This window comes from Balaenoptera borealis (genome assembly GCF_965194805.1).
Source record: "Balaenoptera borealis genome assembly, chromosome: 12".
Lineage (NCBI taxonomy): Eukaryota > Metazoa > Chordata > Mammalia > Artiodactyla > Balaenopteridae > Balaenoptera > Balaenoptera borealis.
In genome coordinates, this window is record NC_138869.1 from 88,314,342 (window position 1) to 88,456,028 (window position 141,687).

General features: G+C 42.8%; 6 protein-coding genes, 1 long non-coding RNA gene and 2 pseudogenes across 18 annotated transcripts in view; 4 read left to right on the forward strand and 5 right to left on the reverse strand.

Annotated features, from left to right (window-relative positions):
* Positions 1–7,191: 7,191 nt before the first annotated feature.
* HMGN4 (high mobility group nucleosomal binding domain 4) lies at positions 7,192–16,166 on the reverse strand. The gene is made up of 3 exons (XM_082346817.1): positions 16,055–16,166; positions 15,674–15,959; positions 7,192–8,958 (listed from the first exon to the last, which is right to left on the reverse strand). The coding sequence occupies exon 3, from the start codon at positions 8,878–8,880 to the stop codon at positions 8,608–8,610; it is 273 nt and encodes a 90-aa protein (XP_082202943.1). The 5' UTR covers positions 8,881–8,958; positions 15,674–15,959; positions 16,055–16,166; the 3' UTR covers positions 7,192–8,607.
* Positions 16,167–16,257: 91 nt separating this feature from the next.
* LOC309607247 lies at positions 16,258–68,082 on the forward strand. The gene is made up of 3 exons (XR_014232326.1): positions 16,258–27,003; positions 60,476–60,581; positions 67,947–68,082. It is a non-coding gene; the product is annotated as an uncharacterized lncRNA (long non-coding RNA).
* BTN1A1 (butyrophilin subfamily 1 member A1) lies at positions 27,003–59,690 on the reverse strand. The gene is made up of 8 exons (XM_082345523.1): positions 59,588–59,690; positions 36,674–36,810; positions 36,122–36,469; positions 34,029–34,310; positions 33,060–33,209; positions 32,544–32,564; positions 32,419–32,445; positions 27,003–31,993 (listed from the first exon to the last, which is right to left on the reverse strand). The coding sequence occupies exons 2-8, from the start codon at positions 36,750–36,752 to the stop codon at positions 31,332–31,334; spliced, it is 1,569 nt and encodes a 522-aa protein (XP_082201649.1). The 5' UTR covers positions 36,753–36,810; positions 59,588–59,690; the 3' UTR covers positions 27,003–31,331.
* BTN2A1 (butyrophilin subfamily 2 member A1) lies at positions 49,335–62,866 on the reverse strand. Of its 5 annotated transcripts, XM_082345518.1 has the most exons (8): positions 61,301–62,866; positions 60,688–60,802; positions 59,588–59,935; positions 54,622–54,903; positions 52,987–53,208; positions 52,554–52,574; positions 52,433–52,459; positions 49,335–50,944 (listed from the first exon to the last, which is right to left on the reverse strand). In XM_082345518.1, exons 2-8 carry the CDS (start codon positions 60,770–60,772, stop codon positions 50,322–50,324), a joined length of 1,608 nt encoding a protein of 535 aa, XP_082201644.1. In that variant the 5' UTR covers positions 60,773–60,802; positions 61,301–62,866; the 3' UTR covers positions 49,335–50,321. The 5 variants fall into 5 exon arrangements, with proteins under 5 accessions (XP_082201644.1, XP_082201646.1, XP_082201645.1 ...); XM_082345520.1 differs by lacking the exon at positions 60,688–60,802; XM_082345519.1 differs by lacking the exon at positions 61,301–62,866 and having other exon boundaries at positions 60,510–61,187.
* LOC309607218 (butyrophilin subfamily 3 member A1-like) lies at positions 63,002–83,730 on the reverse strand. 4 transcript variants are annotated; one of them, XM_082345514.1, is made up of 12 exons: positions 83,713–83,730; positions 76,971–77,036; positions 75,829–75,933; positions 72,427–72,511; positions 71,842–72,189; positions 70,158–70,439; positions 67,844–68,044; positions 67,329–67,349; positions 67,214–67,240; positions 66,776–66,802; positions 66,301–66,327; positions 63,002–64,768 (listed from the first exon to the last, which is right to left on the reverse strand). In XM_082345514.1, the coding sequence occupies exons 1-12, from the start codon at positions 83,713–83,715 to the stop codon at positions 64,065–64,067; spliced, it is 1,896 nt and encodes a 631-aa protein (XP_082201640.1). In that variant the 5' UTR covers positions 83,716–83,730; the 3' UTR covers positions 63,002–64,064. The 4 variants fall into 4 exon arrangements, with proteins under 4 accessions (XP_082201640.1, XP_082201642.1, XP_082201641.1 ...); XM_082345516.1 differs by lacking the exons at positions 75,829–75,933; positions 83,713–83,730 and adding an exon at positions 70,918–71,007 and having other exon boundaries at positions 76,971–77,983; XM_082345515.1 differs by lacking the exons at positions 75,829–75,933; positions 83,713–83,730 and adding an exon at positions 70,918–71,007 and having other exon boundaries at positions 72,427–72,516; positions 76,971–77,983.
* Positions 83,731–103,984: 20,254 nt separating this feature from the next.
* Positions 103,985–123,615, forward strand: LOC309607222 (histone PARylation factor 1 pseudogene; annotated as a pseudogene). Its single transcript has one exon. The product of its transcript is annotated as a histone PARylation factor 1 pseudogene (transcript).
* Positions 123,616–133,029: 9,414 nt separating this feature from the next.
* On the forward strand, positions 133,030–136,337 carry LOC309607245 (histone H4). The gene has a single exon (XM_082345547.1). The coding sequence runs from the start codon at positions 135,475–135,477 to the stop codon at positions 135,784–135,786; it is 312 nt and encodes a 103-aa protein (XP_082201673.1). The 5' UTR covers positions 133,030–135,474; the 3' UTR covers positions 135,787–136,337.
* Positions 136,338–136,426: 89 nt separating this feature from the next.
* On the reverse strand, positions 136,427–139,448 carry LOC309607238 (histone H2B type 1-C/E/F/G/I pseudogene; annotated as a pseudogene). Its single transcript has one exon. The product of its transcript is annotated as a histone H2B type 1-C/E/F/G/I pseudogene (transcript).
* A 282-nt stretch (positions 139,449–139,730) lies between these two features.
* The window catches only part of LOC309607226 (histone H2A type 1-like), a 2,194-nt gene continuing 237 nt past the window's right edge, over positions 139,731–141,687 (forward strand). The window contains exons 1-2 of one of the 3 annotated variants that reach the window (XM_082345531.1): positions 139,731–140,239; positions 140,916–141,056. In XM_082345531.1, coding sequence (XP_082201657.1) covers positions 139,831–140,223 — 393 coding nt within the window. In that variant the 5' untranslated portion in view covers positions 139,731–139,830 and the 3' untranslated portion in view covers positions 140,224–140,239; positions 140,916–141,056. Of the gene's footprint in view, positions 140,240–140,915; positions 141,057–141,687 lie in introns of those variants that run through there. The other 2 variants (XM_082345530.1, XM_082345532.1) reach the window with 2 other exon arrangements.

Genomic DNA, 141,687 nt, shown 5'->3' on the forward strand with positions numbered 1-141,687 from the left:
GAGGAAGGGTTCCCAGAGATGAGCCATAATGTATAAGCTAAGCTTATAGGCAACATCCCTTTAGTGACTAACTTGTAGCAAAAGCAATAGAATACAAAGGTTAAAGTAAATTATTCTTCCCCATTACATGCTGAGTAACCTGCCTATACTGCCTTTTCCTCTAAATCCAAGTTCACTCTTCTAGAGGACCCAAAGCCTCAAGTCACCTGAGCACAGGGGCACCAACACCATCTCTGCTCTGCTAGGAACTACTAAAGCAGCATAACTTGGCAGCCCTTGATTGAGACCTCGTTTGGTAACTCCCCAAAGCAGAAATTTCATCCTAATGGATCCAGCAGATAACAGACAAATAAGATTTTACTTTGCTATTAAAAATTATCAAACAAGTTATAAAACCTCTAGAAAAGAATAACAGAACACTCCTGTCATTTGCCTTGTTGGCATGGTAGGCAGCATATGAGCCTCATAATGTGAGAGCCTCGAGGCCAATCCTCAGAGAGTGTAGCATTTTGCAGCAAGAAAATACTGCAGAAGAAGTAACCCAATGTGATCATCATTATTATTGCTGTTAGAGTCACACAAGAAATCTTTTCTTTAAGCGCTTGTCACCTTGTAACTTTGATAAGGCCACACACCTGTAGACGAAAGCTTTTTCTGTCTGTAAGGAAGCCCATTTGGGCTGTGACCCCACAAGTTTTTTTTTCGTTTTGTTTTTTACAATGCTCCGAGCTTTTTGAAAAGAAAAGAAACTTCCTCTAACTTTAATTAAACATTCCTCTTTCTCACAACATTTTAAAAATGTTTCTCACAACATTTTTAAAATAAGCGGTGAGGGGGGGTGATCACAAAATGGAATATTTCCAGATGATTCCCACCTGGTCTCAGAGAGTGTCCCAAGCAGTAAAATCATGAATGTTGAGCTGCTACACTTCTTGAGAAGATGAAGGACTTACCGATATGTCAGTATGTATGGTTAGCTGAGAGTCAAAAGATTCTATTCGCAGCCTTTGGGGGAAGTTTGAGATAGAAAGGGAAGACAATCACTTGAGCTTTTACATTTTGCAGCTTGGATCTTAGTGGGCTGAAACACCAGCCTTCCTGAGCTGATTGTTATCTGTGTGCAACCTGGATGCGATTGGTTGACTGACAGACTTGCCAAGAATGTTACTCCAATTCCAGAAGTCAAGCAGCTTATATAATAGGTAGTTACAAAATGGCACTGGATTAAATTAACAGATAAATTATATCTCCATCCTACACTATTCTCTCAATCTCTTAAACCTGTCCCCATTAGCCTGGATATCTTCAAACACTTAAAATCAATGAGTTCTGGGTAGGGGATTAAGAGGTGCAAACTACTACGTATAAAATAAATAAGCTACAAGGATATATTGTACAGCACAGGGAATATAACCAATGTTTTATAATAACTATAAATGGAGTATCATCTTTAAAAATTATGAATCACTATGTTGTACACCTGAAACTTAAATACTATTGTAAATCAACTATACCTCAATTTTAAAACAAATTAAAAAAAAAACTCAACTAATTCTAATAATTTGCTTTACCAGTCAAAACCTGCATCCTCCATTCAAGAAGCCTAGGTACCTTGAGGTAGTGCCTAGAGGGAAAAGCTACTAGAAGATTCCATGGGTCATTTACCCTTTTATTAGGCAGGTGACTTTAGATAAACCTTCAGATTCCCAAGCTACACTGTCAACCACACTTCTTTTCTACTGTTTATTAAAATATATATATATTAAAAAAAAACAGAAAAAGCATACAAATAACTAATGTAGATGTCAACAGTTCTGTGGAGGTTCTTTGGAGCTTCTGGCCTGTTAAGGTAAACTGGCCTCACTCTATTTCACTTTTGAAATCTCAGGTACCCTCCACCCAACTCATCTAGTCTTGGAAGACTTTGTTTAAAAAACAAAACTCAGCTAGTGAAAACAACTCATTGTTACGAGATAATTCGTCATGGATCTCTCACATTTCTGCATGTATTGCTAGTGAGGCACTGACTGTCCTTTGTTCTGGATTATCTTTTCAAGGATGCTTGCTTATATAGCAAACACTGTTGGAAGACAGAGATAATGTTTCTCTCCAGAGCAACAGGCAGGCATGCTTACTGCTCATTATTAAAGAATTGGGATCCCCAGGTTCAGGGTTTCTGTCCTGTAACACAATCCACTGAATGTACAGATGTCATGTGTTGCCCTCTGGAAACTGGAGGCGGGGAATCAGAGAAAGTATGCTGATAATCTGGTTATTGCTATTCCTGGAATAATAAACTGTGCATTGTCTCTGACCCAGGAGTCTCGTGAGTTGAACCAGCATCCATGAAACTGTGTGTGGCAGGCTAACTTAACAAGCTGAGCTCGCAAGTTGGGTAAATTTCAGAACTTTCACATTTCTTTACACTCATCAGTCTATCCCCTCTCCTCTTCTCTCTCGTATATTCCTTCTCTCAGTTAGTTTTACAACTGTCTACATAAGTGCCAAAGCTAGGAATTAGGGTCCCTTCTCAGACTCCTTTCCCTCCCTTACCCCACTCTTTCATATCCAATCCCTAACTAAGTCTACCTTTTAAATACTTAAGAGGGAGGATGCAGGGAATTTTGTGAAACATTTTCCATTTCTGCTCCCAACCTACCACCCAAATTCAAGTTCTTGCCATCTCGTGTGAGGAGCATTGCAATTGTCTTATAACTATCTTTTTTAGCAAGGGAGGCATGTGTTCTGCCTCATCCTCCTGAAAGTCCTTTTCTTAGGCCTGGATAAAGCAGTATACTTTACAGGCGGGAAACCTCCACTTCCAATATCCTCCTTCTAATTCAACCATACAAAGGCCAACGACACAGAGGTTTTTGTAAAATGCAAATCTGATCTGGCTTTTCCCCAGGGCTAAAACTTTCAAGATCAGCAGGATAAAACTGAAATCCTTTGCAAGAGAAAGACCTTTCTGAACTGCTGTGCCTCTGATGTATTTCTCCCCACAACCTACTTCTTTGCTCTTATGCTTCATCTTACCTCAACTTAACCTGTGGCTGCAGGGTTGTGGAAGGATATGGGCACTTACTAGGTCTTCTCATCAAAGGTCATGCCTAGAGCTAAATCCTTTGGGCAAAGCAGCCTTTGAGTCTTTCCTTGCAAGGATGGATGGTCTAGAAACGATGGAGTCAAACTTTGGAGCTTTTCACTTTTGCTTTTTTCTACTCTTCCTTCAGATGGGAGAGCCTTTTCTCTGTCTCTGGGAGCTGAGTACCATTGCTCTCTGGTGAAGACAAGGCCCTTGGGCCTGCCTTGTAGTCTTGGCATATAATCGAAGCTCTAAAAATATTTGCTGGATAAATCAAGGAATTAATCCTTAAAAACATGTCGTCCTCTCTTTCTCTTCGAGTTGCCAACCCCCCACTCCCTACAACCACCAAATTCACATTTTTCTTTCCTTTATACCTCAGCTGGAGTGTGCAGACAGCACTCTTTTAGAACTCACATCTAAATGACTGAATTTATATATATATGTATATATATATATATATATATATATATATAAAATAAAATATATGTTATATATATGTAACCCATATATAACATATATTTAGTTTTATATGTTATATGTTATTAACTAAAATTAATATAGTTAATAATGCTGCATTACATCTTTGAAAGTTGCTAAGAAAGTAAATCTTAAAAGTTGTCATAAGAAAAAAATTTTTTGTAACTATGTAAGGTGATGGATGTTAACTAGATTTATTGTAGTGATCATTTCACAATGTATACAAACATCGTATCATTATGTTGTACATCTGAAACTAATACAATATTATGTCAGTTATACCTCAATAAAAAATAATTAAAAAAAAAATGACTGAATTAATGGGTTGAACTCTTGATTTATCTTCGTGCTCCTTCAAGAGTTCATTTGATTAACTTCATCATGGTCACCTAAAAGAAATTTGAACAGATGCGAGAAAAGTACTAATAAAATTACTAATATCTACATGTCAAGAGGGGACTTTGTGCCAGGCACTGTGTTAAGCACTTTTGCAGGTTTTCTTAACTTGGGGACTGGTGAACTTGGATAGGAAAAAGAAATTACATTTTTAATATCTCTAACCTCTAACTGAAATTTAGCATGTCCTCCACGGATGAATGTTGGCAACAAATTACAGTCAGAAGATAAGTACCTGCGGCTTTGTCACTAAGAAAAGTTACATTTTCATACCCCATATTTGAGATATGAAGTATGTTACAAATATCTCATCCTTAACTGTTTCGAAGTTACAGTAGTTATAAGACGGGTCTTGATGTTTAGTATTTAATATATTAATGAAGAAGCACACGTGTTACTATACCGCAAATTATTTTAATTGTTTGATAACTGTTTCTGTAGTACAACTCGTTTCCTTTATCCTATTTTAATGCTTTTTAAAATATACTTTGAGAAGGGCTCCATTGGCTTCGTCACGAAGCCAGAGGGCTCCCAGGCACCTAAAAGGTTAAGAAGCCCCGCGCCCGCAGCGACCTCCGGGTGCTGGCAACGCCCTTGGCCCAGACTTCACTGAAGCGGACTCGGGGTTGGAGACCGGGACCGGAAGCCCGAGCAAGGTCTGCGAAGGGTCTGAGGAGCAACCCAGGGAAAGAACTTCATGGTCCCAGCTTTCAGCCGGGCCGGCGCGGGGCGACTCCGAGCAGCGCGGACCTCGGGGCGGCCTAGAAGGGCTCGGAAGTGTGTCCCGGCGCCGTGCGGCCGCAGGGGCGGGGCGTCGGGGTGCGCGTCTGGCCGCGTCTGCGGACAGTTCAAGTACGGCGTTTGTAGGTCATTTGCATGACCCCGGGTGGAAGCCATTGCAGGGGCTGCACGGGAATGACGTACGTTTCCCAAGGAGCACAGTGACCACTGTTGAGACTAGAACGAGGAGGGGACAGGGCAGATACGAAAAATGTTTCCCTCCCTCTTCTTTCCAACTCTTCCGGGACCAATGCCTCAATTCTGATGGTCAGAAATTTGATTACTGAAAACTCTGGATCACTCAGGCTGTTTCATGTCAGACACCCAAATTCTCAGAGTATTAATAAACCAGGAATGTTAATTTATGAATTTACAGATAGGAATGTAAATGCCAAACGGATCAGAAGAGTGGGCAAGACAGATTTAAAGGCTAATTTATAATTTCCTAATTTGTTCTTCTCCACTTCATAAGTATTTGTCTAAAAAATTATCATCCTTGTACAGAAATAATATCCCTTCTAGCTTTATGTTGCTAGAGATACAATAAAATTCTAAATTCCATATGACCACTTTTCCCCTGGAATTTATTGTCCTTGCATTACTAATCTTCTTCGTTGGAAATTACAACTGTTTAGCTTGTAGAATATTATTACTTACATTTGACTGTTTTCTAGTGGTATCTTGGGAAATTCCTTAATTTACTCAGAAACACCGAATATATTTTTGGATGGATTACCTTTGAGGTTATACCAATGATCTTTTTAACAATGAGGAGCCTTCTAGGCCTTGGAGTTCTAGACATGGGTCTTAATCTGGATTTTACTCTCACTGTATGATCTCAGGGCAAATTATTTAATCTCTGTCTCAGTTTCACTAAATATAAAAATGGGAATAGTAATATGATTCAGTTCATAGGGTCATGGAAATAAAATTATGCATGTATTATAAATCACTGAGCAGAACAGTGTTTGGCAAACAAATTAGCACTTAATGAGAAATACCTTATTATTGTAAAAAGCCCAATATAACTTATTTGGTTACACATTTAAACTTTTTTTGATTCAAGAATACTTTATGGAACACCTACTATGCACAATATTCTCTTAACATCTTTGCAAATGTTACTACTCTTACTAGAAGCCTTTTACCCACTCCTTGCTTGGCCAACTTCTCTTTTCATTTTGCTGCTTAGGTGTCAATTATGCCTCAGAAAGTGCTTCCTAATACCCTTTCATGCTCTGGCATCAGAGTCAGGGCCTCCTGCAGTATTATCCCAACACCAAGCACACAGTGGTGACTTTCCTGAATTTGACTTTGGGTTCTTGACAACAGGGAATGTTTATCTTTGATCCTGTTCTATTGTTTGGCAAAGAGAAAGCACAGATAATATTTGTAATTTACCAGTTAAAATGGGATGGGAATAGTTGAGCAGAGGAAGGATGGTAATATTGCAGGACAAAGTAGAATTTCCAGTAATTCAGTTGTGACAGCCATCTAACTGGTCTTTCTCTTTCAACTCTTTCCCCCCTTACACCCTATTGCCCATGCATCAGCCATACATACACACACACACACACACACACACTGATAACTTATATTGTGTGGTTTCTCTATTCAAAACACTAATGGCATCCCATCATTTTCAGAGAAAAGTGACAATGTGGAGAATCTTCCATTTTCTGGCCCCTGGCTATCTCTGCAATCATATCAACTTTCACTCTTACCCTCTCTCACACCAATTCAGCCACTTCTGCCTCCTTGTTCTTCCTCAGTATGCCAAACACATTTTCACCTCATCTCTGCAATCATATCAACTTTCACTCTTACCCTCTCTCACGCCAATTCAGCCACTTCTGCCTCCTTGTTCTTCCTCAGTATGCCAAACACATTTTCACCTCATCTCTGCATTTGCTTTTCCCTCTGCTGGAATGTTTTCCCCTCAGAGTCACCTCTCTTATTCCTTTACTTCATTAAAAGCTTATTCTTTTACTTCATTAAGAGCTCTGCTCAAATGTCATCTCATCAGAGAGGACTTCTCTAACCACCCTATCTAAATAGCACCCACTTACACTTGTTTATGTAAAGCACCCTGTCACATAAATTTGTGCATCTTCTACACCCTCCCCCACTAGAGTATAAGCTTGGTGAAAGCAGAGACTTTGTTTTGTTCACTGTTGTACCTCCAGCACTTAGACAATGCCTAGAACTAGAAAAAAGAAAAGAAGGTATAATGACTGTGAAGAAACAAAACAAAACAAAAAGAATATACGGTTATCTATGTAGAAAGCCCCAAAGAATATACAGACATTAAGAATTAATGAGTTTAGCAAGGTTGTTGAATATAAAAATCAACTTTAGCTGAAAACAGAAAATGTAGCAACTAAAAACATACCATATAAAGTAACATCCAAAAGTGTACAGTCCCTAAGAAATATTAACAAAAGAAAACGTTTATGGAGAATTATAAAACTTTATTGAAAGACATTTAGAAAGCCTAAATAAATGGAGAATTACACCATGTTCACGGATCGGAAGACTCAATATTATAATTAATCTATAAATTCAATACAAATCCAATAAAAATTCCACCTTTTGTTAGTTTGATTTGGAACTTGTCAATCTAATTCTAGAAGTTGTATGGAAAAGCAGTTGGCTAAGAATATAGCCAAGATACTCCAACGAAGAAAAGTTTGGTGGTGATGTTAAAGGTGGAGGTGGTATTTGTCCTGAGATATCAAGACCTTTTTCTAAAGTTGTAGTACTCAGGATTGTATAGTATTGCCACAAGGTTAGACAAATTGACCAGTGAGTCAGAATCGAAACCATCAACAGACCCCCCCGCAGAAGAAACTTGATTTATGAAAAGAGCCAGTATTACAGATCAGTGGGGAAAGGAAGAACTTTTCAGAAAAGTTGGGACAACCAAGTGGTTGAGACAACCACTTACCATATGGAAAAATATTATTTTGAATTACTATCTCATATTTTTGCAAAAATCAGTTCAGGGAAGACTAAAGACAAATGTGAAAAGCAAAACTATAAAACTTTTACAAGGCAGTAAAGGATATCTTTATGACTTGGAGTAGGAAATGATCCCTCCCCTCCCATGAAGCCAACTTGTATCCAGCTTTATAAGATACTTTTCAAAAATAGTTACTTCCAGCAGGACATGGGTGACAATCCATAACATCTTACAACTTTCAAACTCCCATCTCCAAAAAGTCAACAAAGTCTGTTGCTGCAATGAACAGGAAAAGTTTTCAGAAAGGGTGAATATTTCACATGAGGCATATAAGAGCTTTTCACAGGTCACCTCTGACATGGAGGAAAGGAACTAAAAACTCCAGGGTTATTAATGAGATGATCCACAAACTACAAACAGGAATCCTGGCTCTTTTGAGCAACACCATCTTGATGTCATCACCAGAAATCCTGAGTATTGTTACCTGACGCAGCTGATTCTAGGGGTGCCAAGGCCGCATCATGACTCTTGGTTTCAGAAAGTCAAGGATGTGTTGATGGCATCAGGAAAGGAGAAGACATGAAGTTTTGCTTCCCCACACGGTAAGGCTTCTGAGCCATAGTGGCTGTCATGTGTGAATGTCAGAGAATCTCTCCTGGGAACCAAGAATAATCTTCAAATATGAGGATAGAAAATTCTGTTTTCCCCCATTTCAATCCAGCTTCTGAAACATTCTACTAGTGGTTATTTTGCCCTTTCCACAAAAGATAACAACAAAGCGTCTTGTGTGCTAACAACATAACTTAAAAAAAAAAATCTACGTTTTTACAAAATTTGATTTAAAAAAAATAGTATTTCAAACAGTAGAGTCACTAGAAGTACAGAGCTATCAAAAAAGTACACTTCACTTGGCATCCCCGGTGCCTTCTGCTTTCTGTGACTGGACTGTGGAGGCATCTCGGTTTTTTGCAGGGTTGTTCCCATCTTTGTTGCCTTCTGCTTTCCCCTTTCTCCCTTTGGCCAGCTTCTCTCCCTTCTTTGCAGGGGCCTTTTTTGCCCTGGGCTCTGGTTTTGGAGGGGCAGGTTTAGCAGACAACCGTGCCGATCTCCTCTGTGGCTCTTCCTTCACCTTTGCTTTGTCACCTTTAGCATCTCCTTTTGCCTTTCTCTTGGGCATGGTGGCAGTAGTGCCTGGCAGATGGCTTTACCAGCCCAAGCGGTTCTTCTGTCTTCCTCACTGCTCCTAGAAAGATTTCTTTAACAAGACACAAAAAGTGTAAACCGTAAAGGAAAAGACTGACAAATTTAACTACATTAAAATTCAAATTTGACTATATTAAAATTAGTAATTTTTATATAGCAAAAAGATGCATAAAAAGTAAGAAGATAAGTTACAAGCTGGGGAAAAGATATTCATAATACATATAACTGACAAAAGATGAGAGTCCAGGATATGTAAAGAATTCCTGCAGATCTATGAGAAAAGGACAAAATGAAAATTTAAAAACAATGGGCAAAAGTGTTAATACGTACTTCTTAGAAAAAGCATGAATGGTGAATAAGCAAAAAAAAAAAAAAAGTCAACTTCATTAGTAATATGGGAATGAATACAAAAATCACAGGACATAACATTTCACATCCATCAAATTGGTGAAAACTATATTGTCTGACAATATTAAGGGCTCAGCAGATGTGGAACAATTAAAACACATACACTGCTAGGGTGTGTGTTTATATGTGTGTAAATTAGTGTGTGGCATTATTTAAAGCAATTTCACTTCTAGGTGTTTACCTGGAGAAATTCTTGGAGCTGTGCATAGGAGACCCCTACAAGAATGTTTCTAGCAACCCTGTAATTTCAAAAACCTGGAAACCATTCAGGGTCCTTCAATAGAATAGATAAATACATTTTGGTAATACCTATGCAAGGGAATACTATTCAGCAGCAGAAATGAATAGATTACAGCTCTATGCAAAACCATGGACGAATCTCAAGAACATAATGTTGAGCAAAAAAAAGCGAGTTACAAAATGGATCTACAGTATGGATCCATTTATAAGTGTAAAACTAAATGACTTGTTTAGGCTACAAGTATGTAGTCAAAAAAGCAAGAGATAAATATAAAAATCAGGACAGTAGTCACCTCAGGGAATTAAGAAAAGGATGGTGGTTGGAGAGGGAATGGGAGTTCTCTTCCTTAAACTGGAGGCGGGTGGGGAACAACACAGGGGTAATACACCATTATTCTCTGTATTTTACAGAGAGTAATTTTATGTGTCTGCTCAAGAATAAAAACCACTTTAAGAAGGTGCGTAGCCCCGAGCACAGATTCAAGGGCACACAAATAGATGTGATTTATTTTGATTTGGGGCAATTAGGACCCGGGTCCATGGCTGGCATTCAAACACTGTGGGACATTTTTAAAGCTCTGGGACAAAACTAGCCACTCACACCTTCTGCCCCACCCCTGAAGATGTTTCCTGGGGAAGTCTGTAACCCTATGCCCTGACCTACTCCACAATGTTTTATTTCAAGAAAAAAAAAAATTATCTTTTCTCTAAATTGCTCCAGAGTTTTGTTTTGTGTTTTTGCTGGACCTCACCATCTAGATAGAATGGGCAAACATGGTCCTTGAGCAAACTTAGATTTTTTTTTTTTTTGAGCAACCTTAGATTTGATTTTTATGTTCTTCGGCTAACAAAGGCAACCACCTGTAAATGGTGCTAAAACATCAAATTATCACTTGATAATTTGATTATATGATAATTTCATTATCTATTATCTATTTTTCTATCTACTTTCATTATCTATTCTTCCCCCATTTTTCCACTATGACTAGAATTTCTGGAAATTTTGCAGTTTTCCTTCTTTCTCATGGAACAGAGGGAGAAATGAGAGTTAGTATAAAGAAGAGGGAAGGAACCAAAGTGGGAGTGCGCCTTGAATCAGTCATTATTTCCCTTGATACCTTGTAAGGAACTTTGGGAACAGAGATTAAAAATTGAGAGGAGAAACAGTTCTAATCTCATGTTGAACAGTAGTTCACTGAAAAGCTAATAAGAAATTAGCTGGGCCCTTCTCTTCCCCTGCTGTGCTCTTGCCTTGCCTCTAAATATTCTAAATTACTGGTGGGTCCAAAAGTCCCGGTTGCCACAGAGACACCCTGCAATTCTGCTGACCCAGCCAGACCCAACCTGCTCGCTCCCGAGGACATCTTTCCCTAGATGTTACATGAATTTATGCCTAGTTTACTCCTCTCCCAAATGCACCACTAAAGAAATGTTTGGACAATTCTTAAAGAACAAAAGTGTTTTGTTTTTTTTTTTTGTTATTGCTGTTTTATCCGAAATCGAACACAATGAAGAAAAAAAAATGTGTAAAGAAAATAATTGAGAAGGATGCCAGAGATCACAAAGGTCAACTCTGGGTATGGTAATGGTGTGTCCAGAAAGGAACAGGGAGGAAAAGACAGCTGTTCTTACCATGAAGAAAGCCATATTGAGAGATTTTTTACGGCATGAAAATCATTTGGTCTAATATTTGGGTGACTTGTTTTGCGCCTGTTGCCCTAGTATATTATTAATAATGCTCCCTTTTACTCTCAAAAGTGTGCCAACTTGGACAATAAATAAGGTCACCCTAAACAATCTGCATATATTCTTAGAGGCCTTTTTGTTACCAGAGAATGAGAGAGGAAACCAAAGGGTGAGCTTCTGTTCTACGACACACCTCCCTAAACAATGGACACTCCATACCATTCTTCTTCCATCTCACTCCAAAATTGTGTTTCTTAGCCCATGTCCTGCCCTGGGAATGCTCACAGTCTGTTTCCTAGGCTCGGTCTTCATGTTAGATCCCTTGCAGTCCATCCCAAGCAGGGGAACCACGATCGGCACGTGTCAAAGGCCCAAACACAGCAGGTGACAATAAAGATAAATTCAAGGAAAAGAGGCCACTAGCTGGATTCTGGATCTGAGTATGTGAATATGGATTAGTTCCTTGAAACTCACATTTAGGAAGCTTATCAGGAGAACAGGTGGCTGACCTTACAAATACAGGAGAGACAGATGCACAAATAATGAAAAAGGGCTGGTGGGATAAAAGGTTATTTCATTTTCATGAAGGCCAAGGAGGTTGGGGAGGGAGAGGCTCTCACCACACAGTGGTGTTAATTTAAAAGAAATTATTTGAGATGGAGTACAGGGAAGTTTCTTAGGGCAATGAAATTATTCTGTATGCTACTGACTGTAATGGTGGATACATGACATTATGCACTGGACAAAACCCATAGAACTGTATACAAAGCATGGAACCCTAATGTAAATAATAATAATAACTAGTTAACAATAATAATTAGTTAATAATAATGTATAAATATTGGCTCATCCATTGTAACAAAAGTACCACACCAATGCAAGTAGTTAATAATGGAGAAACTGAGGTAGAGGGAGAAGAAATATATGAGAACTCTGTACTTTCTGCTCAATTTTTCTGTAAACCTGAAACTGTTCTAAACAAATAAAGTCTACTAACTAAAAACAAACAAATACATTTTAAGAATTAAAAAAATAATAATAATTTGTTAGGTAATAAAATATATAAGTCATAGGATTACAAATATTCTATCATGCATGTGAATGAAAAGAAAAATTATTAACTGGCAGATAAATCTTTTTTTTAAAGACTTTTTTTTTACTTTAAAAATTTTATAGTTTTTTAAATTGAAATATAGTTGATGTGCAATATTATTTTAGTTTCAGGAGTGGCAGATAAATCTTTTAAGTATATAACTTTTGGGAACACAGAGGTTTATCAATGAGGCAAGAAATTATCAAGACAGATACTGAGGTTATTTTCCCAAGACATGGCAACAATTTTAAAAGTTTTAGGAATCTAACGATTCCCTTTTGTTAAAATAACACTTTCCAGGGCAAAATTATATTAACAGACAACAAATCAAGTTAGTGAAATTTTTGAACAACATGTCTTCATATTGTAAAGAACTGGACTGAAATTCTTGTGAAAGTCTCAGTTTAACTCTTCATTTAATGAACTTGCTGGTTTTAGGATGTGGAAAGGTATTCCTCTTAACAGCCTCAAGGGGGGAGGGAACATCCATTTCTTAAAGTCCTTTTCTTACCTATGAAGACTTGAATTTTTTTAATTTTAGAAAAAGACCTATGAAATTTAAATGTACTGACAGAAATAGCCTAAAAAAAAGACTAATAGAGAAATAAAAAGCAAATGATGTATTTCTTCTACAATAAAAATATGCAAATGATTAGTAAGATGAGGAGATGCAGGTATGCTAAAATCTTCTGCGAAGTTAACTTCTGGGAATTCCCCAAACTGTTTCAATAATATACAAAACACATCAATCTCTGTCCCCAGAAACGGGATGAATTTCTGTGTCCCACCCCCTGCAAATTCATAAGTTGAAGTCCTAACCCTCAGTACCTCAGACTGTGACTGTACTGGGAGATGGGGCCTTTAAAGAGGTGATTAAGGTAAAATGAAGTCTTATGGGTAGGTCTTAATCCAATATGACTAATGTCATACTGGCGATTAGGACACAGACAACACAAACAGAGAGAGGACCAGGTAAGGATACAGCAAGAAAACCAAACCTGCCACCACCTTGATCTTGGACTTCCAGCCTCCAGGACTGTGAGAAAATAAATTTCTGTTATTTAAGATATTCAGTCTGTGACGTTTTGTTATGGCAGCCCTAGAAAACTAATACAGAAGGAAAGAGTATAAAGATCTCAATGACCTATGACGCATCTCAGATTAGATTAATTTTGATGTTTTGCCCAGCTCTCAGAATTTTTTTTCCATGTTTTTTTTTCTCTTTCACCATGAGTCTGTCTCCAGTATCCAAGGACCAAATCCCACCTCATCCAATACACACTCCCACGCCATCCCCAGCAGAGGCACATTTTAGCAACGTCCTTTCTCTCCCTTGACTGTTACTGAACTGGGTTCCAAGGAGTTTGTTCTAACTTGGGTTTTAGTCTCAATTTAGCCACCCCAAAGCCAGAAGGCCACCCTCTTCTCTCTGCCTCTTATTTATGGCAAGATAGTGCCTTGGGGTTGGAGAGAAGACTTGGAAGAAGATTACAACACCAAGCTTAGGAAGGAGAGAATAGAGGATATATAGTAAAAAAACAAACAAATAAAAGACTCTATTCAAGGTGCAATGCTATACAGGAGCAAGAGGTCACACAGTGTCAGTCACTCCCCAGGGCCTATTTGTTCTCCACCTTTCAAAGAAAATATCAGACAAGGTGAGCAGCTTCCATTTGAGGTTAAATGAGGGAGACTGGGGGAGGGAGGGAGGGATAGTGGGAGAAGGTGAGAAAGGGCAGAGTGTCTAAAATGGTAGGGCTGCTGCTTCATCTTGCCAGAACACACCTGGTTTAAAGAGAAGGAGAGAGCCACAAGCTTCAAACAAACTGTCACCCATCTGCAACAGGTTGGCGTGGGGCACACTCAGCTTCCCAGCTAAAGTATTCCTGCCCCTTGGCATCAGAGAAAGATGGAGAGGACAAATCCCCATCACCTCCTGGGCCCCTGAGACCCTTGCTCCTCGCAGGGCACCACATTAACTCACTGTATTTCTGAGTGGTATAGAGGGAATTTTTTTATTTTTTAAAAAAATTTTAACATCTTTAAAAATGTATTCACTGTATTTCTGAGTGGTATAGAGGGAATTTTTTTATTAAAAAAAATTTTTTTAACATCTTTATTGGAGTATAATTGCTTTACAATGGTGAGTTAGTTTCTGCTGTATAACAAAGTGAATCAGCTATACATATACATATATCTCCATATCTCCTCCCTCTTGCGTCTCCCTATAGAGGGAATTTTAAATGAAAATGTCTTAGACAAATTTGCATTGAGCACCTGCCAAACTTATTGTCTTGCTAACAAGGGAAACTACAAGATGATAAAAGCATGGGTCTTTCAGAGAAGGTATGAAAATGGAGGAATAATAGGGCTGGGGAAGGGATGCCTATACAAGTTGCCTGTAAAAAAAAAAAAAAAAGGAAGAAAGGAAGGGAGGGAGGGAGGGAGGAAGGGAGGAAAACAGTTTATTAGGTAAGGATTGCCCTTTCTTGTCTCATGGCCATAAAAAATCACATTCCTGTCAGTCATTGAGGGAAGCTGGAGCAATGCGATCTCAGAGACTAGGCTTGGCTAACTCTTAGAAATAGGAATAATAATAATAATAATAATAATAATACATCTAAGAAGAAGATCCTGAGAATATACCTGAGGCTGTTTGGTGTTATATCAAGAGTTCTTTCCCAGAAAAGCGTTTGATAGATCCAGTTAACATGGAACCAGGCCATGTCAGAAACAGACGTAAGAGGCCAGACACCAGGGCACAAGTCCTGATTTTAAACAAGTGCTGTCAGTGACCTTTCTCAAGCTTCAAGGCAGTACGCAAAATCCACAGTTGCCCCATTTCTTAACTTTGGGATCCTTTTTTTTCTTTTTGACAGGAAGAGCAGAAGGCCAAAGCGGAGGAAGACTCAGCCCTTCGGTGTCCCCTCAGGAGGGGGGCACCTCGTAAGCTGGGGAGGGGAGGCGAGAAAGAGCCCAGGCCAGGGCAGCCCAGCACCCCCGCCACGACCTCTTCCAGGCCACGGCCCTGCTGGCCCAAAGCTTTCAAATCCCCTCCTCGCCTCCCGTTTTTCTGCCCTAGAGTCTCTGTGGGGACTTATGCCAGAAGGGCCTGCGATCTTCACCTCCCGGCTTCCGCTTTTCCCAGAGATTCACACTCGAAGCCCGGGAGAGCCACTGCAGCTGTTCTGGAGAGTGGAAAGCAAGGTGGAAATGTCGGGAGCCCGAGGTCACCTAATCACGACGAGGGCCAGATCGCAGGAGGGTCCCAAATCTATGGAGGGCGGCGGGACTACCCCCATTCTCCGGAGACGCACGCTAAGGCCCCCAAGGTACTCACCCGAGTCTCGCGGCCGTGTGAGGGGCGCGAGGCTGCCAGCTGCGGGCCTGCCGCGCAGGTGCTCTCGGCTGGGGCAGGGCCGGCGCGGACAGTGGGCCAGCGAAGAGACGCCCGGAGCTGGGCGCTGCCGGGAACAGGAAGGCAAGGCGAGGATGCGCTTCCGGGGCTGCGGGCGTCGGGCCGCCTTGCAGAGCCGGGGACAGCCCGGTTCTCCCCCTCGCGATGCGTGTGTCCGCCTCCGGGGCCGCGGGCTCCGGACCCACCTGGGGCAGCGTCGCTTCACAGCCTGGGGCAAGAGAGACAAGAAAAGGAGGCGTGCAGAGTTTTTTTAAATAAATGGATTTTTAAAGAAAAGCCACATAGGGAAAAAAAGAAACAAACCTTGTTTCCGCCCGGTTTCGAACCGGGGACCTTTCGCGTGTGAGGCGAACGTGATAACCACTACACTACGGAAACTCCATAAGAACCTTCTTCCTCTGCCGACAGTTCTCCCTACAGAACACGCCCCTCCCTCCCACTTCCTCACTTCCTCACTTCCTCCCACCCGCCCCGCCCCGCCGCTTCGTCCCAGCAAATGTGCGTCATTAATATGCGCGTGCGCCTTGTACCACTCTTCCAAACCAGAGAGGCCAATTAGATGCGCAAACCAAGGCCATGCAGCGTACAGACCTGAAGCGAAATTCTTAATAATTTATTCTGGAAATGACCGGATGGGGGAGAACAAAAGAGACTTCAATCCCTTCGCTATTACTTCCCATTCTGAACTTTTGGATCTTAATTTCTTCCTCATTGCTTACCAGGTTACCTCAAACCCATCCTTCAGCAGGGATGGTTTGGTGGGGCTGGGCGTGACAGGGGGCCCACGCACATTTCTCAGTCTGGCTTTGGCTAGCGCCACCGCATGGCCGGACGCGGAATTTCCTCTGCAAAGGAATGATGACCCTGGCTGTGGTCAAAAGCGGGGCCTTCTCCCTCGTGAGACTTCCAGGCAAACTTCACCTTGTAATGGATTTTCTAACTCCATTGGGTTCCTCAGTGGGCGGCAGAGGAAAGAAGTAAAACAGTGATGCGTCTTCCGAGCCAGCCAGGAGTCGAACCTGGAATCTTCTGATCCGTAGTCAGACGCGTTATCCATTGCGCCACTGGCCCCACACGTGAATAGCTCGTAGGCGGACATGCCTTCATCAGAAACCAGGCGGCGGCAACCGGTCCACCTTGTGGGGTCTGCGCCTGGCCCTGAAAGCCCCGTCCTCCTGGCTAGCTCAGACTGCAGCGCGTGGACTCCCCAGGCAGCCAGTTCGCCTGCACGCGCCCTAGCGTCTGTGCTGCTTTCTCAGTCTGTCTGTACAGACCCCGGCATTCTCTGCCCCAGTATCATCTCTTCGTTCACGCATTCATTCATTCAACCAATATGGCACCGGAAATACAACTGTGAAGAAAACAGAGGTGATCCTTGCTCTCAAGAAGATTGCATGGACGTAGTGAAGACGATAATAAAGCACTAAATAAATAAAATAATGGTGATAAGCACTTAGAGGGAAAAAGACAAACGGGAAAGAGAATAGAAAAGCCCAGCAGGAAAGGTGATGAACAATAAATACGGGTATCAGGGAAAAGAGCGACCTGGAACTGGGGAAATCTCCAGGGCAAAGGCATGGAGGTGGGAGCGTGCATGGGATGTTCCAGCAATGTCGAAGAGGCCAGTGCTGAGCGGAAAGGGCTAGGAGACCTCTGGGAGATGACCTCTGGCCTTGTACACCCTTGTATGGGCTTTGGCTGTTACTGTGTAGGAAATTGGAAGCCGTTGTAGGGTGACAATATATTTGACATTCTTTCTTGTCTCTCCTTGGGTCGTTGAAAACATTTTATTTCCAATATTTACTTAAGCAAGACTCTATGCTAAGCACCCTCACCGCATGCTGCTCCTACCTCAGGACATTCATTTCAGAATTTGACACCTTTAAAAGGAGCATTTGTTTGCTTTCTCAGGAAGCGGCTCTTATGTGTGCCTTTCAGCCTGTCTATATTTCTGAGAAGGCATCATTATCTCCATGCCTGGTGAGCATCGTAAATAAGCTGAGGGCTGGGGACACACAGTTTTGAGAGCATTAGCCCTCTGTGGCCCCCTTTGCCTGGCAAAGCAATAAAGCTATTCATTTCTACTTCACCCCCCCCTAAAAAAAAAATTAGTTGAGGGCTACTAAACAGAGTAAAACTGCCTGACATTGAGAATGTACACATTGTGTTTAGAAAATCTTTGTTTACAGTTCATAAGGTTGCAACAGCCCTTAAGAAAAATGTACATGTTCCTGTTTCTGCATAAACATTAAGGTAGATCTAGTTAGGGATTTCTCCCTAGATAGTAAATAGGGGTCTTCTGACCAGATTTGGTATTATGTACTCCTAGGAACTTTGGTGGTTATGGACTCCATCACAGAATAATACTTTTAAATATAAATTAAAAAGATAAATACATAAGATTTCAAGGGGAAAACAATTATATTGAAATATGTTATCAAACTATTAAAAATTTATATTATAATATTTATGCTCCTTTATTAATGCACCAAATGATAATATCCAGCAGGAGTTCTAATAAATACTATAATTCAAAGCAGTAATGAGCATAAATGATATTTTAAGAAATTTGCAACAACTGTAATTTTCTGTGAAAATATTTGTGATTGCCAATAGTGAAAAAGTGAAAAGGACTGAAATACACTGTGCTTTGTTGCCTACATTCATAATGGAAGAAAATACAAAATTTCAGTAAAAAGTTAGTCAAAATAAAAATTTATTTTTCCATCCAAGCTTACAGACTATCCCCTCCCCATCAGAAGAAAAAGAGATTTCTGTTCTAAAGAGGAGTTTGGAAACATGAACAATTGCGCCTGAATTTTCAGAAATGAAGCTGTATGATTAGGCCACCCAGGATGGCTGTTCTCTGCTCTCTGTACATCCCCTGCTCTACCAGTGCCTGCTTCACCTACACGCTACTTACGTGACTGACCTTCCCTCCTAATTGTAGAGCCAAATCAGTAAATGCCTACATACTCACCCGGGGACCCAGCTACTAATTGTTCTAATCTTTAGATCAGAACATCTCCACCAAGACAGCTTATCAAAAGGGTGGTGAGGGGTATGCTCCTCAGCTGGTTTCCCTGGTAACCGATGAGCCAACCTGATGCCAATTCCCTGTGTAACTGGTAACCTCCCTCTTCCCCTGGGAGCGAAGGCTACTGCCAAGTACCGAACACGGTGGGGTGTCACTCCAGGACCTGGCTTCAGATGTGTAAGATCCCCCATCCATTAAACCACTGATGTCTCTGTAGCTGACTCTGAGCTCTTTCTTCCATCTTGAGGTGGGGCAAGTACAGGGCTTGCAGGCTTGTGGGGTGCAGCCCAACAGAAGCAAACTGAGGTACCTCTTGACTCTATTTTATCCTCATCACATACCCAGGATGGGAAAGCCAGATTCCAGGGTATCCCTGGAAGTCACAGGTCCCATCTTGCTCCTCTAAAATGGGTTTAAACCCAGCTAGCTGGAGGCCATGTTCACATCTGCTCTCCTCATGTCTGCAAAGACCTCCCTTTGTTTTAGAGGGTTTTTTTGTTTTTGTTTTTGTTTTGCTTTGAAGGTTTTGAAAGCTTATTTTGGCTGCCTCAGATTTCTCTGCTCATGCTCTGACATGAGCTGAGGCATGCTTTCATTTTGTTTTTAGATATCTTTCTACTGGGTCTTCTTTCTGAGAGTTCCAGTTTCCAGCTTCCAGTTTTTTCTTCAGTAGTTGTTCCAGTCAGAGAAAGAGAAACAGAGAGTCCAGAAAAAACAGAACCAGTAGGAAAATATACATGTATTTCTAGGAGTTGACTTACGTGATTGTGGGGACTGGGAAGCCTGAAATCTGTAGTGTAGGCTAGCAGTCTAGAAAATCTCAGGCAGGAGCTGATGCTACAGTCTTGAGACAGAATTTCTTCTTCCTTAGGAAAACCTCCATTTTGCTCTTAAAGTCTTTAACTTGTTGGATAAGGCCCACCCACATTACTGAGGATAATCTCTTTTACTTTTCATCAACTAATTGTAGAAGTTAACCACATGTACAAAAATACCTTTACAGCAACATCTAGATTAATGTTTAATTGAATAACTGGGCTCTATAGACTAAGTTGACATGTAAAACCAGCCATCACTGCGGTGGACTCTCCTCCTCCTCTGGGTCACAGTGCACTATTCTTCCAGTTTCTCTCCCAAGCATTTGGAAAATAGTAGCACTGCCAGCCATTTCCACTGTCAGCAGTCTGTGACACCACGATCTGCACCTTCTCCAATTTCAGTTGTATGGAACAGAGCCATTGTGAGGGGCCTTTCCATGGTCTTTGCAGGTCACACCCAGATTTCTGGAAGTGATTGCTCTGAGTCTTAATTTTTCTCCCAAGACTTGTCTCTGGCTTGTTAAAAAACTCCTTTGACTTCCCAGAATTACTGTGCAAATTTTGACAGCTGCCAGTCAAAGGAAAAACCCAGACCAAATATTGTTGGCTCTGTTGTCTTTATGAATGTCTACCACAGTTTGGTCAAAGCCATGTTAGGTGTGACTCTGCTGTTTATGATTATCTTGGCTCCAAGCACATTAATAATACAATGGTTAATCTTATACTGTGAAAGAAATCGGTGCTTATTTCATGGAGTGAATCAGACTGTGTGTTGAGTTCATAGACTTTCAATCGTTTTATGAAAAAGAAATCTAGCAGAGTCATGGGCTTTTTAACCTCTCCCCCAAATCATGTTTGCAGGCAGAGATTAGTGCCAATGGCTGGTTTAGAGTGAGACAGAGAAATCCTTCAATATTGATACAGTTCAGAAATACTGAAATGTTAATTTCAACATTTTCAGAACGGCAACAGATTTCAAGCAAGCAGCCAATCATAATTACAGGTTTCATTTGGGAAGTTACTTTCACAGCTATGGCAACAACTTGTAAACTCTTCCGAATTCCACTAAAGCCCTTTGCCTAAGGACGGTTCTATTTCACAGAGAATAGAATGAATTTGGAACAGTTACAAATACACAAGCCCCCATGAAAATATAGAAATTTTTGTGAATGCTTTCAATTTGACAGCTTGTCAAGCAGATCCTTTGGACAAGTTTTCGGACAAGAAAGCGTCTCTCTTCCTCTAGCTGCAGAGGAGAGGAGACTGCTCCTTTATCTCTTTCCAAACTAGGTTTTGATGATGAAGTCTTGAATTTTTTAAAGATGCAACTTAGTTAAGCAAGAAGCAGGCAGGTGGAACCCAATTTTACGGAAAGAAATGGGGTAAGGAAGAGCTGGAATTTTAATTAAAATCCGTGAACTAAAGAACACATAGCTTGCTTCCTGCAGGAACCAGTTCTTGGTGTTGGAAGTGTTCTGGTGTAAATGTGGCCGATTTCCTCTCCTCCAGGGGCCCCAGGTCATAATTCACCCAAGGAAGCTGCAGCTGCTGAACTCTTGCCCTTCCTGGCAGTTCCTGGAAGACTCCTCTGGCGCCGCCTGAGGGTTCAGGCTCGCGCCAGAGCTTCCCTCACCCCACCCCCGCGCGGAGGGTCTCAGTTTTCCTATGGCTGCGCGGTCTCTTAGGTCTTTGGGGGCGAAGCAGAGGTTCATCTTTAGGGTCTGAGAGACCATCTGGGAGGGCTCGTGAACCTCAATAACGAGGAAACAGATGCACAGAACAAAAGCTAAGATCATTCCTTTTCTATGTCGATTTGGAAGTGGGCGGACGGATTGGCTCCGTGGCTTAGCTGGTTAAAGCGCCTGTCTAGTAAACAGGAGATCCTGGGTTCGAATCCCAGCGGGGCCTTTTGTGGTTTTCCTGCCTTCGAAAAGGGTATGGGGGATTAAAATGTAATCAATCTTGAAGGTAAATTTTCCCTACGGAGTTTCACGGGACTGTATTATATGAGTCTGAGAGTGGGGACAGTTTTATCGTTTACAAAAAAGAAAAAGAAGAGACAAAGATGAATTTGTTTTTCTTTCAGAAGAATATCTAGCTTTCTTGACGTTCTTACATTTTTATGTAATGTTTTTTCAGCAAACAAAAGAGGAACCAGGGAAAGCAGAAGGCAAAGTCGCCAGATTTAAACTATAAGCAACATCATAATCTCTGGTCATTCTATTATTTTTCCTGGGGAAATCCCAAATGGATGCACTTTCATAATCTACAGGCAATATTTTTTTAGCAAGATCAACCTCTGGAATGACTGATAAATGTGTTGTTGAGAAGTTTGCAGCATCTCAATTCATAGCAGCCACTAAAATCCAACTATACAATGCAAGTTGTAAATAACTATTTTAAAGGGTGGTCTTGTGCTCAGAGTTTTTTGGAAAGGAAAATCAAAGAGAAAAATATTTGTCCCCGTGATTTCAGAAAAGAAGCTGTGAGGGAGAAGCATCCTTTTGATTGCATATCCACGGAGTGGATAGCCCACTAGAACAGACAGACCTGAAGCTGTTAGCATGCAGGCTGACTTGAAGAAGCAGTCCAGGAAGGGCTGAGGTGCCTTCTTCCAAACTCTCTAAGAGAGAGGAAGGAAACATGAGAGGTGGAAAAGAAGTCTGGAGTTTTAATCATTACTGGGCCCCTTTACATAGAAACTCAAGACCAGGGAAATGAAGTTCACTGTAACTGTTACCCTCTTACTCATCTCCCAAGACCAAGCCCCCCTCCACCTGGCCCAGAAAGTCCCTACCAACCTGGCTTTTACCTTCAGACCACATTAGTTTATGTGGATGGTCAAGGGTTGAAATATGATCTCCTGTTCTATCTGCAGAAACAAAATGTCCCAACACTTTGAAGAATAGTTCAGGAAACAATTCTACTTTTATGGAGACTTTCTCCACTCACTCTGAAGCTTGATTCCCCACTTTTCTTTATAGGCATCACACAGCAATGGAGACTATCAATGAAAATTCAATTAATAATCAAGTTGAGAAGAAAAAAAAGGGGATTTTATTTGAGCTAAACTGAGGATTATAACCAGGAGACAGATTCTCAGAAAACTCTGAGAAATGTTCCACCTGTTCGAAGTCGAATGCACAGTCATATACATTTTTGAGACAAAGGATAGTACATCAGAATGTACAGATATGTATGCTGATATTTTACATAAAATTCACCAAGCCTATACATAGTCCATATAAGCACATACAAAGTGAGCAGCAAGTCACCATGACCCCCTACAAATTTGGTAAAGAACGCTATTCTTTTAAGAAGTTACAGCGCTAGCATCAGCAGAAAGAGGGAAAATACGATCTTTATGGTGGAGTAGTCACGCCCATCGTTGAGGTGCTCTGGTTAATGTGTAATGCAAATGCACACTGCACATGAGGGAGGAGCTCCAAACAAACACAGAGAGAGAATATTATGTTTAATTTTTCTTGCCCTGCCTTAAAATATAAATTTTATTTCGTCAAAAGACAGACCCTCTTTTTCACATTCTCCTTTCTTCTGCTCAAAAAAGCCTTTTTCCCAGGCCCGGATTACACACCTCCCTCAAATGGTGAGGCCAGCTGTGTCCCAGTGTAGATGTCAACACTAGACCACTCCTTCATCCTGTTACCAAACCTGCCTTAACCTTCACCTTTCTGCTCCATCAGGCTCTAGGAATACCTTTACAAGGATGCTTCCAGCCAAGTGGCCCTCAATAGATTGCCTGATCTGTACGAGTGAGGTAGTGTTGCTGGCTACTGAAGTTATAGAATATTCCAGGTGAGGAATCTAACCATCTCTCCCAAAAGCCTAAAAATCTTCCTAACTAACTCTCCATGTATCAATCATGAAAATGATTTACGTGTACAAGTGGAAATGGGTTACAATCAAATGCTTGTTTATCCACCTCGTGCCTATCATGTGGCAGGCACCATGCTAATCTCACATGGGTCATGAGTTCCGTCCTAAAGAGGCTGGTGGGAGGATGCGTCAAATAGTTCAATAGCAATTACAGCAGAGTGGGATATAACACCATTGGGAGTGGAGGGTACTGTAGGCCACGCTTTGATACTTAACTCAGACTGGGTGGAGATAGAAGGAGGTGGGGAAGACGTCATGGAAGAAGTGACACCCAAACTGAGCATGGAGGAGATGTAGGCAAGATCGAGGCAAGAGAGTGGGCTGGAGAGAGAAGTGGAAGAGGTGCTCCAGGCAAAGGGAACAGTGTGTGCCTAGAGGTGAGAAAGAGGACGCTCAGTTCAGGTAAGCGGAAGCAACTAGAGAATGGGGTGTGCAGATCTTGAAATTCTTCTTTGTCTGGCGATGACCATAGACCCATAGGCATCCTCATAATTTGTGGCAGGGGTCCCCAACCCCCGGGCCACGGACCAGTACCGGTCGTGGCCTGTTAGGAACTGGGCCGCACAGCAAGAGGTGAGTGGCGGGCGAGCAAGCAAAGCTTCATCTGTATTTACAGCTGCTCCCCATCACTCGCATTACCGCCTGAGCTCCGCCTCCTGTCAGATCAGCAGCGGCATTAGATTCTCATAGGAGCTTGAACCCTACTGTGAACTGCCCATGTGAGGGGTCCAGGTTGCGCGCTCCTTATGAGAATCTAACGCCTGTTGGTCTTAGGTGGAGCTGAGGCGGTGATGCTAGCGCTGGGGAACGGCTGCAAATACAGATTGTCATTAGCAGAGAGGTCTGACTGCACAGAGACCGTAATAAATCAATTGCTTGCAGACTCATATCAAAACCCTATCAGTGAGTGGCAAGTGAAAACAAGCTCAGGGCTCCCACTGATTCTGCATTATGGTGAGTTGTATAATTATTTCATTATATATTACAATGTAATAATAATAGAAATAAAGTGCACAATAAAGGTAATGCACTCGAATCATCCCGAAAACATCCCGCAACCCCCTCCTTGGAAAAACTGTCTTCCACGAAACCAGTCCCTGGTGCCAAAAAGGCTGGGAACTGCTGATTTATGGCATCAAGAAGACCACAGCTGGACTTGGTTTGACAGTTGCTAAGTCTCAAGTGTTTCATGTTTTCTTTTGAAAAGACCATACATTACCAAAGCAGTATGGATGGAACTTGAATTTACAAGTTGTGGATTAAGTGGGACCTCTAGCTGGGCTGCTGAGGTTCTCCTATGGAGATGTAAAGCTAAAAGGGTCTTTATTTCCCATTTCTTCCTGGGTAGCAACACTCATCTACTTGCTCCATACCTGCTTTTGCTGCCAACATGTCTATTCCTCGGGGTAGGAGCTGCAGCTGTCCTGTTCAGAGGCCTTGGCAAACAGCGGGTGCTCAATTACAACAACAACAAAAAGATTTATTAGGCATTTATGCCAGGGATTTATCAGGCCTTTATTATTTGCCAAGCACTTTGTATATACCAAATCATGCAATCTCACAGCATACATATGGGGTAAGTTTCAATTATTTCCTCCATTTTAAAGAGGAAGTCACCAAGGCAAGGGATACAAAGTCATTTGACTGGAAGGTCATACAGCTCATAAGTGGCAGAGCCCAGGTAGCCTGAATAGCGTTGGACCCACCTAGTGACCCTCCAGGCACTTCTGAATGCTTCTCCTATTACCCTAGGAGTTGTGCCTATTTGCCATTTCCTCCTTTCTCATATGTTTCCAGGGCCCACGTGGGGACCCTAAATGGGCAGAAATGGACAATATATGGTCACCTAGGCAATAAAGGGAAACTTCATTTGTTTGTTCTTTTCTAGCCTTGCTAATGACCATCTTTCTAAGACATACCAATTCACTTTTCTTTCAGTGTTATGTATGAACCTTTCTGTGAGTTCTGAGGAATTTAGAGGAGAGAGCCGGCAGAACAATTCTAAATATTAATGATCATAAGAGATTCACCCTATTTTCTGCCTTTGTAAACTGTTATTAGATTTCTTTTTTAAAAAAGGAATGGAGAGGAGAAAATTCCAGTCACCTGAGGTTTTTGATTTTGGGGGGCTTTGCAATAAATTATGTATAAATAATATTCGCTATCCAAGTTTTGAGTTCAGAATAGAAACACTGTAGGTTAATATTTGTAACTGTAGTATTAATGCTCAAAATAAGCGTGCTGGACGTCAGGAAAATTGAATTTGAGGGATGTTTCTGGAGATGTCACTAAACATGAATTTGTGTGTGTCTAAATCTCCCTTCCTGGGTCCTGGGTCCTGGGTCCTGGGTGCTGTTCTGAACTGCAAAATTTGTAAACTGTCAGACCCTCATGACCTGCAAGTCAGTCCTGCGGAAAATCTTACACAGCTTCATAATGGAATACATAGGAAGATGTTCATTGATGGCACCCTTACTTGTGGTGGGAGGGCGTTGGACCTAATCTGGGAGTCATCCCTGGGTGAGGACACACATTGCAGATCTCTGTACAGTAATTAAAAATAATAGTTCTAGATGGGGTCTAGAGGTACGCACAGCAACACAGATTAAAAAACTGTGGCACGAAAGGGACAAAGTAAAAATAGAATGAGATATATGACACAGCGTCACTTATGTAAATTAAAAACGCATGTACCGAAACCAAAAATACATGTTCTACAAAAACATATAGCAAGAAAGAAAAGGATGATCTTTCCAGTGATTTCTTATGGGGGTGGGAGACGAAAAATGAAATTGAAAGGCAATTAAAAAGGAATCCATAAATAAATAAAACAAAAGAAGGGCCCTGTGGACATCAGTGATAATTGAGGAGTAACATTCATTCGACTCCTTGAATGTGAAGGAGAGAGAGAGGGACAGACAACTAGAGACAGTGAAAGGAGATGAGATTAAAATGACTAGATCTTAAATTGTGTTCTGGGTACAGAGTGCTTTCATTCTAGAGCTCGGATCGTTTCTTTTTTTAAAATATTTTAATTTTTTTATTTCGGATAATTTATTAAAAAAAAAAAAGGGTGAATCCACGAGCTGAACATGGAAGAATGTAAGTAAGTAATACACATACAATCGTTAACAATTTAAAAAAAGCTAGCTGTCAGGAGTGGGATTCGAACCCACGTCTCCAGGGGAGACTGCGACCTGAACGCAGCGCCTTAGACCGCTCGGCCATCCTGACTAGCTACCGACAAATTGCGCTCGAATTTCATTTCCGTGTTTACCTGAACGCTAGTCAACTTTTTTTTTTTTTTTTCCTGAGGATTTGGAAATTCTTCGGTTAAAAAGCGAAACCACAAGTTTGCGAACTGCCCTGGACGCCGACCCTGGATGGAAGTGCGGAATAAGTGCCAGGTTGCCGGGGCCCCCGGGGGGCTTCTTCTGCATGAAAGCGGATTCGATTCCTGGCTGCCGCGGGCGTGGCGGCGCAGGCCCGGGTACCCAAGAGTAAGGGAACTTTTTCTCCATTCTCGACAGAATTCTTGTTCAAATAATGGCACCCACGTTGCTGAAGTTGCCTTAAATTGACACCTGCTCCGGGAGGTTTTAGGCTATTTATTCAGTTTGGTGCTCGCCGAGGCCCAGCCCTCTCGGGTGCTAGCTCACTCCTCCCTCCTGTCCTTTCTGTTGTAAATCTCCCCGCTGGGGTTACGCTGGGGACCGGTGTAAGGGTGTCCGGGTGTCTTGCTTCTTGTTCCGAATTATCTAGCTGCACACTGAGGATTTGTGGACTTTTCTGTATGGATGTTATACTGTTCTCAGAAGGAGGCATCAAACTGAGACCAGTTCTGCCTTTCACTTTCTACAAGTGTATCGCTTTATCTTCCATTAATTCTTATGGCTTTCCTAAATCTCTGTTTATGTCCAGCAAAGCTACCAGATCTGTACCACAAAGAGTTTCTAATTGGTATGGAACACTCCTCAAAGAGAATTTAGTTTAGGTCCTTAGAACTAAACCATGGAGATATAGTTTTGTTTTGTTTTTTTAAGGAGAGGATAAACCCAAATTTTGACATCGGTTATATTTGAGTGATGAGATTTTGATCATTTTTATTTTTTAAAATGAACTTCCATATGTATTCAAGGAAAAAGGCTATTTCCATTTTAAATTTTAAAATGAGAGTAAATGTGCGTGTAGTTGGGAGTGGACTCAGGTTTTGAGAAGTTTTGAGGAGACCTGAGTGGGTCTGGAGGCAGAAGGGACAGATGAATTGGGATATGCAGAGAGATGGCGCGGAAGAGCTGTTGTTGATAAGGGATGATAGAAGTTGTACAGTTATTTTTCTCTTAATTTGAATGTCTGAGCTCAACTATCTCACAGAATCTCTGTTAAAGAGAGGCAGGCCCTTTCAAACATGTGATGACCAGAGTTGGCATTTGGTGTGTGAAATGAAGTCTATTACTATCATTACAGTAGCATTTGCGTTTTGGGGCTGATCTTTAGCTGTGGGGTGAGAGGTTTTTGTTTCTGATTAAAAAAGAAAATCAGGCCTTGGAAATACTACAATTAATTATTTGCAGTGGTGGAAGAGAGGCCTTTTTGGTGCTTCTAAAATCACAGTATCACCGATTCTGCTTCAGGTGATTAAGACGGGCTTTGGCAAAGCACCAGCAAGGCCACCTTTCTTCTCTTTTGGAAGATATGAAAATAAAGCCAGAACGACCAAGACTGTTAATTTCTTCCAGGCACTGGTAGCTGGTGCCAGCTGGAAAGAAAGCCTCAAGGCTCATCAGATAAGTTCTCCCTCAGGGTGCCTCATGTAAAGAGGCTAAAAACCTGGGAGGGGGGGTGAACACAGATGTTTCCTAAGAATCTACTACCAGCTCAGTACTGTGTTTGGTAACCATTTTCCTTGAAGATCATGAGGAAATAGGAAGGGGAGGGAAGTCGCAGAACTAATTAAAACCTATGACGATTTCTCTTTCTACTCTCAGAGAAGGGTTCCTGTGGCAGTCCCATCTATTCGGAGTGAGATTTTACATATACATTTCAGGATACACATTGTACATTAAACTAGCAAAACAACTGCTTGAGGTTCTCAAGTATTTTTAAAGAAGTTTGGACTTTGTTTTTTGAACTTTTTTACTTTCTAAAAGTACAATTTGAACACAAATGAATACTTTTAAAGCAGGGGTAAAAGATGTTCTTCTCCCAGGAGTACAGTGTAGAGTGGGGTGAGTAGGGTTTGAAGAAGCGGCAAGGAGAGGAGGACCTTGGGTGCTGGGGGGTCCATGAAATAATGGAGGGAGGAGCCCTTTTTATCTGGTTCTCCAGGTACCGGCCCTCAGTTCCACCTTGGTAATTCCTCTAAACAATTTTCTGAAGCTCCAGTCCCCAGATGAACTTAATCTATCCTCCTATTCAACTGTGGTTTGCTCAGTGGAAGATAGCAAGGACCCCTGCTTTCAGGTCCTGGCATGGGCACATACTATGTGCCTTTAATCAAATCATTTCATTCCTCTTACCTTCAATTTCCTCATCTGTGAAAGGAGGCAGTTGGAGTTAATGTTGACAGTTGCTTCTCATCTATTACATTTTCTTCTTGACCCCTTCCCAAAGTAAGACCTCTGTGGTCTCCTGATTCATAAGCCTGGATGTGGATTCACTTAAAAATAATCTAGCAATACATCCATGAACATATGATTATCTAGATATTGTTATGTAGGTCCCAAGTCAGTAGGGGGACACCAAAATCATAACCAAAACCTAAGTGGAGCCGACAATCACGAAAAGTGAGTGGTGGAATATTGTTGTCCTTGTCATATTTCACTTAAAGTATCCTGAATGTGATGATAATAGACCTGTCTGGTGTTCAGAATTTCCACCTAAGAGAGAATGCTTGGTTTTAATTTGTCATAGTCCTCTATGAGGGTAGCAGGTAGACTGAAAACTTATAAAAGTTGGTTTTTAGCTTAATCATGAGAAATATAATGTGGTGCAATAATGGAAATAATACGTTAGTAAGAACATAATTTGGAGTTCTTGTCTGATGAGTAGAGCTCTGATTTTAATAATTTCTCAGCAAGAGGCATACATAGGAGGTGATCTCCCACCACTCGGTGAACCTTTGGAGACTCACAGTCTGTCCCTTTGGGCAACAGAGCTGCTTGATTTGCATTAAGGTCAGACCCTCTGTGAGGGGGACTATTCCTGATCCTTGCTTGGGGCAACATAGGGAAAAGTGGGCATCTCACTGAACTATCAGGGCCTTCAAAGTAGGAATCCAAAGGCCCTTTCCTCTGGAACAGCGGTTTAAAGATCACCCAAGTTTGTTTGTTTTTCCAATTATGAGGCATCACCACTAAAATTTCCCCAACATTTCCTCCAGAGGCTAAGGGTAGGTAGCCATTGGCACTGTGGCCTTATTGTAAGTAGCTGGACCATCCTGGGACAATAGCCCCTTCCCTGGTGAGCCCACTGCCATCAGGTCTGGGGATGGGTCTTGGATAAACAGAACCACACTGCTTTGGCTCACTGCATACCCACGCAGGTTTCTTTCCTCTGTTTTTGTTTCAGTTCCACTTGTTGGGATAAAGAAAGGAAGGTGCAGATGCTGTTTTCAGCAATCAGACAGACTTATTTATTAGGTTAAGACCATGGGCGACATCTATCCTGGAAACTGGAAAACCCAGTGGAAATGAAAGCTGGGAGCCTAGATAAATTTGCAGTCTATTGGCAAGACAAGACACACGTATACAGGAAAATGCAAATACAGGCAACTGCGATCAATCCACCTGTGCTGAGCACAATGATGCAGCCTTCAGGGACCCTGAGGAGAAGCAGCGTGTAGGAAAGCTGGGTGGGGAGAGTGCGATTGGTGGTGCGGTGTGGAAGTGGGTGGTGGTCGAAGCTAATTAAAGGTATGGTGGAGGCTTTAAACCAAATGTTGGGTTGAGGCTGAGACAATGGCTGATAAAGTGGTGATATTACTGAACGATGATGCCTGGAAAAGCCTCTGAAATGGAGAGATTCTAGATCAAGAAGAAGAAGAGAACGTGAGACTTGTGGAGTCAACAAAGTGAGGTTGAGATGAGCCCCAGGCAAGGGAGAAACGCGGGTGCAGAGAGGGGAACAGGGCCGAGGCATGGCTGTGAACACAACCTTTGAATTTTATCTAAAATTCTCTCCTCTATCAAACATTCTGTCTGATCCCTTAGCCCTGCTCATTTCATCTCTTCTTTACTCTCCTCGCCAATTGCTCAGATCCACCCCAGAGGACATGACTTAAAAAATTTGACATATAGGCCCTAAAACTCTAGGGGCAGGCCAGATGTCCATCACTGGCCTGGGTTCACCTCACTTTCTTCTATCATGACTTCCCCTCCAAGTTCCTTTATGGGATTTCAGCCTCAGATCTTCCCTTCCCAGGATCCTTTGGGTTTTCTGCTTGCCTAAAACCTGTTCCTCTACATATTCCTATTCTGGACACCAAGATGTTTCTGTCACAACCCTAGGCCAGCCTAAGCTCATCTCGATCCCTGAGCTTCAAGTGCCTTCCTATAGGCTTTGGCCTCAAGGGCCAGGAGAACGCGAGAAGTAGTTTGAGTCACCTCTCTGCCCCCTGAATATTGAAACAGAAACGGAAACAGATTAGGAAGGTCCTGCACCCCACACTCTATCAGCAGCAACACAACCTTCTCAAGAGTAATTAATCCCTACCCAACAGAAGAAACAGGGGCCGGGTACAGCTGGCAGATGAAGCCCCAGGGGATGATAGAGAAGGGGGTAAGAGCGAAGGGAAACGGTTGAGCTGGGGTATTCCTTAAGGTACCCGTTAGCTGGGCTGGGGAGGGATCAGTTTAGAATGGAGGGTGTCTGTATCCCCAGAGGCAGAGTCCTGCCCCATGGGCGAGAGTGGGATGTCCTTAGAAAGGTCCTTGGGATCAGCAACTACTGTGACTCCCTCAAGCCCATCAGTGATTGGGCAGATGGTCAGGGGCTTTTTACCACAGGACCACAGGCAGAAGAAGGGCCGGAGGGGGCCTGAGAAAGAGGCATTAGAGAAAGTATAGATATGGGATCCATCAGTCATGTTGTAGAAGCAGATGTCTCCTGATTCACAGTCCAGGAAGATCCCAACTCGGCGGGGGGGTCCCGCCAATGGGAGAGGGGTCCGCAGGGGGGTGAGCGCCCAGTACCCATTTCCATACAACTCCACAGCCCAGAACCCATTCTCGGGAGTCATGGGGTCAAATCCTTTCTTCATCACGTTCTCCCTACACACCCCGATTGCCCAGTCAGTCCTGTCTCCCACCTCCACCTCCCAGTAATGTCTCCCCGAGGTGAAGGCCTCACGACCCAACACACAAGGCCAGGAGTCAAATCTCTCTGGTTTCTCAGGCAGTTTCTGACGTGAATCTTCCAATCGGACAGATTTTGAATTCTCATACAGAAAGAGGTGGGGGTGGGCAGTATCTGGATCCAGAGTCACATCAACTAGAGACAGAGAGAAAGTGAGTCTGAACATCAGTGAATGGTAAAGGTTGAAAGAACTATCCTTTCTTCTCCAAAGAAGTGGGACACTGCTCTAGCAGTTGACAGGTCCCCTCAGGAAGAGAGCTACCTGGCCTGCTCAGCTGCCTCTAGTCCCCTCTTCCATCCACAACCACAGGGTGATGTATGAACTGACTGTCCCCAGTGCCCCATGGGACCCTGTCAGAGGGGACTTGTCTTCTAGCCATCTTCCAAGGGCCCTCTGTGTGCCTCAAGGAAAATGTTGAGGCCATTTGCCATCGTCTATCCCCTCTATATCCTCATCACTAAAATATGTTAGTGGTTTTTATTTCCAAGTACTGTAGGACTTTGAATCCCTCCCTGCAAGGTAGATCCTCGGAGCCCTTGAGATATTTAGAGTCACTGACCTGCATGCAATGTGGCCTTTTTCCATTCTGCAAGGGGGGAGGGGGGAAACAGTGTTATTGACATGTTTTATAATAAGAGAGAGAAAACCTTGTGGATGAAATAATTAGAAGAAGATAGAACTTACTGAGCTCTTCCAGGAGTTTCTCTGGAAAACAAACAGAAGTACCTTAGTGACCTTCTAGAGTGGGCATGAGGGAGGGGACAAAACAGGTGTAAGAAACACACAAAGGAGTAACTGTTTACTTCATGACTACCTGATTGTTGAAGCATTATCAATAAATGAAGAACAAGGATTATGTTTTGTTTTCTAAGAAATATGCAGGAAGTTCCTACTGGCTTGGGATCAGATCTTTAGTCGTTACTGGGAAACCAAGTTAAAAGTAAGGATAGAGTCTGAAGGTGAGTAGTGAATAAACATCAGGTCTATTCTCTCATTTAGAATTGGTTTTGACTCGTCTTGTACCCCAAACCTCTGTTATTCTTCATATTGGGTGCCACTGACTTCAGGAGCCTTATAATCCCCTCTGACTTTCAGAATTCTAGAATCAATTATCTTCCCATTGGCAGTCATCCTAAAGGACTTGGATCCAATCCCACTTGGAAGCACTCCCAAAAAGAAGACTGGGATTCTATGACTTACCTTTAGAGCTGAATTCATGCCTCTTCTGTCTGGATCTTTCCTTGTATAGTCTCCAAGTGAAAAATATGGACCCAATTGTGAGAAGTCCTAGGACCATCAAGACCACAGCCACAGCCACCATCCAGGGAGTCAGCCTTGGGAAGAAGGGAGCTAAAACAAAATCCCCAAGAAGGACATTTGTTGAGAAACTCAGAGCAAGTCCAGCTCCTCTCCTGATTCCAAAAGGGGGTGGAAGAGAGGATGACCTGGGCCTCTCACATTCCTCCCATGGCAAAAGAGTCCCTCCAATGCCACTCTGAGCTTTTCAGATAAATTTAGTCTTAAGTAACAGCAGAGAAAGAGAGGAATGAAGATGAACAAGAGTCATTTGGGGACAGGACCTGTGAGATAAAGAATATAATGGACCAATTCCTGTTTTCATGGAAATTTCTCCTTAGCTATCAATGCAGGATGGGAGCCAAGGGGTTGAGGGAAGTAAATAAGGAAGGGTAAATGTCACATCTGAGTGCAACAGAATGGGACTCAATGACCAAAGAATAAGGAAAATTTCCTGCCTGAACCAGAGATAGTGTGTAGGGAATAATGAGAAGATTTGCTTCCCTGAGGACCCTGGAAACTTAGACAGAGCTCTAGCATGGAATGGGGAGTAAGGGGAGGCAAGGGTGGAAACAGGAGAACTAATTTAGTTAGATCCATAAGACCCCCCCAGAGACAAAGCTTCTCTACCAAGATATATCTCCCAAGATAGAAAGTCTGGAATTTGTATGAGATCTAGGTAAAATTTATACCTTCAGAATCTCTACTCTTCTAGTGAGGCTGGTGGGGCTCAGTGGGCAAGAGTTTAGGTGGGGGAAAGCTTAAGGTGAGGAAAATAGACAAGTCTGCCATGAGGTTACAGCCGGGCAGGGGTCCCATGTGATGTGCCCCTGAAGCTGTGTCAAAAAGGAACCTAGCACTGATTTCATTGACCTGGTATAGAAATCTCTACTTCTTTCTCTTGGCCGAGAAGGAGATTCCGGATACAGCAGGATACATTCTTCATGGAGGTGTCCCTGATGATCACTGAAGCTGCCACGGTGAACAGACCTTCTTCATCAGGGTTCCTGGACTCTGACACGGATGGAAACTCCTCTCCCTTGGGAGTTCGCCACTGTACCTGGGGCTCTGGGTACCATCCTACTGAGGTACACTCCAGCCAGATGTTTCCACTCTCTTGAACTTCCATGTGGATGTGAGGATCAGAGCCCAGAGCTATGGAGAAAGGAGGCAACTTACTCTTTTAGCGGACATCCTCTGGGAGCCTTATAACCACAGGACTACATAGTTTGAGAAAGAGAAACCCCAGGGAACTGGGGATGAGAGGGACTCATCTCCATATTTTATTACACAAGGAAACAGAGGTATCAATAAAAGAATACATCTTATCAGAAAGGGGTGCTGTGTTGGGATTTAGTGTTGGAATTGTGGGCAGGAGTTTGATGGACAGACATGGGGTGCTTGTCCAGTCAGCGGGAACAGCAAGTCCAATGGCTTAGGGGTGGGTTAGTGAGTCTAGGCTGGGAGCTCCAGAGATGGGAGAGAGCTCTGTGGTTGGAAGTATCATGAGAAGGCTTTGGGTAGGAAAAGGGCTAGGATTGAGAATGTAAGGATGAACAGAGAAGGAGTATCCTTGAGGAGAAGGGGGATTGGAGGTTCTTTGCACTGAGATTGTAGTTGACAATTTAAGTTTCACTTACCTGTGATACTGATTCAGGAATTTTCTTAAATGATTTCAACCTCATCTACCCCCACCCCCCCAATTAAATTCTGACATAAATCAACATGAAGCTGTTTTTCCTTTCTGTTCAACCTAATTATTTTCTTACAATTCCACAAAGTACAGAAAAACAGCAAGCTTCAGAGAAGAGTTCTTAAACACATATCCACAACTATTGGTTTAAATCCATATCCCAAGTTGTGCATGTACATGAAAATGTGTATTCTTTTCATGAAAAGGGCCACCACCCTCAGCAGATTCTCAAAGGTGTCTATCACTCAGAAAAGGTAACAATGACAGCTTTATGCTACCAAATCTCTAGGGCTGTATAACCAACCTTTAAGATACTTCCCTAAAAAGGAAATATGAGTTATATATGATGCTGCCACGTGGGGCACTCTATTATGAGGCAGGGACCCAGATTTCACCCAGGTATTTTTCAAACTTTATCTTTATTTGACTACATACATGAAAAACAATATACTTGTATATTATACATTGTAGGGCAGTCCGAGGCACACTAATAATATCTTACAAGTACATAATGCTTTTAGAATTGACAAAGCAGTTTCTCATATATTGTCTCATTTTATTTCATTTCTGCAAAACCTTGTTTGAGAGGTGGTGCTTCCCCAGTTTTACAGTAGGGAATATAGCTCAGAAAGAGATTTGTTTGATGCCAAGTGGGAAAGTCAGACCTCAATGCATACTTTCCTCCTGAGTGTATACCATTTTCCTTGTTGTTTTACTCTGAAATTTGGCTTGAAAGGAAGAAGGAAACAAAAACAAAAACTTTTGTAGGTAGATCAAGACCCTTAACAAGCAGCCATGCTCCATGATTTTAGGAAATTGGTCTTTGGGTACTAATCCATAAAGCAGCGTCAAAGTATGCATTGGGGTTGCTCACCACAGCCTTAATGTAATGGTGAAAAATAAACACAACTGAAATGCTTAATTCTGGGCTTTGATCAAGCAAATTATGGTCTATTAATAGAAGAGAATGTTATACAGTCATCACATCTTACACTTATTTAATTAATAACATGGGGAAATGCTTATGCTATAATTGAGAGAGAAAGGCAGGACATCATTGAAATAAAGCTCCGCCCAGAAAGATAATTCCACTGCTCCCTCTCCACGCTCAACTCAAACCCCCTTCCTACCCATCTCCTACTCTAGGCCTGCCAACCTCTTCCAACCTAAAAGGGATTTGGGGAATGAATCCGATGGCTTCCAAAGTAACAGATCCATAGGAAAATATATCCCTCATGGAGCCACCGGAGAAAGTCAAAACGGGTCTACTCACCCGCCACCTTCAGATGCACGGTGGCCTCTTCGTAGTTTTCGTCCTGCCTGAAAAAGCATCGGTACTCCCCATCATCAGAGGCCTTGACGTCCTGTATCCTCACAGAGACGCTCCCCTCCGCGATGCGGTCCTCCACCAGCGTCACTCTCCCCCGGTACTCGGCCATCTGCTCTCCGGGCTGCTCTCGCCCTTCCCGGCGCACGAACACCGCGGGAGAGACCTTCTCTCGGAACCACCGCAACTCCATGCGCTCGGCGCTCACGTTGGGGGAGAGGTGACAGGGCAGCTCGGCATCTTCACCCACCACCGCCAGGATGGGCTCCGGGGGTCCAATCACGTCAAAGGGAGCTGCCAAAAAACCAGGAAGGTCAGACAGAATATGGAGGTGGGAGTTGAGGACTGATACAGACCAGGATCCTGCCGAATGGATTGTTTACAATTACTGAGAAATTTCAACCTTGTAGGCCAGAGAGACAGACAGAGAGATAGAGATAGAGAGAGAGAGAGAGAGAGAGAGAGAGGGAGAGAGAGAGAGAGACAGGGGAGACCTACCAGAATCCAGCTCGGGCACCTGGAGGAGAATGAAGACGAGCAGACACCCGGGGAGACAGGAGTTTGGAAAGACTGCCATCTCCAACCTTTGTGGGCAGCAAGATGCTGGCGGACTCGAGTTTGTCAGGAGCTTCAGCCTAGGCGAGAGATGAACGGATAGGAGGTAGCTATGGGTTGTTGAGACACTGTTCTCCCGCGTCCTCCCAGCACTTCTTTCCAACTTGAAAAGAGTCATTTGCACCTGAAGCTTCCTCCTCACCTCCCCCCACAGGGCAGACTTTCAGTCCAGGCGGCCCTCAGCACGCTCTCACCGACCACCCTAAGTCTGGTCAATCTTGTCTGTATAAAACAACAAAATGGGCCCTAAACCCCCAAGAGAGACTTAGGAGAAGGGAATTGTGAGGCATAGTACCCATTAATGGGTTTCATATAAATAGACAAACCTTGGAACCACTGCCCTAAAAAACCTCTTCTTTCAAATACAATAATTTGGCATTTGCTTTTAGCAATGATAGTAAAGATACTGTGATGGAGGTAGAGATGGAGACCAGGGGAATAAGTTGGAGGAGAAAGGAAGAAAGATTGGGAGCAGATGGAACGAGAAAGGGGAGCTGAAGAGAGCTAAAGGGCTTGAAGAGTAAGTAGAGCGCCTAGGACTAGGGAGGAAGGAGCCAGGGGGAGAGAAAATGCCTCCTGGCTGCTGGCTCTCTCAGGGGGTGAGAGTAATCCCAGATACTGACCTCTGATGTTGGAGGAAAAGGCACCAACAAGCTTCTGCTACCAAATGAGAAAGCTGGTTGTGGCCCCAGGGGCAAAAGTTAAAGGAGAAGGAAGGGGGAAGTGCTCTCAGGAAAGCCTGCCCCCAGGTCCCTGATGTATTTACTTTGGGGAAAAAATAAAGTTTTCCAGAGAGGAGAAGGGTCTTTGGATTTGTGGTCTTCAGCTGAGAAATCAGGATATGCATTGATGACCTGGGCTAAACAGAAGGGGACAGGGCAAAAAAGAAAAAGGATTCAAGAAAACACTAAAAGAAAATGTAAGGCCTTGGGCCGTTAATTCACCTCTGGAAGCCTCAGTTCTTTTATCTCTAAAATGGGAGTATTGTTAATAATACCTTCTTTGGAGTGGTGTTGTAAGGATTAAATGAGATTAAGCATGTTAAGTGCTTAGCATATAATAGGGACTTAGAAGAGAGAAAGTTGTTATTCTATTATTATTTATGTGAGTTGAAAATTAAAGATAGGCTAGGAATACATTTGTGTGATTCAGTTTTCAGGGCCCCAAAGTTGTCTCTCTGCCAAAGCTGCTTCCCTAAAAGCAATTCATGAGGCCTGCAATTTCTTGTTTTGGGTTAAACCCCTTATCATTATGGAAAATTAAAAAATATGTATATTTTTGAAAGTAGAAATCACTCATAATGTCAGCAAATAATGACAGCCTCTGGCAGAATTGTTGATACTTTTGTAAATATAATTTGAAACATTGTTAATAGCTACACGATATCATATTGAAGGTTCCTATAATTCCCAAGATTGTGGGACATCTTGAGTTTTTTGCCTATTATAAATAGTGTGCTTTATACACAAGTCTTTGTCCACATCTTTGATAGTTTCCTGATAAACTTTCTGATGAATTCCCAGAAATATTGTCATCAGGTCAAATGGTATGAACATATTGTCAAAGTTTCTTCCTGAAATGTCAAGCCTATCACACCATCAACTGAAATGTCCTTCTCACCTAATTCCTGCCAGCATTGAGGGCTATTATTCCTCATCATCACTAATGGAATGGATGACGTTGACCAAATTATTACTTCACAATGCATTTATATAATGAGGCTGGTCATTTTTCATGTTTATATATTTTAATATATTCCAGAAGTGAATTTTTCAAGCTAATTGCCTTTTTTTTTCTAGATAGATTCTGGAGCTCTTTTTTTTTTTTTTTTAATCAAAACGTATGAACTTTTTAGAAATTAAAGACATCAACCCTGTATTATATGTGTGGCAAAAACCCTTCACCACCCGTTTGTTCTTTGCCTTTTAACTGGGACGATGATCAAGACCAACAAAAAACAGTTCCTCCAGTGGACCCACCTGAGTGCTAGGAGAATGAATTTTCTCAAATACAAATCTGATCTTGTCACTTTTTGCTTAAAAATCCCTACATGTCTACTTAGTGGACCCCAACTCCCAGTTCTGGCACCTTAATCTGGTCAAGAAAATGCTGTAAGATCTAGTGGCCTCCCTCTTTCCTTCCTCTCAGCCTCTTCTCCCCAGAGCCTCTGAGTACTGTCCAACTCACATGAGAAACACTTTTGAAGTCTTTGGTCTTATCTATAATGTTTAAAGTAAATTAAACAATTTGCTGCATTACACATGAAATTTAAAAAAAATATGACTCTGGCTAGACATTGCCCCCTCCAAGTGAAATCAACTCTCCAGGAAGATGGGCCAGGTTTATCCCGTGACATGGACAACTTCCTGGTCCCTCTTTGCTGGCACAAATCTGACCTGAATCCTACTGTGTGATGCAGATGTGTTTATTTTTGTCTTTTGTTTCCAGGTCTTTCTTCCCCTCCTAAACTGAGCTCTTTGAGGTCTCTGACCTCTTATCAGCATATAGACCCGAAGTAGAATTTGCAGCTTAAATCACACCCACCAGTCCTTGGCTTTCCTAGTTTGAAACGTGCCTGCCTCATTCTCAGCTCCCATTTGTGCTTAACTTTCAAAAATATCACCAATAATGTGTTTCCTCTCCTCAACCCATTCTGATTAGACTTCTATCCCTTGCTCTACATTGTCAAAATATCTTATAGGAAAATTTGGGGCAGGGGGAAGAGCTTTTACTTGCACGCAAGAGAGCTAGACTGAAAGAAAGGGGTTGGGGAAATAGAGAGCAAATGGTATTCAAGGTATTATGTGGCAGCCAAGGTTCTGACTGGATAATATCTGAGTCATTTCGACAGAAACTAGCAGTTTTGGACAATCAGTGGCAGGATCTCTGAATTGTCCAGGCTCAAGCAGGGAACAGAGATTCTAGATGCCCCCAGTTTTCATGGCTCCCATTGTTTTTTAGGTGCCTTTGTGATGTGGGGCTGCTATGAGCAAGTTCCTGTTATTCTGGGGCCCTAGAAACATAAACTGTTTCCTCTTAGACATGAAACTATTTGGGCTGAGGAGTGTGATGTGCTCCGGATAAGAGCAAATGCAATGACAAGACATCAGGGCTTCTCCCCCTACACTCCCCTTTTCACCACACACGATTCAAATTTCCTAATATTATAAATTGTCAAATCCAATGATTATTCTCTTCCTCGTCTTACTTGACATCCAACAGCATTTGACTGAGGCAACCACTTACTCCTTTTTTTTAAGAAGTAGTTTTTATTCTGTCAAAGTAATTCATACAAAGCATTAAAAAAAAAAAAAGTATAAAGAGCTTTTAAGAAAAGCACTAGTCCCACTTCCACCCTATCCTTCCTCATTCCCTAGAAATAGCCTCTTCAAATGCTTTGCAGTTTTGTCTGGTATTTATCTAGATATGTCTCAGGAGTAACATTTATGTTGCTATTTCTTGATGAATCCATTTTTAGATATTACTTTTTGATGCTCTATTATGATCAGTGATGATTTCGTTCTTGTGATGGTTGAGTTTATGTGTCAACTTGACTGGGCTAAGGACTACCCAGGTAACTGGTAAAAGGTCATTTCTGGTTGTGTTTGTGAGGCTGTTTCCAGAAGGGAGAAGCATTTGAATCAGTAAGTGAAGAGATTGTCCTCACCAATGCAGGTGGGAATCATCCAATCCTTTGAGGGCCTGAATAGAATAAAAAGATGCAGGAAGGGCGAATTTGCTCTGTGCTTGAGCTGGGACTTCCAGCTCCTTCCCTCAGACATTAACACTTCTTGTTCTCTGGCATTTGGACTCTGACCTGAACTTACATCATTGGCTCCCCTGGTTCACAGTTCTTCGAGTTTGGACTGGAACTACACCACCAGTTTTCCTGGGCCTCCAGGTTCCAGAGGGCAGATTGTGGGATTTCTTTGCCTCTATAATCACGTGAGCCTAGCCCTCATAATAAATCTCCTTCTATATATCTGTATACTGTATATCCTATTGGTCCTGTCTCTCTGGAGAACTCTGACTAATACCATTCTTTTATATCACCAATAGAAATATATCATTTTTGTTCAGCGTTTCCAATACCATGGTTTTGTGGCTATATTTTTATGGAGCTGAGGATCACATATGATTACATTTATTTTCCTGTACAATTTTTTGTGTTTGAGGGGGATGGGGGAGGGACGGAGTTAAATGATTCACCTTATTTCCTTTGTTTAGTTTTCTGTGTTCCCATCACAGATTTTTCCCAGCCCTTAACAGTCTCTAAGTACAGTTTCCATAGTCAGACGTCTCAGGTAATTTATTAGCGCTATTACAATCCCTCCCTAGCCCCATCCCCATCCCTCCCAGGGATTTAGGTCTGGACTGCTACCAGGATTCTCCCTGCTGGCTGCTGCCGGTCCACAGGAGCTTCTTCCTCTTCTTATTCAGAAGCCGCAGCTGAAGAGGCAGCTACTGGCTCTACATGAATTGCGGAGATGACCCTGCGGGATGGCTCTGGTCAGAGTCTTGGGCTTATTTCTTTTGCACGTGGCTAAACCGAGCTAAGACAAAGGGCTGGGTGCGAATGGGCACATCATGCACAGCACCGTATTCTGTGGCTTGTAGTGACCTTTGAGGTCAGCTGCTCTTTCTCAGGGCACACACTACTGGCATACTGGTAATAACTAGATGTGACCTCATGATATGTTGACATTATAATACTGACATAATCCCCCTATTTACCAAGCCTGTATTAAATTTATGTGCATCTTGTAGTGATCGCTTTGTAATGTATAGAGATATTGAATCACTGTGTTGTGCAGCATGGACTAACATAGTGCTGTAGGTCAATTATACTTCAAAACAAACAAACAAACAAACTCATAGAAAAAGAGATCAGATGTGTGGTTATCAGAAGTGGAGGGTGGGGAGAGGGGAAATTGGATGAAGGTGGTCAAAATGTACAAACTTCCAGTTATAAGCTAAATAAGTACTAGGGATGTAATGTACAACATGATAAATATAATTAACACTGTTGTATAATATATATGAAAGTTGTTAAGAGAATAAATCCTGAGTTCTCAACACAAGGAAAAAATTTTTTCTTTTTCTTTGATTTTGTATCTATATATGATGGTGGGTGTTCACTAAACTTATCGTGGTAATCATTTTATGATATACATAAGTGAAATCATTGTGCTGTACACCTTAAACATATACAGTGCTGTACATGAATTATGTCTCAATAAAACTGGAAGAAAATAAATTATGTGCATTGTAGCCCAACAGAGTTTGCATATGTGAATGGGGGTTAGAAAGAAATTGAAGAGGTCTGAAGAAGATGCGATGGATTTCTGTGTAGAAGTGGGGTTCGTGGGGATGGAGTGAGGTTAAATGTGTTCCCAGGGAGCAAGAGGCTGAGGTCTGGTTGAGTGGTGACATCTCTGAGTCACATCCCGGGAAATGCTTTTGAAATGGAGAGTTCCTAGAACAAAGAAGAGGGTTAGGAAAGGAACGTATGGGAGTCAATAAAGTGAGGTTGGATTGTGCAAGGGAAAAATTAGAAGATTTAGGGAAGGGGAACAGTTGTATGGACCACTCTGAGTTCTTCCCAGAATCCACCCCATTGCACCCTCTCTTCCTGTTACCTGGTGGGGCAAATTCCTCCAAAGCAGGGCTCTATTCACCCTCTGGAGGACAGGCTATAGAAAACATGAAAACACAGAGTTTATAGTGTTTTAGAAGCAGGCCATGAATTCATTATTGGTCTGACTTCACCTTGTTTTCCTCTTATCACAGATGTCACTCCATGTTCCCTGATCAGACCTTGTCTTAGTTTGAGTTCTCCCCAAAACAGACCCCCAGACACGGATATGGATGCAAGTAATTTACTTGGGAGGTGATCCTAGAAAACATGGTGGGGAAGGGAAGAAATGAGACAGGGGAGAGCCAATAAAGAGTGTGATAACACCCGGATTACTGTTATGGGTCCCTGGGACTCAGTCTTGCTAGGGACTCTCTGAGAGATTGTGTGGAACTGGAAACTACCCAATTCAGAGTTGTCAACGAGGGAGGAGAAAGCAGAAGGATTTATCCATAATCCAGCCCCTCATTGGCTGAGGATTTTCTAGGTGAACACCAATAGGAAGGGTATGCAGGTGACCACCAAGGAGAGAGAGAGAGAGAGAGAGACAGAGAGAGGGGAGACTGAGAATCAGTGAATGTGAGAGATTCAGAGGGCATCTCTTTTTCTCCAAAGAAATGAGACACCGTGGTAGGAATTGTCAGGTCTCCCCAGGAGACATTTTTCCGTTTGCCCCTTGGTCTCCACTCCCAACCTTCCCCGCTCCAGCCCCACACCAACTTCTTTCCTGATTATCAACTACCGATTAGTGTGCCTGAACTTCAAGTTTCTTGGGTTAGCTAATCTTATGGTCATATTCCAAGGGACCTGTATGTCTCCTAAGGAGAATGTTGAGGCAATTTACCACCATCTCTGTTCTCTCCACCCTCATCAGTGAAATGCTGTCAGTATTTTTCATTTTGTGTGCCCTGAGGCTTTGAATCCCTGAGAGATATGAGCTCTGAGTCCCAGAGAAATGAAGAGCCATTGACCTGCACACAATTGTACTTTTTTCTATTCTGTAGTAACAGAGAGGTTTTATAAGAGATACAAAGCCTCATTTATGGAACAATGGAGGGAACACCAGAATTCTCTAAGCTCTTTTATAAGTTTCTTTGGAAAATAAACAGAACAAAACCAGTTAAGATTTGAGTTAAAGATGGGGGAAGGAGGATGGAATGTGAGCATGAAACACACAATGGAGTGACTGTTCCCTTCTGTGAATACTTGATTATTGAAAAATTATCAATAAGTCCTGAACAAAGAATGCTTTTTGTTTCAATTTTTGTTCTGAGAAATCTGCAGGAAGTTCCTCTTGGCTTTAGATAATGAGAGATTTTGTTGTATCTGGAGAACTGAAAGTCTGGGGCCAAATTTGGGGTGGATGGGAGTGAGCACGGGAGGCTGATAGTGGGGTTCTGCTTGCCTGTGACCATGTTGAAGGCCACCAGCCAAAGCCCAACTGCAGTTGAATGAAATTGGATTTGTTGCTTCTTGTTACAGCAGCGTGGATTCAACACACCATGGGGGGTTGGGGGTGTATGTCTCAGTGAGAGGGTGTGGGAGAACTTGTTACAGGATTTAGGTTTGTGTTGGGTGATTTGGGGGAGGTTCAAAGAATGAAGGGTTTGCTCTTGATGACTGCTGTAAGAAAGCAGCGGACTGATGTATGATTGAATACTCCAATTTTTATTAGGAAGTGGAGGAACAGAGTGGGATGGAATTTCCTGGTGGTCCAATGGTTAGGACTCCATGCTTCCACTGCAGGGGGCCGGGTTCAATCCCTGGTCGGGGAAATAAGATCCCACAAGCCGCAGGGCACCGTCAAAAAAAAAAAAGATTTAAGTGGTAAAGAAGCAGCAATTACTGCAGTCAGCCGAGAGAGGGAGGTGTATGGTCATTTTTGTAGCTTGCACGGTGTTCTTGTTTTTTGGTCTGTGCTCTGACCTGACTGCAGAGTGGATTTGTTTTTGTCTCACTCCATCACAATCACAGAATGGTCTTGCCTGATGTTGGTGTCTGTGAAATGTTTAAGTGGAGAACGCTGGAGCCACTGCCAGGCTTGTTTCTTTCTTCCTCAGTCAGAGGCTGCCTTTTCCTTCAGATCTAAAGGTATTTGGGGCTTTATAACCCTTAGAGTCCCTTCCAACTTTGAAAAATCTAGAATCATATTTCTAAATTTCTAAACTAGGATGACTTTTGAGTGGAAGTCATCTCAGAGGGTATGGCATCCCAGCACATGTCTACAGATGGGAGGAGTCCTGTGGATGGAAATACTAAGAGAAGGCTTTGAGGAGGACATAGAGATAGAAATTTGGTTGCATCTTGAACAATGGTGTGAAAGATTGAATGACTGACCTCAATCCTTCACTCCTCCCTGAATCCTCATCTTTGGTATGGCCTCATCCTGGGCAAGTCACCCCTTGACTTTGCCTTTGCCTTTGCCCACATGATTTGCTTTGGCCAATGGCATGTGGGTGAAAGGGACAATGTGTCTGTTCCAAGACCTCTTAAGAGGACTTGCATGTTTCTACTCACTCGTGAACACCATAAAGAACTGTTTGTCATAAGAAGAAACTGCTCTGATCAGCCCTCTAGTCTTAGGAGGATAGGAGACAAGTGGAATTGTAGCCCCAGCCAACTCATAGAGCTGTTTAGCCACTGCAGCTTGAAGCAGAAAAGCCCAGCTGAGCTGAGGAGTAGATTAGCCACACTCATATGACACCCAGACATAGGAACAATAACAAATGAGTGTTATTTTAAGCCAGTAAGTTGTGAGGTGATTTGTTGCTCAGTAATAAGTACCCAATGTAGAAACTGGTTCCTAGAAGTGGAGTGTTATCATGTTAAAAAACAACCTTCTAGGGGGGAGGAGCAATGTAGAGGTTGGGGTATGCTATTAGGTATAAAATGAACTACAAGGATATATTGTACAACATGGGGGATATAGCCAATATTTTATAATAACTATAAATGGAGTATAACCTTTAAAAATTGCGAATCACTATATGTACACCTGTAACTTATATAATATTGTACAGCAACTATACTTCAACAAAAATTTTTTTTAATAAAAGTAAAAAACAACCCTCTGAGGGTCTGGCTGGGTGTGAAAATTAAACTGATAAAGACAGATTAACAGGAGAAAAGCATCCACATTTTATTGAATTTTTACATGTACATGAGAACCCTCACAAGAGGATGAAGACCTGAAGAAATGACCAGAGCAGGAAGCTTTAATACATTTTAGGCAAAGAAACAGTAAATGTGTGAAAAATTGACATGGCGAAGGGGCTTGGGCTAGGGGTAGTAAATGGTGAAGAAGTAGCAAGGTTTGTTTATATAGCCTTCTCTCTGGTGATAAGGATATCTCCCTTCCTCCTGGTACAGGGAGGGTACCTTTCATATGCGAGATTTATTTCCTGCTTTCAGGGAAAAAAGGCGAGAGTGGGAAGCCTTCCTCCTGCAGTTTTCTCAGACTTTTTGGAGTAGCGTGCCCAATACCAGCTTCTAGAGGCTACCCGTTTCTCCAACTTCAAGTCTAGTAGCATAGCATCTTCAAATCTTTCTATCTCTATCCTCTGCTTCTGTTGTTCTGTCTCCTCTGACTCTCTTTTAGAAGGAAATCATTAGGTGTTTCTTTTTTTTGGTTTTGTTTTCTTGTTTTTGGCTGCGGCGCGACCAGGAATTGAACCCGCTCCCTCGGCAGTGAAAGCGGGGAGTTCTAACCACGGGACCGCCAGGGAATTACCGGAAATCATTATGTTTCTTCCTTGTTTAAACTCATACAGTGGCTTCCCATTGTATTTAGAAGAAAACACAAACTTCTTTCGCTGCCCCAAGAGTCTACACTGATCTGGCTCTCCTTGTTTCTCTGGTCTGCCCACTCTTTTTCCTACCATCCTTTGACTGCTCTCACCTTTTTGTTCAGGTAGTACCCCAAATCCAATTGCACCCTACTCCTTTGCCCTTGATGTTCTTTCTCAAACTGTGTAGTAAGAGGTCTGGCCTTTGTTCAGGCTCCTGGGAAATAACCTAAACCCTTGGAATTTCCCGAGTGTTAAGAGTGTTGTGTTATTCCTGGTGAGCTCTCTGGATTGTACCTGATAGTTTACTCTAATGAGATGACTCATGGGGAATCACCAAGCCAGAAAGTCCAATCATGTGATTAGGGGGTTGGGGCTTTGGGCTATGTGCTGTCAGCTCGACTCAGGAAGAGAGAGGGGCTGGACATGGAGTTCAATCACTATGTGGTCAATGATTCAATCAATCAAGCCTACATAATGAAGCCTCAATAGGAAGTATGGCCATCGAAGCTTGGGTGTACTTCCTGGGTTGGCAATACCCCATGCATGTCACCTGCCCTAGTCACTATTATTTTCCTCAGCGCCTAGACAGTGCTTGCTTGGCTCATGGCCAACAGCCAGCGATTGTTGGATGGATGTAAGAATAAGCTGCAGGTGTGTTGATTCATACTCACCAGCAACTGCTTGGATATAAATGTTAGCTTATTTACTGATCATTGTACATGTACCTTATCTGTGTCAGATTACTTCTGTCTCTGATACCAAAGTCCTCTAAGTTTGATCAGTAACTGTAATTGAAAGGTCTGGGATAATTATACATGTGCCTTGTGCTTTGTGGTACAAAAGGGTTGGTTTGGGGTCAAGCATGGGGGAGGCTGGGGAGAAAATGAAATGATCCTGTGAACCAGCCTGGCAGCAACGTGCCTGGCTGCTTCCTGTCAGACCTGGCTAAATGGTTATATGATTAACCAAAGCTCTTCATGAGTCCAGGGATACGTAAGTTTCACTTTCCCAGAAGTTGGGAAAACTTCTAATTATGGTAGGATATGCCAAGAAGGCCTAACTTCCAATATCCCCACCCCATCTCCCTCCTTGGCCCAGCCTACTCTCTCCCACACGGGGATCAAAGGGTAACAAGATTAACCATTGCCCAGCAATAACCACTGACGATAACTCTCAGCCCATCCGAGGTAAAAGATTAAAGTCTCTCTTTAATCCAACATGCCAAAATCTGAAAAACTTCCACTGGAAGGTCTTGATTCAGAATTCTTTTTTCCCCCCTCCTCTTGGGGTTGATCTAAGTTACAGAGCCAAGAGGGCTGGTGGGATCACAGATACCGTGGATCTCAGCCACTGAGGACGCTGGGATCACTACGCCAGGCCTGAGCCGTGACACCCAAAGAAGGGGAAGAGTCCCTGGGGGGCGTTCCCCTTTTCTCCATACTCTACTCCACCTCGCTCCCAGCCCCCAAACCCAGGAAAAAGGAAATTCTGGAAAATTAAATTACTCATGCTGCTAAGAATGAGTAACCCAGGAGTTGCCTGGCGGTCGGGCGGTTAGGCCTCCGTGCTTTCACTGCCAGGGCGGAGCCTGGGTTCAGTCCCTGGTCGGGGATCCAGCAAAATGCGCAGAGCAGCCAAAAAAAAAAAAAAAGGTAATCCTTCTGGGAAAAGGAAATAAAAATAACTCTCGGATGACTCCAGACATCTTCTGTTCATTTGAGCTTTGGTTTTCAGTAAGACTCTGTTTGATCCTCAGCACTTTGCTACGAGGCCCCAGATAGTCTGCTTTCTACTTGTTTCCTGCCTGTCCCATTCTCAATCTTTGCTCTGACTGTAGGGGTTTATGTTCCTTTAACTAGTTAGCTTATTTCTGCTTTGGGGCTCGTAATGCACAAGATTCCTGATGCTCGGGAATCTTTCTTAGTCCTCAAGTCTCAGAAAAACCATCACTTCTTCCAGGAAGCCCTCCTTAACTTTGCCATCTAAAGTGGTCCCCCTCAGCCCCCACCCATCCCTCTCCGTAATATCACCCTGTTTATTTCCTTCGTGGCACAACAGACTGTACATGGTCGACACATTAAAGGTGATAAATTTGCTGAGAGTGAATGAATAAGTAAAGATATGAAAGAAGACAGTAAAGGATAGGAGCCGAGTTTTATACTATTTACATATTTTATACAGTGACTAGCAGAGCATTGGGTTCATGCTTAGTTTCAATAAATACTTAAAACATTTGAAATTTATGTTTATAAGGCACCTGAAAGATGAGGCATGATTTATCAAAAAAAAAAAAAGTATGAATGAAAACTGTATTTTCCTTGAACAACAAAAAAAAATCGCTTTAACTTACTAGACCTCACTATTTCACTGTGAAATGGGGATCAATATATTTGCTATGAGAAAGCAAGGATACTGCATAAGTGAAAGTGTTTTGTAACCTATAATAAAAGATATGCAAACCCACTCAAAGCCTTATTTTACAGAATATCAAAACACCGAAAAGCTGCAACTTGCCTAAGATTAATATAGGCAGTTATTAGTAGTACTTGTTTCCTGACTCGCAGTCTGGTGCTTTTAGTTAAAACTGTTCAAATATTATTATAGCAACAATACCAAAAATAAAAACAACACACACACATACACATTAATAAGCCAGTCTTCCATCTCAACAAATCACCTATTTCAATGTTCCTGATTTTTTCCAGAATGTCTCCATTTGAAACTGCGGTAAAACAATTTTGAACTTTTGAAATACCTTTTAAAGTTTTCAGCCAAGTTTTACAATTGGATGGCTGAATTATGTAAAGTCCAAAATACTGCCATTTATGTCATCATTTTAGATGACTGACTCAATTCCAGGATCCTCTATCCTGGTTCTCAAAAGATGTTTTGCAGATTTCTGGGTGGTCCCTGTAATACTTGCAAGGAGTCTACGAGATTAATATTATTCCATAATAATGATACTAAGATATTATTTTTCATTTTTGCTCTCACTCTCTCACTAGTGTACAGTTACATTCTTTAGAGCCTACATGACCTGTGATATCCCAGTACTGAATACAGAGGCAGATGGGAGGATCTAGCCACCTTCAAGAAGCCAGACATTAGATTTGCAAAAACGTTAAAGAATACCACACTTCTCAATAAACTTTATTTTGCATTGGGAACAGACAGTTATTTTCCATGAAATGTTTTTTTATATTAACCTATAATTGGCTTGTTGCTATTTTTAATATAAATTAATAAATAAATACATTTTAAACATTTCTCAGTTCCAATCTCTAATGCCACAAATATTGATAGATATATAACCCAAATGAGCAAAAGCTCTCTAGGGTCCTCAGTAATTTTTAAGTGTCTAAAGGCATCCTGAGGCCAAAAAGCTGGAAAGCACTGCTCTCCCCACTGAACCTGAACCTAGAGATCCACTTGGTCCGATGCTTACCTGCTCAGCTGGGACCTTAAACCTTAGGCCACTCTCAATAACTAAGTACTGACACCTTGTTTATTGTAGGGACACCTGAGCCAGGCCACGTCCACAAGTATCCTCGTCCTTCATCCTTCCTCATCCGGATCTAGGCCTGGGGAGCTTTACTGTATGCCCTGGAAATCTTGGGGGTGGGTTGGAAATGGCCCATCAGCTCCTGGGACCCCTTAGCTGTAATGGTGGGGCTTAACCACATCCATAGCCTCGGCCCACCTCTCAGGTCTCACTTCTTCTATCTCTGACTTCCATCTGTGGTTCCCGCTTCCCTCTTACATCCTAGTGCGTCCTCACCCCAAATCCACAGTATCTGGTGTCAACTCCAGTCTCAGGCTGAATGTGTCACTCTGATGTTAAAGCAACCGGTTTTCTGCCTGTCACTTTCTCACACTTCTTGGTTGGGAGCCATGTGGCAGCACTCGTGTTCCTGAGACTGGCCCCTGCCCCATTGTTACGTGCAAATGAGTTACTAAAGCAACAGCCTAATGAGGGAGAGATGGGGCTGGGGCTTGAGGAGGTGTCCAGGGGACCTCTGGAGGAGATTCTCTTCTGTGACCAGAAGGAAGGAGGGTGGTTTTCCTCCAGGGGGTGCTGTGCTGTGGCAGTAGAGGTGGCCTGGGTTCTCTACTTGGCTCTGAGACCGGGGAATTGGTCCTGGAGGCTGTGGTGGGTCTCTGCCCTGTGAAGGACCAGGCCGCCCTCAGGCACCGTGACCCCCTGGGCCCCTGTAAACGCTGGACAGATAAAGAGGGGGCTGTCATCAGACCCCAGCCTGAAGAAGGGCCTCAGGGGCCCAGAGAAGGGTGAACGGGGACACGTGTAGATGTGTGACCTGTCCCTCATGTTATAGAAGGACACATCTCCAGCTTCGTAGTCCAGGAAGATGCCCACCCGGCGAAGGCGCTCTTTCAGGGGGAGAATCTTCTCCGGGGAGGACAGGGCGCGGTACTGGTTCTCAAACATCTCCAGGGTCCAGAAGCCATTCTGAGGAACCAGTAGGGCCTCCCCTTTCCTCTCAACACTGTCTCTACAAACACCCACAGCCCAAACCATCACGTTTTCGACCTCCACCTCCCAGTAATGTCTCCCTGAGGAGTAGTTCTCTAGGCCCAGGACACAAGGCTGACAGTCAAATCTCTCCGGGTTGTCAGGCATGTTCTGCCTGGAGGGACCCCGTCTCACACCTCTCCGGTCCTCTGACAGGAAGAGCTCGGGATGAGCGGTGTCCGGGTCCAGGACCACATCAGCTGCAGAGGAAGTCTCAGGTTTAGGCCTGGGATCTCAGGAGATTGTGAGATTCCTGGTCCCCAGAGAGATCCCAGAAAGCTGGTGGGAGATTCCCCCATGTAACCGCCTTTTCCGTGAAGGCCCCTCGATCCCAGATCCCAGGCAGCTCACAGAGAAAATTCCTGAGGCTGCACTTCTGTCTCTTAAGTGGCAGGAGCGCTGCCTCAGGTCGAGGAGAACTGGGGCTCTAAGAAATATAGAAAGTTCAGCAAATGAGCTGAAATTAATGGCTCCTGCTTTCTCTCAGTGTTCTCAGATCTGCCCTCTTTTCTATTCAAAATATATGGTCTCTGGGACTCTCTTTAGTTAAAAAGTTTCCCACATGGCTTAAACCAGCAAAGAGGACCTATCCCCTCCCCCTCCCCCAATTAAGCCATTAAGGCCAATTTTTCCCTACACAGATAAGGGCGATAAAGTGTCCCTACACTGGTCCTCTGTGTTCTACCAGTTTAACCAGGTGACAACTGATTTACATGACTAATAAGCGCACCCTTCAAAGGGTAAAAAAGAAGGATAATGTCCCCCAAAGTCTACCTGCCATACTTGCCTGAGAGGTGAGTATGGCAAAAGGTAGTTTTGCTTTAATAACGTTGGTGTGACATCTACAGCTATGACCTCTCTGGATATAAGAAATGCCTCAGACCCCCGACGTTCTGCAGCCCTCTCCCATCTGCAGTTACTATTACTTAGTCAGTCTACATCTAACACAAAATCATTGTGTTAAAATGATTTTCTTCTTTCTCCAAGTTGCTATGTCTGATGGTGATAATTTTGAAATTCGAAAGAGGAAAGGTCCAAGTGCCATGGGATCTAGTAAAGCCTGCATTCTTTGATGCTTGTGAGCAGAAAGTGACAAATCATAAAACTCAAAGTGCTCACTAGGACCAGGCAATTGGACCCTGTGTTCTCCCACCTGCCCAGGTCCTCTGCGCTGGCAGGCTATACACAGAGTTATCAGCATTCTCTTGGAGCAGGAAGGCATTTCTGGTCCCTATTTGTACACTCCTCAGCCAGGCCTGGGAAGCTTATTGCTTTTCCCACACGTGGCTCTTCCACTGCGCAGTCTATACCATCTCCCAGGTTATAAATAGCTAAGCCAGTATTGTCTTCTTTCAAATTAATCCAGGATCCAAAGAGCAACAGCTACTAAAAGGTAACCTTTCGGGACGTCTATTATGTATGGTAGACCTTTGGTAATCATGGATGAAATTATTCTAAAAAAGAAAGGATGGTGGGAAGTAAGCTATAGAGTTGGTTAAGAGCTGCGGGGCTTCCCTGACAGCAGAGGTAGGCTCCAGCATTGGGTGGGATACTGCTAGTGAACCGACCCCAGGCTCCTGCTCCCCCTAGCCAGCCTTGGGTCTCCTTGTTCATCTCCTCTAATGTGTCCTGTTGGCTGCCTGGCGGGGAGAAAGCTCGGGATCTGAGGGAATGTCAGAGGCGCTCACCCGCATGTAAGAGGCTTCTTCTCCATCCTGCAATGGGACAGGCAGAGAGGTGAGCTTCAGGAGATAATGTAGGGCAGAATGCAAATCATGCAGGGAGTAGTTCAGGAAATGCTCAACTTACGCAGTTCTTCATGAAGTTGCTCTGAAAAAGAAACAGAAACAAATGAATGTCCTCAAGAGAAGAACTAAGAGAATTTGAGTTTGTCTTAAATGATGATGGCTGGTCTTCTATTTGAATACCACTGTCCCCCTCCCCCGCTGCCTTGGGAATTGTCAAGATACCAGAAATAATATATGATCAGGTGGCTGGATATTATCAGTACTTATTTGGGTTTGCTCTTGTCCAACAATATAGGGCTGTACGTAGCCAAGTGAATGGATGCAACATTTGCAGAATGGAAGAAAGCGAGGTCTGAGGGATTCATTACTAGGACATGAGGAGTTCTAAGCCCTTGCCACTGCCTTTATTCATGTCCTCTCTCTCTTTCCCAGGCTCTTAGCTGCCCGAGCTGTGTCCTTTTGTATGACAGTGAACTGTCTTCCTACTCTTTTACCTTTTATTTGACGTTCTTTCTCTTTTTCCACACGTTCTTTCCCCAGTTCCTTACGTGCAATTTCTTTCTCTTCATTTTCAACCTCTATTTGCATGGACAGAATCTTTTTTTCCATTTGGAGTTTCTTGATGAGAAAGATGCCCCCAGCGATGAGGAGGAGCAGAGAAGGCAGGATGACAGTCAGGGCCACCATCCAGGGAGATGTGCTGGGAATAAAGGATTCTGAAAAGGGAGCCCAAAAGTCCCATTTAGTGAGAAAAAGGAGCCCTGGGATTAGAGCCCTTCTGGGTGCAGATCTGAAGAGCGCCTCTCCTGCACCCCCTGGCCCCCACCAGCTCACTGCTCTGTCAGCTTCTGTCTCAGGAACCCCAGCTAGGGAAGGAGACTTTGGCTCTGCACTGGCTCGCTCCACAGTGATTGCCAGGGTTGGGGCCCCAGCAGACAAAAAAGCAGTAACATCTGGAGTCACCATGGGTAAGACCAGGGTGACTAAAAGCTAACCAGCCATACGGCCACCACATGGTATAAGCCACCATCCCTTCTTGCCTAGAATATTGCAATGCTTTCTCCCTGCTTCTGTCCATATCCTCTGCGGTCTGTCCTCAGCACAGTGGCCTAAGTGAGATCATGTTATTTCTCTGCTCAAAACCCTGCAATGTTTCCTATCTCACTCAGACTAACAGCCAAAGTCCATTTGTGGCCTACACTGCCTCATATGATCTGGATCCATTGTCTCTCTGAATTCATGTCCTCCAACTCTCCCTGCCCTCAATCCATTCCAGTCACACCTGTGTCTTGGGGGGGGTCTTTGAAACTGCCAGATATGCTCCTGCCTCAGCCCTTTGCATATGCTGTCCCTGCTACCTGGCTTGCTCAGTCCTCAAACATCTGCATGGCTCACTCCTCACTTCCTCAACTGCCATCTTTTCCGTGAAGCTTTCCCCGATCGCCCTATTTACAATTATAACTGCCTTATGCCCCTGATACTCCCTATCCCCCACTCACTAATTTTTTTCTAGGGTACTTATCACCAACTGATATAATCCACAGTTTAATTAATTATTTCACTCCTTGTTTTAATTCATGATTTCATTTATTGCCTTCTGCTGTTCTAGAATGTGAGCCCCATGAGGGCAGGTATCTTCATGTATTTTGTTCACTGATTTACCTTCGGTTTCTAGAACAGTGTCTTGAACATATGAGATGCTTGTTCAGTATTTAATGAATGTCTACAGACAGAGAATTTCTCCAGCTCTGTCCCTTGGGAAATCTCTTGGGCAGGAAGGGAGGGCTTCAGCAGATACTACCTGCCCATACCACTGTCCATTGATTTACAATTGTTCTAAATGTTTGAAAATTGCTGCAGGATAAGGACCATAACAGAGGAAAACAAAACAAAACAAAACCAGCAGATTTACCCTCAGAGAAGAGGCTTCCTACTCCTGTGTTTTGAGACGATTTGATTTTCCTCTTGTGACAAGGGGAGAGGCCTCAGCTCAGCTGTAGCCTCTAGCTCTTCAGGGCCCAGGACCCTTCCACTCCACACCCCTACTCCCCATCCCCATGCTGGGCTCCAGTCTGTCTGCTGAGGATCCCGCCTCCATGAGATGAGCCTCCAGAGAGCAGGGAACTAACCTGGAATGAAAATCACAGTTTGCTTCTCCTGGTTGAGCAGGGTGTTGTTGACAGAGCAGGACACGTTCCTCACAGACTGGTCCCTGATGATCACAGCCATGGTGACCATGAAGAGGTCATCTGCGTTCGTAGTGTAAGCCTCCTCCAGGGGGGGCATGATCTCACCATAAGCGTCCCTCCACATGGCACGGGGCTCTGGATACCACCCTATAGATGTGCATTCCAGCCGGATGCCTCCATCCTCGTGGCCCTTCATTTCAATAACGGGCTTAGAACCCAGGCCTGGGGAGAGAGACCAGCTAAAGAGGTAATGGTGTCTTAGCCGAAGTGTCTTAGCAGATCAGCTCTTAGTGATGAGAGCCAAGGGATGGGGGGAGAGAGCAAGAGGCTGGTGTCCGGAGAAACTGATTACGCACATTCCATGCACTCCCTTCTGTGAAGGGAGAAAGGAAGGAAGGAAAGGAGGGAGGGATGGAGGAAGGAAGGAAGGAGACAGTAAGGAGGAAAGGAAGGAAGAAAACCTTGATGTTGGAGAACACCAGGAGACCAAGATGTCAAAAAAATTGTGAGATCTCTAAGTGTGGAAAGGATTACATTGTACTTTTCTTTGTGCTCCACCTACGGACCCCATCACAGGAGCAAGCATTTATCTGCCTCCTAATAAATGTTGGTTGATTGATTCATTCAGCTAGAGATTTTAATTTTCTCACTTCCGGGTGGGTGTGTCCACTCTGACCAGAAAGAAGCAGGCTTTCACTTTCTGCCCTGAGAGGACTTCTCAGTAGCTCTGGCTTCCTGAAGTTCTAGGTCAATACAATAAGGACAGAAACCTGCCAGGCTGGCAGAATCTTAAGAAACTTTTTGACTTCAAGGCACTGACCCTCTTCTCCTGGTTTAGGACTTCACATCGCCACAGCTATCTGATAATCATAAGCAGCTGTTGGTTTTTAGGAAAATTGACAGAACCAGTGTGCAAAGTCAACCCTTACCCCAATTCAGAGATGTTTACCTTCCAGTCAATTGGGCTCAGTCAATTAGGTAATTTTCTTACAGTCCCTTGACAACATTCTCCTATTAGATCTGGATGCTCCTGGGATCCTTAAGATAAAAACATCACCTCCTTAATGTCAGCAGATCATCGTCAAAAGTCCTAAGAATCCAGACTCTTCCTAACTTATTCTATCTTTCAGAGAATCCTCAATAAAAGAGAATACTGGGTATGAGAGAGCTGCAAATGCATGGTCCTGGGAGACTTCTGCCCCTTTAGCCAGGTATCCAGCAATCATCCAAACTTCTTTTAAGGAGTTCCTTTGTTAAGCCTATCCAACAAATTATACCAAAGACAAAATTAAAGCAGTCACTTAAGTCTTACTGCTTCTTGCTCAATTTGATCTTTTCAAGATGGAAAATAAAAAACAACTAGTTGCATATTGAAAGGCTCACACAGAAACTTTGAAGTGGGATAAGATTCAAAAGAACTTGGTAAGATGGAAAGAAATCCTACAAAATGTTCCAGGGGGGGTTCAATAAGGGCAAGCAGGAGACAACAGACTTAAGGACAAAACCAGCCAGCCAATTAACCAAACCGGAAAACAGTAAACAAACAAACAAGCAAACAATTGTACACCAACTCACTTCAGAGTGGGGCAGGTCAGGGTCATGTTTACAGGGGAAGAATGGAAAATTCCTGCCACATACAAACACATGGTGGTCAGCTCTGTAGTGCTGCTGTGAACAGAGTCAGGACACAAGGGTGGAGAAACCCTTCTTCCATGATATTCTATATTAATCAGATACAAAACTGCCCTTCTGAGTAACGAAGATGGGATCTCCTGCCAGTTATGTTGGAGGCCCACTGGGAAGGTCGCACTGTCCACAAACCTCCATTGGTCTGGTGGACTGAAACGCCATTGATTTATGTGTGTCTTAAAGGCATTTCCATTCTTCAAACATTTCTTTTAAAGTATAATACTCTGACACCGGAAGTGAGGTCATACCTTAAAGTCAATAAACTTGTAGAAATCCCAGTTTAAATGCCATTTCTGTCTTGAAGCCTGGCCAAATTCTCACTCACTTTCTCTGTGGGACCAGTAGGCTTAGTATATAATTTACATGTCAGTCACTCTCACGACAACTAGTATTTGAGGAAAGGGAAAGAAGGCAAACTTAATATTTATCAAGAAATGAGATGTCCATATATGCTGTAGTTTCCTGGGCAGTCCTTGTTGATTCCACTTGTCCCTGTGCAATTATTGACAGTGCCTCCTCTCACTCTCAAAAGTGTACAGTTTGAGTGATAAACTATATGGTCCCCTATCAGGAGCCCACATGCCCTGTGTTGTGCTAGATGGGATTTCACACTGGATGCTCTCAGCAGCCCTAGACGTGCATGGCTCACTTCCTCACTTCATTCTGGTTTTGTTCAATTGCCATCTTTTCCGTGAAGCTTTTCCTGACCATTCTATTTCTAATTACCTTACCTCCATGCCTCCTAGAACTTTCCATCTCTTCCCTGCTTTATTTTTCCTATAGTACTCGTTGCCATCTGATATAAAATCCAGTTTGGCTATTTCATGTATTGCTCTGTGCACCCTCCAGAATGTCAGTTCCACGAGGGTAGGGATCTTCATGTATTTTGTTCACTGATTTATCCTCAGTTTCTGAAACAGTGACTTGAACGTAAGAGACGCTTGTTAAGTATTTGTGGAATGAATTTATGAATGTCCGCAATGAGGGGTGCCCAAGGGTAAATTTTTCCACTCTGATTTTGATATCAGCAATTCATCTTTTTCAGTCCTTCATTTTACAACTACTTATTAAGTACCTGCTAGGTGCCAAGCAATTTGCTAGATGCTGGAGACGTAGCTGTGAATAATTTCTGGTCCTGATTGGTTTTGACTGTGATGTGGACTATAACGCTTTAAAAGAATGTCTAGTAACAAAAACCTGAAAGAGTACTTTTTAGTGCTGTTAATCCAGGATCCAAAGAGCAACAGCTACTAAAAGGTAACCTTTTAGTTAAAAAAATTTAGAAAAAAAAATTAGAAAAAAAATTTTAGAAAAACAAATTTTAGAAAAAAAATTTTTAGAAAAAAAAATTAGAAAAAAAAATTTTAGAAAAATAATTTTCAGTTCACCTGGGCCCATGGTTAGGCTTGTATTTCCCTCTCCTGTATAGTTAGGCATAACCACGTGACTTGCTTTGGTCAATGAAATGTGAGTATAAATAACATGTAGCACTCCCCAGGCAGAAGCTTTACAAACCAGTGAGTAATTTGCCGGGCTCTCTTTCCCTCTGCTCAGGTGAACCACAAAGCTCCAGGCAGATCTGTATGAAGTAGAGCCCCACCAGACTCATGAAGGATATATTTCATGTGTTAGAAATAGACCTTTGTTGATTTAACGTATTAAGATTTGAGGGCTGCTTGTGACCAGAGCATAACCTTGACAATCCTGACTAATGCATACTTCAAAGATGATTAAAAGCATGGACTGGTAAGAGGCTCATGGAGAAAGGTTAAAAAAAAGCAGATCTCAGGCTTAGAATAGAGATAGCTCAGGCACGATGTGATGACCACTTACAGCTTTATGGAGCAGATTCATTTAATCCTTCAATAATATTTGTTGAGCACCTGTTATGCTCCAGGTTCTGTTCTAAAGATGTGGATACAGCAGGAGCAAAACAGAAAACAATCCCTTATGAAATCTACATTCTAGTGGAAGAGCCATAATAATCTGGATAAATAAGTAAAATGCATATACGTAAGAAGGTGATAGGTGCTAAGGAAAAAAGTAGGGAAGGAGGGTAAAAAGGGTCAAGGATGGTGTTTGATCCTCACAGTCATGGAAAATAACTTATGAAAAAGAAAAAAATAGATTGAAATCACATGTGAAAAACTTCTCTTTGGACTTAATGAAAAAGGTATGGAGAATCATATGTGATTGGCAAGAGTGTATATTGGTACAAACACTTTGGAGAACAAATGTGTAGTACCTATTAAGGATGTATATTTCTCATTATACAGCATGTCTCTTCCTAGGAACCTGTCTAAGTTGGGGATTTTGAGAAGCGGCATGTTGTGGACTGAACTGTGCCCTCGCAAAATTCATATGTTGAAGCCCTAACCCCCAGTCCCAGAGAATGTGCATGTATTTGGAGAGAGGGCCTTTAAAGAGGTAATTAAGTTAAAATGAGGCTCTTAGGGTGGGCCCTAATCCAATCTGACTGGTGTCCTTATAAGAAGAGGAGATTAGGACACACAGAGAAAGACACCAGGAACATGGACCCACAGAGGAAAGGCCACATGAAGACACAGAGAGAAGACCACGTGAGGACCCAGTGAGAAGGTGGCCGTCTGCAGGCCAAGGAGAGAGGCCTCAGAAGAAACCAAACCTGCTGACAGCTTGATCTTGGACTTCCAGCCTCCAGAACTGTGAGAAAATACATTTCTGTTGTTTAAGCCACCCAGTCTGTGGTTCTTTTGTTATGGCAGCCCTAGCAAACTAACACAGTCAGTAGAAGGCAGTGTTCTAGTTCTTAACATGAGTAGTGGTTACATGGGTTATAGCTCATAATAATTCAGTAATCTGTACATTAATGTTTTATGAGTTTTTCTGTATGAGTATAATACTTCACAATAAAGATGTCTAATTCTAAAACATGTTACTGAGGAAGATGCTTAGAGACCTCTCACAAGTAGGCATAAGAATAATTTGTAGGGATTAAGCATTTGCCCCTACTCAAGGTGACAGCTGAGTTCCGTGTGTACGTCTCAAGAGTCGATGCCCACTGTTTAGCAGAGCAAACCCACTCACTGGGTCCTTGAGCAGGGGAAAGCCACCCTCCCTGTTTAAAGGAGATTCTAGGCAAAAATCTGCTGGTCTGCAGGGGGCCTGAGGTGAGGAGAAAAACTTTCCCTAAGAGTCAGTCTGTGAAAAAGCAACGGAACAAAATGAAAGGACGTACCTGCCACCATCAGGTGCATGATGGCCTCGTCGTAGGATCTGCCTTCTTGGAAATAACAGCGGTAGATGCCGTTTTCGCGGGCTGTGACGTTGTGTATGATCAGCCCCACGCTCCCCTTGCTGATAGCTTCGCTCACAAAGGTTGTTCTTCCCCGGTACTCCTCCATCTGCTCCTCCGTTCTCTCTCGCTGGCCCTTGTACACGAACACTGCAGGGGAGAACTGCGTCCGGAACCACCGCACCTCCATGCCCTCAGCGTTTTTCTCAGGTGACAGGTGGCAGTGTAACTTGGTGTCTTCTCCCACCATGGCCAGGATTGGATCAGCTGGTCCCAGGACAGTAAATTGGACTGTTCAACAAAGCGGTAGAGTCAGACAAGGGCACCAGCCATCAACTCTCTAAGGTGGGAAAAGAAGTGGATATGCCAGGGCACAGACATGTTCTTTCTAAGGGGCTTCCTGGGCTCAGGATTCTGGGGGCCAAGAGATGTGGCTGGTCGATAGTAACAGACACCTAGCAGGGGTAGGAGGGGTGTCTATTGAGGATGCTAATGCTTCTTGAACAACACATTGAGAAGCATACCCTGATACCCCCCCATGGACCCTGAGCTTACAGAGATCTTTTTCTATTTCCCAAACCAGCACAGTGCCTGGAGTATACTATAAACTTGAGCTGTCCAATATGATAGCCACTAGCTAGTCCCAATTGGAGTGTGCTGTAAATGTACAATACACACAATTTTGAAAATTTAGAAAAAAAAATGTTAAATATCTCACTGTTAATATTTTACATTAATTAAAAGTTTAAATAATAATATTTTGGTTATGTGGAGTTAAAATAGATTATGAAAAGTTGTTTTATCTGTTTCTTTTTACTTTTTTAAACGTAGCTACTAAGAATTTTAAGTTATATACGCAGCTCGCCTTTGTGGCTCTCACTGGATTGCTAATGGAGGGCGCTGGGATCCGTTCGAAGACCGTGTGCAGAACGAAAAGGTGAGCGAACACAACTGCAGCCCTTCTTTACCCTTCCTCTTTGCAGACTGAAGTGCCGATTTTCCTTTCTGAGAAGTTGATAGGAGTTAGTGGCATGCACCCCTACCTGAGACCGCTGCAAACAAGCTGAGGAGGTGGAAGAAGAGAAGGGAGCCTGGCAGGGAGAAATGCGGAGAAGCAACTGGCTCCATAAGCACCCACGAGAGGCAGGGACGGGAAGCCTAGAGAGACGTGCAGAATCAGCCAGGGAGACTCGGCGCTACAGTTCTGATCTAGGTCAAACTTTCCTGTAACCCGTGTTGGTTATCATCAGCGCCCCAACTGCTGTCTTGGGCAGCCCCCTTCCTTTCCCGGTTCAGGTATTTCCCGATAGATGGCTTCATTAAACATTCCATGGAATAAGCCAACAATGCAACGATCGGGAAAACAGTTTTCCGCCCTCCTCGGCTCACTTCTCCGGCCAGAGTTGAGTTTCTTCAGACGTCACTTGATATTCTTCTAAACTCATCCTCCCTCCCTTCCCTTCCTCCTCGCCGCGAATCTGGCTCGGCACCAAGTCAAGCCAGGGGTGGAGAGCCTCCCTCCACTCACCCCCAACCCCCGGAAGCATCCCCTACCCGGGACCCCGCCTTTCCCCTTATCCGGTTCTGTTCCTCCCGCCTACTGCCCCCCACTCCCCGCCCCACCCCGAGCGGTAGCGCGTCCCCTCCGTTTCTTACCTTCTAGAATTAACTTCCGCGTTTTCTTTTCTCCTCTGACGCTCAAATGATGATTTTCCGGTTGTCCGTCTTCCCCCTAAACCCGCCCATGGGCACAGGCACAACCAGACCAAACCTTCCCGAAAGCGGAGAAGGAACTTTTCTTCGCCTCCTGTTAGTCACGGCCTGGGGGCTGCGGTCCCTGGGACCCGGTCCACTCGGGGACCACAAAGTCCCAAGATCTCCAATGAATGATTTAGAGCAGGCCGTGGGTCAGCCAGCCAATGGCATCCCTGAACCTGCTTTCTCACCAGTTACTGGGTAGAATACACAGAAACAGCTTAGGACTTAAAAACGCACAGCTGCACGGAGCCTTTAAAAAACTTTCCGTTTTCTTTCTTCAGAAGCGAGATACTTTTCATTTTTTTATTGAAAAGCCTTGAGATTCCCCGAGGATTTTGGCGTTGCTGCTAATCACCAGGAGAGGCCTGCCGTGTGTAGAAGTGTGTGTGTGTGTGTGTGTGTGTGTGTGTGTGTGTGTAGTGTTTGGGGTTGGGGGTGTGATGACGTAAGCATAAGCATATCTCACAGTTTCACATGTTTCTTAGTCTTGGGTGGGATGGAGCCCAGTTGCCCACATGATAACCAACTGATTAATGTACGCTTTATGTAATTTTTCTCTCAGTTAGCTTTTCTCTTTTTATTTATTTTCGAACTTGAGTTTCCTGGGATCAGTTCTCAAGTAGACAACGTGACTCCGAGTCCTTGACTCAGAGTCAGCTTTTGGGGAACCCAAAGTAAGAGATGGATTTGGTAGAAAGTTCACCAGACATCATCAACAGTGAGAATTATCTTTTCTGCAAAAGGACACTCTGACATGTATACCTGGGTTTAGTAAGTGAACGAAGGGCTACAGATAAAATTTCCAAAACGAGTCACTCATTGAGATTCATGGGAATCTCCAATCATGGAGGCCCTTAGTGTATACAGGACGGAGGCCTCCTCCAGAGTGAGTGAGGCTGTGACTACGTGTGCTAGCCTGAAGAGTTCACACCAGAATCTTTACAACCTGTGGTTATGACACATTACATGGCAAAAGAGACCTTAAGGTTATGGATCTTAACGTAGAGAGATTATCCTGGATTCATAGGAAGATTATCCTGGATTATCTGGTTGGACATATCTAATTACATAAATTCTTAAAAGTGGAAAAAGGCAGGAGAGTCAAAGAGATTCAGTGGAAGAAGAACCAGGGTGGATTCAAAGACTGAGAGGGATTCAATCTGCCATTACTGCTTTGAAGCTGGAGGAAGAGGACCACGAGCTGAGGAACGTGGCAGCCTCCAGAAACTGGCAGTAGCCCTCAGCTGACAGCCAGCAGGAAATGACAGACTCAGTCCTACAACTGCAAGAAACTAAATTCTGCCAACAATCCGAATGAGCAAGGAAACAGATTCTTCCCGAGAGCCTCCAGAAAGGAATGCAGCCTGCAGACATCTTGATTTTAGCCCACTGAGACCCATGTTGGGCTTCTGACCTACAAAACTGTGAGATAACAAATTTATTTTGTTTTAGGTCACAAAATTTATGGTAATTTATTATGGCAGCAATAGAAAACTAATACAATAAGGACTTTGTGAAAATGTTGCCGTGAGGTAAATTGTGAAACTGTGGTGAGTAAACTGTAGGGGCTTAAAATCTAGAAAATGCTCAGTTGAAGAGTGAAGATTATTAACACATTTATTTAACAAATGTAACTTGACAACCACACGCCCGGTAGAGGGGATACACTGGTGAACAAAATAGTGATGATAATGAAGAGTAACTTCTGCCCGATACCCATAGCTGCAAGGAACATCCATTAACATCAGTAACTGATCAGGCGTGGAAATATCCCTTTCCTGGAGATGGACTCTACAGCGCGATCAAAATACTGCTAAAGTTCATCTAGCTTCATTCCTCCCAAATTCTTGTTCCACAGGCAGTCTTTAGGTATTAAGTTAGGCTTTCTAGAGACGTGAAACGTAGGAGGACTGGTTCTGGCTCCACGATTACCTATCACATTGGCTAGGGGGTGGAGGGGGGTGGGGCGGTGGTGGTACTCATGCCCTTTAGTAGTTAAGATTTTGGCCTTTAGTCCCTTTGCAGTCCTGTGTGATGTAGTCACTGTGAATTCATTCTCTGGACCAACTCACCCAGCAGAGCCAATCCAGCGAAGCGCTGGACCTGTGGCTCTGACTGTTGACCTTGAAGGAACCCAGTGGGGTGTGGCCTCCATAGACACCTACAGTGATCCTTACCCTGGGGTGCCCTGGGAAGGGACACTCAGGGCTGCACATGGTCCCTTCCCCACAGGGGCAATCGGGCTGGAAAACAGGCTAGGGGGTAGAGGGTGGGTGGAGGTTGGGGACAGGGGCCAAACATCCCCCATCAGCACAAACTGATGAATTATATAAGTCGCTTAACTCGGCCCTACCTCAGTTTCCACACTCGTGCAACGAGGCTATATCACAGGGTTGCTGTAAGGATTAAAGGAGTACATTTATTTAAAGCTTTGACACAACCCCCAGTACACTTACATCATCCGTAAATGTTTTATATTCAAATCCCAGCTGTCATTTACTAGCTGAGTGACCTTTGGGAAGTGAATTCACTTTTCTGCACCCTGGTTTCTTTCTCCATATAAAGAAGACAATAAAGCGGTGTCAAACTCAACTGTCCATATGGAATAAATAATTGTATTAATATTAGTGAAGTGCTTCACACAGTGTGTGTCTTCAGTATTTTATGGTTGTGATTTGTTGCTGTTAGGGAAGAGGCCCTCAGCTTCAGGCCGGGCAGGGAGAAGCAAGGACTTTACTTCAGCCTGAGGCTCCCCATTCTCGTCAGCTGAGCCCAGGGCCACTGGGGTCTCCAGAGAAAGGTCAGGCTCTAGGTCAGGAACACCGGAACTCCCCACTCCTGTCAATGCTGGGCAAATGGTCAAGGCAGTGGGCTCCAAGGTCAAAATCCTGAAAACAGGCCACAGAGGCCCAGAGAAGGAGGTGTGCGGGAAGGTGTAGACATGAGATCCATCCGCGGCGTTGTAGAAGGAGACCTCACCAGTCTCGTAGTCCAGGAAAATCCCCACTTTTTGAGGAGGGTTGGCAATTGTCAGTTTGGTCCGGGGGTCAGTGAGAGCCCGATAGTCATTCCCATCAGACAGCCCCATAGTCCAGAATCCATTCTCAGGTGTCATTTTAATCCAACATTTTCTCTCCACGTTCTCCCTGCACACCCCGACGTGCCACTCTTTCCTGTCCCCAACCTCTACCTCCCAGTAATGTCTCCCTGACGTGAAGCTCTTGCAGCCAAGCACACAGTAATGCCAATCAAATCTCTCGGGGTTGTCTGGCAGATTCTGTCGTTCGCCTGCTCGCTGCAAGCTCCTCTGGTCATCAGAAACAAGCAGGATGGGGTTTGCTGTGTTCGGATCCAATATCACATCCGCTGCAGAAAGTTTGGGGATGGGGTCATGGGTCAGCCATCGTTCCTAGATCTCAGAGTCTCAGCCCTCAAGGCCTGGGTCTGGTTGAGGAAGCCCAAGTCCAGAGCTGGGTGTCCCCAGCCTGCCCTGAATGTGACCCCCTTAGCAATACCAAAAGAAAGCCCCCAGGGCTCTTAAGTTCAGTGGGAAAGAGGAGGGTGATGAGGGTCAGGGTCTTCTTAACTGACACCTGGAGCTGGCTCTTTCCTTCTACCTTTTTCCTGTTTCCCTCCCCGAAATGACTCTGCCCACCTGTGCTTCACAGGCACATAGGTTTAAATTTCAATCCTTGCGCTACCACTCATGAACTGAATGTCTTTTCCTTTTCTCTTTTCCCATAGACCCAAGCTATATAATATCTTTAAGCCTCAACTTTCTTAACTGAAAAATGGGGATAAAAATACTAATCTCTAGGGTAGGAAGACAACACATGTTGTGTATTTGGCTCAGGGCTGGGCGTGGAGGAAGTGGCCTGATGTTATAAAAGCTGCCAGGCCTTTTCTGTGCTAAGGGCCATGTTGGGGGCTTTATGTGCTCCCAGGCCCACTCTCCATCTTTCTCCACCCTCTTCTGGGCCCTGGCAATCTGTCCTCTATGGACAGTGTCACTGGGTTCTCTTGCCTCTGGTCACCTGCTGGATTTGGCCAATGGGAGGTACTAGCTGAAGCCTGGAAGGAGAAAGAAGAGAGGCACAGCATTTATTTTTCCCCCTTTCTTCCCTGCCAGCTTCAGATGGTGATGCTCTAACAAAAGGATGACTTTTCTCAGGCAGCCCTCTCCTTGAGCTATAACTTCCTCTGGGCCGCACCCTCTCCCTATGTCTTCAGGCCCAGGGGTGGTGACAGCTCCCCACTGTTGTGAGTCCTGGGGGACAGAATGTTCCTTTGTCGGCTTCCCTTTACTCTCTTTTTTGCCTCTGTAAATAGTTCCTTCTTTAAACTCTCTTCAGCCACCCATTTTGAATATACCATCTCTTTCTTGCTGTTTTTTTGACCAAATACACATTCATTAGCTCATTTAGTCTTTACCTCAACTCTCACATAAATAGGAATTACAATCATCATCTACAATTGAGGAGACTGAAGCTCAAAACATCAAGTAACTTGAGGACACACAGCGACAGGAGGTGGCATACGGAGCTTGGGAAAGGACAAGATCTTTGAGCATTGCTTTCTCTCCTTGGTCACGTTGCATCCTTGCTCTCCCTGTAGTATTAGTTCACTCTGCCTGTCCTTCCCCTCAGCTCCACCTTTGAGGCCTCTTCCTTCCCATAAAGGTCTATGGAAGCCCAGGAGAGCAATTCTCCCTGGTTCTCTGGGCTCTCAGTGGGAGGGCATGGGATATGGCACAACCTTGAGATCGAGACCTCAAGTCATCCGCCCGGAACTCTCCCAGTCATGGGGACTGACTTGTCCCAGAATCTCAAGACTTGGAGAAGAAAAAGGGAATGTGGTCCCTCGGGTTGTTGTCCTAGGGGACATAGTGATTCACTCACCAGCTTGGAAGAGGGCCTTCTTCCACTCTGCAAGAAAGGAGACACAATAAGGAAAGGTCATTAATTCTGATCTTTCCCTTATCCATTCTCCTCAATAAGCCTTTTCTGTGTCCCTTCAGTCTCTTCCAGTATCCGGCTTCCTTCATCTACAGCTCTGACAGACTAGGCATAAGAGGTCTCAAAAATGGTGGACTTCCTCATCATGCTGGGGCTGCAGGTGACATGGCCAGGCTATAGTAGGCTGTGTGCTTGTGTGCCAGCAGGGTGGGGAGTGGCTGAAAGTGCCCAGATGCTGTATCTGAAGGGCCTCTCTGAGGCTGCGGAAAAGCAGGGGTGGTATTCCCCACAGAAAATGAGCTTCTTGGTTAGATCTGAGTATTCCTACTGGGAACGCCAATGGGTCACACAGCAGGGAAAAAGTTTGAATGCTTATATACATGTGCCAGGAAACTCAGAGGACATGCAGGTCACTCACCAGGATAGGCCTGAGACTTCTCCCCACCTACAAGGGAAGAAAGGCAGAGACATCAACTGAACTCTGTCATTTCAGAGTCATTTCCTTTCTCCTCCTTTTGCACCCATCTCTCCTTCTTTCTGACCGCCTACCCTTCTTACTTCCTCCCTCTGCCTGTTCAACTCTCTCCTCCCCTCTCTTCCTTACGGGGGCGGCGGGCGGGAATGAAGGCCCCTTTCTCCATTAAAAAACAAAACAAAACACTCATGAGTCTCTCCTCCTTTCTCCCCAACAACCACTTCCCCCCAGTCGGCCTCCCATATTTCTTTTCTTGGGAAAAAGGATCCAGAACATTCCTTCAGCCCAGGGCAGAGTTAGGGGCTGAGGAAACCGTCTGGAAAATACTCAGGCAGAGACAGTCTTAGATGAGAATTCGGAGAAGATGTCAGAGCCACTCACGAGCCATGTACTGGATCTTTCTCCACTCTGCAATGGAAGAAAGGTGATGAGTCATTAAGAGGCCCAGCGGGGGATAGGAAGATGAGCTTGGGTCCCCGGGGGCATCAGAACTTACTGAGTTCATACTCGAGTGTCTCTGAAAAAGAAGCAGAAAAGAAAAAAAGTACTGTTATGGGGATGGAGGGAGGAGGACCTCTAGAAAATAAACCTTAAAAATGACCTAGTGGGCTTCCCTGGTGGCTCAGTGGTTGAGAGTCTGCCTGCCAATGCAGGGCACACGGGTTCGAGCCCTGGTCTGGGAAGATCTCACATGCCGCGGAGCAACTAGGCCTGTGAGCCACAATTACTGAGCCTGCGCTCCGCAACAAGAGAGGCCGCGATAATGAGAGGCCCGTGCACCGCGATGAAGAGTGGCCCCCGATTGCAACAACTAGAGAAAGCCCTCGCACAGAAACGAGGACCCAACACAGCCATAAATGGATAAATAAATAAATAAGTAAACGCAAAAGTGGAAAAAAAAAAAAAAAAAAGACCTAGTGCCGGGTTGGGTGCGCAGGATGGGGATGGGGTGAGGTAGTCCAGCTCCCTCCTGTAGGCACAGGCCTTAGATTCCCTCTCGGTGTCGGATACCTTTTATTCTTTGTTCCTGCTCTTTTTCTGCCCGTGCCGTTTCTTTTTCCTCTTCTGCTCTCTCTTTCTGCATGAATAGAGCCTCCTTTTCTTTCCTCTGTAGCCACAGGAAGTAACCAGCCCCTGCGAGAAGCAGCAGACAGACAGGCAGCGTCCCCGCGAAGGCAGCGATCCAGCGCTGGGCCCTCCTAAAGAAGGGATCTGCAATGGGATCCAGTCTTAGCCTCTCACCCTCAGGACAGGGATCATGGAGTTTATCTCCTGCCGTCAAATGATCTTTCTCTTCCTAAGTTCTCAGAGAACTTTAGGGAAGACTGCAGTAAACCTTAGTAAGGGTTTATAGTTATAGCAATAACAAGTACCATTACTTGTCTTGAAATGTCTGCCTCTCACATGTAAATGATACTTGAGCATCGCAATCAAGTTTTTCTAATTAAAATTTATAATAGGTTATATTCACTTGGCTCAAATATCAAATAAAAAAACATAAAACATCACCCAAATCTCCTATTCACTTTCTCTCCCCGCCTCCTTTAATTAGACTCATTTAATCAGCCTAGTATGGTGACTAAGAACGTGTACTTGGGAGCTGGGGGGGGCCTGGGTTCAAATTCTGATTCCTCCACCTGACTAGCAGTGTGACCTTGGACTAATTACTTAACCATTCTATTCCAGGTGTCGTAATCTGTAAAACGGGGGCGATAATAAAATTAATAATAATAGAATAATAAAACCTAACTCATAAGGTTAAAGCATTAAGTTAATGTTTATAAAGCATTATAAACACATAGTGAGTGCTATGCAAGTGTATATTAAATTTAAAAATATAAATGTATTCTTATTTTTTCTTGTTTACTCCAAAGATAGCATTCTGTATAAACTGCTCTGTATCTTGCTTGTTCTGTTTACGTTGTATCTTGCAAATCTTTCCACATTAGTACAGACAGAATGGCTGCGTTTCCTTTCAGAGGTGGGCAATATTCCATTGCATAAAAATTCCCCATTGGGCTTCCCTGGTGATGCAGTGGTTGAGAATCTGCCTACCAATGCAGGAGACACGGGTTCGAGCCCTGGTCTGGGAAGATCCCACATGCCGCGGAGCAACTGGGCCCGTGAGCCACAATTACTGAGCCTGCGCGTCTGGAGCCTGTGCTCCGCAATAACAGGCCGCGATAGTGAGAGGCCCGCGCACTGCGATGAAGAGTGGCCCCCGCTTGCCACAACTAGAGAAAGCCCTCGCACAGAAACGAAGACCCAACACAGCCATAAAAAAAAAAAAAAAAAATTCCCCATTAGTGGATATTTGCATAGTCGCTAACTTTTTGCTCTTATAATTAATGCTATAAGAAATAACTTTTTACATGGGTAGTTTTCTACACATGCAAGCATATCTGTCAGATAAATTCCTAGAAGTGGGATTTTGGATCAATAAGTAGGTAGTTTGGATATATATTGCTATATTGCCCCCAATAGCAATTGTGCCAATTCATACCAAAAATATATCAAATTATGTATACCAAAAAATGTCTAAGAGTGACTGTCTCACCACAATCCTACCATCAGAATGTTTTATCAAACAGCACTGTTTTGTTTTGTTTTATCTTGTTGCCAGTCTCCCAAGTGGAAAATGTTTTAATACACATTTCTCTGTTGAGTGAGGCTGGACACTCTTTCATATGTCATTCCTCTTCTGTGAACGAATAATTCATATCCTTGCTTTTCTTCTACTGGTTTGTTTTATATTTTAAGGAGATTAGTGCTTTCTCTAAATTATGAATTGTACATATTCCCCCCGCCCCCACTTTGTCATTTGTCTTTGCTTAAGGATTTGATCTTTACCATTTCTCCCCCAATTCCCATTGCCTGTCACAGTTTCTGGCACATAGGAAATGCTCAGTAAATACTTGCGACATAAACAGGGAAAAAGAAACATCCTTGGAGCAAGAAGACGACTCTGGAACCCTGCTCAGTGCCTTGTTTTCACTGCAAAGTCAGCACAGAGAATCACACGTCCTCCTTCTTTCTTTTCTTTTTTCCTTTTTTAAAATTCATTTTTATTTCATTTTATTTATTTTTATACTTTTCTCTTTTTAATATGGCTATGCTAGATTTCAATTGGTTAATGTTTAAATTGTCATTTTTTCTAATTTTCTACAGATTAAATTTTACATATGCCTCTTTTAAGGTGCATTTAATGGAATTTTAAAAATTGAAGTATAATTGACTTATAATACTATATTAGTTCCAGGTGTTCACATCTTTCTTCTTCCAATAGCCACAGCTCAATATACCTGAGGCTAAGCAGGGTACTGACCTGCAATGGAAATCTGGGCTGTCTTTTCCTGGTTGAGGAGGGGATTTCTGATGATACAGGACACCCCTTCTCCAGAGCTGCTTTTCACCATTAGAGATGATGTGACTGCATACAGGCCTGCTCCATCTGTAGCTGGAGGTGCTGCCACAGCTGGCATGTTCTGGCCCTTGGCATCTCTCCACTGTATTTGGGGCTGGGGATACCAGCCGGTGGATGTGCACCCCAGGTGGATCCCTCCATCCTCATGGCCCTTCATTTCAATGTGAAGATCCGAACCCAGCGCTGTGGAAGGGACAAGTGAGCCTCAGTTCTTGGGAGCCTCCAGTATCAGTGAGGGTCTCAGCAAGAATTGGATGGCACACCCACGTTAGATAATTAAAGTAGGGTTTCATTAAGAAGCTGTTTACAAAAGGGTGGTCATTAGTGAGGAGAAAACTATATGGGGTAGAGCAATACTCCAGTGCCAGGAACAATAGAACTGTTACCACCCACCCCTAAACCCAAAGGGAGGTAGAGAGGAAGCTGTTTTGAAGACCTAAAAGGAGAGAGTCAGGTAGAGGGGACTTTCATAAGAGGAGCTGTGATCTTTGGGAAGAGCACGCAGCCAGCTAGAGGTGGCCCTGCAGGGAGAAATCCAGGGGCATAAGTACCCGGACTTCTCTCCTCCTTCCCTCCTCTATCTTCAGCTATGGCTCCCCATTGACCAAACTCAGCCAGAAGCCACAGTGCAAGAGAATGCTCTGAGAAAGAGAAATGCAACCTTTGACATTGGACATGGGCCTGGTCTTGGTGTTCTCCTGGGGAACACAAGCCATTTCATGGAACGTCAGTATCAAAGGGCCCTTTGTCACTATGACGGGTCAAGACAAAAACAAGACCGACAGCAATCATGTTTGAACAGAGAGAAAAACACGAACAGTGTCCAAAACACAACGAAGAGCAAACATCCTCCTGTCCTGGCTGTGAGTGACGATGCTCCTTTACCAGTCCCAGCTTTAGCTTCACTCTAGTCTTCCTCCTGGGTAAGATTTATGAAGATACCCACCCACAGAATTACACCCCCCTCCTCCCTGACAGCATCCAATCCAGAGCAAAGCCTACTTCCATAAACGCTGCCCCAAATCCCCTAACAGAAGCCCAAAGTCTGTACCAAGTCTCCTCTAACAGCCTCTTCCTGAGACCCCCAGTTCCCACATGGCATGGACTCCCCCTCCTGCAACAAGGATTAAAGTCAACTGGTGCAACTGCAGGGGTGTTCCTGGGAACTCGGGTTGGGGAACAGTGGCTGCACAGGCGCTGTCCCTACAGGTCAGCCTCCCAGGGCTCACAGCAGCGTGTACCTGGAGGGGCGCCAGAAGCCACAGGGAATGCAACTGAACCCACACCACTGTGCACCATCTCTGAGGAGATGTTTTCTTATCCTTCTCATCCCCGACCTTCCACTTCCCAGCTTAGACCCTGGCGACCAGCAGGAGGGAGTTCTCTACTTGATACGATAGGGTACAGGAGGGAGTCTTCCCGGAGGAAGACCTGCATCTTTCCCGAGGGCCTCAGAGAAACAAAGTTGGAAGGCAGCGGAGGCAGTTCCTGCTGATCAACCAGGAGCTCTGCGAGGTGGATTTGGAGCACGAGCTATGCCAGGGCCCACAGAGGAATGAGCTCAGAACAAAACCCGGAGGCTCACCTGCAACTTTCAGCTCCACCAAGGCTTTTTCGTAGAAGTTGCCATCCTGGAAGTAACACAGGTAGTTTCCACTGTCAGAGGCTCTGACGCTGTGAATTCGGAGAGCAGCCTTCCCTGCAGTGATGCCATCTCTTAAAAACTCAGTTCTCCCTCGATACTCTGCTGTCTGTCTGTCTTCTACTTCCTTGCCATGTGCATACATGAAAACTACTTGCCTGAAGCTGGATCTCACCCACTTCAGTTCCATGTTCTCTGCGCTCATCTTCGGGGACAGGTGACAGGGCAGCTCAGCGTCTTCACCCACCATGGCCAGGATGGGCCCGGGGGGTCCAATCACAGCAAACTGAGCTGGTCAGCAAAAGGGGGAAACTCCATGAGAGGGAGTTGGGGCCATGATGGTAAGGGGGTGTCTCAGGCAGAAAAACCTAGAGAGGAACAGGATCCTGACAGAAGGACATTTGTCTTAATGGCATGTGTACTTTCAATTTGTGACGGGACTTCCAGGAATGAACAGTCAAATGTTCTGACTGGGTACTAACAGGTAATTGTCTGCTTCCGATACATAAAAGCAGCATCGTTCCCTACCTGAGCAAGAGGTGAGCAGCTGGACCAAGATGATGCAGACAAGGAGGTGGAGCAGAGGGGAGTCTAGGGACCGTGCCATTTTCATCTGTGCTGCAAATAGAGAGATGCCAGAAGGAGTCAGGCAGAAATACGGCCTGGAAGAAGATAGATAATTCTGCGTGGAATTCTGAGGTTTCCACGCAGAATTCTTCACCTCAACAGGGCCAACTCAGGGCGAAACACAGGATCACTAGTGTGATGACCCAAGATCTTCCTCTGCCAAAATGTCTGCTTGGGAGTCTCTTCACCTTTGAGGTCCAATATGGAAAATCTCCCATAAAAGTATGTATGTTAAGTGTACAGACAGTAACCCTAACCCATCAGGAAATCCTTGGCGCTACTGTCTGAACATGTTCAGAATCTTTATCCTTGCCCACACTTCCCCAGCTACGCCAGGTCCAAGCCTCCACCATCACACTCTGATTAATACGGGACCCTCCTCTCTGGGTCCCCTGATTCTGCTTGTATCCCCTATAGTCTCAGCACAACATCCAGAACATTCCTTGAGTCACATCCTGTCACTCCTCTGCTCAGCACTTTCCAGTGGCTCCCATTTCACTCAGAGTAGATGCTGAAGTCCTTCCAGTGGCCGGCATGGTCCTCCAGGACCTGCACTCCTCTCTTCATCTCCCCTGCTCTCCCTGTCTCTGCTCCAGCCACACTGCCCTTCCTGCTGCTCCTTGAAGAGGACATGACAGAGGACCTCGACCTCAACTCTTCCCTCTACCTGGAACTCTCTTCCCTGCATATTCACAAGCTCACCCTCTTGCCTCCTTCAAGTCTTTCCTTTAAAGTCAGTTCCTCTATGGGACCTTCTCTGACCACAGAAATATGGCAAACTGCTCCCATCCCCCTGAACCCGCTCTCTTTTTCCCATTGAATTTTCACCAGTGAACATATCATACATTTATCGTCTGTCTCCACCTGCTAGAATGTAAGCTCCACAAAGCAATGATATTGGTCTGTTTTGTTTCCTGATGTGTAAGAAGCCTGTAGCATGGTGGTGGTTCACATGGAAACCTCAGTAAATATTTGCTGAATGAGTGAATGGATGAGGGGTTACATATTAAACCATCAATACTCACTAGCATTTTAGTTCACTTTAGATGATCAGATTAGTTGGTGGTCATCCAACTAATGGATGGAGAGGAGGGGAGGTGGAGAATTTATGAGGATAAGTGTTTTTCTCCATAATGACAGTGCTCTTTTGGTCTGGCTTAGAGAGCAGAGCCTGGCCTCCTGTGGTCCCACTGGGCCTTGCCTATATTAATGTGTTTGTTCTTATTTTTCAATAAAGTGGTTTCAAGGAGCAAGCCTGTCCTGGACATGCAAGTGTTGCAACTTGATGTGCCTTAGTGCACTCTTTTCACAATTGTTCTGGGAATTCCCTGGCGGTCCAGTGGTTAGTACTCTGCTCTTTCACTGCTGGGTTCGATCCCTGGTTGGGGAGCTAATCCCATGCGTGGCCCCCAAAAATTGTTCTTTGGGGGAGAAACATCTGTTCTTTGGGGGAGAAACATTTCTGGAAAGGAAATAATTCCTTTCCTTTCTTCCCTTTCCTCATGTGTTCACCAACGCTCCTTGGCAGATGGCCTGCCTCTGGGCTCACCAGCAATGGATAATTTTCCTATCTTGGTCTTTGCACTGCTAGAGAAGTGCCTTTTAGGGGCAGAGATGTATGTGCTAGCACTTGCACAGAAGGGGCAAATATGTCAACCGAGAAGCACACAGCAGCCCAACACAGCTCACGCCTCTATGCAGTGTTGGCGTTCTTCCAGCTCAGAGGCAGGGCCCCTGCAACTCCCCAGTCCCAGACCAGTGTTTCCAAATGTGTCTTGGCTCAGAAAAGCACCTTTACCTCCTTTTAGGCATGGTCTGTGGCATCACTGTGAACTTTAGTGATAAGGGAAGTGTGTGGCCCTTGCCGACTAGCCAGGCTTGATTCTAGTTGGAGTTCTAACTCGGCTTCCATCCCAGCCACCCCAGAGTTGTCTGCGTCCCTAAATAGTAGAGACCCTGAGAGTCGGCCTAGGTGGATTACTCCAAGACAGGACTGAGAACTCCAGAAGTAGCCCCCTCCATTCTCCCATCACGTATTCTTTCCTTCCCTGAAAATGTCAGATGGAATGGTGTGCCGACAAATGACTCAGGGTGTGCCCGTCTGCGGAGCAATACTGCCGTCTCCTCTAGGCCCCAGCCCATGGCCACCACCAAGTTCAAATCACTCTTCCATCAGACTCTGGTCAAGATCCTGGCAGATTCCCTGGGTCACCCAGAGGCTGAACCTACCACTTCTTCTTTTTTTTTTTTTTTTTAATTTTGGCCAAGCTGCACAGCTTACAGGATCTCAGTTTCCCGACCAGGGACTGAATCCGGGCCACTGCAGTGAAAGTGCCAAAACCTAACCACTGGACCGCCAGGGAACTCCTATGAACCTACCACTTCTTAATCCCAAGGCAAGTGAATGGGAGAGTTAGGAATAAGACCAGGTCTCACCCGTGTGTTTTCATTCATTCAACAAATGTTTACTGAGCACTCACTGTGTGCCAGGCCCACTACAGGTTAGATGCTGGAAATAAAAAGGGTGTGGGAAGTAAGTAATGGCACTATGATTCACAAGCTTTGTGATCTCAGTCATGTGACAAAACCTATTTGAACTTCAGTTACTCATGAAACATTGTGAAATAGGAACTTTAGAATGTACGTAATTGGCTCAGCAATTTCACTTCCAGATATCTGGTCCAGCAAAGCACTTGCATGGGTGCAGAGAGAATTATGTGTAAGGATGACACTGAAGCGTTATTTTTAAAAGTAAAAAAAAAAAAAAAGATAAACAACCTAACCAGCCACTGTAACCACTAACAGGAGACTGGTTAGTTAAATAAAGGATCATCTGTGTGAGGGAATTCAATGTGGCAGTTAAGAGTGATTTACAGTCACTAACCCAGATAATCAAGATATATTAAACAAAAAGCACACTGCAGAAAAATACGAATGACTCTATTAAAAAACAAAAACAAAGCTATAAATTTGTATATACATTTTTATGGGATCGCCTTAAAAGAGTTCTGAAGGGCTACATGCTAAAATGAAAATCAGAGATTGAGTGAGAGACACTTGTCCTTTGCCCCCTATACTTTGAAAAGTGTTTGGATGTTTTCAATTTTAAAAGTTTTCACGTTTTACTTAACAATTAAAAATTGTTACAAATAATTATTGTGACTGCAACATATTCGTTGTTCAGAAAATACCGACTCCTGTAAATCGACTATATGTCAATAAATAAATAAATAAAAATAAAATACCAACTCTTCACACCAATTCCCCCAAAACAAACCAGCATGAGGCCCGCAGTCACAGTACCTGCTGCCATGATAACCTGCGCCGGGAACAAGGCCCGCAGAGGCGGTGGGTTGAAGAGGAGCTGCGAGCAGAAATCTGTGCTGCCGGGAACTCTCTGAAGCCTGCCTGAAACCGGGACAACCCTCAGACAAAAGATTGCCTTTCACCATATCCTCTGCTCTTCAAAACTACTCTCTAAGCTGCTAGAGAGAGGACAGTATTATTATTATTATTATTATTATTATTATATAGGTAACAATTTCAGTGCTGTCCTCAGAGTGAGGAATATATTTTCACTAAATTTTCTAGGATATTTATTGGTTTTTGTTCCTGACTATAGACAACTTCAAAATGGAGAAAAATATGAAGGAATAAAATTTAAATAATCTGTGATGGTAATCATATACTTTGCTTCATGGGAATATAAGTATTTCTGGAAGTATTTTGGCCATAGATATATACTAAATGCCTGAAAATTGTCAAAATTATCATTTGACCCAGAAATTCCACTTGTAGAAATTACTCCTAAAGAAAAAAAAAATCAGGTATTAACACAAACATTCATGTTTAAAGCTGTTCATCATAAGTAAGATCTACAATAGCAAAATGTAGAGACAATTTAAATCTCCAAATTCGATCCAGTTTTGTTACAATTAGAAATAAAAACTCTTTATTAAAAATATGATTCCTAATGACTATATGAAAATCCCTTTTGTGACTGGACAGTGTGTTTGTATCCATTCTCCAACTCTTGTATATGTAGTCTGGCTCAGATTTTTGTAATTACAAATAATTCTGTAATGCACAGCTTTACATATAAATCTTTAAGGCACATCTCTTTTTAAAATCTCTTAGAACAGATTCCCAGAGACGACTAAGAGAGATGAGAGTCCTTTGCTCCTTTCTGACCACAGTAAGCTCCTAAGAACATGCAGTTGGCAAGTTATTTCACTCACGTTGTCTCCTTCCCACAAATTTTCCAATTCAGGTCTTTAGCCTTTGCATTGTCCTGCTGCCTCCACCCCCTCAATCTGACTGGGGCACACACAAGCACCAATCCCTTTGCCTGGATGAGGGTCTCCCTGGAGGCCCACTGTCAGCTCTTCAGCCTCTCTCCATCTAGCGCTCGTGGCCCTGGCTTTTACCCATTTTCCCACACTTACCTCTTGGCTATTCCATCTGAAAATCACAGCCCTCAGAATAAAGGTAATCAAAAGAGGCTCTGTTACCTGGAAGAAAGGAAAAAGAAATATGCCTGCTCACTATGAGAAGCAGTAACAGGGTCATTCTGTGGAAGAATTAGTTTTTGGATTGGCTCAGAGGGGTGTTTCTCATCAGTTGCTGGGCAGAAACCAGTGAGGAAGTTTAAAATGAAAACTGAAACTGTATTGGATTGTACGCGGTGAAGAAAAATTCCAGCCTAATTCTCACACTGTGTCACTCTGTGTTTTCCTAATTGAACCACTTATGTATATGTATGTGTATAATTAGTATCTCATTATATATACCTGTTTTACATCTTCTATATGATAATAGATTTATTTTATATCATAAAAGATTTACTGAGTAGAGAAATAAAAGATTTTAACATGTGAAGAGAGGAAGATGTGCATTAATTAAAATGTTTCTGTGGCTATTTGTTAACATCTGTTTGCATGTACACAGGCACATGGAGGAGGATTTATCTTTTACAACAAGCCAAATGAGAGTATGAACAGAAAACCAGACCCACTCCACCTTTTTTAGCACCTCTGAAATTCAGGTCTTGGATCCATTACCAAATAACATAATTTTCAGATTTCCCAAAGCAGTGTTGCCGGTGACCGATTGGCATGTTTTACATTTTTCAGAAAAATTCTTATTTGGGGTGTTGCTCAGAAGCCTCATTCACCCTCTGAGCCTTATTTGTGCTACATTTGTATTTTCATGTGTATTTCTTTCTACTCTGCCAGCAGGATTCTGTATTTTCCGAGGTTAGATTCTGGATAGTCTGTGGATACTGTTTCTATCAGGGGTCTTTGGGACAAAGTGGTCCTACCTGTGGCCTAGCGCCTCCCAAGACAATTTATTTGCCTCTTGAGACAATGATTAAAGCTCAAAGGACTTTGATATGACTTGACTGATGGAATTTATTTATATATGGGTTGGCCAAAAAGTTTGTTCGGGTTTTTCTGTAAGATATTATGGAAAAAGTTGAACGAACTTTTTGGCCAACTCTCTCTCTCTCTCACTCTCTCTCTCTCTGTGTATATATATATATATTTTTATTTTTTTATTTTTCCTCCGACCAGGGATTGAACCCGGGCCCACAGCAGTGAAAGCATGGAGTCCAAACCACTGGACCGCCAGGGAATTCCCAGAATTTAATTATATTACAACAGTTTGAATTTAGGCTCCGTGGCAGAGATGGCTGGTTGCTTGTGCAAGTTCTATTTCCTGCTTTTTTTTTTTTTTTTCTTTTTTTTTGATGTACAAAGAGCTAGCATTCTTTCTGTGGTAAGGTAGATGTCTTGGATGGCCCATTCAAGGAAGTTCACGGAGTCCAGCTTAATGAAGCCTATGTACCTCGCATCCTGATGGAACACTGGCAGCCCATATTGAGGCAGTATTTCTGGATCAGACTGTGAGGGTTTGAGCAGAAACGGCAAGACAATCCTGGCCAAATTTTCTCAGATGGCTCCAGTAGAGCTGGTGGTGACCCATCTTGCTTTCTCATTTCCAATGAGGCAAAAGGTCCCTGCTTCTTAGTAGTCAAACCCAATTTTGGGGAGTAGTGCAATGTGCCCATCCTTATAGATAAGAGAGGCCAAGGGACTAAGTTTGAGCTAATGATTTGCAGGCGGAAGTTGTTGGGTTATGTTTCTCAAGACAGGCCCACGATCTTCTACCTCTTTCTTCCTCTTGCCTAGAACATGGTCTTTGGAGCTGGAGTGCAGTGACCAACTTGTGACCATGAGGCAACCTTGAGAATGGAAACTACATGCTGAGAGGGCAGAGAATAAAGACAGAAGGAGGCTGGGGCATGGATGCATCTCTGAGCTGCTGGACCAGCTCTGGACAGCTGCCCTCTGAATTCACCTTACGTGAAAGGAAAAGAAATCTTGTTTTATTTGAGCCAGAAGTACTTCTGGTCTCTATCATCAGCAGCAAAATACGATTCATCCCTTCCCAGTCCCCACTTATCAACACTTTATCTTGAAACTTTTCAAACGGATAGCAAAGTTGAAAGAATTTTTCAGTGAACGTCTAATATACCTATGGTCTAGATCCTACAGTGAACATTTTACTATACTTGCTTTATTATAATCTATCCTTCTGTTCACACCCCTATCCATCCTTATTTATTATTTATTCCAATATTTATTGATTTATTTGGTACCTTCTAAAGTAAGTTGCAAACATCAGTGCACTTTCCCTTGGAGACTTCAGCAGACCTATCAGGTAGAACATAGTTCTGAAATGCTTGAGGCACCAATGCTATGTCTGAAATATAAATGTAGGAGTATCTTTCAGTTATATGTTCTAAAATGATCAGGGGGTTATTTTTATCTGGCTATCCCTAGCTCCTAAATGCCCAGCCATCCCCAAAGATATTGATGGTCTGGCCCCAGGTACCTGGCCACTCTTACTAAGAGTCAGGGCTACCTCCAACAGGCTATGTGTAAGCAGGAGGGTTCCAGGACTGCCTGTCAGGAACAACCTGAGGCAGGGACAAGCACTGCCTCAGGTCCCTTTTGTCCCTTCCCTGGCACCTACTCAGAGAAATGCTCCTTTCTCTGCTGATACCACAAGAAGGGACTTGAGGTTCTTGAGGACCTGTAGGATTTAGGCCCCCAAATCACATGAAGAATGGCAGGCATAAAACCACTTATAAAGGAAACTGAGGAAAGGCATGGGATTGAGTTCAGAAATAAAATAAAAGAAATAAAATAAAATAGAAGAGTGGGCATGATATCACAGAGGGGTGAGAAGGTAAAACTTAGCTCAGAAAGTAAAAATCTGCCCTCCCAGTCATCAGGCTGGGATAACAGACATGCCTGATAAAGCCAACTCCATACTTAACAGGAAATAGTATTTCTCTCGAGGTCATGTTGCAGCTGCAAAGGGGCAAAACAGCCCCCTTCTCTGAGTGCTTCCTGCTTTCTGACTCACTGGGAAATTTCGTTTTTAAAATTCACAGTCTATCAAAAAGCTTTGCTGCTGGAAATCATATCAATGAGAATGAAATACTCCCCTCTTGTCTGGAGGATCCAAGCTACTTTGACACAGAGAAGCAGCCTTGATTTCCAGCCTAGATGCTAAACTTCAGAGAAGGTGTTTCTAAGCACAACATTTTGTACCTCTTAACTTTATGGTTTCCAAAGAAACCAAACACCTGAAACTAACACAATATTGTAAATAAACTATACTTCAATTAATACAATTTTTTAATATAAAAAAAGGCATTTTAAGTTATGCAAGGTCACCAAGAAAAGAAGAAGATAGAGGAGCAGAAAGAATAAGTTATATTTCTAGCCCTGACCTCCTGTATGGACTGCGCACTTGGTTATCCAGCTGCCTACTCTGCATCTCCATTGGATCACTGATACCCTCTTCCACCTTTCTATTCCGTGCTACCTACTCCCCTTGCCCCCGCTACCTGTTTCTCTATCGGTTTCCTATCGCAGAAAATGGCAATTCCATCTTTACAGTTTCTTAGGCCTTGGACCTTGGCGTCATCCTTGATCCACTCCTTTACTTGCACGCCACATTGAAGTCTATCAGCAAGGCCTTTTTACTCTATTTTTAAAATAATTCCAGCACTGACCCCTTCTCACCACTTCCAGCACTCCCCCTTGGTATAAGCCATCCTCACTTCTCCCCTTGATCTCTGCAGCAGCTTCCAGCTGGTCTTCAGGCTTCTATCCTGCCCCTTCTAGCCTCCCCCTTTCCCCCCCCATCCCAGTCTCAGTTTAGCATCTAAAGTAATTTCTCAAAACGTTAAGTCAAGCTCAGTTCCTCCTCTGCTCAAAACTCACTGGTGTATATTCTTTGCCTCTGAGTCCTTGTGGGATTTTTTTTTTTAATTCAGACAGAAAGTCACAAAAATTATACTCATCCTCATCAGTTCACTCAGTCCCATGTAATTAATTTTTTTTTCATCTTGATCTTTTGTTAGCACTTTTATACAAATCAATTTTCACTGCAAAGTAAAGGAGCTGTTACAGTGGAGGATTACTGGACTGAATGTCAATATTATGACATAGTATGAGTGTGTTTCATGTTTGGTAATTGCAATCATTGTTGCTTTTGTTGTGGTCATCCATGTACAATGCTTGGTGTCAGTCTACTTATCTCTTGTAAAAATAAAATACAGTGTGTGTGTGTGAAAAAAAAAAAAAGGAAAAAAAAAAAGAAGTAAAATAATTCCTTGAAATGGCAAAAAAAAAAAAAAAAAAACCTCACTGGTGGCTCCTTTCTCAGAGGCAAAGCCAAGGCCAGCATGATGACTTTCAAGGCCGTATGCGATCTGGCCCTCCAGGCCCCTCTGATCCTACCCCTTCTGATTCTCCTGGTCGCTCCCTGTCCTCTGGCTACACTGGCTCCTTTGCTACTCTTCAGACAAACCAGTGTGCTTCTGCCTCTGGGCTTTGGCACTGCGGTTCTCCCTTCTTGGAATGCTTTTCCCCCAGCTATTCCTGTGGCTTGCTCCCCTACTTCATCATCACCCTATTTTATTTAAATTTTTTAAATTGAAGTATAGTTGATGTACAATATTTTATAAGTTCCAGGTGTACAATTCATCACCCTATTTTAAACGACACCTTCCAATGCAATATTCTGTTATCTCCTGAGTACATATTAACGTGTGCCAAACTGTATATTTTACTATTTCTTTTTTTTTTTTTTTTTCTGTCTTCTTCCACTGGAAGGTAGGTTCTTTGTGAGTGGGAAAGTTCTGTGGTGTTCATTTCTGTGCCCTGGGCACTTAGAAGAGTAACTGGCACATAGTTAATAGTCGTGGATCTTTGCTGAGTTGATGAATGAATGAATGAAATGAATAGGGAATCCCTGAGGGAAGCTGGAGAGTGAGGGGTCTAGGACGAGAGTGGGGAAATAGCCTCAGAAAGGAAAAAAGACATCTGCTCTGTTGCAAACAGAGCAAACAGATTAGAAAGGGCAGGTGCAGGTCGTGGGGCAGGAAGTTTGGCAACTCCCACTTCTCTTTTCTCTCTGAGGTTGCATTACCTTCAGAGATGTGGGAAAAGGATGTGGTGATGAAGGATCACAGCTGATGTTCACTGAACTTAGCTACATGCTACGTCTGTACTGGGTGTCCTCCACACCTTTATCTCATTTCCTAACATCTGCTCAAAGTAGTAGTTGTAATTAAATCAATTTCTAGGTGGGAAAAATAGAACTTCAGAGAGGTTAAGAAGCCTGTCCCAGTTTGTCTGTATGAGTAGAATAAACAAGGTCAACCAGGTGTGGTGAACAGGCAGAGGAAATCGGCACAGAAGTAGGAAACGGAATGATGGGTTTGGGGCACTGCAAGTGGTGTGGTCAGGCCAGTGTAGGGCAGTGCGTGTCAGGGAGTGTCCAGGGATGGAGCAGAAATAGGATTGGACCACCGAGTGACTGCATTGCGGGGCTAAAAAGTGCACGGATTGCACTTTACCTTTTCACCTAGTGTTTCTTCAACTGACTTATGTAAGCAACTTGGTTGGGCAAAAATTAATTTCCAAATACATCTGAAAATATACCTTCAAAGTCTTGAGGGAGCCAATTAAAAAATGTAGCATTAAAAGTTAAAATCTGTCATTAGGGAGTTCCTTTGTCACTAATGCAATTACGAACATAGCAGTTAGCTTGGAAACTGGAACCACTCAGCAATAATTGATTACAAGGATGTTAAGCAGGTGATATAGGATCTGCTTAGGTTGTGTTTGTTTTGATTAAAATTAAGACAATTTTTCAAAAAAAAAAATTGAAAAATCCTTTTAGAATTTACAAATGTCCATAGCATCCCCCCTCCCAATAAGACTGCAGAAGGCAATGGGAAGCCACAGAAGGTTTGGGACTTGAGAAGAATGTAATCGGGTTTCTATTTTAGCAAGTCTGCTTTGAAACTCTAGACAATGGTAAACTTTTCAGAAGCAATGTCTTGTTTATGCTGGTTGTTTTTCAGATTTCTTGTCTGTTTCCTAATATTTATTTAAACTAAAAGTCTTAAAAGGAAAAGGGCAGCAGCAGCTCTTGGGGGAGTGGAAGCAGCTTGCTGTTAAGAGAAGGGTCTTGGTAACCTAATCCCAGGGATCTGTGATAAAAGAAGAAAGAAAAATCGGGGGAGGTATTCTATGCCTCAGAAGGGGTCCTGGGCTAAGCAGTAACAGGACTTGCCCTGAGGGGAGGAGAGGAGGTTCCTTGGGTGGGTGCTGGCAGCATTGTGCAGCAGGGGGTCGAGGAGGAAGGGCAGGTTGACAGCAAAGGAGATGGAGTTCAGTTTTGGCCACAGGTTTGAGTACCTTTGGGGGACTTCCCCGGTGGCGCAGTGGTTAAGAATCCGCCTGCCTACAGGGTTCGAGCCCTGGTCTGGGAAGATCCCTACTTGCCGCGGAGCAACTAATGAGCAACTAAGCCCGCGTGCGGCAACCTCAGAAGCCCGAGCGCTGCAACATGAGAAGCCGGTGCAATAAGAACCCCGCGCTCCGCAATGAAGACCCAATGCAGTGGAAAAAAAAAAAAAAGAGAAGAAAAACCTTTGCGGCATCCATGAGGTATGAACAGAACTATTGGGATTCTATGGCGTAACTCCAGATAGTGTAAGAGTAAGCAAGGCCTCAAGGGAAAGAATCAGGAGAAAGGCACCTATTAAATGAAGCGCATAAAGTCTTAGATGAAAAAGAAAAATTCCAATTTACTCACCATCCACTTTCTGGGCTTTTCTCCAGCCTGAAGTAGAACAAAGAAACCTCATGAGATAAATGGCACATGAGAGGGCCTCAAATCGTATACACGGGGGAGGGAAGCACAGAACTTACGGAGCTCTCTTTGGAGTTTCTCTGAGAAAGGACAAGAAATGAATCAGTACCGTCCACAGGAGATGAGCCAGGTTTACGTGGAAAGGGCCTCAGGGAGACCCATTCCTGCATCATGTGTGCAGTGAGTCCTGTGAGCTGTCCTAGAACTAGGAAAGCTAGGGCACGCTCAGCGTCACAGGGTGGGGGAACTAACGAGGTAGGGTTGCTGGTTTTGAGGGAGGAAGGACTGAATTAAAAACCTCACCTTCAAATCCCCTAATCCTCTTCATCCTTGTCCTCTCCCTTCCCCTCTGTCCAATCCCTTTTCCACAGTCTTCTTTGGACCTCACTGCCTCCGTCTTCTGATTGCTTTACCTTTGGTCCAGCATTCTTGCTCTTTCTCCCGGCGAAGCTTCCAGCTGAAACCAAGAGCAGCCAGCAGGAGCAGTCCCAGAAGAAGCAAGAGTGAAGTCTGAGCTGCTGCCCAAGGAAAGTCCTTCAGCAAGAGAGTGCCTGAGCCGGAAGTGCTGGGCGTTATTCCTGCAGAGAAAAGCAGGAAACGGCCAAGGACTGTGGGCGCTGGAGCGCACAGAGGATGTCTCCGGACTCCCCAAGATTCCTGGGCCAGCCCAGTGGCAGAGGGGCCTGGCTGGGAGAGTGACTCCAGCTTTGCCCCATTCTCTCCCACAGGATGGCTGGGAAACCAAGATACCTTGAGAGTCATCATGGAAAACAACAACAACAAATAAACATAAAGGCTCTGGGACCCAGTGTTAAATCAAGGAGGCGCAAATCGCTCCTGAAATATGGAACTGAAACTGGGATCCGGAGGAAGGGATGGAAATTGTTCCCTTTTTCTCAGATCATGAGAAGAGGAGCCTTCCACTGAGAATCACCCCGAACGTGGGAGCCCCTCAAGTTACTTGCAGTCGTTGAGAGCAGTATATTTTTGGTAGGGAACTGGATGCTGCTGGGAATCAGAAGCCCTGGGTACTAGTCCCACCCCCACTGCTGTTTCCACCTGTGGTTTCAGCCAAGCCATTCCAGTGTCCCTCTGTCTACTTTCCTATAAAGTAGAGAGTTCAATAATATTACCTGTGCTATCAACACCACCAGCTCAATAAGAAATTGTGAGAAGAGAACTTGGCTATCTATATGAACTTTTATGCATGTGTTTCTTTTCAATCTCCCTTAGCACCCAGCCCATGCGATTCATTGAGTTAGCATCCAAGAAACACCACTGAGTTGAAAAAGAAAAGTGAGAGTGTAAACCCTTTATTTCTCTATCAGAAAAAGGATTCCATGTGCATAGAGAGCCTTTCCAAAGAGGTTTTACAAATTCAGTGACACATTATATGTGTAGAAAAAGTTAAATTAACAAAATAAAAACTACCTGTACAGCCAGAACAGAGTCATAACTGGACATAAACGTAACAGCCTAAGGTCAATGCATGGAGCATAAGCAAATTTCCTCCCAATATCTGACAAATGTCATTGTCGTGAGGATTAAAGGAACAGTGAAAAGTCAGTTGTTGTTACCTTCCTAATACAGTAGAATTTTTATTGACAGAGTAGGTTCTGGCAATTTTTCCTGAAACTAAAGCATCATGTTTTTTTGTTTGACTAGTCATTATTTCCCACAGCAACCTACAGAGGACTTCCCCATTTCTGTACTTTTGTTCTTCCTCCATAAAATTTAACCCTAGATTGTGTACTGTTTTGTACCATTTCCTAGCTATTTTGTACTGGCAATGGTTTTACAGTGAAAACCCTGTGTGTCTTAATAAAGGATAATTTTTTTAAAAGGTAAATATATAAAAAGAACGTGTCAATGATTCATTTAACTTATTAATTAATAAGAAAACCAGTAAAAATGTTAAAAGTGGTTCAAATGAGGATTTGATTTATAAAATCTTATATTCTCTATCAGAGAGAAGTCATCTGCATCACCAAACACAGGAACCATTTGTATTACTCTCACTGTTCTATAAGTTAACATCTGTCTCTACAAAGTTGTAAATGGTCTAGAAAAAGAGACAAGGGCTCAGTCCTACAGAATCAGAGATCTCCAGTGTGAGGTCTGCTAGACAATGTCAGTATTCCATTGAAGAGATACCCAGTAATCTTTTTTGACCATTAAAAGCCTTTCACAAAATTTCCTGGCAGTTCTTTCTTTCCCCTACAGTGTTGAATACAAACAGACAGTGGAGGTTTACACAAAGGCAGCAAATATTTGATAAACAGACCATTTCCCAAGAAATACTGCCTAAGTAGTGCTTTTAAAAGAGCCCAAAAGGAATTTCCAGAAATGATTCAGACCGTTTGCAAAGAGGCTAAAATGAAGAGAGAGAACTACACATGTGCACAGCTCTCCGTCCCTTTAAAGAGCAAACTCACCTGCTTCCTTCTGCCCAGCAGTGGCTTCAGTGAAGTCCCATTGCTGGGAAAATGGTGAGTGTTCAGGGACTCCGACCTGGCACCTCCCGGTGGAAGAGCTGCAGGCCTGCCCTGTGTGGTGCTGATGGGTCCCATCCTTGTCCAAGCTCATGACCTAAGAGGACTGCTCCTGCTGGACGTCCGTGGGCCCCAGTCTCATCTCGGGGGAGAGGGGACAGGGGAGCTCGCTGTCCTCTACACCTTGGCTGGAAAGTCAGTCACCTCGGGGGTTACTTCCTGCCAAATGAGCTGCTTCCCAACCAGTAAGAGGGAGAAGAGGTGGAGGCAGGTGTGAATAAAGGAAGGACACTGGACTAACCTAAAGATGGGTCACACCTCTCCCTCAGGAGTCTGGGAGAACAGACGCATCTGAGACACTGCTTTATTTTTGTCCGTAACACTTACCATGTTATCATCAACATATATGTATAGTTGATTATCTAGCTCCCTGCTCTAGAATATAATCTCCACAGAGACAGAAGTTTTGGGCTGTTTTGGCTTCTGCTGGATTCCCATCACCTAAAACAGAAGGTTGGTAGGGTCGCCAGGTAAAATACATTGTATTTCAATTTGCTAAATCGGGGTACCTTAAACACAGGAGACTCTCAGTAAATATTTTTACTGGAATGAATGAATACTGTTTTCTGCCTGGAGCTTTAATGGGGAAACAGAGAACCCAAGCAAGGCAGCAGGCAGAGGGGAGCTGGTCTGGGAGACAAAGGAAGCTGGGTTGAGTTTATAAGCAGAGCGCCCTGTCTGTTTGATGTGAGCCAGACCCTGTGCTGAGCACGGAGGTAGAAGCAGTGGAGTGAGGAGAGGATTCAGAGAGTCGGGGCCTCCCAGGAGCCCGCAGACCTCACGCCCACACCCGCCGTCCCTTGCCCACAACGGCTGGCTGCCTCCGCACCATGAATCCTCATGCACTCACATTTCTCTGCTCCTCTGATTGACTCTGTCTTTGGATCCCTTGGTGATTCAGACACTAGGCTGCACCAGGGCTCTAGTCAGGACTCTCCACTGCCTGGGGTCTCAGGGTGGAGCACAGACAGAGGGCAGGGGGTGCTCACAGGCTGGGCATGGCCATCGGCAGGGCTCGCCTGAGGACCCCGGGCAGGTGTGTGTGTGGTCAGGGTGCCACGGCTCCACGCCTGCCCCCTGGTGCTCACACCAACTATGACAGCGATGAACCCTGGACTGTGAACCCCTTTACCCTGCATATATGATGTAAGATATTGACGTTTTCAGGGAAAGAAGCCCAGTCTAGAGATCGGCCTACACACACCTGGGTTGGTCACTTTCGCCACAGCACTGCCTACTTGGAGCTCACAACACCTGGCACAAGGCCTTTGAGCTCAGCCGGCCTATTGGCAATACCTCATGTGTCACCAGAGAGAGCCGTTGACGTGGCCGGGGGACCTGGGAATGAAGAACAAGCTGTAGAAAAACAATTTTATATTAAAACAAAATAAAAAAATAAAGTGCAATGCAGTATGCATCTGAGAAACACTTTTCACATGTTTAGTCCTACAGGGATTTGCAGGAAGGTTGGGGGGACAACGGGAACAAGGAGCTGGTGCTAGGAAGCAAGGTCGGGTAGGGTCAGAATCAGAGATGGTGTGCTTTTCTTATTAGGAGGGAACTGTCACAGCCGGCAGGTAAAATGGCTAAAGCTGCTAAAATGATGCTCCACAGGAGTTAGAATCTAGGAAAGACACAGATCAGGGGAATCACCAACTATTAATACCGTCAGTAAACTTCAGTGGGATAAAGCTTCCCTTCCAAATCTGAACCTCTCTCTGTTTGTGGCAGCATTTAAGGCCAACAGACCCAGATGCAGGGAGTAAACGTGTTCTTGACCAAGAGGCATAGCATTTTGGCTAAAAGGGTGAGCATTTCTAGGGTTACACCATCTGGATTCATGTTTGGCTCCCCCTCGCTTTGCTGGCTGTGTGACCCTGGGCATGTTATTTACTTCTCTAAGCCTCCTCTACAAAACGTGCTGAATTGTAGTGGCTTCACGGGAAACCTGTGAAGATGGAACCCGGGTGCGCGTGTGAAGCCTCTGGTGCGGTGCCTGGTACAGACGCTCAGTAAGTATTAGTTACGGCTCTGTTAACTCTTAACTCCAATTGACCCAACACTGTGGTTGTTGATTAACATCTAGCTATCCCTCTAGATGGCAAATCCTTGAAGAGAGATGTCTGGGCTGGTTAATTTTATTTGCACTTCTCTCCCCCTCCCCCTCCCCCAATCCACTCCCTACTTTTTTTTCCAGTGGCTGACCCCTGAGGGCTGATTCAGCAGTCTTTGCAATCTGGCTTCTGGGGGGGACCTGCCAAGAGGAGACAACACCAAAAGATCCAAAGGGCATAACAGAGACTCCAGGGTCTCTATTCCCCTAGCTCAGTCCCTACTGGGCAGCAGGTGACAGTGGCTGCCTGCCTGCTCTAGAGCCACAGCTCTTTTGGGACACTTCCATGGCTACAACTCTCCCCTGCTTTGAAAATACTCTCCCTTTGCCCCTTCAGACCCACTGGGGATGCTCCTGCTGTAGCCCCAGAGTATGTCACAGTTGCTTGCTGGTATCTCTTCCCTGACCTTTGCAAATGGTCCCTCCATTAAACTCTGTTCAATTGCCTTTCTGGACTGTGGCCTATTTTCTGCCAGGGCTGTGACTGGTTTGGTGCTTTCTCTCACTCATTTGTTCATGTCTTCAAATGTCACCCCATACGTGAAAGTCTTCCTTGATCCTTGCAGCCAGAAAAAAAAATCTCTTTCCTATGCACCTTCAAAATAATTTATGAGGCAGGAGAGGGGACCTGGAACTCCACTACCCCTATCAGCTCAACCATTTTAGAGCTCAGGCTTTCTCAGAATTCACAATATCACTGATCTCATCTAGTTCCCCTCCCTTTCACCTTATCTTTTTTTTTTTAAAATAAATTTATTTATTTACTTTTGGTTGCGTTGAGTCTTCGTTGCTACGCGCAGGCTTTCTCTAGTTGCGGTGAGCGGCTACTCTTCGTTGTGGTGTGCGGGCTTCTCATCTCGCTGGCTTCTTTTGTTGTGGAGCAGGGGCTCTAGGCTCTAGGCGCACGGGCTTCAGTAGTTGTGGCTCACAGGCTTAGTTGCTCCGCGGCACGTGGGATCTTCCTGGAGCAGGGATCGAACCCATGTCCCCTGCATTGGGAAGCAGATTCTTAACCACTGCACCACCAGGGAAGTCCTCTTATCCTTTTGCAGAAGACAATCTGAGGCTAAGATGCTTTAATGGATGTATCCAAGGTCATAGCTAATTGGTTTTCAGATTTTTAGCCCACAAGCTGCTCCTGTTTGAATCTGAGAGCCTGATCTGGAGGCTTCCTAGGGGGAAAGAGTCCCTGGTCCCTGGTATTTGGAGACAGGATTTGCCAGTTTTGCCTTTGCATCAGGCACAGAGATCTCCCACGGAAGGGATCATTCCATGAATAGGAAATGAAAGCAGCCCCTGATGGTGCAAAGGCAGGGGCCTAGATAGAACAGGTGACCCGTGGGCACAGGAAAGGAATGCACTGAAATGGACCGGAGAGGTGGGGCCTGCAGAGGAGCAGAGGCGGTGGAGAAGGTGGAGGGCAGGGTTGTCAGCTCACTTCCGTTGTGACGTCTTGCTGTGGGCAGCACCCATTACACCCCACCATTGGTCTCCTTCCAAAATGCTTCCCTCTCAAGTCTTTCTCTTCTCCATTCCCTCCTCCCATCTCTGCTTATGGCTCACGTTTTCATGTGAGACCCATCATTCCCCCAAATTTCTTTTACAGCTTGAAAAGCTGCCGCCCCAACAATGGGATTAACATCCCCACAGCTGGCTGCAGACGGTTCTTCCCAGAAGAGCATGTGTCTTCAGGATATTCTCATTCAACCTTGCTGCTACTATGGGTCTGGGGATGCTGAGACTCTAGGATCCTTATATGTTTTCAGTCCAATCCCTGCGCCTCAACTTATACAAACAAAGCAAACACCAAGATCCAGGGAGGCTGAAGGTCTTTTCCTTAACATCCCTTAACGTGATGACAGCTCTTAATCTCTCTAAAGTAAGTTACTTTTATTGCAATTCACTGCCAGTGTTCTTTATACTCAGCCTGGCCTTCCTAATCATTTTTAATGTGAAAACGTATTTAACAAATTTGGGGACTATTAGGGACTAACATATTTGGGACTGTGACTCCCAAACCTTCAACATCTTTCACATTCTTGACATTTTTTTTTCAATAGTATGAGAAGGTCTGTGCAGATGCAGCTTCAGGCCCCTCAGGACATATACACACATCTGCCCTCTATATAGAATTCTGAAGCCTCCCCTCGCTTTCTCACAAGGAAACTACAGAGTTCTCTGAAGTGAATCAGATCACAGAAAAGGAGGGAAGAATCTCATTCATTCCAACTTTGCTCCTTTTTAGGAGCAGATCACATTTCAGAATCCTACTGTACCCTCTTTCTAAGATACCAATCATAAAAGCCGATAGTTATCCAGTGCTCTCCCTGCTCTAGGAGCTGTGTGCATTCCCAGGACTCAAGTAAGCCCCAGGGGTGCGAGTTTTTGTTTATTCTCCTCTCTGCACAAAACCTGCCAGGGAGGTATTATGGTCCCAATTTTTGCATAAAATTGAGGCTGAGAGAAGTTGAATAATGGAGCAGTCACTCAGCCAGCAAGTAGCAATGCCAGAGTGAACCTGGCTCAGTCTGGCACAAAGTCTGACCTCTAAACCCATTCAGCTGTGCAGCAGGCCGGCCCTGTTGCTGTGGTCGCCTGCGCTGACCCCGAGGAACAGGACCTCAGCTCAGACCAGCCAGTTAGGGGGCAAATCTGCTTCTGTGCAGGCCCATGAGCCAGCCAGTGAGGGCAGGAGAGGAAGCTCTGGCCAGCTGAGAAGTGTCACACAACAGTGCAAAGTTCCTTGGCTCAAGTCCAGTGGGTCTTTTTCCTGCCTGAACAGAGTTTATTTGGCCAGAGAATAACATGAAAGGGATAATATGGTTTTCTTGTTCCTTCTCTCAGACTTTTATCTACATTTACCTCCCACACATGTTCCCGCCCATCTCCCCTTTCTCCTCTGCTCCCCGTTTCTAGCACCTTGGCTTCAGTGATAGGAAACGTTTCTTCTCCGGAGTTTGTCAGAATTGGGTCACAGGAGCAGAAGAGTCTGGCCCAGATGCTGGACCAGGAGAGGCCAGGCTGGGGTGTGCACAATATCGCCCCCCACCCCCCGGCGCCTGCAGAGCGGGGCTCAGCTCCACATCCAGCAACACGGCTGCTGAGACAGGAGAAGGGAAGAGCCGGGGCGGTGACGAGGCCTAGAAACAGGGAGTGTGTGGAAGTAACAGAAGCCAGGGTGGAGAGCTGCCCCAGGAGGACCCCCAGGGGCCTGGGGAGGAAACAGCCCTGTCAACAGGAGCCTTCCTGGTCCCTGGATAAAGCCTTAGGCCGGGAAAGGTTTTTATAATCTTCCTTCTCAAAGTTCAGGTTGGCATTTAAAGCAGGTACGTTCATTCAACAAGCACTCCTCATTTGTGTGCCAGGTATTGTATTAGGAGCCAAGGGTGCAATAAATAGAACACAGGTTCTGCTGGCCAGGAATCCACATCAAAGAATTACCATTTATTACGTGCCAGCCATCATTCTAAGTGGTTTACACATGTACGAACTTGCGAGTCCTTACAAGAACCCTGGGAAGCAGGCACTGTTACCCTCATCACCACCATCCTCACCATGCTCACTTTATCGATGCAGGAAGTGAGGCAGAAAGAGATTCAGTGACTCGTCCCAATTAGAGGAGAGTGACTCCAGACTTTGAAATCAGGCTGCTTGGCCCCAGATCTGCTGGGGGCCAAACATCATGGACCAAAGAGAGCAATGTGTTGGTGTTGTGATGAGGGAAGTGACAGGAAACCCAGGGAGACTTCCAGGAGGGGGCAGCCTCTGAGGTGTAATTTAGAGAAAAAGAGCGATCCAGTGGCTAATACAGTTAACATCCAGTTCAAATTTGAATGTCAGATAAATAACAAATAATATTTTTGGTTAATATGTCCCAAATATGCATGAGACAAATATAAATGGGCATCCTGGATTTTTATTTGCGAAATCTGGCAACGGTACTCATCAGTCAAATGTTTGCTTGGATAAAGACTACTTTGTCAGGGGTTGAGTGTTGGAGGAGGTGAAACTGTAGGGCTGATGGGGACAGGTCACCGAGGGCCTTGGATGCCATGCTTAGTGTTTTATACTTTATTGTCATAAAAGGACGTAAAAGGAGAGGGGTTAGAAGGACCAGATTCAATGTGTGCTTTATGAAGGTCTCTCTCAGGACAACATGGAGGAAGGACAGGGAAGGCAACAGGAAGTAGGGAAACTATTGTAACAGCTGCGAGAGAGGTTCCAGTGACTTGGATGGAGACCAAGGGGCTGAAAAGGAGAGGGCAGGTCCAGGAGAGTGTAAGGTGACTAGGCTGGCTTCAGAGGCGCGTCACGTATGCAGGGTCATGGGATCCACACTCAGTAGGGTGCCACTCTTGGGTTAATACTCTGCTGTTGCCATCTTGAAATTCTTAATAATTTTATCTTTGAACTTGTGTATTTTAAGTGAAGTCCAGTGGGGCACCAGAGCATGCTCATGAGGGAAGGATGTACGCAGAATATGTGTGTCCACCATTTCGGCAGCTCCATTCCAGTTACTGTCTTTGCAATGCTCCATGAGCACAGAATTCCAGGGGGCCCACAGAGCATGCGAATTCAGTGAGACTCAGGGTGAGTACAAGGTAAGCAAGTTACACATACAACTGAGTAAACGGGGTGCTGACAGCCCCTAGGGGCCATGCTTCCCTTTTGAACCAAACTTTGTTTCAGATGCAAAAAAAGCCAATGAAGTCCTAAGAAACACAATCCTATCATACCCTTTTGTGTGTTACTTCCTTGTATTTGCCAACCACTTATGCTTAAAATGATGACAGAGAAGGTCAGGAAAAGATAGGGCAACACATCGTTCCTTTTCCCTCAGTCCTTCCTCATTTATCGATAAGTCAAAGAGTGTGTTGGTAGGATGTACATATATGAAGAAGAGAAATAAGAACAGTGGAGTTAGTTTTGTTCGTGGTTTCCATTGTTCTGGTAAGAGTGGAATACGTGTACACTCTATGAGATCAAATGGTGTAATTTTAGTGATTCTATTCCGGAGGTAAATGCTCTGATATTTGCCTTTACAACTGACATTGCACATTATAAAGATGGACAGTGAAATTCATGTTAAGAATTAAAAATCTAATCTTTCTTTACTCAGAACAGTATTAACTAACAAATAAAAGCCACTATGATGAGTTGAGGGAAAGACAGACTGTAGAGGGAAGAGAAAAGCTTTCTATTTTGTATTTTTAAAGGCTCTTTCCCTGAGTTTTGAACAAGGGGCTCCACATTTTCGTTGTGTCCTGCAAAATCCATTGCCTCAGCTCTGGGTAGAAATGGCACCTGCTGGAGGAGGGGGTAGAGAGAATGACTTTGCTGGCTTATTCCAAGGTCATGGTTTGGTGACTGAGGAAGGCAGTAGTACTTCTACTACTGTTAGGGACAGGGCAGCCAGGAGGAAGAGCAGGGCAGGTGGTGATGGCATCTCAGTATCTCTTGCATTGGAGGTGCCTGGGGGACGTTTAGACAGAACAATCCTCAGCTGGAGAGGCAGGCCTGGTGCTTAAGAGAGATATGGGTTATTCATGGGAGGCGGGCCTCCAGTAAATGGTCAAGGCCTTTCAGGGAGCAGTCAGAGAGAGGGAGGGAGAAGAGCTGTCCACCTTTGCAGAGCACTTGCTAAGGCCTGTAACTCATTTGTTCCTCACCGGAACCTTAGGAGGTGAGGACTACTGTCCACATTTTACAGGTGAGGAGGTAGCTCAAAACCTTCCCTGACCACTCCCTCCTCCTCTGCCTCTCTTTATCTCTCTTCTGTGCTTAATTTTTCTCCATAACATTTAGGTCACCATCTGACATATTGTGTATGTTACTTATTTATTTTCTCTCTCCCTCTCACTAGCATGCCACTCCCTGAGGGCAGACTTTTGTTACATTTTGAGTACTGCTTTATCTTTTTGTCTCAACTGAGCTCGGACATCAGGACCCGTGCGTGACGGGTTTTTCAGAATTACCACAGAAATGGATTTAATAAAACTGTAAGATAGAGTAAAGGTCCATTACTCTTGATACCCCTCTCGCATGTGTCTCTTCATTTTGTCATGTATAAAGCATACTTGTTTTTTTTTTTGGTCCTCAACATTTCAGGTTGAGATAAAATAAAATGTATCAATATTAACATATACACACTACTATATATAAAATAGATAAACAACAAGGACCTATTGTATAGCACAGGGAACTATACCCAATATCTTGTAATAACATATAATGGAAAAGAATCTGAAAAAGAATATATATATATACATATATATGTATATAACCAGATCACTTTGCTGTAAACTTGAAACTAACACAACATTGTAAATTAACTATACTTCAAAAAAAAAAAAAATCTCAGAAAAAAAGGTGGGTAGGAATCATTATCCAGCTGGGTTGTTTTTGTGAGGCAAAAATGAAACAGTATGTATTACATGTTGTAATATGTAAGGTCCCTATGAATGTCACTAACCGCTGTCCAGAAAATTATTTTTTCCCTTCAATAACTTGCTTGTCCCTCTCCCCTGCTCTACGTCTCATTCCTCCTTCCAGCCCTCCTACGCCACCTCTTCCTCCTTCCTCCCCTTCCTTCCCATTCTCCACGCCCCCCACCCCCGCCGCGCTTTCCTCCTCCCTCTGTTTCCTCACTCCGCCTCCCTCTTCCTCTCCTGGGCTCTAGTCCCTTCCCCCACGTCTCCTTCCGCCCCCTCCGCCGCCTCTGACTTCTGATGATAATCTTTAGGCTTTTCCGCCTCCTGGTGGCCAATATGCATCAGTGCATGTGCTACGTGCCTGGGAAACAGTCTCCGTCTCTCTACCAGTATGTAAGGAGTGGGTAATAAACAGGCAAGCCAAGGGCTGTGCTGTGCAGAATCCCAAAAGCCGAAAGACGTGGTGTTTTCCCGCAAGAACATTATAAAAGATTTAGAAGGTCTCATGAATAGATTAGGATTCTGTAGGCCACAAATTCAGGAGTTAATTCTGTATGTTTATTTAATATACAATATAAACTGAGGTATATCTCAGTCCCCAGCCCTTTTCTGCTTAGTGGCAGGACCTTAGCCAAATCGGGCTACATCTAAGTCAGTGGGCTTTGTCTTAGTCAATTCAGGACTTTATCAACTAATTTGGGGACTCCACGTTTTTTCGGAATTTTATGTCAGTTTGCGCATGAAGAGAAGAGCTCTTTGTCCAGGTACCCGGAAGAGTTGCCGGCTCTCAACTGATATCTGCCCACTAGGAGATCTGCCTCTACATCCCTGTGCCTCGGTTTCTCAGCGTGGAACCCTGCAAATCCCCGCGTCTTTCCTCTGCATCCTGGCGAGGTGTCCTGAGGACTGTGCGCCTCTCAGCCACATGCACACCGAGCGGGACCCGGAAACCTGCTTCCGTGGAGCTTCCGTTCCACGCTGTGGTTCTGCCTCAGCTCCTCCGGAAGCCGGGTCCGCTGGGTTCCTACATCTTTTTCTCTAAAGTAATCTTGATTTTTTTTTTTTTTTTTTTACTGTGATCCACAGTAAGAAATACATTTTATATTGTAACTCAAGACAGCATCCATATTTATATACATACCATTTGCTCTTATACCTTTTTGTTCTATTTGATATTTTTAAAATGTTGGTCGCTACTCAATGTATTGATTTTACAATCCAGTAATGAACCAGGACCTGCAGGTTGAAAAGCGGGTGAAAAACACTGTCCTATGATTATTGTCTGTGGCATAAACGTTATGCCTCAAGTCCTGCAGGGCTCTGCTTTGTTACCCAAAAGACAAGATTTTGAGGCTCGAAAGTTTACTTTCAAATTATAGTTTTTGACATGGATATTTAAAAATGATTTTGAAAGTAAAAATGCACTTAATGTCATCATATTAATGCTGTAAGAACACTTTTATTCTGGCATGAGGACGAACAGAGAGTTTTCTGATGCAAAAGGATAAATACATGAGTTAATATTTCTTAATATTTTCTTGCCTACACCTTCTCCCAAATATGCCAACGTGGCATATTGATTATTTTGCATTAAAGTTACTTGAGAAACGTTCAGTACAAGAAGAAAACTCTGACCCTCCTTTTCTTCACTGAGAAACAAAGTTTCTATGGAAAGGTATCCTCCCTATGCAGAGAGGATGGAGGGCATCCTTATCTGGGGAGACAAGGAATTGGAGGCTGAGAAAGCTGTATACACAAACTTTGTTACTTCTTCATTAATTTGCTACCCCAAGCAAAAAACCCTTTGTTTTGTCAAATCTTCACAAATAATTGATTATTTGTCTAAAAAGGAACATAAAGAGCCTGCTTTGGTCACTTCCTAGGTCCTATGCCTAAGGGGCTTCCATATATACCAAATTAAATTTCTTTTTCTCCTTTTAATCCGTCTTATATCAATTTGATTGTTAGACCAGCCAAAAGAACCTAGAAGGGTAACGGAAAATTGTTCCTCGCCTACACGAGGGATCTGGAATTTTTTCTGTAAAAGGCTGAATATTATATATTTTTGGCTTTTCAGGCCATGTGGTCTCTGTCATAACGACACTTGTGTCGCAGCCATAGATGAATGGACATGGCCATGTCCCAATGAAACCTTATTTATTTATGGGTGCTAAAATTTGAATATTATATAATTTCGATGTGTCACAGAATATTATTCTTCTTTCCATTTATAGTCAACCATCTAAAAATGTAAAAACAGCTGTGAGTGATACAAAAACAGGTGATGGGCTAGATTTGGCCCAAGGACTATGCTTGCCGACGCTTGCTTTAATCTAACGACTTGACAGTTGAGAACTTTCCCAAGGCCTGGTTTTAAAATTCTACAAAAAAATTGGGAAGTGATTTACTCAAATGAAGGAAATCTGGTGAAGGAACTGACCTTAAATCATAGCTTGACTCTTTGTTAAAGTGCTTTATATTTAATACAAATCAAAATGCATAAGTGAATTATTAGCATTTCTATGCCTGGGATCTAGTGTGTGTTTTATATACTGGACGCTTATATCTTAAAAAGGAAAACTTTCTGCTTAGTGGAATATTTGTAATTTGTTGTTCTCTATGATGTTTATGCCATAAAACTTAGGCACTTCTATAAATACATATAAAATGTAAATGTGTGCAATACTAGAATTCTTATAAGTGTTACTGCATACTAAAAGGAATTGGTCCAAAGGGCAAACTCTAATGAGAAGATTCATTTATAGATTTATTAAAAAAAATTTTTTTTTGTAGATTTCATACTTTGATCATAGCTGGGGCGGGGGCGGGGGGTGTGGATACTGTGTCAGTCAAGTTGCCTGTTGTCAGGTTCATCCCCTACCCTTCTCTTGCTCTGCTCTGTACCACAAGGAACTACATTTCCCAGGCTTCCTTCCCCTCTGGCTTCTGGGTAGGTGTAGCCAATGGGAGGACTGACAAAAGATTGGAATGCGGGAGGAAGGCAGAAGCCAGGGCATTTCTCCATCTCTCTGCTTTCTATAGCATTTTCTGCTGCAGCTGCATCTGTTCTCAGACTAGAGCTCCTCCCTCTGGCATCCTAGCTCCTGCTGCTCGTCCCTGGGTCATCCTCTGTTCTAGCCCCCGCTCTGGGCTCTAACGCCACCTCTTCCCGTTGTCCCTCCATCTTTAGGAGCATAACAGCTTCTTGCTGTTGGTAATCTCTGCATTACCCTCCTGTGAGTCCCTATACTGACAGCCAGTTCATTTTGCGCTCTCTTACAATGTCTTTTAAATACGGCCCAGACCATCTGCTCCTTGAACGTCGGGAAGGCAATCTCTGATATGAAATCATAACTCAAAAGACAGACTCCTAAGGACTCTTAAGTGTAAACTTTAATTTTCTCTCCTGAAAAGTCAGGTTACTGACACTGGTAAAGTCCGCTGACCAAAGACCTCCAGGAATACGCTTGTAGTCAAAGTTAGGTTTGGGGAGAGAACACACTGGAGGAATCTTGGGGCATCTAACTAAGAGGGAGTTGGGAGAAGCTTATTATTCTGAGGAGGGTGTGAGGAAATCAGACATAAGTTATGGATTGGGTGTTGTCAGGAAGCAGGGCAATTCAGTGAGTAGGTATTTCAGTAATCTTTATGTAGGAGGAAGGAGGACTAAAGTGAGGCTGGAGCTGTTACTGGTCAGAAAGCACAGTCACTTAAGCTGGAAAGGGGTTTACTTATCTCTGTGATTGCAGAGTATCCTTATCTCTTTCCTGTTTCAGACATAGTTATGGAGGGACCTTGTCTCCACCTTGTTCTATCACAGGTAACAGAGTGGCCTTGTCTGATTATTGTTGATACTGTAAAACATTGTGTTCAAGTGTCCTAGCGTTTAGCTTCCAGCTCCTGGAATTTTTCTTTTTTTTAATAGTTTTAACACCAACCTCACAGACGTATTGATAAGATTGAAAATAATTATATAACACCATATGAAAATTCAGAGAAATGTTTTCGGGCACATAGTAAGTGCTTAAAATAAATATTAGCTTCTTTTTATTGTCGTTATTGCTAAGCAATGATAGACTAGACCTTGGAGCCAGCTTGTACTGGTTTGCAGGAGCCAACTGTACACATCTCTACCTAGCTCAACATTCAATGATTTCAGTGACTTCACAGCTGTAGCTTGAGTCAGCTATGGTAGGAGAATCTATACCAGAATAGTGTTTTTCCCTGGAGAGCTGGTTATTAAACATATCAACATACCACTGCCTGGGATGACCAGGAGCCTCAATAGCCCAGTGAGAAATGAATGTGGAAATGGAAGGGCACTTAAGAAAAGTATTTGTTTTGATTGGAGTCAGAAGAAATTGGAAAGTCAGTCTAAAGTAAAGTCATACCTAATATGAAGTCCACATTATTATGAGACTTTTAGGGTAGTGTAACATTTGCAGAGCACCACTATCCATTTCTATATTTCTTTTTTTTTAATGTGTACAAAGCTTTATTTTTTCTTGATCAATATTTTTTTATTGAAGTATAGTTGATTTACAATGTTGTGTTAATCTCTGCTGTATAGCAAAGTGATTCAGTTTTATATGTATATATATATATATATATATATATATATATATATATATACATTCTTTTTTAAAATATTCTTTCCCATTATGGTTTATCATAGGCTATGGAATATAGTTCTCTGTGCTATACAGTAGGACCTTGTTGTTTATCCATTCTATATATAAAAGCTTACATCTGCTGACCTCAACCTCCCACTCCATCCCTCTCCCAACCTCCTCTCCCTTGGCAACCACCAGTCTGTTCTCTATGTCTGTGATTCTGTTTTTGTTTCATAGTTAGGTTCATTTGTGTCATATTTTAGATTCCACATATAAGTGATACCATATGGTATTTGTCTTTCTCTTTCTGACTGACTTCACTTAGTATGATAATCTCTAGTTGCACGTTTCTATATTTCTGCCCAGCTTGGATTTATAAGGTGAGGAAGTGAAGTGCAGGAAGAATCCTAAATTAGTTTACAAAATAATTATACATTATTAACGAGGTAATAATTTTTAGAATTTTGGAGAAATTTGTGTATTTTCTGCCATATTTGTAGCCTGTGTGTGCTAATGACTCCCATTACTTTATCACTTGCTGTATTATGAGAAAGATGTAATTATGATATTTAGAGTTAAGCACTAAAATGTGGGACATTAATAAGCAAGCGATAATAAAACACTACTGTATTAGTGATGTGTTAGTGATACCAGTTGCTTTATAGCACCCGTAAAAAACCCATAAATAAAAAAAAAAACCCATAAATCTCAGTTTTTCACCTCAATAAATGTTTTTCTCTCAGGCAACATCTAGTGCAGATTTTCTGGTTGGTCTTCACATGGTCGCTAAGAGACTATCGTGTGACTTTGGAGTCTAGGACCATGGAGTCCTCTGTGTTTGACAGATAGAAAGGCAAAGGGACATAGAGAGGAACCTCCCAAACCAGGAGAGGTTTTCCTGGGTCAAGGCTCAAAGTTTCAAACTGGCTGGGTACAATTCTTTCCACATTCCATTGTCCAGATCTCAGCCACATGGCCGAAACTAATTGCAAGGGAGGCTAGGAAATGTAGTTTAGAGTGAATGTTTGTGTCCCCCCCCCAAGATTCATATGTTGAAACCTAATGCCCAGTGTGATGGTATTTGGAGGTGGGGCCTTCGGGAGGTGAGTCGGTGGAGCCCTCATGAACGGGATTAGTGTCCTTATAAAAGAGACTCCAGAGGACTCCCTGGCCCCTTCCACCATATGCGGACACAGCCATACTGAACTGCTGATGCCTTGATCTTGGACTTCCCAGCCTCCAGAACTGTGAGAAATAAATGTTTTTTTTTTTTTTTTTGTTTAAGCCACCTAGTCTATGATATTTTGTGATAGCACCCCAAACAGACCAAGACAATTGTTTTTCCAAGAAGAAAAGGAAAGAGACTTTGATAACTACTCTAGCAGCCTCTGCTGCAATAATTTACCACGTGTTCTGTGTCACAGGGGATCCACAACCAAAATGAGGGACATATATCAAGTCTGAGAGTCTGATTTCTTAGAGAGGCCACCATCCCTCTGGGTCAACTTCCTGGTGTTTGTTCTTAGCAGGGAGTGATAGCCATGCTATGGTGAGGTGGGTGTGGTAGCCAAAGGGGATATGTTACGTGGAGGGCAAGCTGACCTCTCAGACGGGCCCCTAAAGAAGCTGTGCCTTAGCTTTTAGTTTAGTTATTTTCAATAGGTAATCAATAAATATATAAGTAAAATATATGGTATACTAGATGCTGATTTATAGTATGCAGCATCTAGCCTAGGAAAAGCAAGGAAAAGAGATAAGGAGAATCAGAGGTACACAATTTTGAGACTACTGGACAGGATATTCTGAAAAATGATCCACTACTGTAAAACAGACGCACCTCTCTCTGAAAATTAAAGTTTCCAGTTCTTAATCTTGAAAAATGGGTCCAGAGCTCAGGATTCATTTTTCAGAATATCTTTTTCTAGGCGTTCAAAGCGACCTCTCCCTTATTTACATCTCTGGAAAAAATCTCATTGAGATTCGAAACCCGCCTGCAGTTTCCCAGACAGGCGCTTTAACCAGTCAAACCATGGTGCCGGGATCACTTGCTTCCTCCGGCAAAAAAGATTTCCTGCTCTTCTTAGGGGCAGTTTCAGATCCAGTGATCAGATTCGAAAGAACTCTCGCAGTATGAAATCGATCATTTCAACTAAGGACAAAAGCGGGTGTAAGGAGACGCCGTTGTCTCGCAGATGGGAGGCGGCACAATTAAACCGGCCGACCCTGGGTGAATTCATTTCACGGAAACACTAGTATGTGGTTAGAATCTACCATCAACTTTGGAAACAAATTCAAAACTCTGGTCAGCGTCCCTGATTAGGGAGAGGGGTAAGAGTAACACTCGTTGTTACTCTTACTCCAATCCCAAAAGCCCGACTTTACAACCGAATGTCTATTATTTCTAAAAAGACAAAAACGAAAAAACTTCCCCAAACGTCTATTTTTGACGTATACGGAGAAAACTAGGAAAGAAAAGGAATGAAATAGAACAGGAAGCAATGAAAATATCAATAGAAGTAATTCGGAGGCAGAGAGAATCAGGAAGTGGGCGGATGGACCGCGTTTTGACCCAGGAGGCCACTAGGCATCATTTTGTATCCAGCTGCGTGGTCTTCACTTAGTACAGATAATTAATTTCATAGATCATGTTGACAGGTAAAGGAGCAAGGGGGCTCTCGCAGGACCTCGTGGCGCAACGGTAGCGCGTCTGACTCCAGATCAGAAGGTTGCGTGTTCAAATCACGTCGGGGTCAACTGTTTTAGTGTCTGTGGGGTGTACTGGTCTATGAAGTGAAACGTAGAGAAAGACAAAAATGCCTTCTCTGCTTTCTCCAAAGTTGGATACCCTCAAAACACCTTTAGAAAGTAAATAAATAGGTAGGTGTACACTACTATTACGTGCTTTGGGGGTTTATCTCTGGGCCCATAAAGACATTTTTATTCTTTTATTGCAAAAGACATTTTTCTTTCATTGCAAACGTTCTGAATTTCACTCTTCGCTAACTCCCAGCCTTCTCTCCACGCTCACTTCTGTGCTCCCTGACCCATCTCCTCATCCACATCTCTCTCCAACCGCCAGCAGCTTAGCAGATCTTCTGAGACAACTAGTCAGGTTCGATGGGGTGACCTCAGCTCACCTGCTTCACACCTGGGTCAGCTTTTCCTTGCTAGAGAGCTTACATAGCAAGCAGATTCTTGGCTCTCTGCGATTCCCCTACTCCTGCAAACCACGGAAAGAGTCAGTTCATTTCCGCATGCAGAAAACCTGAACGTAGTTTTTTGTTTGTTTGTTTTGTTTTGCCAAATTGAGACGAGAGGAAATGAACCATTACATCAGAGAAAGTTAATCCTCTGGGCTAGAAGTTCCGTGAACCCCCTAAAACTCTATGTTAAAAAAAAAAAATGTACAGGAATGTGCATTTTTTCTTACCTGGAACTCGAGAATCCTCCAACAGATTATGAACCATCACATGACAGCATGGAAGAAAGGGAAAGCACAATTATTTCAACAGAGCCTATTATTTTGTATAACTTAGAATGACTTTAAAACATGACATATGGAATATCAGCAGATATTTTGTTATAGATGTAATGTACACATTCACATAGTACCCAGTAACAGACATTACATCTAAGCATGCTTTTGTGCACGGGGAAGAGTATCCAAAGCAATATTTATCCATATCTTATTAACCCTATTCTTAGTAGTTAGTTCAGGCCCTTGGCCATCGCATTACAAATGACAGATTCCTGGTATGGGGGAAGAGAAAGAGACAGAAACAGAGAGAGAGACAGAGCGAGAACACATTTAATTCTGCAGGTTGGGAAAAAAAAAAGGACAAGTCTGAAAAAAGCTGAATACTAACTATGTGAGGGTGTGTGTGTGAGTGGGCGTGGGGATGTGTGTGTTCACAGCAGAGTGGCGCAGCGGGAGCGTGCTGGGCCCATAACCCAGAGGTCGATGGATCGAAACCATCCTCTGCTAGAGGCGGTTACTTTTCCTCCTGAAGAGACCCTTGGGAGAAGAGAGTTTATTAAGAAAATTTGCCTTGTGTACATCCTCTTTGGTGAGGTGTCTGTTGAGATCTTTGGCCCATTTTTTAAGCATATGAAAAGCATATATCTTGAGAAGAATGCAAATTAAAACAACAATGAGATACCACTACACATCTATTAGAATAGCCAAAATCCAGGACACTGAACATCAAATGCTGGTGAGGAGGAGGAGCAACAGGAACTCTCATTCATTCCTAGTGCGAATGCAAAATGTTAGAGCCACTGTGGAAGATGGTTTGGCAGTTCATACCATCCAGCAATTGCCCTCCTTGTTAAATTGCCCAAAGGAGTTGAAACTTATGTCCACACAAAAACCTGCGCACAGATGTTTATAACAGCTTTATTCATAATTGCAAAAACTTGGAAGCAACCAAGATGCCCTTCAGTAGGTGAATGGATAGATAAACTGTGGTACGTGCAGACAATGGAATATTATTCAGCATTAAAAAGAAATGAGCTACCAAGCCATGAGAAACATGGAGGAAACTTAAATGCACATTACTAAGTGAAACAAGCCTATCTGAAAGGCTACATACTGGTCAGCTCTACCCACCACCAGAGCCTCCCATCAAGGCTCTTAGATAGCCTCAACCACCAGAGAGCAGACAGCAGAAGCAAGAAAAACTACAATCCTGCAGCCTGTGGAACAAAAACACATTCACAGAAAGATAGACAAGATGAAAAGGCAGAGGGCTATATACTAGATGAAGGAACAAGATAAAACCCCAGAAAAACAACTAAATGAAGTGGAGATAGGCAACCTTCCAGAAAAAGAATTCAGAATAATGATAGTGAAGATGATCCAGGACCTCAGAATAAGAATGGAGGCAAAGATCGAGAAGATGCAAGAAATGTTTAACAAAGACCTAGAAGAATTAAAGAACAAACAAACAGAGATGAGCAATACAATAACTGAAATGAAAACTACACTAGAAGGAATCAATAGCAGAATAACTGAGGCAGAAGAAAGGGTAAGTGACCTGGAAGACAGAATGGTGGAATCCACTGCTGTGGAACAGACTAAAGAAAAAAGAATGAAAAGAAATGAAGACAGCCTAAGAGACCTCTGGGACAACATTAAACGCAACAGCATTCGCATTATAGGGGTCCCAGAAGGAGAAGAGAGAGAGAGAGGACCAGAGAAAATATTTGAAGAGATTATAGTCAAAAACTTCCCTAACATGGGAAAGGAAATAGCCACCCAAGTCCAGGAAGCGCAGAGAGTCCCATACAGGATAAACCCAAGGAGAAACATGCCGAGACACATATTAATCAAATTGGCAAAAATTAAAGACAATGAAAGGCTACATACTGTATCATTCCAATATATGACATTCTGGAAAAGGCAAAACTACAGAAACAGTAAAATGATCATTGGTTGCTAGGGGTTGGTGAGGGGAAGAAGGATGAATAGGCAAAGCACAGAGGATTTTTCAGGCAGTGAAAATCCTCTGCGTGATACTGTAACGCTGGGTACATGTCATTCTACATTTGTTCAGACCGATAGAATGTACAACATCAAGGGCGAACTATAATGAAAACTGTGGACTTTGGTACATAGTAGATTCATCGATTGTAGCAAATGTACCTGCTCTGTTGATAATGGGGGAGGCTATGCATGTGTGAAGGTGTGTGTGCTTTCCTCTCAATTTTGCTGTGAACCAGTAACTTCTCTAAAAAACTAAATCTTAAAAAAAGAGAGAAGAAAAATTGCTATCTAGAAGTCTTCTCTTTCTGAGACTTCCAATCTTAACTCTCAAAGAATGATGCATTTGAAAGGTCCCCTCTTTTAATTTCCCTCACACATCTAATGAAAGGATTCGTTAGTTTCAAAAACAATCAATTTAGGGATGTGATTTAAAGAAAATGTGTGTATGTAAAAGAAGAGTAGTGAACTATAGCTGAAGTCTGTTTATTAACATTTTTGTCATTTTGTATTAAGTGATATTATAAAATAAATACATTTTTAAATTAAAAAAAATTAACGCAGAGTCCTGGGAAAGATGGGAATTTGTGGAACTTCAAAGAGCTACAAAAGTAGCGAGCCAGCCAGGAGTCGAACCTGGAGTCTTCTGATCCGTAGTCAGACGCGTTATCCATTGCGCCACTGGCCCACCCACAGTAAGTAGCACCTTACAGTTTTAGAAAAAGGAAGTAGCGGCATTACTGTTGCTCCAAATATGAATGTGTGAAATCTTTCCTTTCAGCTTGCGAACCTCAAAACCTCAGAACTGAACTAAAAGAAACTCTTACTGGTTCTTCTTTCTCACTCATGCAGTAGGATTCCTTCGTGGTCTATGAGAACTCTGTTTTGATGTAGCTTGTAAAAGGTCTGAGAGAATGTTTAATATTTTAAAAAGTATGTGGAGACTTCTGAAGGTCAATCCTACCTCGCAGAAAGGCACGCAATTTTGTATGTTGTAGAGGGAAAGCGTAGTCGGCAGGATTCGAACCTGCGCGGGGAAACCCCAATGGATTTCTAGTCCATCGCCTTAACCACTCGGCCACGACTACACACACAAACTTACTTCCTCAATCTTCTTCATGTTACTATATATCATTTATTCTAAGCTACTTCAGTATTTAGTAATTAAAAAGGGCAAAACAAAGGAGGCTAAGTTCCATTAATAGTTGATGAAACCGAAGAGGATTCAACCAAGTTCAATTCCAGCATGTGGTAAACTGAGAATGCTCTTTGGTCTTTTCTAGAAAGCAAATCACCATATATTGCAATACTTTAAAAAATCCCTATTTTTGCTGGAGTAGGAGATTTATCCTCAATAAATAATCTGACAAAGCTGTTCCTTACAGGTACCCTATGTCTTCAGACATTTAGTCTAGTGCCTGGAATATAGTAAGGGCTCAACAAATGTCAGCAGCTATTGTAACCCTCATTTTAAAATTCAAGAATGAGGATCTATCAAAATGTTCCACAGGGAACCCTATCTTCTGTCTCTCTGCAAAGCTAAAAATATTTTAAAGCAGTAGACAGAATATTTTTGAATAAAATAGGAAAGTAGAAAATATTTCTGAGAAACAGATCCACTTCATTGCATGGGGCCTTTTCTCACAAGAGGAAAAACAACTTTATCTGATACTCTATGGATAATGTTTAAAAATATTTGCAAAGACCACCTCCAAAGCAAGAACAGAACCTCAGGATCTCCACTTTTCTGAAACTATACAACCATTATCACAATCTTATCTGTATGTGTATGCATGTGGGTGTATTAATGTGTAAGTAGAAGATTCTGTTTTTCATCAACAGCTTCATTCCATGAACAGAAGAAGGACAGGGCATGATTGATAAACCACAGCTTATGTGCTGATGGATTGAAAATTATCTCCAGCCCAGATCTCTCTTCTGGGCTCCAGAATATACACTTGTCCTAGTTATTTCTTTTTGCATGTCCATGGGCGTCTCAAAAGCAATACATCCCCAAACGAACGCTCTATCCTTTCCCCCAAAACTTGAAACTCGTCCAACAACCCAAATTTTTGACAGGAGCACTCAGGTACCAAACCCAAAGACTCAGAAGTTCCCTTATCCCTCCTCTCTCTGACTTTCTCTCCACAGCCCACAGGTTACCAGGTCTTTGGTTCAACCTCCTAATTTTTTCTCAGATCTGGCTCTTCCTCCCAAACGTCAGACCCATTTTCTTAGATCGGGTTCTAACAGTTTCTCATAGGAGTTACTGCAACGACTTCTTGGAAGTCTTTTGGCCTCCGGTCCCTTGTCCCTGAACAGATTCATTCTTCATTCATTTCTTCATTGTTTCAGAATTTTTATTTTGGGCACAATCGCATGCCAGACACTTGGCTAGGTGCTGCTCATTTAGTGGAGAGCAAGAAAAGTGTGGCCACTCTTTCTGAGGGATTTCTAGAATAAACGATTACAGAAGTAAACATTTACCATTGAGTATAAGTGAGAGGTCCACTGTGCTGTAGTAGCCCACAGGAAGAGTGTAGATCCCAGTCATGAAGGTCTTAGGTGGCTGCTTGGAGAGAGTCACTCATTAGACTCCAAGTTTCACGAAGAAATATTCCAGTTATACATTTATTACTTCTGAATGGGCAAATGGACACAGTAAATATATGTGGAATGAATCATATTTAAACTCAGATCTGAAGGATGTGTGGGAGTGAGCCAAATTGGAGAGGGGAGTGGTGGTCTAGACTTAAACCTCATAGAATAGGGGAGAAATGGAAGAAAGTGCTGTCTGGCTGGAACGTTGCTTTTTGGAGGCGTACAGAGAGGGGCAGCAACGAGAGATAACACCAGAGACGTAGTTTAGGGCAGATTACGTAGGTAGGGCTATGTCAACACTAACTGCTGTGTTCATCTGAGAACGCAAATCAGATTGGGTCCCTTCCCTCCTTTAAAGTCTTTAAAATTACTCTGTAGCCGGCGGGGAAGATCACAGATGGCATAGGAGGCCCTCATCACGGGCATCTCTCTAACCTTCTCAGATCTCTTTCTGGCCACTCTGTCAAGGGAGCCTGGACTCCTGAGGCATAAAGGATCTGCCCTTCCTCACAGGGTGCTGGTTTCTTGATGCTGACCCTCTGTTTTGTCTCCTAGGAGCCCTGTGCTCTTCCATCAGAGCTTTTCTTTAAACAGGACAGCTTCTGTCAAGCTTTTTTTTTTTAAAAATTAAACTTTTATTATAAAATTTTTCAAACATTTTAAAAAGTTGAAAGAATAGGGAATTATCTGTATAGCCACCACCCAGATTCAATAATTGTTAACAATTTGCCCTCTTAGTCTTATCTGCCTTTTTCTGTTGAATCCTACGAAATTCATTTGCAGACATCATACCCTATATACATAAACATGAAACGTCTAAACATGTCTCATATAACCACAATACCATTATCATAACTAAAAATATCTAGCAATTCTTTATAAAAATATCTAATATCCCGTCCTTATTTAAATTTATTTAATATGTCTTTTGGAGCCAGTTTCTCTTACCTGGATCCCACCAAAGTTCATTCACTGTTTTGGGTTGTAATGTTTCCTTAGTTCCCTTTAGCTTAGAACAGGCTCCCAGCTTTCTGTTGATGTTGTTTTTGTTTTGACATTGACTTTTTAAGAAGTCCAAGCCTCTTCTAGAATGTCCCACATTCTGAATTTTTCTCACTGATTCCTCATGGCAACTTTTAGTTTATTCCTCTACTCTAAACTAGAAGTTAAGTCTAAATGATTGGTTAGAACCCTTTGATGGCTTACATTAGATTCAGGTTAAAAATTGTGGGCTTGACACTGTGCACTTTATACAGTACTTCACAACAGGAGGCACTTGTCAGGATACCCCACTGATGGTGAAGATTAAGTAGTGCCCCCAGGGCTCTTTCTTTTTCTCTTTGCAACTAGCAAATAATCTTGGGGTGATACTTGACCACACACATATTGTTTTCCAATAACCTTTTCCTAAGGGTTTTAAGATCATTAATGCTCTTTGCCTGGGTCTATTATTTCTCTAAGGATTACAGATGGTGAGTCTTCTACTATTTTCCTGCATTTGTTAGAAGGCAGTTTGGCAAATTTGTTGACCTTTTTCTTGCCTTTCCCTGCAGCCCGGACTTCCCTCGGTGTTCTATGGCAGCTTCACATTTCCCCTATTGTAACAGTCTTAGAATGCAGGTAGGTACAAACTACTATGTATAAAACAAATAAGCTACAAAGATACGTTGTACAGCACAGGTAATATAGCCAATATTTTATAACTTTAAATGGAGTATAACCTATAAAAAATTTTAATCACTATGTTGTACACCTGAAACTAATATAATATTGTAAATCAACTATACCTCAACAACAAAAAATATGTACATTCAAAAAATAAAGTAAGCTGATGGACTAAGTGTCCAATGGAGAAATCTCATCGTAAAGATAACTAAATCAACCCCATCTCCGAGGAAGCAAACTGCACCTGCAAAAAAAAAAAAGAAAAAGAAAAAAAAGAACGCAGGTAGTTGGCGTGAAATCATGAAAGGCTGTGTCTGAGGTATTTGCACCACTGTCGAGTGGGCAGGAGGAACCTGAGAGACGTTATGCAGCCTCTAAGGTCCAGAATGGTTCTCACACTCGAGTGTGTATAGGACTCAGTTTTGGGTAGTTGGTTAAAACCCAGATTCCTGAGCCCCACTCCCCAAATTCTAATTTTGTAGTTCAAGTGTAGTGCTGAGACGGACCTGGGACTGGCTGGGAAACCTTGCATTTCTAAGAAGCTCCCGGATGTTGCCACTGGTCCGCAGACCAAATTTTGCGGAGAGCAGACCGGGAGAACCGAGAACCGACTGCTTGGTGGATACTGTGGAGACAGAGATAAGCAGACACTGGGTGGGTAAAAAGAAACAAAAACAAAGGAAAGGGTGTGGAGCGGAAGTACATGGAGTATAAAACTATCAAGATGAAAAGGAGATTTCTGATTACCGACTTTAACTAAGAAATTTTAAGAACGATCACCATGCATGTCCTCAGGTAATTTGTAAAGTAGCAATAGGTTGACCGTTAGCAACCACGAAGGGATTCGAACCCTCAATCTTCTGATCCGAAGTCAGATGCCTTATCCATTAGGCCACGTGGTCTTGCTGTGGTAACAGGGATCTGTCTGGATAATTTGTTCAAAGAAAATAATCTCAATTATAATTGTAACACTGAAATTACTATTGCAAACGAAAGCATTTCCAACGCCTCAAAAATCTTACAGTCTAGCTGGGGGAACAAACTGAACCCAACGGTCAAAAGTACTGCAAAGTTACAACCGACATAACTACCAAGGAGTTATAACTAATAATAACAAAAAATAGAGTGCTTTACCTTTTGATGGAAATCAGGGAGAAAGGCCACAGCAGGGAAGGAACGCTTGAGCTGAGAGCTGAAGGAGAGGAAAAGATAGAGCCGGATTGCTTTATATACTCAGGGAACCACCGCTGCCTTGCGGTGCTTTCAGGTAAAGATTGTGGATGAAAGACAAGAATTCACTTTTGTGCACTCCAGAAATCCCACTCAAAACAACTCTAAAACATAAATTCAAATTGGACCAAAAGTTCGGGAGAGGAGATAATAGCAACAAAATTATGTAATCTGGAAAGCCGATTGAAGTGTGATTGTTGACTTGTCAGACCCGAGAAAGCTGAATCCTAAAGAGGTCGTGTAGGAAAAGCGAAGAGGCTATGAGATTTACACCACAGAACCTCCATCCTCACGCTCCATGCCAGGCTCAGGAATTGTCAGCAGTAGCTTCACCTGGGAATTGCCTGTTAGGAGCTGAATTGTGTCCTCGTGTCACCCCCCTACCCCAAATACGTCGAAGTTCTAACTCCCAGTACCTCAGAGTGTGACTTTGTTTGGAGATAGGGTTTTTTAAAAGGTAATTAAAGTAAAATGAGGTCATATGGGTGGACCCTGATACAGTGACTGGTGTCCTTATCAAACAAAGAACAGGACACAGATACACAGAGGAAAGACCATGTGAAGACGCAGGGAGAAGCCCGCCATCTACAAACCTGTTGACAGGTTTGTTCTCGGACTTCTAGCCTCCAGAACTGTGAGAAAATAAACTTGTTGCTTAAGCCACTCAATCTGTGGTCCTTTGCTATGGCAGCAAACTAATACCACATTGCCCCTCCACCGTCCTGGAAGAAGACTGAAAGTTAATCTTTTTGTTTTTTTTTTTTGAGTGAGCAAAGTTTCGGGTGGCTAGGCTGGGGCAGTGATTCTCAAACTTTTCCCTGCATCACAATCAGGGAGGACTTGTTAAAACACAGACTGCTGGGGTCTGCCTCCAGAGTTTCTGATTCTGTAGGCCTGGGGTGTGGCCGAGGACTTGTATTGCTAACAAGTTCCCAGCTGATGCACGTGCTCCTGATCCCGAGCACTTTTTAAGAATCACTGGCTGGAGGAAGATCTACCAGCACAGGGCTGGTAGAAAATGGCAAGAACTCAGTAAATATTAGCGATTTGCTTCGAGTTGTTGTGAACTGAATGGCACGTGTACACTGTAGAGAACCGAAGGCCCACGGAATCCCACTGAGAAGTGAGGGTTTCGGGAAGACATGCCATCTACACTAGGCTTTTGAGGATAAAGCAGTTTTTCACCAGGTTGAGAATGAGGTCAGGCGAGCGCTAAGAAAAGAGGGGAGGGGGAGTGGGAGGCGAGGCCTGACACCGCAGGGCAGTGCAAGGCTGGTAGTTTTTTCAGAAGAGGAGAAGTCTAGTGAATTTATAGGAAAAGTGGTAGTTCGAACATCGTGGCAATTCTTATTCCTGTTTCATTGCGTATCTAAACTCAGTACGTACACAGTTTTTTCTCAAACCAGGAAAATTCCGACAAGTGGAAAGATCGAACGCGAGAAACCACTGAGTTTCCCGTACATGGAGCACCTAGGCTCTTTGGATTAATATTTAATCTGGTTAATCCCTTATTTTTTTCCACCAAGCATTAGCGAAGCTATGAATAGTGGCGAGAAAAATGATCAAATCTACCAATAAAAAGGAATAAATCTTTAGAAACTGGGGGCGAGGAGAAAGCATTATTTAAATTCTAATTTGGAAGAAAAGCTACCTTTTCGTGTGACCTCGTGGCGCAACGGTAGCGCATCTGACTCCAGATCAGAAGGTTGCGTGTTCAAATCACGTCGGGGTCAAAATCTTGGGTTGCCTTTTGAGTAGGGGGAGAAATAAAGAGCAAGGCTTCTTTCCTCTTCGGGATGTGTAGTCGGTCTTGAGACCAGTTAAGGCTTCCAAACCCAAGATGAGGTAAAGAAAACAGATTATCTGCTCTGACAGAGTTTCAGTGGCATACGTCTGCCCTTAACTTGCCATTGGAATTCTAGAACGAGGACGAATTCCCCTAATGGGCAACTTTCTTTAACCGAGAGACTTAATTTAAACACTCTCCCTTTTGGCACCAGAGAATGCATAGTCTTCTGGTTTCCCTTTCTTCTATGATCGTTTCTTTCCGCGTCTTTAACTGCTGAGGACCCCTAAGGCCCTAAAATGTTGGCGTTTTCCCAGGGTCACCCTCGGCACTCTTTTGCCTCCTGACTGTTCCTTTGCCTATCTGCCTACGACAAGTCGTGCGTTTTTCTCAGATTCATTGCCCGCCACTACCCCGCTGAGCCTGGAACCTGGAACCATCCTGGACACTTCTTCTTCTTCTCCTCCTCCCTCCCCCTCCCCCCACCCCGTCCATCCTTTTCCCAATCCGAGCAGGGAATTCGGGAGTTTTACCTCCTAAAGTGTTATATCCCATGTATCCTCTTCTCTCCGTTACCACAATGGCCTCCTTCCTTCCATCATATGTCTTGTCCGGGTGTTGACATGAACCTCTTAAGTCCTCGTCGCAGACCTCCTCTTTCTCAGTTAGATCAGTGTCCTTATTATGCTTTTTTTAAAAAATGCAAATCTTATCCTGACATTCCCAGCTTAAAACAAAATAATAAGCAACCATTCTGATTAACCCTGTCCCACAGGTCTTCTTTCAGTTCCCCAAATAGTGTTGCTCTGTCCCAGGGCAGGACCTTACTTTCTTTTCCTCTGATAGTGTTAAAGAGAAATTGCACTGGACACTTGTTAAAAAGGATCTGACAGATTTTTATTCAAGCTAGGATAGTAAGAGACTCCAGTACACAACTGAACTCAACTCTGAATAATAGCAAGGACAGCTGGGGATTTATAGCAAGTGGGCAGGGTGAGGGGGGGGTCAGAGGATGGAAAATTACAAACAGGAGCTTGATTAGTTATCAGGGGTAGAGGGATTCTCAATAAACTGGCTTAGCAGGATTCTTGCTAAAATTGGACTCAGTAGACCAAGGTTAAGGCCTAGCAGAGAGGAGGGCTCAGAGGAGCCTGAGTAAAGTTTGGTCAAAGAGGGAGTCCTTGTCAATGGTATGTCATAAGGCCTCCTTCTTATTACTAAGTTGGCCTCTAGAGAGCCTCAGGACCAGGATCAAGGCAATCTGAATTGTGGCTATGAGTATTACAGTCTTGAAAAGTTATAAACTCCCTTCTATATTAATAAATTGTATTCTGATTTGTAACATCAGGATCCTGTGAGTCCTACTAGTGAGAATCAGTTTCTAGGGCCTAATTCCCTTCAGGTGATAATTTCACTGAGTTTGCTCTACCAGTAAATCTGAGGTCTAAACCTTATAACAGGTGGTCATGACAAGGCAGTAATCAGGTCTGGATGACTGATTTTCATAAATGACATTTTTACTCTATCTCACACATGGATTTCCCAATTTTAGATTTTCTATATGCTCTTCTCTTTTCACTAGATTTATCTTGAGCCAAGCATTTGGGTCTCATTCTCCACCTCCATCCCCAGCATATCATCTAGTTAGAGTATCTGACATAATTATATATTATAACCATATTTACTGACTCCAATATTTATTTGATAAGGGCATGTTATATTCTCATCTGTTTCGGTGTAGAAGCCAATGTATCATTTCCATAAAATGTCAAACCAAACCTTCATTAAAAAATTCAGAATACTAGGAAGTAGGTTTTAACACCCAGTAGAAGGGGACTCTTGCTCAGAAAGATAAAAATTGCACGTAACTTTGTTTATTCCAAGAACTTTATTGTTTATTCCAGGAATCTCTTGAAAGATCCATCAACTTCTTAATAGAAGGCAACAAATGACAGTTTACCAGACTACATGCAGTACTCTTTCAGCCCTTGCTTTTGTTTCAAAACATGTTCACTCCTTCAAGACATGGAGATTAATTTTCCTCCCTTGTGTGTGGACTGGACTTGGTGACTTGCTTTGAGTGAATAGAATAATGTGGAAGTTGGCATTGTCATACTAAGTACTAAGAGGCTGCAGCTTCTTCAAGTTTCTGTCTTGGACCACTTGATCTGATGGAAGCCAGCTGCCTTGTCAGGAGGATACCCCCATGGAGAGACCCATGTGGTGAAAAACTGAAGTTTCAATTCAATAGCCAAGTGATTGAGTTTAGAAGAGAATTCTCCAGAATGGTTGGCAGCGGCAGGAAGCACAGGCAGGTTGGGGAGGGGCAACAGTGTGAAAAAGCAGTTGGTGTGAAGATGAGTAAATGAAGCTGATATCTCTGGTGATCTTTAAAAAGAACTAGAAAAGCATTATAATCTTTGTCTGCTTCACGATTTCTATCACTTCTGGAAGTTCTATGAAGAACTTGATCCTGAAAAACCAGCTGATTCACTGTCCGCAAGCCTTGTATTCAATTACTGGGTCCTTATGATGTCCTTGCTAAAAAATGTAAAATGAAGAAAAAATCAGCAAGGCTGAATTTTAACCTTAAGTGGAAATAGTACTATGATACTCCTGAGTACCACACCATTTATTGGAGATAATAAAACTCAGTTCCACATGAGGTAATTCAAGAATTCTCCTGATGAACCTCCTGTATATGTGAGCACAAATGAAGCAAAGAAAAATTATATAATTGTTCAAAATGAAGATAAAGTGTTTGTTGTAGTCAATTATTTTTGATGAAAAGGCTTAAAGAAGTAACAGATAAAAAGAAAAGTGTCTTGAAAAACACAGATGAAAAGCTCACAGAAACAGCCAGAGAGACAAGAAACCAGGGACATAAGAAAGTTGTGACAAAGACCATTCCTGGTGCTGGCTTGATTGACCCAGTAAATAAAAATGATGTTGGGTACAGAGAGCTCCCTGAAACAGATGCCAACCTCAAGATAATTTGCAAGACAACTGTTGAGGCAACAAGTGATGAAGAGAGACTAAAAGTTTTTGCCCCCATTCAGGAAATGAAGACTTCTGTGCATTTTGCTAATGATGAAGGTGATTATGGCATGGGGCTTGAGTTGGGAATGGACCTCTTTTGCTAGAGTTCACACTATTTTCATAAAGTTGCTGGCCAGCTTTTACCTCCTGTATGCAATCTGTTGAAGAGGAATCTCTTCCCAGAAATCATTGAAGATCATCTGGCAAATAGAAGTAAAGAAAATATAGACCAACTTAAAGCATTGGTATTAAACTTGTGATTTTAATTTTGTTTTTAAGGAATACAGAGGAGTAAATTGATGGACACATTGAAGAAGAGGAAGAGGAAGAAGAAGAGGAAGAGGAAGAAGGAGAAGGAGGAGGAGGAGGAGGAGGAGGAGGAGAGGGAGAGGGAGAGGGAGAGGGAGAAGGAGAAGGAGAAGGAGAAGAAGAAGAAGAAGAAGAAGAAGAAGAAGAAGAAGAAGAAGAAGAAGAAGAAGAAGGGGAGGGGGAGGGGGAGGAGATGGAGAAAATTCTCTAGCCCCAAGTAAGCAGATGTCTGCAACTTCTGTCAACATCTTGTTTGCAACCTCGTAAGAGACACCCTACCTGGGTAAGCCACTCCTGAATTTAAGACCCACAGAAAATATGAGATAGTAAATTTTTGTTGTTTTAAGCCACTAAGTTTTAGGGCAATGTGTTATACAGCAATAAATAATAAATACAACATTCTACCTCAAAATCATCTCCTAACTGTGTCTACCAATCCTAAAATATATCATGATCCTTATCCTGTCCTTACTACTTTGACTCACCAAAAAATCCAGATTTTGAAAATCTCACTAAATAGCTAAACTTTTTCCTCTCCCCTCTACACTATTAAGACTCCTGAGATAGTGTTCTCTCTTGTCCAATAAACTTAGCTTTGTTCTTTCGGTGAGGTTTTTGGTGACATTTTGAAGCGGTAGCATTTGAGAAATGGTAAATAAAATCTGAGGAAATAGAGTGAATATTGTAAAGATTATTTTTATATCACACACAAAGAACATACTTTAGATATTTGTTTTAGAAGAGCCTACACTATGCAACCAATTCAATACAACTAACATGAGCATCATCTATGATCATTATACTGAAGATTTCTGTTTATAACAGAAGATAAAACTTCTGACTTTCAGTGGTTCATTAAAAAGTTCCATGGAATAAAAAATCAGTAGCTAATATTTATCTGGTGGTTTTATACTATTTTTCAAGGCTTTAATAGGCATCATTTTAATTTACAATACCTTTACAGTCTTTAGAGGAATGTAAGTCAACTACTGCTAGGCTCCATTTACGTATGAATAAACAAACAAATTAGGTAACTTGACCAAGTTTATTTATATCTCTCATACTGTTCAGTTATGTATTATTCTGTTGCTAGGATTTGGTGAAACCTAATTTATGGCCCAAATTCTTCCTTTAAGAGCAACATTAATAACCTCCTAATTTGCTAAAAGTCTTTCTGCAATTCTTTCCCTTCAAAGCATCCTAATCACAGCTGCCAAATAAATACTACCACTTCTCTATTCTGAAGAAGAAGTGAAGAGATAGAAACTAGAGTGAAAAACCTCCTGGCTTTCACATGCTTTATAACCCAGGCTATCAGAGTCCATTACTTTCCTAAAGCCCAAACTCAAGACTCATTTCAGTAGATTATTTTCATTGATCGTCAGTGGTTTTCTCATGTTGGTTTTTTCTCCAAACGAACTGGAAAGTCCTGAAAAACAGAGATGATAACTCTTATTTATTTCCAGGCCCCTTTTGGCTTTTTGTTCCGAAGGGCCACAGCGACCTCGGCAACTGGTGGTCATCCTCTCCAGGGACAAGTAAGGAGAAGGAATTGGGAGAATTCTTTTTTTCCTTTTTTATTTTCTTTGTTATCCTGCTTCCGTTGACAATACCCTCCGTGCCAAACTTGGGTCTCCATAAACAGAAGGACAATAGAAGGTCTTTTTTCCAAAATGAAGTAACTTGGTGTTTCAAACTTGAACTGAGCACTTTGGCCTAGTAATTAACCGAACTTGCTTGCATCCTAAATGAGAGATTTTCAGAAAGTGTTTTCATTAAAGATATAAATTGAGGGAGGGATGGAGAAAGATATTTTTATATGTCGGGTATTTATAGGTGTTTTTCATTTTCAAAAGCCTCCAAGAGTCACATATCAGCAGTTTCAGCTTCCTTCTAGTTCACAGGTTTTCCTAGAAAATTTAGATATAGTCTTTTATTTAATTGGATTTAAGAAAATCCTAGGGAAAAGAACATACATCTTCAGTATTTTACTAACAATTTAGGGACAATATAAATGTAACTATATGAAGACAAGGAAAAAAGCGGGTAAACGAACAGAGCATTGGTGGTTCAGTGGTAGAATTCTCGCCTGCCACGCGGGAGGCCCGGGTTCGATTCCCGGCCAATGCATCTCTCCTTTTTCCCCCGGCTGCGGAATAAAATATTTTCCCTGAAATACAACAAACAAAAAATGTTTAAAGATAATTACGCTTTTGGTATCCGGGTGTGGCTGAGAGAAGCCAAAGTTAATCCTCCTTTTACAATTTCACCTTTATAAATTGTACCCATTGACGTGCATTTGGTTTTCCAATAACCTGGTAAGTCATCTTGTCCGAGCTCAAGGAAACTCCGACCTCAATTGATAGAAGTCTTTCGAAGGTGAATTCTAAGTCGGTAGTATTTGGAGGTGGAGTGTAGCCACGTGTGGACATAAATATAGTATTCCTACTCTTACAGCCGTAGAAAGATATTCACAATCTCTTAGAGCCAAGAAAGTGCCAAAATTTATCCCCTTGAAATACGAATTGAAAAGGCTGAAGTTCCGTGTCAGCAGAGTGGCGCAGCGGAAGCGTGCTGGGCCCATAACCCAGAGGTCGATGGATCGAAACCATCCTCTGCTAGCAGCGGCGTTTTTCGTGAAACTTGATTTTAGAAAAAGAAATAAAGGATTTGAATAAAGATTACAAGAGACTATCAGATCGAGCTTGTGGAACAGTTCGGGTTGTGTAAGAATCCCCAAAGTGGTTTGTTAAAAATACGTATTTCCCGTTTTTAACAGAGGTAAATCTTATTCATTATGTCTGGTAACTTGATCTCTCAGATTTGGAGATCACTACACCTCTTAGGGATTGGAATGTGACCTTGGTAAGGTCTTTGGTATCTTGTCAGACAAGTGTTACAATTTGTAATTACGTCTGTAACCAACATCTCAATCTGCAAATTGCTGAGCTTTTTACCATGATGACAGGCATTCCAGAACTGTTGTCGAAATTAAAGGACGTTTGTAAGAGGAAAGATATTATTCCTCATGGGAATATATCTAGACAATTTAGTCAGTTATGTAGTCGTGGCCGAGTGGTTAAGGCGATGGACTTGAAATCCATTGGGGTCTCCCCGCGCAGGTTCGAATCCTGCCGGCTACGGAGTTTCGTTTTCCCTCCAGGTAAAAATACCTGCTGTACCAGCTGTAGAAACGGTAAAACAACACGGAATATACTGTTTTACTGATTATTATTATCTTTCTCCATAAAATTGGAAGCAGGTAGTTCTAGTCCTTTAGTATAACTGTATGTAGAGAAAATGTTTGAAAATTACTTTAGTAAACGCTAGGGATTTCTGAGACCATCATAAATATGCTGAAAAAATGCTCAGGCTTTAATTCATTTTGAATTGCTATCTCCCTATCCGAAATTCAGCTCAGGTCTGACTTCCGAACCTCGACTGCCTCTATTTTTTCGATGTTCTTCCAAGAATTTGGGTATATCCAGTGCATCACTATTCCACTCTTGAGTATTTTGATGTTTGGGAATCAGTATCTCAAACAGAAACTTCCAATATTTCCTCCTTCTGGAGCCCTCTTATCATTCCACTTCGGAGGCCAGATTGTAGGGAGGAAGTACCAGTTAAAGAATTTTCAAAACTGTTTTCTGATTTTGGCTTAATTTTATTACAAAACAACAACAACCACAAAACTGTTTTGCTCGCTAAAACTCTAATACATACACATACAGTATATGCAACGTAAATAAGAGTAAATATAACAAAAATTCATCTTGTATTAAACTTGCAATCGATCCACTAGGAAATGCGGATAAGCAAAAAGAAGGATGTAAAAATACTCAAAAAGGAAAAAGTTTTTTCTTATTCCCGAAATTACCAGTAATTTCCTATCTTATCTTGAACTTTTTTTTTTTCTTCTTGCGTTTTCGATATTCACACATGTCCTAAGGGATTTTTAAGTGTTGACACAATATGTAGACAAACGTTCATGGCCCAGGTTAGAAATTCAGTAAAGGCACAGTTTTGATTTTGCAAGGAACGCCGGTACTCAAACCCTCCGGGGGCCCTGAGAAAAAAATTCCAAGCAAAGTGAGCTCTGCTAGGCTTTTCGCATTGCGGAGCACTGAAGGTGAGGCCTTCGCTCATCTAAGACAAATCTTTCCAATGAAGCGCATGCGACGCACAGCAGACACATTCCTAAAAGCGTGGGGCGAGTTTACGGCAGAGGCCCCATGGTGTAATGGTTAGCACTCTGGACTTTGAATCCAGCGATCCGAGTTCAAATCTCGGTGGGACCTATTTGCCTTTTAGTGTCTTCCCTCCTCGTCTCTTAAATCATCGTGGTACCTCGAGGAGGCTAGAGACACCTAAGCACTTGCGCAAGGTACCCCATCCCTGTCAGCAAGGAGACGCTGTCCTGCAGAACAGCCTTCCTTACCCTTTCCTCTGGGATTCCACATCTGTCCTCTCTTGCTCCTCCTCCTTCCCTAGGCCACAGAATCTCCTCCGATCCTCGTAATTTAGATTACCCCCTGCGTGACTATTCACGTTTTCCACCCCTAACCTCAGTCCAGGGTTCAAGTTCCATCAGTTTCTAACACGAACTGGGTCTTGAGAAGTTCGTAGTGCCTGTGAACCCTGGTCGTCGCGTTTCACTTGGAGCTTCTGCTGATTGGCATACAGCAGATTCTCTATGAATATTTTTTAAATGAAAACGATAGTCCATAAAACCCTGAATAGAATGACAGACTCTTCAATGAATATTCATAAATTTTTCAGCAAGAGGTGGCCCCATGGTGTAATGGTTAGCACTCTGGACTTTGAATCCAGCGATCCGAGTTCAAATCTCGGTGGGACCTACTGAAGTTTTGGTGGCCAGCCTATTTCCTCCGTGTTTCCCTCAAATCGATAATGTACACTGGTTTCTGGGCATAACCTTCCCACTCAGGTTTCCTTCTCCCGAGGAGCATCCTTACTTACTCTCTTCTCGGACTCCTGCGAAGTACACTCTTCGGGCCCCTTGGAACACCATTCACTCTCTAGACAACTACTCTTGCCTGGGTTCCCGAAGACAGTCAGATCCTAAGTAATTTGCATGCTCAGGGTCTTAACACTTCAAGTCTCAGAGGCCCCTCTCGCAAATCTTTTCTTCTCTGAAGCCTCCTCAAAACGTATCAGCCTAATGTAAGAATATATATCTATATAAATTATATATATAATTTATATATAATATGTATGCTATATACAATAATATATAACATATAATATATGTTATACATATATAATATATATAATTAATATGTAATATATATAATTTATATATAATATATATGTTATATATAATATATATAACATATATAATATGTATGTTATATATAACAATATATATAATTTATATATAATATATATAATTTACATGTAATATATATAATTTATATATATATATATTTTATATGTATATAAAAATTGCAGTAGCAAGTAGAAAGTTCCTCATGTAAGGACCCCACGGTTAGCACTCTGGACTCTGAATCCAGCAATTTGAGTCCAAATCTCTTTGGGACCTCAGTAACATCTTAGCAATTTTCCCCCTATGGTTCTCCTAAATCGTTAGCCAGATGTACATATCTGGCTGTAGGTGCTGCTAGTTACTTCCAAGTCAACAACCAAAGCAACATAGAGCCACTGGCCAAGAGAAGATTGTCTCTGATTACCTTCCTCCAGAATTCTAGCCCTACTTCCCCTTACACCTGATGGCCCTTGCCTTTTGCCCAGAGTTCCTCAGATTCTGCTAAATTAGAATCCTGGTTCCAATGATTAGGTGTTCATGTTTTACAGCCCCTCTAACTCAGGTCCTTCCTTTCCTGGAGCTTACTTTAAGTGCTCCATCGGCTTCCAGACACTAACACTGTCCTGAGAAAGTTCCTACTACACAGCAGTACCCTTGTTGAGTACATCTTAGAGCTGTACCCATGAGAGGCTCTGTTCAAACTCCACAAGTTTATGTGTTGCCTACTTTATTTTGAAGATAAACTGACCTGTTAGGAGTACACATCGATCTTTCGGTAGAGACCTAACTTCAAGGGCCTCATGATGTAATGGTTAGCGCCTGGACTTCAAATCTCAGTGGACTTGTCTCAGTTTTGGTGACCTTGCCCTCACATTTTCCCTAACCAGGAGTACACTCTGATGTATAGACACTCTCTTAGACTTGCATTTCTTCTCTCCCATCAACGTCCAACTCCTTGCTCTTTCCTCTGGCTACTGAAAATTTCCCTCTCCCCATCACCCTCACCTCCCCCCTAAAATCTCTCCTCTTGATGTTTTTTGCTTTGCCTGGTGCCGGCCTAAAGTCAATCAGATCCCTATAAGTCAATTACGTGTTTGGGTGATTAGGAGTTCATATGTCACAGGCCCCACCTGTGACTTTTTTCTCCTCTGGAACTCAGGCAAATGCTCTGTAGGCTGCAGAACTCTGAACACAGACCTGAAAATATCCAAACCATAGAGTGAGACCCTAGCTATTGTAGTCACCTGAGAGCCTCCACTGTCTCCTTAGAGGAGGCTCTCTCTTAATATTCCTTAGATTGAATCTATGCTGAAACATTTCAAAGATCAACAGACCAGATGCATTAGTATACAAGTCTTAACCTTGAAGGTTTGTTATACCAAGGTCCCATGGTGTGATGGCTAACCCTCTTGTCTCTGAATACAGCAGTCCCAGCTGTCAGTGCGACTCTAAATTCTTTCTGTTGACTTTCTCCACAGTTTAAACATATATCCTTCAGTGCTCTGTGACAGCAAAACAAGAGCACCCATGAATGCCTCTGGTTTCTAAAAATTGTTCCAGAAAAAGCCCTGCAAGCTTCCTTCCACCTATTAAGCCCCAGTCATGTCAGTGCCTTAGAACCTCTGTCTTAGCTTCCTATTGCTGCTGTAGCAAATCACCACAAATTTAGTGACTTAAAACAACACAAATTTACTCTCTTACAGTTCTGGAGTTCAAAAGATTACAATCAAGTTGTCAGCATGGCTGTGTTCCCTCTGGAGACTTCAGGGAAGAACGTTTCCTCGCTTTTTTTCACCTAGTGGCCCCTTCCTTGTATCGCCTCTTGCTTCTGCAGTCACGTTTCCTACTAATGAATCTGATCCTCCTTTAGGTTCACTTAGATAATCCAGGATAATCTTCCATCTAGAAATCCTCAATTTAATTATATCTGCAAAATCACTTTTACCATGTAAGGCAACATATTTTTAGATTCCACATATAAGTGACATCATATAGTATTTGTCTTTCTCTGTATGACTTACCTCTTTTAGCATAATGCCCTCAAGGTCCATGTTGTTGTGAATGGCAGGGTTTCCTTCTTTCTCATGGCTGAATAATATTCCTTTGTATATATATACAACCACATTTTCTTTATCTATTCATCCGTTGACAGACACAATTTCTTTCCATATCTTGGCTATTGTGAAAAATGCTGCAATAAACATGGGAGTGCAGATATCATTTTAGTATCTTGTTTTCATTTCTTTTGGATAAATACCTAGAACTGGGATTGCTGGATCATACAGTAGATCTATTTTTAATTTTTTGAGGATCCTTCATGCTATTTTCCTCAGTGGCTGGACCTCAGCCCCTTCTTTATTTTTTCTTCCTTTATCAAAGCAAGAGGGCCATTTATAGGGAGAAAAGACATTATCTTCATTAATAATAATATAAAAAAGCAAAATAATAATATAATTTGGCAAATAGAACGCTGCTGAGTAAAAAAATATAATTTTAATCAAAACCTCCTACGCAACTGACGAGGTGGCCGAGTGGTTAAGGCGATGGACTGCTAATCCATTGTGCTCTGCACGCGTGGGTTCGAATCCCATCCTCGTCGTTCAATTTCCCCGCTGTCCTGTGGGAGTGTGGTTTTAGTACCTTGTAAACAAGGTATTTCGCCAGCACTTGTCGGTAGGTGCTGGGTTAGAGACAAACTAACGTAACAAATAACTTTCACTCTCAATAACGTTACTTTTTAGCCCCTTTTATACAGAGATTAGGATTTGAGTCACGTCACGTGGATGAGAGAGTTAAGAAACTGCTGCCTCCGCTCAGACACAGGTGTGCTCACGTATTCTCCAGCTTCTCCACCGTTGTCAAAAACTGATGTCTGGCCCTCTGACTTCCGTTATGCTTGTTGACCCCCTCCCCAACCAGCCCATCTTCCTGCCTGCGTTCCTAACACTGGTAGCAAATTACAAGCAACTAGGGAGTTTTCTCAAGATGTCCACCTTTCCTCCACCCCTCGGCGCAGTTGAATCAGTATCTCCGAGGGTGACGTCCAGGCGTGGCTGCAGGGGCCACAGGTGATTCTGATGGGTTTCTTGAGCTGAGAACCACTGGCCATTCGCCTCTCTTCACTCCCTGCTCCCACCCGCTCCCCAGCTTTGATTCCCTGTCTCGGCAGTTTTTGTTGATTTTTTTTTTTTTTTTTTGCCTCTTAAATTCTAGACACGTTTCCAGGTGCAAGGCGCTCCCTCTTTACACCTTATCACTCCCTATCCTCCCAAACTTCATCAAACTCTAGTTTTATCTGACCACTGTTCCCTGTCTTCAGGAGCAGAAGCTGTTTACATGCTCTGCTTTTGCTCAAGTCGTTCCTTCTGCCTGGAGAGTCTCTGCCCCGTTGCTGCAAAATCCTCTTGCAAGACCCACATCAAATGCACCTTTTCCGTGAATCCTCAGATGAAAGCATCACTCTCCTCTTTGTATTTTACATGAATGAATTTAATCAAAGATCTTTTCCAGGTGTTCCAGCCTCTATTAGTTTCTTCCTTCTTTGATCATCTTCTGACACTTATATCTTAATTTTAGCACATAATACCATAAAATCTCACCAGTTCCCTCTTTTCACCTTATAGTAAACTATATAGCAAAGGGCTGAGTGCACGGTGTAGAATAACAAAATTTGAAGGGACCGTAAACATGATCTCTCTGAAAATTCCCATTCCCCCTCATCACCTGTCTCTATTTTACAGCTGAGAAAACTGAGGTAGAGACCAGACAAATTAATTGTTTAAAAAAAAATCATATAACCAACATTTCCTTACTAAGGTTCATGGGAACCAAGTTCTTTAAGATCAAGTGGTTAAGGTGATAAGATCTTTCTAACATGTTCAAATCCAGTGACTGGGATTGTGACTTTTCATACCTGGAAAATCCTTCTGAAGTACACTTGTCATAGATCAGCAGAGCTCCAAAGGCTTCTGAGGACTGAGACCTATGAAGCACAAATTTTGAAGTAAAATCTGTTTTTGAATTTTACCTAACAATATATGGCTTATGTAGTACCTGTGATTCAAAGATAGTTCACAAATTTTAACCCATTTTATCTTGAAAATAAAAACTCAGGAAATGCTGATCCAGATTGGAGGCCAAAGTGGGGTCTTGAGGAATTGGGTGATATGCTTTTTATATTTTTGAATTTTCTCCAAAAAAGAATCAGGGATATTGGATGCCTGAGCAGTCTTATCCCTCTTGTCCCTTCAACCCCATGTTACCTTGTTTGAGAATAAGGTTGTAGGGGTACCACCCTTTTATATCCTTGTCTCTCCAGCTTTGCACACTGTAAACATTCAACAGATATTTATAAAATAAACACAGGCATATTGTATATGTGTGTATGTGTATGTGTGTGTGCGCATGATGGTGACATGGTAGGGATTGAAACTTTGTCCAGGCAGAATATACCTTAGGGTATTTGTCACTCCTTTTAATACACATTAAAGGATAATTTTAAATGTGCTAATCTCTTGTATTGTTTCCAAAATAGGGAGGTAGATCTGGAGCAATTTTGCCTCTGCCCCTCACCTCTTTTAAACCCAAAGGGTATGTTTTTTCCTTAACTACCAAAGAGAGAAGGAAAGAGGGATACATTAAGTAGAAAAGAGTTAAGCCTCCGTGTGACTTGAACCAGCGTTTGAATCTGAAAACACCGTATGTTTCACCAGGAAGTCATCAATTGGAAATGAGATTTTCTTCATCCTAAATTATTAATCAATTCAGTTATTTAAGCATGGAAAAATGTTTTTGTATATTTTGCCCAGCTATGTTCTCTGCCTTCCTGTTTGTATACACACTCTGCAAACAGTCCGGCTCTTTCAATGACCCTAGTATTCTGTTCTGTAATTTAGGTTTGAATATAAGCTGTTCTCATCCTTTTGACGGCAGCAAAACCAAAGGAAAACAAGAAAGTTAAGATGGAAAAGATAGGGGAAGAGTGGAAACCAGTGACAGATTCCAGCTGCCGGAACTCAGACTAGAAGAGAACTGTGAAGAGGTTGTGGCCTTGGGCGAAGCCACAGGGAAGGAGAAGCAGCAGGTTTCCCCCCCACCCCCCCTGCTACCCACTGGGGGCTCAGTTCGAGAGAGCTCCGTTTACCGATCGGAATTCCCTTTTCAAGGACAAGCCGAGCCTGTGAAAATGAAACTCAGGAGCTCAAATCCAAATTTGGGGAGAGCTGGAGAGCCCCAAATTATTGGAAGGCCTTATTTCGGTTTTGACTTCCAGCCACTCTCTACATTGGTTCTCTCAAGGCTTTTGAGAATAACCTCTTTAAAATAGGGTAGGAAGAAAGGGTTCGAAAAACACATTATTTCCTACCGCCTAACCATGAGATGTGGCTATCGATTACTAGAAGAGGGCATAAAAGCTGACACTAACCACGAAGGGATTCGAACCCTCAATCTTCTGATCCGAAGTCAGACGCCTTATCCGTTAGGCCACGTGGTCCCCGAATCTATTGTCTTGCTGCAACACTTAGGAAGTAAGTTTTCTGCCCCGTTCTGAGTCGTGAAAGTTAGGTAATGACAAAAAGACAATGGCCCCCACGCCGCCAGCGCTCTCTGTCATTGGAAAAATAGAAACTCGAGATTACGGGGGTTATCTCGGGCCAAGGAGTAGGGCCTTGTGAAGGGTAAGAACAATTATTTCGGTCTTGGGTACTCCATGGAGGGAAAAGTCATTGACTGGACGACTCCCGAGCAGAAAAACTGGAGTTTATGGCACCCAAAGGATGCCAAAATACTGCATATTGCCTGCATCGAGGGATATTTTAAAATAAGAGAACTCAGAGTTTCTCCCCTATTAATATTCAGTCACGCTCACAATTTTCAAACTTTAGGTACTTGGGATGTCTGCCTGGACAGTTGTCAGTAAGAAGGCAGTCTTACTACATAAGGCAGCATCTACACGATTGTCTTTCTTGTCACCCGGCATGGATATCTGCAGGCCCCCAGGCATAACAATTTCCCCTTTCCCATGGTTTTCTGGTATTTTCCCTGATTGTCATAATGTGATCAAAGCACTTTTCACAGTATATTTCTATCTGTTTGAAAAGAGAATGCTTGTTTTGGGGGGGGGTGGGGTTTCTCAGGGTTTAGGGGAGTCCAGTGCCATTACTATTATTTGAGGCTTCCATATATTAAGAAATAAGCACTACGGTAGAATTACAAAAATTTTGACTGTGACAATTTTTACATTTAATAGATGAATCAACACAAAAACGTGTTACAATAAAATCATTCTATGGTCAAAATATTTATAGAATTTATAATGTTTTGTAGAGGGCTTGGCCCAATGATGTGATTATAAAGTTAGATTTTGGACGGCTTCTTTTAAGCTTGTCAGTGAATCTCTGTGACCTCATGCACCTCGTTTGAAGATAATGATGTCAACATTATTAGTCTACACATTAGGCATTTCCTTAATTTTCTTAAATTCTAGACCCTGGGAGCATTGGCCTTCCTGGCTTATTTGTGGTAGGTCTTGGCTTTTCTTGACTAGTAAATTAGCAGCTTTCTGGAGTACAGAAACGGGCCCTTTCACACAGTCTTTCTTCCCTGTCCACGGAATAACATGTAGCAAATAGTAGGAGCTCAATAAAAATGTGCTGAATTTCTCATATACATACGTTTTTGAATTTTGAGATTATCTTTAAGGTGGAGATTATTTAACAAGATCCTTCTCTCCTGAAAATATTTGAACATGGACTTGTTTTCTCTCTTTCTCTCTTCCTAAAAGCAGGAAGATGGTGGCTAAACCATCATGGGTAGTGTTGGTGGAAGTGGTAAGAAGTGGTTGAATTCTGGATATGTTTTGAAGGATTTGCTGATTGGATTGAGGGTGTGAGAGAAATAGGGAAGTCATACATAGCTCCACGATATTTTGCTTTAACAACAGTTTCCATTTACTGAGATGCAGACCACCACAGGAGGAGAGGAAGGAGCATTTTGGGGCTGGTGTGTGTGGGGTTAGGATAAGTTCTGTTTGGACATGTTAAGTTTGAGTTGTGCACTTAACATCCAAGTTTGGAGTGGTCAAATTAGGATTTTATATGTATACATACATAACATTGTGAATATACATATTGAAATGGATATATATATACTATATATATATATATATATATATATATATATATATATATATATATATATATATATCTCCAGTCTGTTGAAGACTCCATCTTTGAGAAGATTATCGGCAAGGAAATCCAGTCAAAATAATTTTTGACCATGCCTGGTGTGTTGCTTTCCATGACTTTTCCCCTCAAGCAAGAAAGAGCATCTGTGCCATCCCTGAAGATGGAGGACAAGAAAGCCTTCTCTAGTATTTCCTTGTGTATATCTTTTTCTTTTGTGTCTGCACTTTTTCCTTTGCTGTAATAAATCTTAACCTTGGGTAAATGTAGATCCATGTGACTCCTTCCAGCGAATCACCAACTACTAGGTGGTCATAGGGCTACCGGGAAACAACCATCCTTTTCCCTTGTTTCCACTGCACTTAATGTACAATCTTTTTAAAGAAATATCTGTACTATACATACTTGCACTATACATACGTATTTACTTGTTTAAAAGCATGTCTACACTGTAGGCTACTTAATGCCTTTTCTTAGCACCTAGCACAGTATCTAACACATAAATATATGAATAGGAATCCTTTCTGAGAGAGAGAAAACTATAAAACAGTCCACACATATATTTAAAAAATGAGGATAGCACATTCACAGAAAGATAGACAAGATGAAAAGGCAGAGGGCTACATACCAGATGAAGGAACAAGATAAAACCCCAGAAAAACAACTAAATGAAGTGGGGATAGGCAACCTTCCAGAAAAAGAATTCAGAATAACTATAGTGAAGATGATCCAGGACCTCGGAATAAGAATGGAGGCAAAAATCGAGAAGATGCAAGAAATGTTTAACAAAGACCTAGAAGAATTAAAGAACAAACAAACAGAGATGAACAGTACAATAACTAAAATGAAAACTACACTAGAAGGAATCAATAGCAGAATAACTGAGGCAGAAGAACGGATAAGTGACCTGGAAGACAGAATGGTGGAATTCACTGCTGCGGAAGAGACTAAAGAAAAAAGAATGAAAAGAAATGAAGACAGCTTAAAGAGACCTCTGGGACAACATTAAACGCAACAACATTCGCATTATAGGGGTCCCAGAAGGAGAAGAGAGAGAGAAAGGACCAGAGAAAATATTTGAAGAGATTATAGTCAAAAACTTCCCTAACATGGGAAAGGAAATAGCCACCCAAGTCCAGAAAGTGCAGTGAGTCCCATACAGGATAAACCCAAGGAGAAACACGCCGAGACACACAGTAATCAAATTGGCAAAAATTAAAGACAAAGAAAAATTATTGAAAGCAGCAAGGGAAAAACGACAAATAACACACAAGGGAACTCCCATAAGGTTAACAGATGATTTCTCAGCAGAAACTCCACAAGCCAGAAGGGAGTGGCATGATATACTTAAAGTGATGAAAGGGAAGAACCTACAACCAAGATTACTCTATCCGGCAAGGATTTCATTCAGATTTGATGGAGAAATCAAAAGCTTTACAGACAAGCAAAAGCTAAGAGAATTCAGCGCCACCAAACCAGCTCTACAACAAATGCTAAAGGAACTTCTCTAAGTGGGAAACACAAGAGAAGAAAAGGACCTACAAAAACAAACCCAAAACAATTAAGAAAATGGTCATAGGAACATACATATCGATAATTACCTTAAACGTGAATGGATTAAATGCTCCAACCAAAAGACACAGGCTTGCTGAATGGATACAAAGACAAGACCCATATATATGCTGTCTACAAGAGACCCACTTCAGACCTAGGGACACATACAGACTGAAAGTGAGGGGATGGAAAAAGATATTCCATGCAAATGGAAATCAAAAGAAAGCTGGAGTAGCTATACTCATATCAGATAAAATAGACTTTAAAATAAAGAATGTTACAAGAGACAAGGAAGGACACTACATAATGATCAAGGGATCAATCCAAGAAGAAGGTATAACAATTATAAATATATATGCACCCAACATAGGAGCACCTCAATACATAAGGCAACTGCTAACAGCTATAAAAGAGGAAATCGACAGTAACACAATAATAGTGGGGGACTTTAACACCTCACTTACACCAATGGACAGATCATCCAAAATGAAAATAAATAAGAAAACAGAAGCTTTAAATGACACAATAGACCAGATAGATTTAATTGATATTTATAGGACATTCCATCCAAAAACAGCAGATTACGTAACTTTCTTCACAAGTGCGCATGGAACATTCTCCAGGATAGATCACATCTTGGGTCACAAATCAAGCCTCAGTAAATTTAAGAAAATTGAAATCATATCAAGCATCTTTTCTGACCACAACGCTATGAGATTAGAAATCAATTACAGGGTAACAAACGTAAAAAACACAAACACATGGAGGCTAAACAATACGTTACTAAATAACCAAGAGATCACTGAAGAAATCAAAGAGGAAATCAAAAAATACCTAGAGACAAATGACAATGAACACACAATGATCCAAAGCCTATGGGATGCAGCAAAAGCAGTTCTAAGAGGGAAGTTTATAGCTATACAGGCCTACCTAAAGAAACAAGAAAAATCTCAAGTAAACAATCTAACCTTACACCTAAAGGAACTAGAGAAAGAAGAACAAACAAAACCCAAAGTTAGCAGAAGGAAAGAAATCATAAAGATCAGAGCGGAAATAAATGAAATAGAAACAAAGAAAACAACAGCAAAGATCAATAAAACTAAAAGCTGGTTCTTTGAGAAGATAAACAAAATTGATAAGCCATTAGCCAGACTCATCAAGAAAAAGAGGGAAAGAACTCAAATCAATAAAATTAGAATTGAAAAAGAAGTTACAACAGACACCGCAGAAATACAAAACATCCTAAGAGACTACTACAAGCAACTCTATGCCAATAAAATAGACAACCTGGAAGAAATGGACAAATTCTTAGAAAGGTATAACCTTCCAAGACTGAACCAGGAAGAAACAAAATATGAACAGACCAAACACAAGTAATGAAATTGACACTGTGATTAAAAATCTTCCAACAAACAAAAGTCCAGGACCAGATGGCTTCACAGGTGAATTCTATCAAACATTTAGAGAAGAGCTAACACCCATCCTTCTCAAGCTCTTCCAAAAAATTGCAGAGGAAGGAACACTCCCAAACTCATTCTATGAGGCCACCATCACCCTGATACCAAAACCAGAGAAAGATACTACAAAAAAAGAAAATTAGAGACCAATATCACTGATGAATATAGATGCAAAAATCCTCAACAAAATACTGGCAAACAGAATCCAACAACACATTAAAAGGATCATACACCAAGGTCAAGTGGGATTTATCCCAGGGATGCAAGGATTCTTCAATATACGCAAATCAATCAATGTGATACACCATATTAACAAATTGAAGAATAAAAACCATATGATCATCTCAATAGATGCAGAAAAAGCTTTTGACAAAATTCAACACCCATTTATGATAAAAACTCTCCAGAAAGTGGGCATAGAGGGAACTTTCCTCAACATAATAAAGGCCATATACGACAAACCCACAGCAAACATCATTCTCAATGGTGAAAAACTGGAAGCATTTCCTCTAAGATCAGGAACGAGACAAGGATGTCCACTCTCACCACTATTATTCAACATAGTTTTGGAAGTCCTAGCCACGGCAATCAGAGAGGAAAAAGAAATAAAAGGAATACAAATTGGAAAAGAAGAAGTAAAACTGTCACTGTTTGCAGATGACATGATACTATACATAGAGAATCCTAAAAATGCCACCAGAAAACTACTAGAGCTAATCAATGAATTTGGTAAAGTTGCAGGATACAAAATTAATGCACAGAAATCTCTTGCATTCCTATACACTAATGATGAAAAATCTGAAAGAGAAATTATGGAAACACTCCCATTTACCACTGCAACAAAAAGAATAAAATATCTAGGAATAAACCTACCTAGGGAGACAAAAGACCTGTATGCAGAAAACTATAAGAAACTGATGAAAGAAATTAAAGATGATACCAACAGGTGGAGAGATATACCATGTTCTTGGATTGAAAGAATCAATATTGTGAAAATGACTATACTACCCAAAGCAATCTACAGATTCAATGCAATCCCTATCAAATTACCAATGGCATTTTTTACGGAACTAGAACAAGTCATCTTAAAATTTGTATGGAGACAAAAAAGACCACAAATAGCCAAAGCAGTCTTGAGGGAAAAAAACGGAGCTGGAGGAATCAGACTCTCAGACTATACTACAAAGCTACAGTAATCAAGACAATACGGTACTGGCACAAAAACAGAAACATAGATCAGTGGAACAGGATAGAAAGCCCAGAGATAAACCCACGCACCTATGGTCAACTAATCTATGACAAAGGAGGCAAAGATATACAATGGAGAAAAGACAGTCTCTTCAATAAGTGGTGCTGGGAAAACTAGACAGCTACATGTAAAAGAATGAAATTAGAACACTCCCTAACACCATACACAAAAATAAACTCAAAATGGATTCGAGACCTAAATGTAAGACCGGACACTATAAAACTCTTAGTGGAAAACATAGAAAGAACACTCTTTGACATCAATCACAGCAAGATCTTTTTTGATCCACCTCCTAGAGTAATGGAAATAAAAACAAACATAAACAAATGGGACCTAATGAAACTTCAAAGCTTTTGCACAGCAAAGGAAATCATAAACAAGACCAAAAGACAACCCTCAGAATGGGAGAAAATATTTGCAAATGAATCAACGGACAAAGGATTAATCTCCAAAATATATAAACAGCTCATTCAGCTCAATATTAAAGAAACAAACACCCCAATCCAAAAATGGGCAGAAGGTCTAAATAGACATTTCTCCAAAGAAGACATACAGATGGCCAAGAAGCACATGAAAAAATGCTCAACATCACTAATTATTAGAGCAATGCAAATCAAAACTACAATGAGGTATCACCTCACACCAGTTAGAATGGGCATCATCAGAAAATCTACAAACCAATGCTGGAGAGGGTGTGGAGAAAAGGGAACCCTCTTGCACTGTTGGTGGGAATGTAAATTGATACAGCCACTATGGAGAACAGTATGGAGGTTCCTTAAGAAACTAAAAATAGATTTACCATATGATCCAGCAATCCCACTACTGGGCGTATACCCAGAGAAAACCATAATTCAAAAAGACACATGCACCCCAATGTTCATTGCAGCACTATTTACAATAGCCAGGTCATGGAAGCAACCTAAATGCCCATCAACAGACGAACGGATAAAGAAGATGTGGTACATATATACAATGGAATGTTACTCAGCCATAAAAAGGAACAAAATTGGGTCATTTGCTGAGACGTGGATAGATCTAGAGACTGTCATACAGAGTGAAGTAAGTCAGAAAGAGAAAAACAAATATCGTATATTAATGCATGTATGTGGAACCTAGAAAAATGGTACAGATGAGCCAGTTTGCGGGGCAGAAGTTGAGACACAGATGTAGAGAACAGACATATGGACACCAAGTGGGGAAAACTGCGGTGGGGTGGGGGTGGTGGTGTGCTGAATTGGGCGATTGGGATTGACATGTATACACTGATGTGTATAAAATTGATGACTAACAAGAACCTGCAGTATAAAAACAAACAAACAAAACAACTAATAGTAAACTTTCATTGGGTTATTTGTATGGAAATATGTTAATATAAATGTTTGAGACATTACATGAAATTTCTAAAAATCTTATATGTTCTGGTATAATGTTATAAGTCATAATTCTAGTTACTACTTTAAAATGTATATCTCAGAAATAAAAAAAAAAAGATTAACTATGAGTTGAACCTGGATGATGGATACAGAAGAGTTCATTATACTGCTATTTTTGTTTATATTTTATTGTTTTTATTGTTTTCTATAATAAAACGTTTTTAAAAATTAAAAAAAAAAATGAGCATAGAGAATAGTTCTGTTAGAGATTGTAAAGCAAGGTAGAGCGTAGAGACACATTTACCAGTAGCCGCCGAAGTGGTTTTCTCAGGTCAAAGTACAATCATGGCCACCCAAACTCTGCACTCTGTCCCAAACTGCTACTTATTTACTCCAAAGATTAAAACTCTAGTAATTGCAAAGAATCTGCGCCGGGATGGCCCAGGAGATTTCTAGTCTATCACCTTAACCACATGGCCACAATTACCTAAAAGTAGTGCTTTCCGAATTATGTTATAGAAGGAAATGTAATTCAAGATCTTGGCTTCCACCCCTGCCCTCAGTTTAATTCAGCATTTTCGCAGCTTCACAGGGCAACGAGAACTGTCGTGATAAAATAGCACGGTTACTTTGGCAACCAGAAGAAATCACGTAAACGGTTTCACGTTTATTTTCAGGGAGTCATTTTAGCTCCAGAAGTTAAAAAAAAAAAAAAAAAAAAAAGGTTGGGGCGCCATTTTATTTTCTTCCCTTACTGTGAAACAAGGTTACACAATTTTAACTACAGAAGGGAAAATAGCAGAGGATGGTTTCGATCCATCGACCTCTGGGTTATGGGCCCAGCACGCTTCCGCTGCGCCACTCTGCTCCCTCCTGACAATCTTTCTCCTAATAACACACTTAACTCTATTCAGAGGCGACTTAGCCTGTAAATTTAGAAGACTGTAAGAAGGCGCCTATTTATTTCAATTCCTTGGCTACAAGTTGGCCAAGTCTCCGGAATAATGTCGCTACCAGAATCAGAGGAAACGACGAGGAGTAGAAAAGTAAACATTAACAGAGTTAAGTTACTGGGCGCAGAGGTGAGGGGTGGTTAGATAATTAAGTGAGAATTACAGGTTTTAATAAACAGGGAAGGAAACGAAAACAAGAGGAAAAGGAACACGGGCGTCCGCGCGGCGGGCGAGAATTCTACCACAGAATCACTAACCAACCATGTATTCGCCTTTGGGAAGAAAATCCTTTTGGTCAGATTTCCCTTGGCTTCGTGATGGAGAGGGTGAAGTCCTGCAGTTTTAAAAGTCCTCCGGAGCGGGGGTTTCGGTTTGAAGGGATTTTGTTGTAGGGAGGAGTAATGCTGGAAGCACCGTAAACTTGGGGGCAAAGCGGGGCTCCGCATTCCAGCGAAGGTTGCAGCAGTTCCGGTCGTGTGGGCCAAGGCTCCTGAGCAACCGTTCCAAAGCATCCCAAGCAGCAAAAGATAATTAGTAAAAAAAAATGTTAACTTTTTTAGTCTGACGCAGCTGTTAAATAGGTCCGAAAGGTCCCACTTAGGAACGGAGAACCTGCTGGAGACTCCGTGAAGGGCACACTCGGTGAGCGGGGACTAAGTCATCATGACGTCATCGAGAACTGAGCCGCGAGGAGAGGGTCCGGAGGGCTAAATGAAAGTGCCGGCGAGCGCGCTTTCAGTCTTCAATTCGGTCCGAAACCCGCTCATATAAGGGAATTGCCTCGGGGTTTCTGTCGCTGTTTTGAAAGTTGTCAGAGCAGTATTATCATGTCTGGACGAGGCAAAGGTGGTAAGGGACTGGGGAAGGGGGGCGCTAAGCGCCATCGTAAGGTTTTGCGTGACAATATCCAGGGTATCACCAAGCCCGCCATCCGGCGTCTGGCCCGGCGTGGTGGGGTCAAGCGCATATCTGGTCTGATTTATGAAGAGACCCGCGGGGTACTGAAGGTGTTTTTGGAGAACGTGATCCGGGACGCGGTCACTTACACGGAGCACGCCAAGCGGAAGACCGTCACCGCCATGGACGTAGTGTACGCTCTCAAACGCCAGGGACGCACCCTCTACGGCTTCGGCGGTTAGGTCGCTCGTTTTCAGCGATTTAACATCTTTTACCACCAAAGGCCCTTTTCAGGGCCGCCCAAATGTTTCGGTGAAAGAGCTAGCACTTTTTGCTGGTTTTCCTTGGTTTTTATAAGGTGTACTTCATTTACTTTCAATTAGTCAAAAGTTATTTTTCGTGCTTTCTAATTTCTAGTTCACATTTTAGGAGGGTGGAAGTTGGCTGATCTGTGTATGTTTCTGCTTTGTGGAAGTGGTTTCGGGTATAAGTTTGGGCATTTTAAACGTTTCGTGGGGCAGTGAAGAAACTCGCAGAGCACTGTCTTCCCTAGGAAGATTCCATTTCAGTTCTGGTGTATTTCAAGTTTGAAATCGTGTACGCATAGTGCTTGAATACTGGAGAGAAGTCGGCTTACACTGCCCGCAATGTAGTGATGCGAGGCTCCCTTCCCCCGCCTGTGGTCCGTGCTCAAAATGGCGCCGAGGACGAGGAACAAAGAAAGCCTGCGCCCGTGTTGGAAAGCGGGGCCCGGAACAAAGGCGAATTTACGAGTGGGGCGGGTCGTCCCCTGCGTGGGGGCGCGCTCCTGAGCTCTGCTGGAGTGTGGCCCTGCTGCTAGGCTCTGCAGACTTAAAACCCTTGTACCAGTGCTTTGGGGGTAAAATTAAAATGCACAGGCGGGGAAAGCTAGCACGTGTTGCTAGGCATAGAGAACACTATATTCTGACTTCGTATTAAGAAGATTTTAAAAAGCCGATAGGAAGTATGTTACTTAATGAACAACATAAATGTCACCTAAGCTTGACAATTAAGTAGACATGATTTAAAAAAAATACTACACAGGCATCAGTATATTTTACCTCAAATTAAGTACGCACTATTTTTTTATATTTTAAAAAAGCTCCCATATAATCACTGCCAAACTAAACCCAGATTCCCTAATATCTAATACTGGGTTCACAGTAACAAACCCCAGTTATGCCCCAAAATGTCTTAGATATCTGGTTTGCTTAGGAGGATCCAATCACGCCTTTTCAGTCTCAGGTTTCTCTTTTTTTTTTTGTCTCAGGTCTTTTAATCTACAAGTTTTCTCCTCTCCTCCTTGATCTCGTTTAGTTTTTTGATATTGATTTGCTGTAGACCTGGCCTATAGGATGTCTTGGTTTGGCTTGTTTCCTGCTGGGGTTATTTTCCTTGACTTCTGTACCCTGAATGCCCTACAAGTGATTTTCCCTAGACTTGACTGAAATCACGTTAATTTTCTTTTCAAGGAACAGTTACAGATGATTGTATGTAAATACTATTGTACATCAGAGGCACTTGATGTCGGGGTTATCCAGATTCAATATGATAGATCAATTACTGGTTTACGGTGATTAGTTTCTTTGTAAAAGCAGGTTTTTCCTCCTTGTGGCCTGCAAGTAATTTGTAGGGTGATACTTTGCGAGCCAGAAATCAATGGAGTCATTTGTAATCTCATCTGTTTTAAAGATACGGGCTCTGGTGCTTAAATATGAAAAGGATCAAATGTTATTTGAGCTAAGGCACTGGTTTGAGGAAACAAATTCATATGGTGATAATTTAATAAACAAACAAAATTGAGCACATGGCATATACCAGGCACTGTCTGATGCTATGGAATCATAGCAGTGAACAACTGTGAGCAAAACAATATATTTATATTCATGGAGCTTATATTTTGTTGGAGGGGGCACAAACAAAACACGTAAAACAGTATGTAAGATGGTGCTATGAGGACCACTGAAGCTCGGAAAGGCATTAAAGTATGGAGGAAGGAGGTGACATTTTAAATGATATGGTCATAGAAGGCTTTACTCATAAGTGATGCTTGAGGGCAAAAAAGATTGAGAAAGTGAAGTTCCAAATGGAAGGAAGACCAAGAAGGAAAGCCTGGATGTAGAAAGGAAGTATTGTGGTTGGGCGGAGGGAGGTGAGTAGTTCTTATATGGTCTTCTTTATAACCCAACACATCTGACTATTAAAAGAGGTACCTCTAATCCTAGTGAGGCATGAGAAGGCCCTTGGAAAGTCAGGCACATGTTGCTTGAATTGGCCATCAAAGGCAGGGAAGACTTACAGTCACAGGCACTAGGTTGTCCTCAGAACAGTTCAGGGGAAAGAACTGGTTTCAAAGAGGGGCTTGGACTGTTAGAAGTGGTTTGGATTGTTCACACTGCCAGACAAGGAATCCTAATTGGTGTTAAATGCTAGTAGGCTTTCCGGCCTACTGCCTTGTTTATGGCTTCAAGATTCTGAGACTCCAAATTGGACAGGACTAAGAGCAGCTTCCCAGCACTTCAACCAGATGCTTTAGCCAACAGCTAATATTTTAGAAGATCTTCTCTGTGCAGTCACCACCCTGAGTACTTGTGCTCTTTTACTGATCACCCCAGCAATGCCACACAGTAGTTGCTAATTATTATTCCCAGTTTAGAAGGAAATGCTCACAGAGGGTTTAAGTAAGATGCCCAGATTTAGCATTCAAAGAGGCAGTCAGGACTGTATCTTATGCTGGGGGATTTCCCCTTAAACCATGCTTATCCATTTCTCAAATATACTTATGTATTTGTTTTCAAGAATACATTATTTTAAAATGTATTTAAAATTAACTTCGGAAAGCAATAAATGAATGCCTTAATTATATGTGGAGTTTAGGGAATTTTCTTCACAAGCACCATTCAAAATATCGTAACTTATTTAATGTTCACAAAAATCACTGTGTAGATGTAGGGAAGAAATTTTTTTTCCTTCTTCCCTTCTAGATTCTTTGGCTGGCCTAATAATTTATAGAAGACAGATTGATAGGAGAAAAACAAAAGGTAACAACGTGTATCTCCTGTATACACTGGAGAGCCCCAGTAAAACAGAAAATCTACAAAATGGCTGCGGCCACCACCTTAAATACCATCTTCAGCTAAAAACTAAAAACGATGGGGATGGGTAGTCAGTTCTGGGAGGCAACCAGGAAAAGCACAGGAAACACGGGTAACGTTGTTATGCAGATTTAAGTTGTGGGCTTTTCCATAGATAACAGATTCGGCCATCCTCCTCTTCCTGGTACAGTAAGAGACACCCATACAAAAGGAATATTTCTCTTATAAATGTAAACGTCTCTTACGAGAGTAATTTTCCGAAGCTTTCAGAGCTTTTTCTCTTTCCTTGATGGTCATACATAAATATAATTTTGAAGTCTTGAGTTACAGACCCTTAAGAGACAATGTGGGTGGCTCTTAAAAGAGCCTTGAGTTATTAGAGAGGAAGCGAGCTTATTTGGAGCTGGTGTACTTGGTAACAGCCTTGGTGCCCTCGGACACGGCATGCTTGGCCAACTCTCCGGGCAATAACAGGCGCACGGCCGTCTGGATCTCCCTGGACGTGATGGTCGAGCGTTTGTTGTAATGCGCCAAACGCGACGCCTCGCCCGCGATGCGCTCGAAGATGTCGTTGACAAATGAATTCATGATACCCATGGCCTTGGAAGAAATACCAGTATCCGGGTGAACCTGCTTCAACACCTTATACACATACACGGAATAGCTCTCCTTGCGACTGCGCTTGCGCTTCTTGCCATCTTTCTTCTGAGCCTTGGCCACCGCCTTTTTGGAGCCCTTCTTAGGAACAGAAGCGGACTTAGCTGGCTCAGGCATCGCAAAACCAAAACCCCACCACGTAACGAACGAGAAACAAATACGCCCACCAGCAACCGGCCTCAGTATTTGTTTGGTCTGTATGCAAATTAGAGATGGCAGAATTACGATTTGTGATTGGTCTTTTCAGCATCCTAATCTCTGATAGGCTCTTTATTACAAAGTCTCATTGGCTCTTCCCTTAGCTCAACCTTACATAATTTGACCTTTCAATTACAAACTCTCTATGTAAATTAGTAACGTTGTTGTTTTAGAACTGGCTTTTGATTGGCTAAGGTTTGTGTTCGGCCAATCGCACAGGCTGTTTTACCAAACCGCCGCAGAGTATAATAGTTTAGTTTCAGGTGTTCTGAGGGTCATTTTCTTTGGTTTTTGTTTTGTGCTTAGTGTTTCGTCATGTCTGGTCGGGGGAAACAGAGTGGTAAGGTACGTGCCAAGGCCAAGACTCGCTCCTCGCGGGCCGGGTTGCAGTTCCCCGTGGGCCGTGTGCACCGCCTGCTCCGCAAGGGCAACTACGCCGAGCGGGTCGGGGCCGGCGCTCCGGTGTACCTGGCAGCGGTGCTGGAGTACCTGACGGCCGAGATCCTGGAGTTGGCGGGTAACGCGGCCCGCGACAACAAGAAGACGCGCATCATCCCGCGTCACCTGCAATTGGCTATCCGCAACGACGAGGAGCTCAACAAGCTGCTGGGTAAAGTCACTATTGCTCAGGGCGGCGTTCTGCCGAACATCCAGGCGGTGCTGCTGCCCAAGAAGACCGAGAGCCACCACAAGGCCAAGGGCAAGTGAACGTATCCCAATATCAGTGCGTGTCTATAACTTTTTACCCAAAGGCTCTTTTCAGAGCCGTCCACATTTTCACACTTAAAAAAGCTTGTAACTAAACTTGGGCTGGGTCTATGAAACTTGCGCGGTTAAAGCCACTGGATAATCGCCACAGATTATTATCGCAAATTATCTTTGCTATCTAAAGGAACTGCTTAAAATGTGATTCAGGGAAGCAGGACTTCTACAAAAAAATGGTTAGTACCGTAAGCAAGGGCTTTTAGTAGCGATGAAAAAGCAAGTTTTGGTAACGTTTTTAAAACCTGGGGTAGTTTGGTTATTTAGCGAGAAGGGAAACATTCTATCTTGCGGAAAAGGCGGCTGGGGGGTGGTAACTTAGAATGTCACTAAGACGTTTGAAACAGCCAACGAAAGAACGGCTGGCAAATCAGATCAGCGCGGGCTTTTCAAGTTCTGAACTTGTTGCCGAAACTCGGCCTCTGTTCACCCGTGCCGAATAGTAAGCGGCGACATAGTTTTGGGTGAAGTAGAAAAGAGTAGCTTTTATTGCTTTGCCAGGCAAAGGAGACCACGGCAGGCTAGTGCTCTCAAGACTGTGCCCTCCCTTGAGAGAATAGGAAGGAATCTTATACAGTCTAAGAGTGGAAAATAGGGCCGCAGATAAGAATGCAATTTTGCGTTCTTTTTTACTTCAGGAAAATTTCAAAATCATCAAAGATGGCGTCCGGCGGTCCTGGGACTGGCTCTGGTGGTGCTTGAGGTTATCGCACCGTGATCTTTCTGGAATGAAAAATGTTCACTGAGGAAGGGAGTGTTTTCTCGGAGAAGTAAACACCAGGTGCATAGTACAATTCTAACTAGAAAATAATCATTTTCAAAGTGAAGTTAAGTAAAAAAGAAATCTCTGAGAGACTGGCTGACTGGGCTAAAAGAATAGAGTTCAACATGATGGAGGCTATCTTAACTAATTTCTGCTGGAACAAACTGAAGCAAAATCCCATTTGGCCACCATAGGAAAGTCAAACATTTGTTGCGCACTGTTTGCCGGTCGTCCCCGGCCCGTCGCTTTCCCCGTGGTTTCCCAGTGGAGATAGAGAGTGGCAGCCCAGGGGAATCTAAGTTCAGTTCAGAAAAAGTAACCACGGAGAAAAAAGAATATAGGTAAATCTGTTCTTAAAGCGTAGTCCTCGGAATTCTAGGCCCCATTACATAGATTTGAATCAGAATTGGCATTTCCACGATCCCCAAGTGGTTCCTTATTTATAATTTGAGATGCGCTGAACTAGAACATTAGAAAATTAGTTCGTTTGGGTCGCAGACTATAACAAAAAGAGGGATTGAAATGTGGAGTATTTCATCCAATCAGAGTCTCTAGTACTTCACCAATCACTGCGTTGACTCTTCAGCCAGTGGTTTTGTTTCGCGGGGCTTTTGAAATAGCGCAAGGCCAATCGGAACGTTTCTGAG

What these genes read in the sequence shown, in the direction of transcription:
- HMGN4 (XM_082346817.1), bottom strand. Translation starts at nt 8,880, where the DNA reads ATGCCCAAGAGAAAGGCAAAAGGAGATGCTAAAGGTGACAAAGCAAAG.
- BTN1A1 (XM_082345523.1), bottom strand. Translation starts at nt 36,752, where the DNA reads ATGGCAGTCTTTCCAAACTCCTGTCTCCCCGGGTGTCTGCTCGTCTTC. An exon ending in GGTGCCCGAGCTGGATTCTG is followed by an intron (nt 36,470 to 36,673) that starts GTAGGTCTCCCC and finishes GTTTTTTGGCAG; the next exon opens with CTCCCTTTGACGTGATTGGA. An exon ending in GAAACTCCTGGAAGAGCTCA is followed by an intron (nt 32,446 to 32,543) that starts GTAAGTTCTATC and finishes CCCCCCTTGCAG; the next exon opens with AATGGAAAAAGGCCACATTG.
- BTN2A1 (XM_082345518.1), bottom strand. Translation starts at nt 60,772, where the DNA reads ATGGAGCCAGTTGCTTCTCCGCATTTCTCCCTGCCAGGCTCCCTTCTC. An exon ending in CTTGTTTGCAGCGGTCTCAG is followed by an intron (nt 59,936 to 60,687) that starts GTAGGGGTGCAT and finishes TTTGTTGAACAG; the next exon opens with TCCAATTTACTGTCCTGGGA. An exon ending in GCAACTTCATGAAGAACTGC is followed by an intron (nt 52,460 to 52,553) that starts GTAAGTTGAGCA and finishes GTCCCATTGCAG; the next exon opens with GATGGAGAAGAAGCCTCTTA.
- LOC309607218 (XM_082345514.1), bottom strand. An exon ending in GCAGGTTATCATGGCAGCAG is followed by an intron (nt 72,512 to 75,828) that starts GTACTGTGACTG and finishes TTTGCAGCACAG; the next exon opens with ATGAAAATGGCACGGTCCCT. An exon ending in AAAGATCCAGTACATGGCTC is followed by an intron (nt 66,803 to 67,213) that starts GTGAGTGGCTCT and finishes CTTCCCTTGTAG; the next exon opens with GTGGGGAGAAGTCTCAGGCC.
- LOC309607245 (XM_082345547.1), top strand. Translation starts at nt 135,475, where the DNA reads ATGTCTGGACGAGGCAAAGGTGGTAAGGGACTGGGGAAGGGGGGCGCT.